General features: G+C 43.2%; 5 protein-coding genes, 1 long non-coding RNA gene and 1 pseudogene across 6 annotated transcripts in view; all 7 read left to right on the forward strand.

Moving 5' to 3' along the window:
• The first annotated feature begins 17,756 nt into the window (after nucleotides 1–17,756).
• Nucleotides 17,757–19,785, forward strand: LOC111966523 (uncharacterized). Its single transcript, XR_002877655.2, has 4 exons — nucleotides 17,757–17,822; nucleotides 19,198–19,310; nucleotides 19,395–19,514; nucleotides 19,626–19,785. It is a non-coding gene; the product is annotated as an uncharacterized lncRNA (long non-coding RNA).
• Nucleotides 19,786–29,395: 9,610 nt separating this feature from the next.
• Nucleotides 29,396–34,114, forward strand: LOC111966530 (protein transport protein Sec61 subunit alpha). Its single transcript, XM_023991254.2, has 12 exons — nucleotides 29,396–29,512; nucleotides 30,375–30,442; nucleotides 30,568–30,633; nucleotides 30,742–30,820; nucleotides 31,094–31,225; nucleotides 31,346–31,455; nucleotides 31,696–31,849; nucleotides 32,045–32,205; nucleotides 32,408–32,605; nucleotides 32,744–32,935; nucleotides 33,088–33,164; nucleotides 33,301–34,114. Exons 1-12 carry the CDS (start codon nucleotides 29,506–29,508, stop codon nucleotides 33,485–33,487), a joined length of 1,431 nt encoding a protein of 476 aa, XP_023847022.1. The 5' UTR covers nucleotides 29,396–29,505; the 3' UTR covers nucleotides 33,488–34,114.
• A 1,735-nt stretch (nucleotides 34,115–35,849) lies between these two features.
• Nucleotides 35,850–41,224, forward strand: LOC111966538 (mitochondrial intermembrane space import and assembly protein 40-A). The gene is made up of 3 exons (XM_023991267.2): nucleotides 35,850–36,437; nucleotides 40,211–40,309; nucleotides 40,531–41,224. The coding sequence occupies exons 1-3, from the start codon at nucleotides 36,416–36,418 to the stop codon at nucleotides 40,899–40,901; spliced, it is 492 nt and encodes a 163-aa protein (XP_023847035.1). The 5' UTR covers nucleotides 35,850–36,415; the 3' UTR covers nucleotides 40,902–41,224.
• A 9,619-nt stretch (nucleotides 41,225–50,843) lies between these two features.
• On the forward strand, nucleotides 50,844–57,736 carry LOC111974839 (urocanate hydratase-like; annotated as a pseudogene).
• Nucleotides 57,737–61,893: 4,157 nt separating this feature from the next.
• On the forward strand, nucleotides 61,894–73,430 carry efcab12 (EF-hand calcium binding domain 12). Its single transcript, XM_023995758.1, has 8 exons — nucleotides 61,894–62,699; nucleotides 65,637–65,843; nucleotides 65,935–66,184; nucleotides 66,361–66,524; nucleotides 66,663–66,876; nucleotides 71,534–71,741; nucleotides 71,916–72,044; nucleotides 73,057–73,430. Exons 1-8 carry the CDS (start codon nucleotides 62,220–62,222, stop codon nucleotides 73,280–73,282), a joined length of 1,878 nt encoding a protein of 625 aa, XP_023851526.1. The 5' UTR covers nucleotides 61,894–62,219; the 3' UTR covers nucleotides 73,283–73,430.
• Nucleotides 73,431–81,481: 8,051 nt separating this feature from the next.
• On the forward strand, nucleotides 81,482–92,911 carry LOC111966545 (MAP kinase-activated protein kinase 2). The gene is made up of 10 exons (XM_023991288.2): nucleotides 81,482–82,410; nucleotides 86,313–86,452; nucleotides 86,787–86,851; nucleotides 86,966–87,045; nucleotides 87,200–87,326; nucleotides 88,034–88,109; nucleotides 88,399–88,523; nucleotides 90,461–90,546; nucleotides 90,629–90,709; nucleotides 92,327–92,911. Exons 1-10 carry the CDS (start codon nucleotides 82,135–82,137, stop codon nucleotides 92,534–92,536), a joined length of 1,266 nt encoding a protein of 421 aa, XP_023847056.1. The 5' UTR covers nucleotides 81,482–82,134; the 3' UTR covers nucleotides 92,537–92,911.
• Nucleotides 92,912–104,135: 11,224 nt separating this feature from the next.
• Nucleotides 104,136–105,459, forward strand: part of LOC111966555 (6-phosphofructo-2-kinase/fructose-2,6-bisphosphatase 4) — a 69,818-nt gene continuing 68,494 nt past the window's right edge. The window contains exon 1 of the mRNA XM_023991307.2: nucleotides 104,136–104,270. Within this exon, the coding sequence (XP_023847075.1) occupies nucleotides 104,228–104,270 (43 nt within the window). The 5' untranslated portion in view covers nucleotides 104,136–104,227. The remainder of the gene's footprint in view (nucleotides 104,271–105,459) is intronic.

Below are 105,459 nucleotides of genomic sequence, written 5' to 3' on the forward strand. Positions count from 1 at the left end.
GACCGTATACTCTCCATTCCTACCCTGCCTTTCACGTCTTGAAGCCAAGTAACAAAACAGATTACTCCGCACCCACTTTCGAATCCCAACCGTTATCTTCGTCCGCTATGCCAATCTGGTTTCAGAGCTGTTCATGGTGCACCTCAGCCACGCTCAAAGGTCCTACAATGATACATAACAGCCATTCGATAAGAGACATTACTGTGCAGCCGTTAATTCATCGACACTGCGCCAAGGCTTTCGACTCTGTCAAGTTTATTTTCTTTTTTCTACTGCGTATTATTGACTGTATGTTGTGTCTCATTCCATGTGTAACTCTTGTGGTTGTTGTTATACTGTCACCAACTGCATGCTTTTCATCTTGACCAAGGCGTCGCAGCTTGCGAACATGAAAGATACTGGTTATCTGACAGGTTTCTTTATGAAGAACGAACTTTTTGACACAAATCTTGAATGTTTGTAAAACGTCGTCCCATCAAAATGATACAAGGACTGCTGAACCTGAAACCTCTCGCACAGTTATCTTGACCGGCGTACCTCTCTCTTGACTGGATAGCAATATCAACGACCTTGTTTCAAGGACAAGCTTTTTAATCCATCCGACGCCCTAACCCTCACTTTCCAAAAATCAGTATGACACGTTTCTGTCCAAAAAAATGATGCAGACCAGCTTAATCCATGGCTCAATTTGTTAACTTCTGTATAGGTTAGATGTACTTGCAATCGGCTCTACTTTCCGGCTACCTCGGCCATAACGCGTAGCACTAAATAAACCTTCATGTTAGTGCCTAAATACGTGGTCCTCATTTAGAATCCTGCTATGACTCTCCTCTCACACTGTCTTCCTTCTCCTCCAAGGCAAGGATCTGATTTCAAGCGTTTTACTGCCTACACCTATAATAGGCTGTTACATGGCCCTTACCTAGGCACTACCTATCAATCAATCCCGAGTTGTTCCGGCCGTAATCACTACCTACAAGCGTACGCTACTGGTCACACAAAGACGCAGAGCCTCCTAATTGAAGTCCAAATAGAATTTCTATCCCAATGGTCATCAGCAGCGGTAGTGAGGGCTTTTCTCCCCTATAGATCTCCAATTTTTATGAATAGTTCTGCCTCACCCCATTGTGCAGAGACGCAAGATCACTTCGTCTCCAACCTTTAAGTCTTTATCTGAAGACTCTATCCGTACTTCAGTAGTTCAATGCATTGAATGTAGTCTGCACCAGGCCCCAGTGTGAAGGTTGAACTGGAAAAGGCTCTGGAGCAACGAACCGCCCTCTTGGTGTTCTCCTTGAGCCTGGCCGTTCACCCCTCTCTCTCTACTGGATCCTTGCTCCGCTGAACCTCTTCACAGGTGAACCTATGAGTCAACTAGCATTAAGACTCTCTGGTGCTCTTATCATGCCGTCCCTAGGAGGAGCTGGCGACGGGTCACTGTGAGCTGGGTTGAGTTACTATGATTTCAACTGTCTGTGAACCTATCCACGCGCCCCCCTTGGCTTTGTGCTGTGGTCGGATATCTTTGGGCTACTCACTCGGCTCTTGTCTCACGTGAGACTGTAAGTTGGTGGTGAAAAGTATCCTACCTGCTAGTGATTTGTGTGGGTGCTGTGCTGTTTGGCAAGCTGCTGTTGGCTCTATATCTTCCTCTTCCCATGTGGCCCTGTAAATCCGGGGGTGTGTATCATCGGATGGGGCCACGCCACCTGTCCCGGACCTGCTATTTTCAACTCTTGATGATCGGCTATGAAAAGCCAACTGAAAATTATTCATGATTATTATTTGACCATGCTTGTCACTTATGAACATTTTGAACATCTTGGCATAGTTCTGTTATAATCTCCACCCAGCACAGCCAGAAGAGGACTGGCCACCCCTCATAGCCTGGTTCCTCTCTAGGTTTCTTCCTAGGTTTTGGCCTTTYTAGGGAGTTTTTCCTAGCCAYCGTGCTTCTACACCTGYATTGCTTGCTGTTTGGGGTTTTAGGCTGGGTGTCTGTACAGCACTTCGAGATATTAGCTGATGTACGAAGGGCTATATAAAATAAACTTGATTTGATTTGATTTGTTCTCAACTAGCCTACCTGGTTAAATAAAGGTGAAATAAAAAAATAAAATAAATATGGGGGATTTGGCTAAAGCTGCAGGGCTAAGCGATGTACAGTATCATTATTTAACGTGGTACATGGTTTAACCTCCTGCTGTTTGCTTTAAATGATCAACCACAACTAACCTTGATTGTATTGATTTGTAAGGGGCTAATGAAATACACAATGGTACATGGACTGTCTGTCTGTGTGTTAAGTGCCAGAGAATTGGGTATATTGTAGGTGACAGGATCGAAGGTCCTGTAGATTCTTGTCTGAGCTGATGTCCGTTCACCTCAGGCCGCCTTTTATCGTCTATCATCATTACCATTCAGACTTGTACCATCAGCATTGTGTTTTGTTTGTGTGATTGTGTTCAAGTCAGGGGAACCAGGCCCTGCCACCCACAGGGGAGCCAGCCCTGCCAGGGCCATTCAATCACAGAGAAAGCAAAAAAAATACATTATTATTACAAAAATACTTCGAACCAACATGGAATAGACGTTGAATTGATGTCTGTGCCCAGTGGGTGTGCTGTGCTCGTTGTAAACTATGAATGCGCTTTTGAACGAGCTGTAGAAACAGAACTTTCAGCACAGTGACCATAAGCACTGGCAAGACGTGACACACAGAGTAAAAAGGCCATGCACACGTGAAAAAATAGCACATCACAAAAAAAGCACCACGTACTGCGCAGGTCTGCCTGCATCGGGATTGTTGATGTCATCAGTGCGAACCATAGAGGTACCTATAGCTGAGAGACAACCAAGGGTGTTGTGCTGGAGATTGTAAGACAGGAGCACTGTGCTGTATCTGAACAGGTGCTTATATTACTTTTGAATGGGTCCAATGGGCCCTGGATATCAGCTGAGATCTGGCCGGCTACAATCACTGCGTGAATGGGGGTGTTCTTTACAGCTCAAAAACACTGTCCTCTGCTCCTATTTCCCCTGGTCCACTTCAATATTAGGGCACTTTTGTCTTATGACTTTGCCTCTTTGCTGCAGTCATAGATTTAGAAGGGAATAGCTGACCTGACAGGCGTTGTATATTTTAAATATGTTGATACACAAAAAAACATGTATCATCACATACACCTGACCATCAAAACCCCACCATGATACATATAACAACCAAATAGAACGCTGATTAATTCTAAAACAGTGTAGTGTGAAGGTTAGTAAGATGAGCCTCCAATTATTGATAGACAATAACAGAGATCAGGGCTGAATTTACATTTTGAGTATATTGATGCATTTGTCATTGTGTTTTGCTACTGAGTTACTTATCAAGTACAATGCTAAAGTAATATTTCACCTGAACGAAGTAACCTGTGGCGGTTGTGAAAATATGCGATGACCCAATTTTTTTCTTCAGATTGCAACATTTACTTGTTTATTTGTTTGTTCATATGAACAAAGGATTTATAGTGAAATATGACAGAGAGAGAGGAGAGAGAGAGAGAGCCAGAGAGAGAGAGAGAGAGAGAGAGAGAGAGAGAGAGAGAGAGAGAGAGAGAGAGAGAGAGAGAGAGAGAGAGAGAGAGAGAGAGAGAGAGAGAGAGAGAGAGTATGAATGCACTTGACCCTTCTGGCAGTCGCTGTGGTTGATGCTTGCATAAGACTGAAGGTCAGACATAAGCGCTGACTGCAGTTTTCCCTGTTCTGCAGCACTCAGAGTGAAGGGTCAAAGGTTGAAGGGTGATCTGATAGGGATGTACACGATGAGCTCTGTTCTACTGGTAAGGAACACAGTGTCTCATTTAGATAGGTACACAATGATCTCTGTTCTACTGGTACGGAACACAGTATCTCCTTTGGAGAACTGAGGTAGCCCAAAAATAACTTTATAACACCTACAGTATAACACAATATATCCAAAGAAAACACACCATCACACTTTATATTATAATATTTTCATTCTTTATCTTTCTCATACACACCTACACATTTTACACAATCTAACATTCACATAATTCACAATAAAAAGCCAATACATGTACTGTATTCACTTTGAACCCTTAACATGGCCCATGCCCACCTCTCTGACCTCTGACGGGCCCTTTGTTCACGAGCTCTTTGATTTCTTCCTACTTCCTGAAAGAAAGTGTTCACATTTACCTGGTGCCTTTTGAAAGAAAATGTTCACACACTATGTGGAATCAATTAGCAATCATGTATCATACATGTAGTTTAGATGTTTACACTTTACAAACACACATTACATTTCTGTATTTTTTTTTTTGTACCTTTATTTAACTAGGCAACTCAGTTAAGAACAAATTCTTATTTATAATGAAGGCCTACCAAACGCCTCCACGACAAGAGAGACACCACAACACTTCATAAAGAGAGAACTAAGACAACAACATAGCATGGCAGCAACACATGACAACACAGCATGGTAGCAACACCACATGACAACAACATGGTAGCAACACAACATGGAAGCAGCACAACGTCACGCCTGCTCCCACTTCCTCTCTCTGGCGCTCGAGGGCGCTTCATTACACACACCTGTCGCCATCATTACACTCATCAGCGTTCATTGGACTCACCTGGACTCCTTTACTTTGTTGATTGCCCCTTTATATCTGTCTGCTCCTCAGTTTGTTCCCTGTGTCAACATTGACGTCGTTACGTTTTGCCCTGTCCAGACGCTGTCCTTATTTGTTTCTTGTCTATTATCCATTAAATGTTCACTCCCTGTACTTGCTTCTCGTCTCCCAGTGCCAGTCCTTACAGAATGCTGACACCACTATTTGAAGCATCAGGGAGTTCTTGTTTTTTGTTTTTGGTGGTGACGTCAGGTCCTGGTGCCACCGCCGATGGAACCAGGGGTGTCTCAGCTGGCTCGTCGGGATTCCATGCCTTAGCTGGCTCGAGAGGTTTCCTTGCCTCAGTTGGCTCGGCAGGTTCCCATCCCACGTCATGCCTCAGCTGGCTTGTCGGGCTCCTACGCCTTAGCCGGCTCATCAGGCTCCCACGCCTGAGCAGGATCGTCGGGCTCCCACGCCTCAGCCGGATCGTCGGGCTCCCACGCCTCAGCCGGCTTTTCGGGCTCCCACACCTCAGCCGGCTCGTCGGGCTCCCACGCCTCAGCCGGCTCGTCGGGCTCCCACGCCTCAGCCGGCTCGTCGGGCTTCTATGCCTCAGCCGGCTAGTCCAACGCCATGCCTCAGCCGGCCCGTCAGGCTCGCCCAGGTGGGATACAGGGTGGTGCCCCTAGAGGGGGGGTACTGTCACGCCTGCTCCCGCTTCCCATCTCTGCCCTTCATTACGCACACCTGTCACTATCATTACATGCATCAACGCTCATTGGACTCACCTAGACTCCTTTACTTTGTTGATTGCCCCTCTATATCGGTCTGCTCCTCAGTTTGTTCCCCATGTCAGCATTAATGTCGTTACTTTTTCCCCTGTCCAGACACTGTCCTTGTTTGTTTCTTGTCTATTATCCATTAAATGTTCACTCCCTGTACTTGCTTCTCATCTCCCAGTGTCGGTCCTTACACAACATGGTAGCAGCACGAAACATGGTACAAACATCTTGTGACAGGTATACAGAGATGACCAGTTTACAGAGGAGTATCGAGTGCAGTGACGTGTCCTGTAAGGAGCATTGGTGGCAAATCTGATGGCCGAATGGTAAAGAACGTCCAGCTGCTCGAGAGCACCCTTACCTGCCGATCTATAAATCACATCGCATGGGTAGGATGGTCATATGAATCAGTGTTAGTTTGGCATCTGGGGTGAAAGAGGAGCGATTACAATAGAGGAAACCAATAGATTTAACCTTAGCCTGCAGCTCTGATATGTGCTGAGAGATATAGTATATATAGTAGACAAACCAGTTTAAAATCTATAGTTTTACCAAACGGTTAAGTGATTAACCATTCAGCGCAGTTGGATTAAGTGATGGTCAAATGTATTTAAAGAAATGAGAAGAGAATCATAGGAAAAGTTTTGTGAGCGTTGCATTGTGAAAGGCAATTACTTTATATGAAAGATATTTCTAGATGAAACACTGATTAGGTTTGGTGAAAAGTTCCTATGTGATTAGGTGTGTTGTACTAAGTCAATTGAAAATGTGTTTAAAGTTGTGAAAAAATAGCCTTTTTGATTATCTGTTTTGAGTTTTGTACTAAGAGTTGTGACATTTTACCAAATACTTGTGAAAATAGTACCAAAGAGATAAAAAAAACTGTAAAATAACCCTTTCTTTGAAAAAAGGATGAAAAAGGTTATAGGTAGAAGAAGCCTTACAAAGAACCCTCATCTCCCCCCAAAAATTCAGATAAAAACAGTTATTGGTAGAACATTATCACTCCGTAAAGAACCCTTTTGGAACCCTTTTTTCTAAGGGTGTAGAACTGTACCATAACTAGACTCTGCTAGGTAGCAACACACACCATGCATTTGAACTAATCACAACTTTCTCATTAAAGCTCCAATCAGCGTAGCTGCCCTTGACTGCCACTTACCCAATGCTTATGGCTTTGATGGATGTGTGTTTAAAGAGGTGGACAACAGAGAAAGGGAGGCAGATGGCAGGGAACTGTTGTGTCTAATGAAGTCCGGGCCATCGTCATTGACCATGTGGTAAACAGAGATCTTACCATGGCAGAGGCTGCCAGATTAGTTCACCCCAATCTGAAAAGATCAACTGTCAATTCCATCATGAGAACATTTCGGCAAGAAAACCGGTAAGTCTGCATTATGCTTTACCATTATATTTATAGTAAATTACATGTTGTAATGCATGTAAATTCACAAAACATGTTACAGTATTATCTATTGACAGTATACTCAGTTCTACCCTTAGAATTGACAGAAGACCCCTTGGTGGTGGCCATGGCCGTGTGCTGACCGACCAGCAGGAGTGGAGGGCCAGGAATGACATGCGGCTGTCCGAAATAAAGCACACCATTGAGGAGAACAATGACACCTTTGTCAATGTGTCATCCATCAGCCTACCAACAATCGCCTGCCTTTTGAAGAGGCACCAGGTATCTCTGAAACACATTTACCTGGTGCATTTAGAGAGAAACAACGAACGAGTGAAACAACTTCAGATACAGCACTATATACTGTATTACTGTTACTATTTGATACAAATGCTAATTCACAGTATCATATTGGAATTATACTGTAAAAATAACTAACCAAAATATATTTTTAGAGGGTGATGGTGCTTGATGCTGCTGTGAACCATCACAAGTATATCTTTGTTGAAGAAGCGTGATTCAACCTGGCCAAAACTCGGCACCGTGGGTGAAACTTATCGGCCAACGGGTGACTGTCCAAGTGCCTTGACAACTTAGGAAAACATCTCCATGTGCGCAGCCATCTCTGAAGAGGGTGTGGTAGGACGTAGGCTATTACTTGGATCCTACAACGTTGCACACCTCATTGTGTTTCTCAATTAAATTGAGCAAGGTGTCAAGGTGAAGAGGTCACCTATGTCATTGTGTGGTACCATTCAGCCAAAAGAGCATTAGTGATGTCAGGCACTGAACCATGAAAAACAGCCCCAGACCATTATTCCTCCTCCACCAAACTTTACAGTTGGCACTATGCATGCAGGCAGGTAGTGTTCTCCTGGCATCCGCCAAACCCAGATTCGTCCGTCAGACTGCCAGATGGTGAAGTGTGATTGATCACTCCAGAGAACGCGTTTCCACTGCTCCACGGTCCAATTGCGGCAAGCTTTACACCACTCCAGCCGACACTTGGCATTGTGTATGGTGATCTTAGGCTTGTGTGTGGCTGTTTGGCCATGGAAACCCATTTCTCTCAACAAACAGTTATTGTGTTAACGTAGCTTCCAGAGGCAGTTTGGAACAGAGGCAGTTAGTGTTTAAATCGAGGACAGACGATTTTTACGTGCTATATGCTTCAGCACTCGGTGGTCCTGTTCTGTGAGCTTGTGTGGTCTACCACTTCGCGGCTGAGCCGTTGTTGCTCCCATATGTTTCCACTTCACAATAACAGAACTTACATTTGACCGGAGCAATTCTAGTAGGGCAGAATTTTGACGAATTTGACGTGTTGAAAATGTGGCATCCTATGACAGTGCCACGTTAATTGTCACTGAGCTCTTCAGTAAGGCCATTTTACTGACAATGTTTGTCTATGGAGATTGCATGGCTGTGTGCTCAATTTTATATAACTGTCAGCAATGGGTGTGGCTGAAATAGCCGAATCCACTAATTTGATGAGATTAAAAAGATAGGTGTGAGAATGTTTTAAACTGTACCTACATGGCAATATTTGTACATGTATCTGGTATTCCCATAATAATTGTATAAATAGTACTGACATAGTCGATATCTTTGCCATTATGTATTTCTTTCAAATGAGTATTTTCTGTGATTTTATTGAGTAGAGAGTAGGAGAATAGAGTCTGAGTGAACCAGCAGTGTATTGTATGGTACACAGCAAATTGGCCAGTGTTACCTAGTGTACATTTTTAAGTATAACATTTCTAGTGTTGACTCAGGTAAATCACTATCTCAGGTATAAATAGTCCAATAAACACTCAGTTGTGTGAAATATCCCAAGTGTTGGTGTTAATAACCAGAATTGAGTGTGATTGTGTAATTTTGACACTGTGTAGAGTAAAACACTCAAAACCACGCCCGTCATTATCGTATTTCACAGCATGCTCTATTGCAGATTGATTTTCAGAATTGTTTGTTTCAATATCTGTTTTGCCTCTACATTAATTCCTATGCTACACAAAGATGAATAACATAATTTTTTTCTAAACTAATCCACTCTGTTAGTAGTCGGACTTATTGCGCCCGTTACTGAAATGGTTGTTCCAGTTTAGATGATTTAGGCATTTTCAATCATCTCTCTTCCCTGCCTGGCAGTCCTTCTGAAAGCATGTTGCAGGTGATTCAAAATTCAAATATCCTCACTCTGGCTGGATTCTGATAGGAATTATACATTTTATAGAAATGCATTTATTGATGTCAACAACAACAAAAAAATCATGTTTATTCTGTTACAGACTCCTTAACACATACTTTTAAATTATATTATGTGAGCTAAACAGAAAATAAATATATATATACACTGAGTGCATAAAACATTAGGAACACCTTCCTAATATTGAGTTGCACCCCCTTTAGCCCATTCTGACCTATGTTGACTCTGATGCTTCCCACAGTTGTGTCAAGTTGTCTGGATGTCCTTTGGGTAGTGGACCATTCTTGATACAAATGGGAAACTGTTGACTGTTAAAAACCCAGGAGTTTGCCGTTCTTGACACACTCAAACTGTTGCGCCCAGCACCTACTATCATACCCCGTTCAAAGGTACTTAAATCTTTTATCTTGCCCATTCATCCCCTGAATGGCACACATACACAATCCATGTCTCAATTGTCTCAAGGCTTAGAAATCATTTTTAAGCTGTCTCCTCCCATTCATCTACACTGATTGAAGTGGATTTATCAAGTGACATCAAAAAGGGATAAGAGTGTTCACCTGGTCAGTCTATGCCATGGAAAGAGCAAGTATTCCTAATGTTTTGTACACTCAGCGAATATAAATACATTTTACTCAAAGTATAATTTTTAAAAATGTTACTGTCCCCACTACAATTGTATATATTTTTAAAACATGTAAATTTGGTGGTTTCAAAACCTCTCATTGGCCAATACATAGGATCAGCAATCCAGGGTTTATATTCATCATTGGTCCAGACCCATCGCTCTCGAGTGTTTCAGAGGCCTCATTTGACCTGCACCTCTGAATGGACCGTTCTATTCCACAATCTAACAATATTATTGCATGCACACCAAATACATGAACACAGCTCAAGTAGTAGTGTTTCAATGTTGCATTCTTTCCTCTTTGCTGAATGTTGTTTCATAACCTTACTCAATGCCAAGAGTATGAATTGTCTTGATACAGAGTGAAGGATAGACTGATCAAAAGAAGGATAGGACAGGGTTCAAAAGAAGGATAGGACAGGGCTCAAAAGAAGGATAGGACAGGGCTCAAGGATAGGACAGGGCTCAAAAGAAGGATAGGACAGGCCTCAAAAGAAGGATAGGACAGGGCACTAAAGAAGGATAGGACAGGGCTCAAAAGAAGGATAGGACAGGGTTCAAAAGAAGGATAGGACAGGGCTCAAAAGAAGGATAGGACAGGGCTTAAAAGAAGGATAGGACAGGGCTCAAAAGAAAAACAGGACAGGGCTCAAAAGAAGGATAGGACAGGGCTCAAAAGAAGGACAGGACAGGGCTCAAAATAAGGACAGGACAGGGCTCAAAAGAAGGACAGGACAGGGCTCAAAATCCTCAGATGAATATAATACAACAAATGTTTTGTTTGAATCAGTGATGTTACACATGCACTACTCTTTATTGCAGCAGCCCTGTATGACTATCTGTGGCTTTATATAAATAACACAGACAGAACTGGAGGGTTTGGGGGAGCTGTCTTTCTCCAGTTTTGTGTGCGTAATCTGGAATAATCTGGATTAAGACTGTGGACTGGACAGCAGTACTGAAGCACTGTTTCATGCAGCTGGGTTATGTTGTTGCTTCATCTACAGTATAACACCACAGACAGTAAATGGTATAGATTCCAAGAACACAGGATGAGATGTTACTATCCTTTGTGCAAGCACTTCCAAGAGTTCATGAACAGTGAGACTGGTGAAATTTGGGGAGCGCATCGTCAGTAGTGTACCTTTGGTTCCTAGGGTGTTTCGGCCTTTCACACTATACACCCTCCCCAAAGGCGGCCAGCGACAGGGTRATCAATCCTACGCTTGCGTCCCATTCCCAATTAGTCATAGGAGTTGCCTTGTTGTTGATAGCCAACATCCTATGGGACTATGCATGGCAGGGGCGTCTTCCTCCCTGAGTCAAGCATTGTTGACCGCATACCTCCTGGCCCTCTCACTTCGGGGCCCAGCTGGGGTCTTTCCTCTTCATCCAGAGCCATTGACTGCTGCCTTCTGCCRCCTCTGATACAGCTTTGATTGCYGAACGCTGGCTCTGGCCCTTAATTCCCAGGTCTCTAAGCAGTCTGGTTGTAGATGTTGCCACAAAACCTCTGCAGCCCACCTCCACTGGTCGGACTTCTGTGTTCCAGCCATGATGCCGTGCTTCGGCAGCTAGATCGGCATAGCGCAGATGTTTTCGCTCATAAGCCTCATCTACTGAGTTCTCCCAGGGTACTGTGAGCTCAATGATGAAGATCTTCTTGAGCGAACGGGACCAGAGCACCATGTCAGGTCTTAGGGTGGTGGTTGCGATCTCCGGAGGAAACACAAGTTGCCGGCCAATGTCAGCTAGCATTTTCCAGTCGCGGGCCAAGCGCAGCTGGTCTCGCTCTAATGGTGTAGAGCCGCTCTTCGGTGGTTTAGCCCCTTCGCGGACAAAGGTCGTCCGTAAGGGGTGTGATGCTGCTGGGGTGGTAGGGAGTTGGTGGCAGCTCGCTTGTCCTCCAGGGCGGACGCAAGGTTTTTAAGGACTTGGTTGTGACGCCAAGTGTAGCGTCCTTGGGTGAGGCTTGTTWTACACCCTGTGAGAATGTGCCTGAGGTTGGCTGGCATGGAACASAGGGCACAGTCCGGATCTTCACCATACCATTGGTGAAGATTAACTGGTGTTGGAAGGACGTCATATGTTGCTCTGATGGAAAAGCTCAACCGCCTCGCTTCCATGGCCCACAGATCCTTCCAGCAGATCTTCCTCTTCTCCACACTGTCCCATCGAGTCCACTGTCCCTGTTTGGCAAGAGAGACTGCCTTGGCCCACCTTGCAGCCTCCTCCTGATGGCGTACTTCCTGCACTACCATCTTCCGCCGCTCTGGTGCAGTGGCCTTACTCCAAGCAGCACGGCTAGTTAGCCCGAGGCCTCCTCTCCCTTGCTGAAACATGACCAACAATGGTCCAGCAATTGTCTGAGGGCTGCTGTTGCCTCCTGGACTGCTTTTCCTGGCCTCCATTTGCGCCCAGTTGCCAAGGTCGGCGCGTTGTTGCTCACCACTGGGTCTCGAGATTCATTCAGTGTCATCTGGAGCCTGGTTTTTGCACACTTGAATTCCTCTGTTAGACTGGTGAGGGGAGCTTGAGGACACATCTCCATAGAGGCCTATGGTGGTAAGGCATCGTGGAACTCCGAGCCACTTCTTTAAGTAGCCTGTGACTCTCTTTCCATCTTCTCCACTGTTGAGATTGGAACCTCATACACTGCTAGGGGCCACAACACCCGGGTAGGAGACCAAACTGCAGACACCAGGCCTTTAACTTTCCAGGTATCTGGGTGTTGTCGATGGACTGTAGGCTACTACTGATGTCTTTGCGCAGCTGTTGCACCTGGTCTTTGTCCTTCAGGCTTGCGTCATACCACCTTCCAAGGCTTTTTACCGGCTGCTCGACACTGTTGGGATTTGGTCATCTCCGATGAAGAATTTCAGGTCAGAGAGTACTCCCTTCACAATCGAGAGGCTGCGTGACTTGGATGGTTTAATCTTCATACGGGCCAGCTGATGTTCTCCTCAAGTTTTCTGAGCAGTCTCCTGGTGCATGGGACAGTGGTGGTTAATGTTGTAATGTCGTCCATGTAGGCTCTGAGTGGAGGGAGGCGGAACCAGAGTCGACTCGCTGTCCACCAGCAACCCATTTTGAGGATCTGATGATAACCTCCTTGCCATTATGAATGCCAACGGAGAAATGGTACATCCCGCCATTTATACCTACATTCAGGCACTGCCATGAGGTGGTGAACTCTGAGGTGGTGAAGCAGAACTGCAGATCCTGGAAGTACGACTTCACCAGGGTTGTGATGGTGTCCGGTAATGTGGAAAAATCTGAAGGCAGACCACAGGAGTTCATGGGGCACAGAGCCAAATGCATTGGTGAGGTCGAGGAAGACTACATGGAGGTCCCTTTTCTCCACCTTGGCCATTTGGATCTGGTGCCAGATCATGCTGGARTGTTCCAAGCAGCCAGAGAACCCTGATATTCCTGCCTTCTGTACAKATGTATCGATGTACGCATTCCTTTGCAAGTACTCGGAYATCCTCTGGGCAATGACCCTAAAGAAGATTTTACCCTCGACATTCAGTAAGGAGATTGGGCGGAATTGGCTGATGTTCACTGCATCCTTCTCCTTAGGGATCAGGACCCCGCCTGCCCTACGCCACACTTTGGGTATTATCTTCTTTTGCCAAGCTGTTCTCATAAGCCTCCAGAGGACCCTCAGGATGTCTGGTGCGTTCTTATACACTTTGTACGGGACTCCATTTGGCCCCGGGGCTGATGCTGTTCTTGCCCGTCGAACTGTGTTTTCCAACCTCTTTCCATGTCGGAGGGCTGGTCTCAATATGATGTTCCGGGGGTTCAATGGGTGGGATATCTGATGGGATGGCCAGATGTTCATGTCGCTTTGAGTCAAAGTTTGTTGTTATCACGTGCTCCTCTAGGTCTTTCTTTGTTGTTTTTAGAGCTCCACTTTTTTCCTTCGTGAAGAGACTTTTAAGGAAATTGAAGGGATCTTTATAGAATTGAGTTCTAGTTTGTTCTTTCTTCGTTCTGCGTTTCCRTAGGTTCTCTGCTCTACGGAGGGATGCCAACCGGGTTTTAATGTCAGCCTGAAGTGCCTCTATGCCCTCCTTTTCCACTTCCGAGGCCTTCTTCCACTGTTTCTTAAGCTGTCTCCTTTCTTGAACGAGGCGCTTGATTTCTTGTTGCCTCCTGGAAACTGGTGGGGTTGGAACCTTTCTCCCGCCTTTTGCCTCTTGCACTCCAAAGMTTTCTGCCCCGTACTCATAGATGATGTCCCCCATCCTCTCCAACTTCTTCTCCACTGTGCCTCGAAGTTTCTCGAGGGTCAAGGTAAGGTCAGTATTCACTGCTTCCCACAACTTCTTGTCACTGGCGCCAGGCCACTTCACATACGGTCTGTGCCCTGGTAGTCTCCTCTCGACTGCAGGTCTGGGAGGCTGGGTGAGTTCCACTCCTGTTGTTGGTTCCACCTCAGTTGTTACTTCGGTGCTTGAGTTTACGTCCTCCATGACAGTGGTACTGATGCACTGCAAACTATGGTTTGCGTATAGAGATACTGCTGACGTTCCCAGGTTAAGTGGGTGTGATACTCATTAGATTTAACCTGAGCCACAATAGTACATGTCAGAACACAGGCCCTGAGCCTTTCTGAGGAATGAAGAATAAATGTCTCTACAGTAATTGTGTTACGATGTGGTGTTATGGGCTACTGTTCTGGACAATTGAGCAAAGTTTATAGAGTTTTGCATAGCTATATATGCTGTGTATAGATTTGGTACAATGTGTTCAGAGAATAATGAACCATTTCATGTTTGTGAGTGAGTGGATGAGTGGAGGCAAAGAGAGGATATTGGAGGTAGTAGAGTGAGTTCTCCATTGCTGTACTGCATACAGTAACCGCATGGTGGAGAGAGGGACTTTCTGCTCTGTGAGTGAGTCATATTGTGGTTCTCTACTCTGCCCGACTGGACAATATGTCTTTAAATGGCACACCCACAGTATCTCCAGTCAGTGATTAAGTGAACCTCTTGTCTGCGTCATGGCCCACTACAGGTCAGAGAACAGCTTCCTTTCCCACACCTTAGCAGCTCAGCTACGTGTGTGTAAGTAAGAGAGTGTTTGAGAGGTGGGTGGTGTAGGTATTTAAGTGTAGTTTCCTGCAAATTACACAACGCCTGAGGTTGTGAGTGGCAACGAACACTATGGTGATGTCATTATTGATTTGTGAGAGTAATTGTCAATGAGACACACAATGACAAAATCCCACTGAGTGATGTCATTTACACCCAGTAAAATGTGCAGCTATTTTCTGTTATGTTTTGTCAAATTGTGTTCTGGTTTTCTGTTTTCTGTCAGGTGTGCTGTGTTGTAAGACATCTTTTAAATGTTTTGTTGTGTTAGACCACGTCTTTTGTTGTGATAACTGCTATTATCAGATAGCCATGTTTACTACACTGTTAGCCATTTTTGTAATTTTATCAGTAACTTACTGTATTAATCAACAGTATGATACTGTTTACAGTAGATACAGACAGCAGGGTCCAAATGCTACAGGCAGGCTACAGGTAGGGCCAACCAATCATAGAGCAGCAAACCTTGTGAAGATGTCAGTACACACAATACACTACAGCGGCCTATCATTCCTCCAATACTGTACAGTACACAGTCAATCAGAGAAGTCTCTGTCTGTCAGTCTGCAAGCAAAAGTAATAACCCAAGTCAAGAAAAGAACAGACACCATTTTTGTAAAAAATAATATTTAACTAGGCAAGTCAGTTAAGAACATTAAGAACAAAAATTCTTATTTACAATGACGGCCTAACAGAAGGCAAAAGGCCTCCTGCGGGGACGGGGGCTGGGATTTAAAAAAAATAATATATATACAGTTGAAGTCGTAAGTTTACATTCACTTAGGTTGGAGTCATTAAAACTCGTTTTTCAACCACTCCACAAATTTCTTGTTAACAAACTATAGTTTTGGCAAATCAGTTAGGACATCTACTGTGTGCATGACACAAGTAATTTTTCCAACAATTGTTTACAGACAGATTACTTCACTTATAATTCACTGTATCACAATTCTAGTGGGTCAGAAGTTTACATACACTAAGTTGACTGTGCCTTTAAAGAGCTTGGAAAATTATGGCATGGCTTTAGAAGCTTCTAATAGGCTAATTGACATCATTTGAGTCAATTGGAGGTGTACCTGTGGATGTATTTCAAGGCCTACCTTCAAACTCAGTGCCTCTTTGCTTGACATCATGGGAAAATCAAAAGAAATCAGCCAAGACCTCAGAAAAAAATTGTAGACCTGCACAAGTCTGGTTCATCCTTGGGAGCAATTTCCAAATGCCTGAAGGTAACACGTTCATCTGTACAAACAATAGTACGCAAGTATAAACACCATGGGACCACGCAGCCGTCATACCGCTCAGGAAGGGGACGCGTTCTGTCTCCTAGAGATGAATGTACTTTGGTGCGAAAAGTGCACATCAATCCCAGAACAACAGCAAAGGACCTTGTGAAGATGCTGGAGGAAACAGGTACAAAGTATCTATTTCCACAGTAAAACGAGTCCTATATCGACAAAATCTGAAAGGCCATTCAGCAAGGAAGAAGCCACTGCTCCAAAACCGCCATAAAAAAAGCCAGATTACAGTTTGCAACTGCACATGGGGACAAGATTGTATTTTTTGGAGAAATGTCCTCTGGTCTGATGAAACAAAAATGGAACTGTTTGGCCATAATGACCATAGTTATGTTTGGAGGAAAAAGGGGGATGCTTGCAAGCCGAAGAACACTATCCCAACCGTGAAGCACAGGGGTGGCAGCATCATGTTGTGGGGGTGCTTTGCTGCAGGAGGGACTGGTGCACTTCACAAAATAGATGGCATCATGAGGTAGGAAAATTATGTGGATATATTGAAGCAACATCTCAAGACATCAGTCAGGAAGTTAAAGCTTGGTCGCAAATGGGTCTTCCAAATGGACAATGACCCCAAGCATGCTTCCAAAGTTGTGGCAAAATGGCTTCAGGACAACAAAGTCAAGGTATTGGAGTGGCCATCACAAAGCCCTGACCCCAATCCTATAGACAATTTGTGGGCAGAACTTAAAAAGCATGTGCGAGCAAGGAGGCCTACAAACCTGACTAGGTTACACCAGCTCTGTCAGGAGGAATGGGCCAAAATTCACCCAATTTATTGTGGGAAGCTTGTGGAAGGCTACCCGAAATGTTTGACCCATGTTAAAAAATTTAAAGGCAATGCTACCAAATACGAATTGAGTGTATGTAAACTTCTGACCCGCTGGGAATGTGATGAAAGAAATAAAAGCTGAAAGAAATAATTCTCTCTACTATTATTCTGACATTTTACAATCTTAAAATAAGTGGTGATCCTAACTGACCTAAGACAGGGAATTTCTACTAGGATTTAATGTCAGGAATTGTGAAAAACTGAGTATAAATGTATTTGGCTAAGGTGTATGTAAACTTCCGACTTCAACTGTATATAGGACAAACACATCACGACAAGAGAGACACCACAACACTACATAAAGAGAGAACTTAGACAACATCATATCATGGCAGCAACACATGAAAACACAGCATGGTAGCAACACAACATGGCAGCAGCAGAACATCGTAGCAGCACAAGACATGGCACAAACATTATTGGGCACAGACAACAGCACAGGGCAAGAAGGTAGAGACAACAATACATCACGCAAAGCAACCATAACTGTCAGTAAGAGTGTCCATGATTTCAACGGATATGAGTAGACAGATATTGGAATACATAAAAGAGAAAGATGTTTGACCCAGCATCAGAGGATATTACATCACAGGGAGAGAAAGAGAGAGAAAAAAATAGTAATAAACTTTTGTTACTTCGACACAGTCTGCATCTGGGACTTCTCCTGAAACATGATAGCATGTGTGCTTTCATACGAGCATATCTGCGTGACTGTGTTTGTATCTGTGTATGAAGTGAAGTACCCCATGCTCACACTATCTAACCTTCACTGCACCTGTCCCTACCACAACCCCTCAACGCCTTGCCTTCACTTCCTCTCTCAGTTTCTCTGACAACTGTATCATATTAACCCCCACTTTCACTTCCTGGTKTAAGCAGTGGCTGTCTTACAACAAACAAGAACAGGCCAAAGAAACCAGTCCTGCCAGGAAGACATGAAGGTAGATTAAAAAAACATCAGTACAGATAAAATGTATATGTAAAAAAAATCATATTTATTGTAGTCCAATGTTTTATTCTGGTATTGAAAATATTATTTAATCACCACTATCAGGAAGAGTGATATTATTATTTTTAACCTTTATATAACTAGGCAAGTCAGTTAAGAACAAATTCTTATTTACAATGACGGTCTACATCGGCCAAACCCGGACGATGCTGGGCCAATTGTGCGCCACCCTATGGGACTCCCAATAATGGCCGGTTGTGATACAGCCTGGATTCAAACCAGGGTGTCTGTAGTGACACCTCTAACACTGAGATGCAGTGCATTAGACCGCTTCGCCACTCGGGAGAACAATGCCATTTGTTCAGATAACAGATGATTTATTGATCTATTAAATCATTCCTTCAGGCATCAGTCTCACTTCAGAATCCAAATCGGATGTAATATATTTCTTGTCACTGGTTGGTTTTGTGACGCTAGTCTGATTTCCAATAGGGAACACTGTAAACAGAAAGAGGTGCATATTTCTTCACCCAGCACCGTTACTGAGCTGGCAAGCTAAAGTTAGCTAGTGAGTCACAGAAATGTACGTTCAGTCTGTTAATTATGTCAGTCCGATTGGACTTATCCTACTCAAATCAACATGGCTCAAAATAGTTTTTTTTGTTTTTTGACCGACATTCTTGCTGGATAGATACTTTGATAGCTAACATGCTAGCTAATCTAACATTCATAATCACAGTGGTTATAGAGGGTGAACTAGTTCAGCACCTCAGGAGTAAATGCCAATTGGCTCTTCATAACTGAGCGTTTAGAGGTTGAGGCAGCAGGTCCGGTAGAGAGAGACAGGATCAAACCGCAGGTYTGGGACAAGGTAGCACTTCCGGTGAGTCCTGAGCAGTTCAGKGTTCCATAGCTGCAGACAGAAACAGACTGGATCAGCAGCACGACCAGGTGAACTAGGGACAGGGATAGCCAGGAGTCATCAGGCCAGTAAGTCCTGGTCCTAGGCCTCAGGTCCTGCAGCCTTTATTTAATTGTTGTAGACTAAGCCCTAGAGGTTTTGTAACGTCACATGATTTAGCGTACTTGTCAATCCAGATCTGAATATTTGATATCCTTTTTACTGTACACTGTTTTTTTTCTCCTAAGCTAATCACTGAATGTCCTACCACAAGGACGTGGTCAGGTTGACACACTTATGAGCCACAATAACACAGATCACACACACCACAGATTGCGAGGGCAAGTACAATGATCAGTTGGGAAATTTAAGTCTGCTGCATGGTTGCCCCACATACACACACTTAATTTAGGTTAGTGTGTAGTCAAGGCTTTATCGTTAAAATAATATAGTGTCTATCTTTTAGATCTGTCAACCAGGTGACAGGTAACCGTGTTTCCACAAAGATGTTCCAGGCCTGGAGTGGCACGCTGGAACKTCCAGAGGCTTGTAGACCTGAAGCAGTGTGATGTTGTCCCGGTAATTATCACACACACGTATACACACTCACTCTGTTTTGTTGTATAATTATTGTCAGTTAAGAAAATGATGCCTCTCTTTTAGATCTGCCACCCCCAGCAGTCCAGCAGTCCTCTGCTGTGGTATTTAATTTACCGGCTGCACCGGTTCCTACTACACTGACCGTGAAGGGAGAATCTTTTGAGGATTCCCAGATGGATACAGGTCATTTAGAATTATATTACATACACATATRCTCACTCACACCAACAGATGTGCACACAAACATGTTGTTGAACTGTATACTTACTGTCACGTTGTGCATCTCTCTTTCAGATCTGCCATGCACTCCACCACTGCCCCAGACAGCCTCACCCAGAAGTGCATGCACCGGGCCTATCACAACTGACAAAGCAGAGATGGGTGGCTGACAAGGAAAAATAAAGCACAACATGCACACACACTCTCTCTCTGTCACACACACACACATTATCCCCAATGTAAATACATTTTAATTATATTAATTTAGGATTGGAGTTATCTACGCCTACATATCCATTATCAATAGCTACGGTCGACGTAAGTTACTCGTATCTCCAACAACGTCGTGATTGTAATATTGAGTATTGCTTAATTGAGTACTTGCTCCAATTGCTGTAGTATCTGAGGAATATTCGCTGCTGTCTTTTCTTTGATTGAAAAACATGCCTGCCTCCTCACCTCTCTACTGCTCTCTCCACACACACACACACACCACCACACCCACACACGAACCAACACACACACACACACCAGACACAGCACACCACACACACACCACACACACACACACACACACACACAACCACAGACCGGACAACACACACACACAACAAGTAAATACGATTGTTATGATTGTGTATGTGATGCTCCAATTTTATTTGAGGAGTTGTGCCTGCCATTAAATAAGTGACATTCACAAGTTAACGCAACAGTTTGTTTCTTGGATATTTCTCTGATAAAATAAATAACATGACCAAAAGGAACGTTGGCAGACCTGCAACCAACCCTCTGGGAGGTGTGTCAGGTTTGTCATCTGGAGCTGACACGCCCAACAGCCCTCACATATGTATAGGGTTCCCATGAGTGCAGGCAAATATGTTGTTTTTGCTAAATAATCTTTTATGTACCAAGGCCATTCCTGGCTACCCACCACATCGCTCAGGGCTAAACTGACTTTTGTTCTCACAATGAATGTATGTCAAATTCAGGATGAGTCATCAGGCAACCAAGGCCAAGGAATGGCGAAGAGATGACCTGGAGGGAGTTCCGACCCATCAGCTTTTTATGAAGCAGAAAACCACACAGATGTTGGCTAACAACAACAAAAAATCACACACACACACACGTAACACATTGTAATATACTTTGTTTATTTATAGCAGTGGGGAGAACAAAGTATTGATACACTGCCGATTTTGTAAGGTTTTCCTTACTGTACAAAGCATGTAGAGGTCTGTAATTCGTTATCATAGGTACACTACAACTGTGAGACACGGAATCTAAAACAAAAAATCCAGAAAATGACATTGTATGATTTTTAAAGTAATTCATTGCATTTTATTGCTATGACATAGTTATTGATCACCCTTATCAACCAGTAGAAATTCAGCTCTTCACAGACCTGATTTAAGTGTTTCTTAGAAAGACCCTCCTGTTCTCCCACTCATTACCTGTATTAACTGCACCTGTTTGAACTCCGTTACCATGTACATAGTAACAGACACCATTCCACACTCAATCAAACAGACTCCACTCTCCACACAATGGCCAAGACCAGAGGCGTGTGTAAGGACATCAGGGATACGAATTAACCTGCACAAGGCTGGGATGGGCTACAGACAATAGGAACAGCTTGGTGAGAGAGGCAACAACTGTTGGCGCAATTATTAGAGATAGAAGAATAAAAGAAGAAGTTCAAGATGATTGGTCAATCACCCCTCGGTTGGGGCTCATGCAGATCTCACCTCGTGGCATCAATGATCATGAGGAAGGGAGGGATCAGCCCAGAATAACACGGCAGACCTGGTCAATGACCTGAAGGAGAGCTGGACCACAGTCTCAAAGAAAACCATTAGTAACACACTACGCCGTCATGATTAAAATCCTGCAGCACAAGGTCCCCTGCTCAAGCAGGCGCATGTCAGGCCCGTCTGAGTTTGTGCCAATGACATCTGGATGATCCAGAGGAGGGATGGGAGAAGGATCGATGTGTCTGATGATTCAAAATAGAGCTTTTGGTCTAAACCACTCGCCGTGTTTGGAGGAAGAAAGGATGAGTACAACCCAAGAACACATCCCAACCGTGAAGCATGGAGGTGGAAACATCATTCTTTGGGATGCTTTTCTGCAAAGGGGACAGACGACTGCACACGTATGAGGGAGGATGATGGCCATGTATTGCGAGATCTTAGCCAACAACCTCCTTCCCTCAGTAAGAGCATTGATGATGGTCGTGGCTGGGTCTTCCAGCATGACAACGACCGAAACACACAGCAGGGCAACTAAGGAGTGGCTCCGTAAGAAGTATCTCAAGGTCCTGGATGGCCTAGCACGTCTCCAGACCTAAACCCAAAGAAAATCTTGGAGGGAGCTGAAAGTCCGTATTGCCAGCGACAGCCCGAAACTGAAGGATCTGGAGAAGGTCTGTATGGAGGTGGGCCAAAATCCCTGCTGCAGTGTGTGCAAACCTGGTCAAGAACTACAGGAAACGTTGATATCTGTAATTGCAAACAAAGATTCTGTACAAATTAAGTCTGCTTTCTTACTGTATCAAATACTTATGTCATGCAATAAAATGCTTATTAATTACTTAAAAATCTCTATACAATGTGATATTTCTGGATTTTTGTTTTAGATTCCGTCTCTCACAGTTGAAGGTGTACCTGATGATAAAAATTACAGACCTCTACATGCTTTTTAAGTAGGAAAATCTGCAAAATCGGCAGTGTATCAAATACTTGTTCTCCCCACTGTATGTATGCTCCATTTTATTTTTTGCGTTGGAGATATTTAGGCCTACAGATTGTGTTATCCATTTCCCACAACAGACATATGCAGTTGTGCTTACTCAGTTGGTGGAGAGGTCATGGTTAGGAGAAATGGTGGCTGACTTCTCCCTCACTCTAGTCCCCCCCCCCCCCATACCCATAAAAGTATGTGAATATGTAAATACATTGTAATAACTTGTTTATTTTATGTATGCTCCATTTTATTTGAGGAAAATGTCTGCAATAAAGTACAATCACATAAAGCGATGTCTTTGGTTTATTGGATATTTCTCCAAATAAAATGTGTGACCAAAAGGAAGTCGGCAGCCCTGCAACCCTCTGGGATTGTGCAGGTTTTGTAATCTGGAGCTGAAACATGGGGAGATGGGGAGAGAGAGGAAGAGTGCAGTTTAAAGGTTTATCATTAATAACTGACACAATTCTATAATGAATTCATATTAAAATAATAATACATAATAGAATGACCAATAGTTACTGTATTGTGATTGTTTAGTGTTTTAATTACTCAACAAGTAGCGCCCCCAAGATGGGATCCAACTGTGTCTCAAAAGCAGTATAAAAGGTCAAATAAGGTCACCAAAATTTCTGTTACAAGTCTGGCTCCTGCRGATCAGGAGCAGGTGCTTACGCCAATCCGCCATCCCTATCCATAATGCCCTAGCAAAACCGAAACATACTAGAATGTAACAGCTCTCTCTGTTGCCCCTAGTGGCCGTTTTCCACGTCATCTCCCGGCGTCCTCAAACATGGATGCACGTCTAACCTGGCTGATTATGTCACCACTCTGAACAAACAATGCTTTTGTTTAAAGTAGACACAAATACATGTGGCATGTATGCATATTTTTTCATTTACGTTCAAATGCCTGCAGAAGTTAAAGTGTTGCCCCTTTCGTATCTTGTGAGGCATGTCCCAACATATACCTGGTAATACAATGGTCAATAAATATGCGTGTCAATACAATGTTCAGTTCAATTAGCCGTAGCATGATATCAATATATTGCACAATACTACATACTCACCCAGATCCATCTTGATATTGGGAAACTACAAGCCGTTAAAATAAATGGGTCATTCTCTGACTAAAATATCCTGTCACATTTGAACATAACAAGTAATTCAAAGAAATCATCACACAACTGTTTGTGTCATTTGGTGTTTGTACCTACTCCACATTTCACAACTACATACGCATTTCCACATTTCACATATTCCACATTTCACATATTCCTATTTCGCAACTGTTTGATCCACAATATTACATTACAGACCCAGTCTGCCTCCTGCTGGATATATTTAGTCGTATTTGACAGCATAATCCCTTTGCATTGTAGAGTGATGGGGACACCTGCTGGTGACAGAAAACATGTGGCCTGCAGTCCTTGATTGATTTGATTCCTATAAAGGCGTCCTTTTGCTTCCCACCTGAAAAAGTTCTTGCATATACTATTTTCTACATTGCAGAATAATAGTGAAGACATCAAAACTATGAGATAACACAAATGGAATCATGTAGTAACCAAAAAAGTGTTAAACAAATCAAAATATATTTTATATTTGAGATTCTTTAAAGTAGCCACCCTTTGCCTTGATGACAGCTTTGCACACTCTTGGCAATCTCTCAACCAGCTTCATGAGGTAGTCACCTGGAATGCATTTCAATTAACAGGTGTGCCTTCTTAAAAGTTAATTTGTGGAATTTCATTCCTTTTAAATGCATTTCAGCCAATCAGGTGTGTTGTTACAAGGTGGGGGGTTATACAGAAGCCCTATTTGGCAAAGGACCAAGTCCATATTATGGCAAGAACAGCTCAAATAAGCAAAGAGAAACAACAGTCCATCATTACTTTAAGACATGAAGGTCAGTCAATATGGAACATTTCAAGAACTTTGAAAGTTGCTTCAAGTGCAGTCGCAAAAACCATCAAGCGCTATGATGAAACTGGCTCTCATGAGGACCGCCACAGGAATGGAAGACCCAGAGTTACATCTGCTGCAGAGGATAAGTTCATTAGAGTTACCAGCCTTAGATTGCAGCCCAGATAAATGCTTCACAGAGTTCAAGTAACAGACACATCTCAACATCAACTGTTCAGAGGAGACTGTGTGAATCAGGCCTTCATGGTTGAATTGCTGCAAAGAAACCACTACTAAAGGACACCAATAAGAAGAGACTTGCTTGGGCCAAGAAACACGGACAAGGACCCACCCCTTCAATGAGTAGGCGTTCTAAAACTTTTGACCGGTAGTGTATTATGACGACATTTTGTGACGTTGTTGCTCGTTTTGGTCTTCGGCAAAGGTTTCTTTGGATGTGCTCCCTCAGAACAACAGATCTATACATGCTTTATTTCAATGGGATATTGTGTTCATTCCTTATGTCACAACTTACTGGAATACATTTGTCAATAATATCTGCTGGAAAAAAGTCTGGTTATTCAAAACACAAATACCTGCTTGTTAACAAGGTCAAAGATGTCTCTTTCAGAATGATCCATAAGTATTACCCTGCGAATCATTACCTGAAGAAACTCAAAAAAGACATTAACATTAACTGTACTTTTTGTGTTGAGCATCCAGAAACAGTTTTGCATTTATTTTTGGCATTGTCTACATGTAAAGAAATTATGGCAAGATATTCATAGTTTTATAATTGTTAATATTCTTGATGACTTTTGTTTTTTATGGGAGAATGTGCTGCTCAGTTTCCTTAACTATAATAAGGATGAAGAAAAACTATTTAACCTCATCAATCTAATTGTGCTAATGGCAAAATGTAATATTCATAAATGTAAATTCACAAATGAATAAAAAAACACTCCTCCGTGTTTTCTATAAGGAATTCGAACAGTACGTTAAGAACATTCTACATTCTTCTATTAAGAAAGCTGTTAAAACAATTTATATGTGTGTATCTTTTAGCGACTTTGTATAATCTGTAGTTTGTTGTACCCCCTAGCATATGTTATCATTGTCTGTTTGTATACTTCTTGTATGTATACTGTTTTTTCTGTATATTTTATTTAAAAAAGAATACGATTTATTCGGATGTTCCTGCACACATTTTTTCCTGAGGCAAGCCGAAGTTCGGTAGCCGAAGTCTACACCCCTTCGTTGGTGATTGGTCAACAGTTGGAATTCTTCAATTAAGTGTTTGTTGCACTGAGCTCACTAGCTTGTGGTCACAGATAGAACAAGAACATTGAGCTAACTAACAGTRGATTAGTCACAGATAGAACAATGAGACAGATATTTCACCAGATGTATAAATGTGAAGCATCCTCTTAGCGTTTCCACTCACTACCAAATATGGTAGAGAGAGGAAGCCCACTGGCCGGCAGTGGGAGAAGGTGGAACAAGATGGATTTTGGCCGACACTCTGCACATTTTCTCAATCGTTTTTTGTTCCAAAACAAGAATCTGTTATGAACAGAGTGGACTAAGTTTTGTAGACATTACACTTTGCAAAAATTCACATTGTTTAAAAGGAGTGTCAAGGCAAAATGAGTTATTGCACACATGCATTTTAAAGAGGAGGCGTTCTCTAACAGAAATATGCAGATGTATGCTAGAACGCGCCAAAAGGATCTTGCTAGCTCATGCTTGGCCCTGCCCACCTTCTTGCTGGTGCTGCCCACTATGACTCATTTGTTCCCATTGTTCTTGTTATTCTTTACATTTGTAATGGCGGATCGCAACCAACTGAAAGGTGCACACAGCGCCACCTACTGTACTGGAAAGTGAGGCTCGTTATTCATCTATATATCTTATCTAGGCCTGTGTTTCCACCAACTGTTCTGGAGTGTGAATTCATTACACTTTGAGACACAAAAAAGGAAGGGGAAAAGGGAAGAAAAATTGCCCTACCAACTAACCCTACACCCATTAAAACCTCACCAGTATTCCACTACATGGCCCTGATCTTAGACCAGACCGGCAGCCTGGGAGGACGGGACTCTATCGTTCTAACAAACTACAAATACCTAGGTGTCTGGTTAGACTGTAAACTCTCCTTCCAGACTCACATTAAGCATCTCCAATCCAAAATTAAATCTAGAATCGGCTTCCTATTTCGCAACAAAGCCTCCTTCACTCATGCTCCCAAACATACCCTCGTAGAACTGACTATCCTACCGATCCTTGACTTCGGCGATGTCATTTACAAAATAGCCTCTAACACTCTACTCAGCAAATTGGATGTAGTCTATCACAGTGCCATCCGTTTTGTCACCAAAGCYCCATATACTACCCACCACTGCGACCTGTATGSTCTCGTTGGCTGCCCCTCACTACATATCCGTCGCCAAACCCACTGGCTCCAGGTCATCTATAAGTCTATGCTAGGTAAAACCCCGCCTTATCTCGGCTCACTGGTCACCATAGCAACACCCATCCGTAGCACGCGCTCCAGCAGGTATATTTCACTGGTCACTCCCAAAGCCAACACTTTCTTTGGCCGCCTTTCCTTCCAGTTCTCTGCTGCCAATGACTGGAACGGATTGCAAAAATCACTGAAGCTGAAGTCTTATGACTCCCTCACTAACTTTAAGCATCAGCTGTCAGAGCAGCTTACCGATTACTGTACCTGTACACAGTCAATCTGTAAATAGCACACCCAACTACCTCATCCCCATATTGTTACTTATCCTCTTGCTATTTTTGCACCCTAGTATCTCTACTTGCACATCATCATCTGCACATCTATCACTCCAGTGTTAATGCTAAATTGTAATGATTTCGCCTCCATGGCCTATTTATTGCCTTACCTCCTTACTCATCTACTTTTTCACAGATTTTTCTATCGTGTTATTGACTGTAAGTTTGTTTATCCCATGGTTAACTCTGTGTTGTTGTTTTTGTAGCACTGCTTTGCTTTATCTTGGCCAGGTCACAGTTGTAAATGAGAACATGTTCTCAACTGGCCTACCTGGTTAAATAAAGGTGGGGGGAAAAATTGAAAAAAATATGTACTGCTGTAATAATGAGGATGGAAGAGTGGTTCTGTTGCCTGTTGGTGACTTTGATGACTACTCTGAGGCTCTCAGAAAAGCAACCCCCCAGCTGATTGTTGCCAGACAAAACAAATTTGCTGAAGTACACTAGAATGAACAGAACCGTTTAATTCCCCATAACTGAGTGCTTCATTGAAATACAGTGGGCTTGTTCGGCATTGCAGCCGATAGTGCAGGCAACTGCCGACTGACTGATCTTGCAGCATAAATAACTATTCATTATTATTTGTAGATCAATCAGTCAGTCACAATTTACCCATGATACATTATGTTTTTGATCCTCTCGAACACGGCTAGTGATTGGGCTTCTTCGACATTGCAGAGGACAGTGCAGGAGACTGCCGATTGACTGACTGATCTACAAATAACTTTGCATCATAAATAACTACTCATTATGATTTGTAGATCAGTCAGTCAGTCAGTCACAATTTACCCATGATACATTAAGGTTTTGATACTCTTGCACCAGACCATTGGGCTCGTTTGACTGGTAAGGCAAAAGCAACCGACTGTAGATGAAAGTCGAGGAGTGAAGCCGGGGGAGATGCATCTGCGACAGCCGAAAGTCAGACACTGATGTGGTTTTCCAACAGTTAGGCTCGGTGCAACATCAAATCAACTTTGACTTGTCACATGCGCTGAATACAACAGGTGTAGACCTTACTGTGAAATGCTTACTTACAAGCCCTTAACCAACAATGCAGTTTCAAGAAAAATAAGAGTTAAGAAAATATGTACGCAATAAACTAAAGTAAAAAAATTAACACAATAAAATAACAATAACGAGGCTATATACAGAGGGTACTGGTACCGAGTCAATGTGCGGGGGTACAAGATAGTAGTGGTAATTGAGGTTATATGTACATGTAGGTAGGGGTAAAGTGACTATGAATAGATAATAAACAGCGAGTAGCAGCAGTGTAAAAAAAAGCGGGGGTCAATGCAAATAGTCTGGGTAGCCATTTGATGAACTGTTCCGCAGTCTTATGGCTTGGGGTTAAAAGCTGTTAAGGGAGCCTTATGGACCTAGACTTGGCGCTCCGGTACTGCTTGCCATGYGGTATTAAAGAGAACACTCTATGACTAGGGTGGCTGAAGTCTGACAATTTTTAGGGCCTTCCTCTGACACCGCCTGGTAAAGAGGTCCTGGATGGTAGGAAGCTTGGCCCCAGTGATGTACTGGGCTGTACGCACTACCCCTTGTAGCGCCTTGAGGTCGGTTGCCGAGCAGTTGCCATACCAGTCGGTGATGCAACCAGTCAGGATGCTGTCGATGGTGCAGCTGTAGAACTTTTTAGGGATCTGAGGCAGTGTTCCCATTGTTTATAAAGGTTTTTCTTTATTATGTCAAAATAAACATGTCGCCAACCCCCATATAACACAATCATAAACTGAAAATATACATGTGTAAATTGTACAATCAATTGTTGAGAAAGACTGTATACATACATGAAAGGCAAAGTTGGTTCCACGGTTCACACTCTAATGATCGGTTGACAATAGAACCTCCCACAATGCAGGTAATGGCTGCAGGATGAAGTTAGTGAAGATCAACTGCAGAAACTGGCAGTCGACTGCAGTCAAAACTTGATGACCTTTGATCACATTATTTTTGTAAAGCTCCTGCAGTGGACATGTAGTTGCAAGTCTAAAAAAATGTATCCACATAATGCAGCACGGTTTGAATGGGTTATGTGCCCATTCGCTTACATTTGTTTGCAGGAAGTAATCTCTTTATTGTTTAATGCCAACGGCGTGTCAATGTTTGTATTTTATGTCTCTTCGTCATAATAAGAATCTATCAAAGTCATCACATTTTTCATGGAGACAGTGGGGTTATGAAAAAGCTGACCGACACACATCTAGCCATATGCATTGAGGGCCAGTACAGTGCTACAACGACCTGGGCAGACAGAAGAAAAATATTGACCCTACCGCATAGTTTTCAGTTTACTTTTAACTCTAGAAACTAAAGATACACCCACTTTCTGTTGAACTGACGTGTTGAAGCGCCTGTGTAGTGGTGACGTGTCTCTAAAGTGCTTTCTTTCCAAGCGCAGAGCTTTTCGCCCGTAGTCAGAACGAAAACTGGAGAGACCCACTGTCTGATCCACAGGGACCATACACTAAGAACGTAACGCTTGGGACATCAACATGGGCAGTGAGTATCCCCTAGAATGAAGTAGCTAGCTAGCTAAAGGACGATTTCACATAAACAGGAAACATTTGAATCAGATACAAGCAATGAGATTTTTCTATGATTGGATCTATTTATGGAGGCCATTTTCATTGTAACGTTAGCTAGCAAGCATTTAGCTAGCTAACATTTAGTTTGACGACGAGTACTCCGTGTGTAAAACATATTTTGAACTCCTGTCTTMAACAACAATGACTGCAATGAAATGGTTAGCTTTGTTATTTGTCAATAAACGAACGTTTATACTAACGTTAGCTAGCTAAATAAGGTTAACTAATTTAGCTCGCTAACGTTAGCTGTCAGTGTCAGTTGATAGCTAGTTAACTAGCTACTTGCTAACATTACATTAGCTAGCTAACAGCTGTACATATTTGTTAGTTACTTCGTATTATTAAATGCACAGTCARCTACATTGATAACTATTTAATATCTACCATTGTTACATGATCATTGATATCTCAGAGCTCGGTAACTTTGCAGGTTTATCTTACAGGGGTTATGCTAACATAGCTAGCTAAACTTGAAGCAGACAACCAGACTAGTGATGACGACGCACAGCTAACAGTCAGTGTTTGCCACATAAGTAACTCCATATCATAAGCAGCAAATGCTAACTGAAACCCTTTAGCTGGTATGCAAAATGTTTAATTTAACTATTTTGTGTAATACGATCTGTTTTCATAGTGAATTCGCTCATATCCAAAGATTCAAACCTCTAGTTATGCATGTATCGCTATGCCACGTCCCCCTATAAATAGGTTCACTGCCCTTGATTTATGTTTATTATGGGGAACCAATAACATCCCTCCCTTTGTCTGTTTTTTAGTCAAATTCCTGGAGGTAATAAAGCCCTTCTGCGCTGTATTACCTGAAATCCAGAAACCCGAAAGAAAGGTACAGTATTTACTACATGATGACAAGAATCGTTTTACTTTAAACTTTATAAACCTCTGTATGTGTTATGTTGTTAATGCTGTCATTTTGCTTCCATGTATCGCTGTAATCGTTGTGTTCAACAGATCCAGTTCAGAGAGAAGGTACTATGGACAGCCATCACTCTCTTCATTTTCCTTGTGTGCTGCCAGGTAAATATCTGCCTTTTTGTTCACACAATATTTTCTAGCATGTTAAACGAGTAGAATTAAATAAATAAAAACCCTCACACCTGAATGTCTGTCACATCTATCCTCCAGATTCCCCTGTTTGGCATCATGTCATCAGACTCTGCAGATCCCTTCTACTGGATGAGAGTGATTCTGGCCTCCAACAGAGGTAGGTTGTTGTCACTATTGCAATGTAGAGACATCAAATTAGAGTAACAGGTAAATAAATGAATGGCTCTGCGAAGTGATAAGTCAATCAAGGGACATATCAACGAATTAGTAACTGAGTGTGGGAATTGATAGTGTTGAGTTGATCAATTGGAGTGATAACTTTATCTCCGACTTGAATGGGTGAATGGTGTTATTTATGAATGAATGGCTGAACATCTCTATGGCTCTGCTCTCCTGTTAATTTTAACGTCCCCTGGGTCTCTCCCTCAAGGTACCCTGATGGAGCTGGGTATCTCTCCGATCGTCACCTCAGGCCTCATCATGCAGCTCCTGGCTGGGGCTAAGATTATCGAGGTGGGAGACACCCCCAAAGACAGGGCCCTCTTCAATGGAGCACAGAAATGTAAGACCACAAGCCCCACTTCCTGTTCCTAGTTTGAATATCTTTGACTTGATTCTTTCAAGCACGAGCATTACTGTGAATGAAGCCATAGATTCTTTAACCCCTTGCCATCTCCTACAGTGTTTGGTATGATCATCACCATTGGTCAGGCCATCGTGTATGTGATGACTGGCATGTATGGAGACCCCTCCGATATGGGCGCTGGGATCTGTCTTCTCATCATCATCCAGGTGGGCCCTCCTCACCACCCCTCTGAGTCATATTCTTATCCCTACTCTTTACCTTCCCTATCAGATCCAGGCTTGGTCCTAAAATAGAGCAAGGTTCACATCATATTCTTGAATCAATCCAACTCTCTCAGATTACTTCATGGAATGTAGGAAGAATAGGTATATTTAAAGGAAGTCAAATAGGGCTCCAGTGTGAGTGGTTTGTCTCTGTCTTTCTAACCCATCTGTCTCCCCCTCTAGCTGTTTGTGGCCGGTCTGATCGTGCTGCTGCTGGATGAGCTGCTGCAGAAGGGTTATGGTCTGGGTTCTGGTATCTCTTTGTTCATTGCCACCAACATCTGTGAGACCATCGTCTGGAAGGCCTTTAGCCCCACCACCGTCAACACTGGCAGAGGTATGGGGCATTGAAACTGATGTGCCATGTCTGGGTGTACATTTAGGACAGACTTACTCATTTCCAAGTAGTAATTTCACATAAGACCAACTAGGACTCCTATAGATCCAGACTTGGCCTTGAAACCTCCCAGGAGTATGGCCAGGTGGTCTCTAGATGTGAGGCTGATGTTTGAGTATCTTGTCTTGTGTTTAGGCACAGAGTTTGAGGGGGCTATCATTGCTCTCTTCCACCTGCTGGCCACGCGGACAGACAAGGTGCGCGCCCTGAGAGAGGCCTTCTACCGCCAGAACCTGCCCAACCTCATGAACCTCCTCGCCACTGTCTTTGTCTTTGGTGTAGTCATATACTTCCAGGTCAGTAACGCTCTTTCTTCATTGTCTGTCCTAAAACCAGTTAAAGGAGTTGAACACATTTGTTATTGTCAGATAATTGGTCACTCAAAAAACAACACAATGTGGTAGTTTTTTTCTTCACCTTTTTAGTAATGTCCATTTAGACTTTATAAATGTATACTGTATCTCACCATGTCCGTCTCTTCCTCCCATCTCTCCACAGGGCTTTAGGGTGGATCTGCCCATCAAGTCTGCCCGTTACCGTGGCCAGTACAACACTTATCCCATCAAGCTCTTCTACACCTCCAACATTCCAATCATCCTCCAGTCTGCCCTCGTGTCCAACCTGTACGTGATCTCTCAGATGCTCTCCACACGATTCAGTGGTAACTTCCTGGTTAACCTGCTGGGCACCTGGTCAGTAAGTACACACCATTTTTTTTTTTTATCCCTGATCTACCATGTCTGAACTCTAAACTCAATTTAACTACATTTGACATGTTTGACACATATCCAGCAGCACAGACTATATGAGATGACCAGACGTGTGTGTTTGTAGGACACGTCGTCAGGTGGTCCAGCCCGTGCCTACCCAGTGGGTGGGCTCTGTTACTACTTCTCTCCCCCGGAGTCGTTTGGCTCGGTCCTAGATGACCCCATCCACGCTACCATCTACATCTGCTTCATGCTGGGCTCCTGTGCCTTTTTCTCCAAGACCTGGATCGAGGTGTCCGGCTCATCTGCCAAAGATGTAAGTCCAGCTACCACATGTGCTGTACATTTGTTAGACTATGTATTCATCAACTAATTGGATTTAATTCAAATTACTCAAGGGCTTTTGTGGGCAGCATGTGTCAGAGGACCTGTACATGTTATGTAAACATAGTGTGTTTTGTCACCCAGGTGGCTAAGCAGCTAAAGGAGCAACAGATGGTTATGAGGGGACACAGAGAGACCTCCATGGTCCATGAACTCAACAGGTGAACAATCTCAGCCATCTCTCTAACCTTTAGCCATAACAATCCACATCATCATAGCTTTACCAGGGTTTAATATTACACTATTCCAAACTTTCTTCAGGTAATGATTGGTGCACTACTACTCTGTGTGTTCCAGGTACATCCCCACAGCAGCTGCCTTTGGTGGTCTCTGTATCGGCGGCCTTTCTGTCATGGCGGACTTCCTGGGTGCTATTGGCTCGGGAACGGGTATCCTGCTGGCCGTCACCATCATCTACCAGTACTTTGAGATCTTTGTCAAGGAGCAGAGTGAAATGGGCAGCATGGGAGCCCTGCTCTTCTAGACAGACACCTGGCTGCTAACACCTGTGACGAAACGACCCTCTTAATGCACATGGACAGATCAGACCAAGTCCCACCAAATCTCCATCTATTATTATTATTATTCCCATAATTTATGTCCATTTAGATTTTTTAAATCTGCATAATTAATCTGTGTCATTTCCCGAGGGCTTTCTGGCATCTCCCCCTGACATGGCCTATAGAAGGTTCAGCTCGAACAGAATGGTTTGTGTAGCAAAGTGGTGGGACTGACTACATCCTGACATTCACAACCCTTGGCCTGCTCCCCCTTTTAGTCATAACACATAGATCAACTCAGTTTGCCTGATGCCTGGGACTGGTTAGCCTCAGAGTCATCATCTGAAGTGTTTCATATCTGTATAAAATGGTCTGATCCACAGRGGGGGGGGGGGGGGGGTGTTCCTTTTCAGACTGAGAGAAGAGCTCTGTGGCTCATGTACGCAATCATGTGTACTACACTGGGATGAGGGCTGTCCCTCTATTACTGGACTTCTTTCATACAACCCAACACAGTATACATAGGAACACTTTGTTTTTCTGCTTAATTTCCATCATCTCTATTACCTGGAGGATATAGATGAGTATGAGTGTACAGTATACCTTCATAGCTGGGCTCTATGGTACAATCTTTATCTGGGGTGTTGACCTGATGGCCACTCATTTCACTGAGTAGCAAAGGAAGTTTTGGACCAGGCTCAGAACTATTCAGAACATAAACATGTTTGTCTGCCAGACGTGACTGTTTTAAAGCAGGTATCCAATATAGGATCAGGTAGAGTGTAGGGCTCTGTGTGGTCCAGCTTTGTCAAAAACAAATGTGTTTAATGTGAAAGTGTGCAGCAGTGGAAGAGTTTATCAAGTGAACCACTCAGCAGAAGGTCCTTAATGTTGAAACTGGGCGTGCGTTTAGGGAGAGGTAATCGTATATATGCCACGTTCATACCTGTTGCCCACTTTGTTGGGTAAGATTGGGTGAGGAAAGATTTTTTTTGTGTTTTTGTCTGCTTTGAGCATGACTATTAAAAACACTTTCACATGTCGTGGATTTTGGTTTTCTGTATATATGCCATGCATTGAATCCATCAACAGTGTAAAATACGTTTTTTTAATATGTAAAAAAAATAAAATAGTATGCTGTTCAGAACAAATGTATTCCGGGAAAAAAAGATCTTTCTCAATAAAAACTCATTTTAGGGAAAAGTAGTTTTTTCTTTGTAAAGATTACACTAACAACTTGAATTGTCTGGATAAATCCATCACAACACACTTAGAGCAAAGTAGCTTTGTGTCACATGATGAAAATAACTTTCCAATATCTAGAAGTGTAAACCAACTTGCTTTTATGTATCTAGCTACTGTCCCTTAAAGCCGATTTATGCTTGGTGTTGAGGCTCTGTATGGAGGTGTAACCGATGTGAAATTGGCTAGCTTGTTAGCGGGGTGCGCGCTAATAGCGTTTCAATCGGTTGACGTCACTCGCTCTGAGATCTTCCTTGCTCTGCAAGGGCCGCGCCTTTTGTGGACGGATGGGTAACGATGCGTCTAGGGTGGCTGTTGTCCGTGTGCAGAGGGTTCCTGTTTCGATCCCAGGTAGGGGCGAGGAGAGGAACGGAAGCAAAACTGTTACAGAGGGTGTGATGCAATTGCGGAGCTTGCGGAGCTTGCGGAGGCCAAATCGAGCGTACACCTCCCAAATATTTTAAAGAGTGCTCTATAGCTCCGCATTGACATGATTGGTTGACGTTAGGTGGAGGCGGAAGGCCTGTATAAACACAAACCCACTTCCTTAACAACAGCTCTGCTCCACGAAACGCATGAAGTATGAATGCCCTGACTTCTGCAGAGGCCGTATGACAGCATTTCAAGTCACACCTGTACATTAAAGCCGATTTATGCTTGATATGGCCATGTGGCCCGAAGACTCTGTATGGAGAGTTGTGTACCGAATCGCCGTGCGCCTCCCAAATGTTTTAACAATGCGGATGGCTCCGTATAGCTCTGCATTGACAAGATTGGTTGACAATTTATGGTCATTAAAAGCCAATGTATGGTCATTCAAGCATCGAATTGGCCATACAGTATTTACTGCAATGTGGCCTCTACATAAGTCAGGGCATTCATACTTCTTGCACTTCGAGAAGCAGAGCTCTTGTTAAGGAAGTTTTCAAGGAAGTGTGTTTGTGTTTATACAGGACGCACTGCCCCCACCTACCTTCAACCAATCATGTCAGTGCGGAGCTATATGGAGCCCTACACATTGTTACAACATTTGGGAGGCGCACCGTGATGTGGTAGAGCTTGATTTGGCCTCCGTTAGCTGGACCAGATTACATCAAGCATAAATCGGCCTTAGTCACACGCGTATGTTAACTCCGTATTAACGTTGAGGTTTACAGTTTTAGCGGACTGTTCTTAGCGGATTTACAATCATCGCGAATTGAATTATGGGGCGTTTCAGGCCCGACGTGAACATAATTGTACACTCGCAAACTCCATTAGAAACGAGGGCTCAGGGGCTTAAATTGCAAACTTTCCATGCTTGGCTAATCATTTGGACCGACGACAAATATGGCTGCGGCGATTCCCCAAGGGCATATGACGAGGGTGTGTCTTTTAAGTGTTTGGACTGCAACCTAAGTATTTGACAGTTCCATAAGAATTTATGTCAGGAACTAAGAGGGGCAGCTAAAATGGGTCCTTCGTTCTTACGTCCTCAGATGCACTGACACAAAAAACGTGGGTTATGTGAACGATGAAGTAGTTGTGAAACAGCTAGCTAGCTAGCTATACAATACCAAATTATTATCTTTTTGTAATTGATAAAGTAGCATAACATCAGTCGGGAAACTCGGCACCGTAGGGACACCTTGAAGGGCACAACACGTCAGTAGACACCACATACCGAAGAAATGTCCTCAGTCAAGGAGGAAGGTAACGTTACATGCTGTGTGAATGAATGACCGCTTCTCTTCAAACTGGTTAGATGCAGTAGCTAGCTAGCTAACGTTGCTCGATCATTGTATTTTATAATTATGATTCTACTTAGAACGAGGCATTGTTTGTCTCCAATGCTTGTAGAACCAGGTTCAGCCAGAGATAGATTTAGAAAATCTATGTCGCTGATTTCAGGCATGGTGTGTTTCAGTTCAAGTAGACGGACTGCTGTCGGTGTGATAATTTATGAATGGGTGATTCTGCAACTACGGGCACTTCTATGTCCTCGGGTCAATTTTGGGGATTTTATAAAAAATAAAACAAATATTTGTATGTTAAGTTCACACTGTAATCACCCCATACCCTTTTAAACACCTCTCTATCAAGTATTTTAGCTACTTTTCAGATGCATTTTATACCTCAATTTAACTATTTTGCCATTGTCCCTGACCCAGACTTTTAAACTTCTATGTTTTTCTATGAGAACATTAATAATTACACATTTATATAATGTTATGTAATACAGAGTCAATTAAATAGAATCTATATCAATATTTGTGAGAATGCCCTTTATATTGTTTTTTTTACACCTTTTACACCTTTGGAAGTGGTGTCATTTCCACCACTAAGGACAAAATACCTCTTATTAAAGTTTTTTCAATAGAATGTTAATTTAGTTACCATGGAAACATATTGTGACACTGAAGCACATGGCTGCAGTGGACAGTTGTGATGTACAGAAGTTTAAGAAAAATCGAGGTAAATATTGCTTGTGTAGAGAATATTTTAATTGTCAGTCATTTCCAAACAGGCTATAATTTCTTTAATTTGTGGTAGAACTTTTGAAAAAAAAGTATATTTTTATGTATTTAGTATAAACTATATGCTAGCTGTAATACTAACCAAAGCATGCTGAGCAGTCTGTCAATTTTCTTCAGAAACTGTAGAAGTGTCATTTCCATCAGTCATTTCCATCACAAACTTAAGTGTGGTGGAAATAACAGAGCGTGGTGGAAATGACACATCAATTATCTTGTTTTTACATTACTTGTTTTTTTCTTTAGGCTTATTTAATCATGTTTTAAATTAATTGAATCTAGAAAATGCTCCAAGGTGTGCACAATTTGAAAACTAAGTAGTGTTTGTCTTTATTCTTAGAAGATGCCACATAAAACAGCACAGAGGTCACAGACCATATAGAAACAAAATAAAAAATTATCCTATACGATACCAGGAAAATCTGCCAACAGTCAGGGAGAGATACTGGAAGAAAAGGGAGAAGTGAAATCTATCTCTGAGCTTACAAAGCAAGAACAAAGAAACAAGAGAAGGCAATGGAAATGCAACCAACAGAAGACAGACTTTAAAGAGAACAGTTGCAATGGAGACCTACTTATCAGGCAACATACCACCTCAGTCACCAGATGACTTGCAGCCAGAACATGAGGCTAACATACCTGCCCCTAACTTGCCTGCCGCTGATGCAGACCCTGATACCCCTTCCTCGTCGTCTTGTAACAGTAATGAGAAGTCGAATACTTGCTGGAAGGAAAAAGGTTGGAAGAGGTCGATCAAAAGCATACAGAGATCTTAGTATGACAAACATCAAACTTGATAATGCTTTACGGAAAGCTGAGAAACCTTTTTTTGTATATGATCGACTGATGAACCAAATGGACAGACAAGATTCCCCAAAGACAAAACAGCAAATGAAGGGACCGCCGAAGAACTTGAGAAGGATTTTATTGTTTCAAAATGCCATCATTGCAGAGTTAAAACAAAAGTATTAAAAAATGTCAGGTGCCAAGGACAAACAAGTTGCTTCAAAAACGCTAAAGCAATGAGGGCAAATGAAAACATACCATCAAGTCTTCAATACTCCAGGGAAAATCAGTGTAACAGAATTAGCACTGCCACAGAAGAGAAAATGACTAGATTCTATGAACGTGGTGACAACAGCAGAGCAACAACAGGGAAAAGGGACCCACTAACGAGGAACAAGAATAAAAAGCAGAAGCGCTTCTTGAATGGCACAATTCAGAACCTTTATCAGAAGTTTAAGAGGGAATATTCAGAAATTCAAATTTCCTACTGTGAATTCTGCAAAAGATGTCCTTTTTTGGGTTGTCAAGCCAGCAGTCCAGGATAGGGACACATGTCTCTGAAAAACCCACGCCAACATCCAGTTCATGGAGGACAAACTACAGGATCACAATGTGATCAGCTGCAGCAACATTGAGAAAGTTATTGAGTCTTTGTGCTGAGAGAACCCGAAGAAAGAGTGCATGTATAGAGAGTGCTCCCTTTGTCAAGCAAAAGAGCTTGAAACATCTGACTTTGATGCTGGTGAGCAGACATGGTGGTTTGAGTGGAAAAACAGAGGGACACATGGAGAAGTTCACGGTACATTTGACAGTAAAAGAAAAGGTATGTGGCACACTGTAGATTCTAATGTAGGACTTCTCCAAAGGATTGAAAGAAGTTGGGGAAACACGTGTACAACATTCGACACCAATACTCCAAACGGAGAGAATTAAGAGAATCTGGGCAAAGAGGAGATCATTGTGCATATTGACTTTGCAGAGAACTACCTGTGAAAATGGCCAATGAGAGACGACATCATATGGTACAGACCACAGCATGTGCATGGACTTGTCCCTGAGCCCCATCCAGGGTCCAAAAGGCACATGGAGCTGGATGCCTTGGTCTGGGAGGAACTTAGCTCTCTTTCTAAGCCTTAGATACACTTGGAAACTCCCTATACAGTACATACAAAGCAGGGAATAAAATCATACATTAAATAAAACATGTGTAGCTCTCAATGAACTCTTCCCTCTATATATGTGCTAGAATTTCTATTTGTAGCATCTAAGTGTAAAGGACAACACATTGTTCTCATGTTGAAAAGGTGCTAGTTCCAATGTTTTGAATCTTACTTTGTCTTATATTAATGAAACGTGTAACAATGGTTGTTCAAATTATTTGCAGTAAAATATTGTTTTCATACATCTAAATAAAAAAGTATTTTTTTTTATTTTTATTTTTTACATATGTCGTTTCCACCACCTTGTCATTTCCATCACAACCCATATTTTTGAGGTAAATTAGTATATTGTGTATAATTTACATACATTTATTTGTTTTAGATATGGAAATCATATGGTTATCATAATCTCACACAAAGGTTGGGTAGAAATATCTTATTTTTCATGATAATATAATGTTTTCAGCTGTCACCAAGGCAAGTTTATACATTCAGGCGTCATGTTGAATTATTCATATTAGGAAAACCTTAAAAATCACTTAAAATAATATTCAATACAAGTTCATGTACAAATGTATTAGAAATCCGTTAAAGATCAATTATATGATATTTCATTTTCAACTAAAATGGATGTTTAATGAAGGGATGGAAATTACATTTGTCTGGGGGAAAATTACAAAAATATATGCATTCCTGAATAGTATGATCGCAGCCATTATCAGATATAGTTTCTAGACAAATCAAAGACAAGTACAATACTGGTAATATGGTGTTTGAATAAGTTTTAATTTCTGAAAGTTTGCACAGCCAAAGTTCCCGAAGTTGCAGAATCACCTGAAATATAAATTGGCTGGCCATTAATTTACATCACATTTGACTATGTATAAGTAAATAGTATTTGATTGGACATATTAGGGTTGACTAACTCCAGTCCATAATCCTCTTCATGCCACTTGAGTCAGCGGAGACTATTCTCACTGATATCTGCCTGTCCTCTCCACACCAGGTAAGGACCGTGTCATCTTTGTGACTAAGGAGGACCATGAAACACCGAGCAACGCTGAGCTGGTGGAGGAGGATCCTGATGACCCCTATGAAGAACGAGGTGAGTAGAGAGGAGTAGTGCTTCTCAATTAGATTCCATTAGGCCCAGATTAGCTCAATTGCTAACTAGATTGACATGCCCCATGCCTTACATGTTTTCATGGGTTTGTTGTGACATTGGCCAGACTTGCTGCCCTCTGTGATAACCAGTAACCTAATAGAGTTGCACTCCTTTCTGGTATAATTAGTATCTGTTTCCCTTTTTCTCTGTCTCCTCCCAAGGTCTGATCCTGCCCAATGGGGAGATCAACTGGAACTGCCCCTGTCTGGGAGGGATGGCCAGCGGTCCCTGTGGAGCATCGTTTAAGGAGGCCTTCTCCTGTTTCCACTACAGCAAGGAGGAGGTGAAGGGCTCAGAGTGCCTGGAGCAATTCAGGGGCATGCAGGAGTGTATGCAGAGATACCCAGAACTCTACCCCCAGGAGGACGACAAGGAGACCCAGGGAGGGCCATCTGAAACAGATCCCTCCAAACAAGACTCTTCCCCTGAACCAACCTCTACCCCTACACTTGCAGCCCCTGTCCAAGACTCTAGCACTTCCACTGCCCCTGCTGACACCCCACCACCCTCAAACAGCTCAGCCTCAGGCTGAGCATGATTCACAACAAGCCCTTTCTATGGATGTGTTAAGGTGATCCTTTTTGTATCAATTATTTAAACTGATAAATGAACGTGTTGACTATTCCCCCCCACTCTAACCCAGATCGGGCTTTCCTCATAGAATATAAGAGACTTGTAGAGGGAGAAGGGTAAGAAAAAAGATGGGATAACTTTACTCTAGGTGTGTGTATATTTCTCTCTTTTTGCTCCTTCAGGAAAAAACCAAGACCATGTGCTGTGCTATCCTTTGCCATTACTCATGTTCTGTTTTTGTATTGATTGTTCTCTTTACTATAAAGTCCATTAGTAATTGCTTTTTGTATTTTAAAAATGTCATTTCTACTTTTTCTTTATTTTTCCATTTGTCTTTTATATTTAATTCACACCTGGTTTTTCATTTTTATTTTCCAATTTTCTCAGATTCTGTGGGTGCCTTGCAAAAGTATTCAGACCCCTTGGACTTCTTCACATTTTGTTGTCTTACAAAGTGAGATTAAAATTGATTTAATTCATTTTTTTTGTCAACAAATCTACAAAAAAGACTGTCAGTGAAAGAAAAAAGTTGAATAGAAATTAAATAACTAAAATATAGTCGTTGCATAAGTATTCAGCTCCATGAGTCAATACATGTTAGAAACACCTTTGGCAGTGATAACAGCTGTGAGTCTTCTTGGGTAAGTCTATAAGAGCTTTACACACCTGGAATGTGCAATATTTGCCCATTTATTATTTTAAAATTCTTCAAGCTCTGTCAAGATGTTGGGGATCATGGCTAGATTTTCGAGCAGAAAAGAAAGTCTTGCCATAGATTTTCAAGCAGATTTAAGTCAAAACTAACTTGGCCACTCAGGAACATTCACTGTCGTCTTGGTAGATTTGGCCTTGTGTTGTAGGTTATTTTCCTGCTGAAAGGTGAAGTCCTCTCCTAGTCTCTGGTGTAAAGCAGACTGAAGCAGGTTTTCCTTTTTTCCATACGTACAAAAAGCTTATTTCTCTCAAATTGTGTGCACAAATCAGTTTACGTCCCTGTTAGTGAGCATTTATCTTTTGCCAAAATAATCCATCCACCTGACAGGTGTGGCATATCAAGAAGCTGATTAAACAGCATGATCATTACACAGGTGCGCCTTGTGCTGGGGACAATAAAATACCACTTTAAAATGTCAGTTTTGTCACAACACAATGCCTCAGCTGTCCCATGTTTTGAGTGAGCATGCAATTGGCATGCTGACTGCAGGAATGTCCACCAGAGCTGTTGCCAGAGAATTGAATGTTAATTTCTCTACCATAAGCCTCCTTATGGCAGTACGTCCAACCGGCCTCACAGACCACGTGTATGGTGTCGTGTGGGCGAGCAGTTTGCTGATGTCAACGTTGTGTACAGAGTGCCGCAAGGTGACGGTGGGGTAAGCATAAGCTGCAGGCAACAAACACATTTGCCTTTTATCAATGTCAATTTGAATGCACAGAGATACCACTGTGAAATCCTGAAGCCCATTATCATGCCATTAATCTGCCACAATCACCTCATGTTTCAGCATGATAATGCATGCCCCCATGTCACAAAGATCTTTACACAATTGCTGGAAGCTGAACATTTTCCAGTTCTTCCATGGCCTGCCTACTCACCAGACATGTCACCCATTGAGCATGTTTGGGATGCTCTGGATTGACGTCTATGACAGCTTGTTCGAGTTCCCGCCAATATCCAGTAACTTCGCAGGAGCGGGACAACATTCCACAGGTCACAATCAACAGCCTGATAAACTCAATGCGAAGGATATGTGTCGCGCTGCATGAGGCTTATGGTGGTCACACCAGATACTGACTGGTTTCTGATCCACACCCCTACCTTTTTTTAAGGTATATGTGACCAACAGATGCATATCTGTATTCCCAGTCATGTGAACTCCATAGATTAGGGCCTAATTAATGTACACTGCTCAACAAAAATAAAGGGAACACTAAAATAACACATCCTAGATCTGAATGAATGAAATATTCTTATTAAATACTTTTTTCTTTACATAGTTGAATGTGCTGACAACAAAATCACAGAAAAATTATCAATGGAAATCAAATTTATCAACCCATGGAGGTCTGGATTTGGAGTCACACTCAAAATTAAAGTGGAAAACCACACTACAGGCTGATCCAACTTGATGTAATGTCCTTAAACAAGTCAAAATGAGGCTCAGTAGTGTGTGTGGCCTCCACGTGCCTGTATGACCTCCCTACAACGCCTGGGCATGCTCCTGATGAGGTGGCGGATGGTCTCCTGAGGGATCTCCTCCCAGACCTGGACTAAAGTATCCGCCAACTCTGGACAGTCTGTGGTGCAACGTGGCGTTGGTGGATGGAGTGAGACATGATGTCCCAGATGTGCTCAATTGGATTCAGGTCTGGGAACGGGCGGGCCAGTCCATAGCATCAATGCCTTCCTCTTGCAGGAACTGCTGACACACTCCAGCCACATGAGGTCTAGGATTGTCTTGCATTAGGAGGAACCAGGGCCAACCGCACCAGCATATGGTCTCACAAGGGTCTGAGGATCTCATCTCGGTACCTAATGGCAGTCAGGTTACCTCTGGCGAGCACATGGAGGGCTGTGCGGCCCCCAAAGAATGCCACCCCACACCATGACTGACCCACCGCCAAACGGTCATGCTGGAGGATGTTGCAGGCAGAAAGAACGTTCTCCACGGCGTCTCCAGACTCTGTCACGTCTGTCACATGCTCAGTGTGAACCTGCTTCATCTGTGAAGAGCACAGGGCGCCAGTGGCGAATTTGCCAATCTTGGTGTTCCTGGCAAATACAACGTCCTGCACGGTGGGGCTGTAGCACAACCCCCACCTGTGGACGTCGGGCCCTCATACCACCCTCATGGAGTCTGTTTCTGACCGTTTAGCAGACACATGCACATTTGTGGCCTGCTGGAGGTCATTTTGCAGGGCTCTGGCAGTGCTCCTCTCCCTCCCTTGCACAAAGGCGGAGGTAGCGGTCCTGCTGCTGGGTTGTTGCCCTCCTACGGCCTCCTCCACGTCTCCTGATGTACTGGCCTGTCTCCTGGTAGCCCTCCATGCTCTGGACACTACGCTGACAGACACAGCAAACCTTTCTTGCCACAGCTCGCATTGATGTGCCATCCTGGATGAGCTGCACTACCTGAGCCACTTGTGTGGGTTGTAGACTCCGTCTCATGCTACCACTAGAGTGAAAGCACCGCCAGCATTCAAAGTGACCAAAACATCAGCCAGGAAGCATAGGAACTGAGAAGTGGTCTGGGGTCACCACCTGCAGAACACTCCTTTATTGGGGTGTCTTGCTAATTGCCTATAATTTCCACCTGTTGTCTATTCCATTTGCACAAACAGCAGTGAAATTTATTGTCAATCAGTGTTGCTTCCTAGTGGACAGTTTGATTTCACAGAAGTGTGATTGACTTGGAGTACATTGTGTTGTTTAAGTGTTCCCTTTATTTTTTTGAGCAGTGTATTTCAAATGACTGACTTCCTATATTGCGTTTATATTTTTGTTCAGTATACTTGAAGATCTACGGCAAGACCTGAAAATGGTTGTCTAGCAATGATCAACAACCATTTTGACAGAGCTTGAAGAATTTTAAAATAACAAATTGACAAATGTTGCACAATCCAGTGTGGAAACTCTTAGAGGCTTACCCAGAAAGACTCAAGCTGTAATCACTGCCAATGGTACTGAATGCTTACGTAAATGACATTTTTATTTTTTATTTTCAATAGATGTGCTAACATTTCTAAAAACATTTTCACTTTGTCATTATTTTGAAATCAGGCTGTAACACAAATGTGGATAAGTCAAGAGTATGAATACTTTCTGAAGGCACTGTCAAATACAGGACAGTCTAATGGCCTATTGGTAACTTCTGCTATTGAACCCCAGAGATGTAAGACTTTTGTTTGATTCAGTTCATATCTCATTTACATCAGTGGAGGCTCCTCAGAGGAGGAAGGGGAGGACCAATCCTGAATTTCATTTTTTTTAAATTGTGAAACATTAAAAAAGTTCTACTTTTTAGAAAAACTATATTAAATATAATCACATACCAAATAATTAAAACACACTGTTTTGCAATGAAGGTCTACAGTAGCCTTAACAGCACTCTGTAGGGTACACCGTGGTGTAACCAGAGGACAGCTACCCCCCCCCCCCCCACCTCTGGGTACATTGACTCCAACAAAACGGCTTGTGGTTCTCACCCCCTTTCCATAGACGTACACAGTAATTATAGTAACTAACACAGATGTCCTCCAACCTATCAGAGCTCTTGCAGCATGAACTGACATGTTGTCCACCCAGAGGGTTGGGGCTAATAAACAACACTTTGGAGTAGGATTTTGTAACGGGGGAAGTGAAGTCTTTCTACAGTCGTGAAGAACGAGGGCGGGAGAAGAGGGCGGTGGAGAGGACGAAGGGACGTTGTGTGAACAGTTAGAAATAGCGGAAAAACAAACAGTCAAACTTTACTCGATGTGGCGGCGGTTCGGCACAGCTGTGCTGTGACTGGGTTAGAGATGGTAGGAGATCGTGATGGAGAAGAAAGTGAAGCAAGTATGGAGCATAGTGGTACAAATAAAAGAGGCAGTAAGAAAGAGAAAAAGAAAGCGGGAGAGAAAGGGAGTAGGGGTTTGAAGGGGAGCGAGAGGTCTATGGAGGCAGAGAGGAGGCAGAAAAGCACGTTTGAGGAGAGCAACATAGTTTCTAATGCTAGCGGCAGTTCGGGGGTAGAAGGTTCTGGGGAAGAGCAAGGGAAGCATGGAGGTGAGGAGGAGCATAAAGTGATTCTGAAGTTTAGGGAGGAAGGGATAGTAGGGGGCGATGAGTCTGATAAGGTTGACGGCTGATAAGAGTTGATTGGGGAAGTTGTCAATGCTAAAGTGTTAAGAGATGGGAGTTTGTTGGTGTTCTTTAAGGACATGGCGCAGAGGGAAAAAGCTCTCAGAGTGAAGCAAAAAGGGAAGTGTAAGGTGGTGTCGAACAGCTGGAATGATCAAATGCCAGAGGTTTGGGCATGTGGCAAGAGCATGTATAGAGAAAAAGAGATGTGCCAGGTGTGGAGGGGAGCATGAGTATGGGAAATGTGGGGATGGTGTAAAACAAAGTGCTGCAGCTGTGGGGGTGCTCATAGTGTGGCATATAGTGGGTGTGAGGAAATTAAGCAGGCAGTGGAGGTGCAACAAGTGAGAATGGAGAGAAGGGTGTCATATGCGGAAGCAGTGAGGGTGGTCCAGGTCCAGAGAGATACAGGTTCAAGAGAGAGATGGGTAGGAGCATCTAGATCGGGGATTACGGTGCAGGTGGGTGGCGATATGGTATACATAGATAAGAGAAAGCTGGTGACGTTCATAGCAGGAGTTATCAACAGCACTGCTGAAGTAAAGTCTAAAACGGAGAAGATTAAGCTCATAGTGGAAGCTGCTGGGAGACATCTGAGTATGACAGGGTTGACATGGGAAGAGGTTCAAGATGACCTCAATCAGCTGAGGGTGGAGCCATGTATTACTGGATCTCAGTTATGGTGGTAGTACTACAATGGAATGCTCGAACCTGTTGGCTAATGGGCAGGAGTTCAAGCAATTCATTGTGGATATGCCAACTAAGGCTGATGTGATTTGTGTGCAAGAAACATGGCTCAAACCAAATGTGGAGTTTATAATACAGGGATATGTAGTGGTTGGTAAGGACAGAGGTGTAGGGGGGATGTGCCACCTTCATAAAGCAAGGACTTCTCTACACAATGCTAGGCAAAGGTACAGGAATATGTGGTGGTGGAGGTGTGGTTGAGAGGAGAGATGATAGTGGTAGTACACTACTATAATCTGTGTCAGAGGGGGGTGGATGGAAATGGCCAAGTGATGGTAAATCTGATAGAAATGAAAGATCTGCTGTGCCTGAATGATGGCCGAGGGACCAGGATTGATGTAGTTACAGGTTAAGAGTCTGCATTAGACCTCACTCTGGTATCTAGTGCGATGGCAGGAATCTGTGAGTTGGAGGTATGGTAGGAGTCGACAGTAGGGAGTGATCATTACCCCATAGTATGCACAGTAGGCCGGAGGGAGGAGGAGGTGTCAGTGGATGGAGTAGGCAGGTGGGTGTTTGAAAGGGCAAAGTGGGATCAGTTTCAGCAGTTAAGTGAGTAGGTGATGGCTCAGGTGGATATGAGAGGGGAAGTGGATACTATGAATAACTGGGTGAGAACAGCGTTAGTGGGGGCAGCTACTGAGGCAATACCTAAGAGTTCAGGGAGGACGAGGAGGAAAGCAGTCCCGTGGTGGACAGAGGAGTGTGGGGCATTGGTGAGGAGTAGGAACAGGGCATTTAGAGTACTGAAAAGGACACATAACTTCCAACATCTGATTCAGTATAAGCAGGCCCAGGCTCTGGTCCGTCAGGCAAAGAGGTCATGTTGGCGTTGGTTCTGTGACACCATTGGAAGGGTGACACCAGTGGGAGAAGTGTGGGGGATGATTAAGAGGATGAGTGGGGTCAGAAGGGAGTAGGATTATCCAGTGTTGACGAGTAGGAAGGATGTGGCAGTAACAGATGAGAAGAAGGCAGAGATGATGGCCAAAGCGTTTGTCCAAGTGCATAGCTCGGCAAATTTGTCAGAGGAGGGGCAGAGGAGAGAGAGAGAACGAAAGAGGAGCATCCTGGAGTGCTAGATAGGAGGGAGGATGTAAATGATCCGTTGAATGCACCATTTATCATGGCAGAGGTGAAAAGGGCAATAGGTAAGGTTGGGTTAACTTCACCTGGGAAAGATGAGGTGATGAGGCACTGGATAAGGTATTGGGGTTGTACAACAGAGTGTGGGAGGAGGGCAAACTACCAGGCAGTTGGAAGGAGGCAGTAGTGGTACCAATTCGGAAGCCAGGGAAGGACCCGACGATGCCAACAAGCTATTGGCCAATAGCCTTAACATCACATGTATGTAAGTTTATGGAGCGTATGATAACGGAGAGGSTAACTTACTTCCTGGAGAGCAGGGGGTTAGTATTGCCAGATCAGATTGGATTCAGGAAGGGTATGGGGACAATGTGCCCAGTGCTTTGCTTAGAAGCAGGGGTCAGGTAGRCTCAGGTGAACAAGGAGACTGTTGTAGCTGTATTTTTTGATGTGGAGAAGGCGTATGAAATTATGTGGAAGGAGGGGTTGTTAATCAAGCTTGATATTATAAGGGTAGGAGGAAGAACATACAACTGGATAAAGGATTTCCTGTTTGGAAGGTCTATCCAGGTGAGGGTGGGGAAGTCTCTCTCAGGCAGCTACATGGTGGATAATGGTACAGCACAGGGGAGTGTGATTAGTCCTCTGTTGTTCTCAATCATGATCAATGATGTTTACTCTCAGGTACAGCTGGATTTTGGAAGGTCGTTATTTGCAGATGATGGGGCCTTATGGAAGAGAGGAAGAAATGTTCCATACATAGTCAGAAAGGTACAGGAAGCAATTGATGAGGTAGAGTGGTTGGCATTAATGTGGGGATTCAGATTCTCAGTAGAGAACTCAGACAGTGATCTTTACCAGGAGGAAGGTGGGAGATGAGGTATGCTTGAGGTTATATGGGAGAAACTTGGAGAGGGTTGGGGCCTTCAGGTTCCTTGGGGTATACTTTGATACTAGAATGACCTGGGCAGAACACATTGAGAGAGTGGTGGGAAAGTGTAAGAAGGTTCTAAACTGCTTGCTTCTGACTGTACACTGTAGTGAATGATTGTTTACTAAAGCGTTAGTTGTAGTAGCTACAGTATGTTGACTATGACGTTAATATGGTGACAACGATGTAGGCTGTGTGCAGCGTTTAGCGGTAATGATATGAAGGTTTGGCTTGGAACGGTTTTCAAATCAAATCAAATTTTATCACATACACATGGTTAGCAGATGTTAATGCGAGTGTAGCAAAATTGTTGTGCATTTCTCTTGACTTTTTTAGCCTGGTCACAGACAGCTGATGTGTTGTGCACTGAAGTCCACAAGCGAAGAGAAAAGGTGAGAGGAGGAGAGCGAGTAGACGCGAGAAGGATTTATACAACGATCAATGCTATCATGCTGTTTGTATGTGGCTGCTATGAAAGTGAACTGTGTTTGCGTGTGATCAGAGGTGTATTCATTCCGCCGATTCTGTTGAAAAACGTTTCTCAAACGGAAGCAAACGGAACTAAACGGGGATAAACATACCTGAATTTGTCTAATAGAAACTCTTGTTCGCAACTGTTGGACTAATGATTACAACCTAGATCAGCTAGTTGCAGGCAAGAGTGTGCAAGGCGGTATTGAATGTGTCAATGTGTCACCTTGATTACTCAAATTTCTCTCAACCTGTGCACCTACATTGTAAACTTTAATTCATAGGCTAGAAACTCATGATGGGTATAGGAAAATTAGAGTATCATGTAGTAGCCTAAACCTATCGATGTTATATTGAGCTGGGTGAATGGAATATGAATGAGAGTCATCCACTATGCTGTAATAGAAATAAGGCCCATAAAGAAAATGATTGTCTTCCCTCATCTTAAACGGCACCGACCGCCACTGATTGACATAGTTGAGCCGTGAGTTGTTGTGGATTCTGACTGAGGTGTGTTTCCAGTGCTTTTGAAATAAATGTGACTGAATCAGCTTGATCTGAAGTGAATAATGATATTATAATAAATTATGTTATCTTTAAATTGTTGTGAGACATTTTAAATGAACCCTTGTATCTATTGTGAACAGCAGTATGTGGTTGTTGTTAGAATTAAGGTGAGTTGGCGCTCTTAGACAGTTACAAGATACTTTGTTGAAGTTTGATTTTCCCAATCCTACTCTAAAATAATATGGAAACCATACAGCAAAGAGATGTCACAGTTCGAAAATGTAACAAAACCTGCATCTGAGTGCATAGTTCTGAGATCCATAGTTGTTACTTAAACCAATCTCACAATAACTTCATTGTGTAGGGAACACTACTTCAGAACCAGGTCACAGCATTACATGACAACGAACCTAGAATAGCAAAAATGTACATAGGCACGAGTCACAGTCATCTAAACACAATCTATATTTGAACCATGAGTTCTGTATCAGCAGTGTGTGACTGAACTGTCTACTTTTACAGAAAGAAACCTGTCAGTTCTGAGCATATGTACATGAAAACATTTGACCATTACATTTTTGGGGGGGTGGTTGAATGAATAATTTTTAATTAAGACATAATTGCCTCCCACCCTTATGAATTCTCAAACAACCTATTTCTGGTTAATACATAGTCATTATTAGAGATGCTTCCATTGTATTTTCCTGATTAAGGGGGGTGGCAGGTAGCATAGTGGTTAGAGTGTTGGGCCAGTAACCGAATGGTTGCTGGATCGAATCCCAGAACTGACAAGGTAAAAATCTGTCGTTCTGCCCCTGAACAAGGCAGTTAACCCACTGTTTCCCGGTAGGCCGGCATTGTAAATAAGAACTTGTTCTTAACTGACTTGCCTAGTTAAGGTCCAAAAAATTCTGTAGGGTACATGGGCCTGTTCTGAGATGCGTACAGTATGTGTGTTTTTCTGAGTTACATGTTTTAGCGGAGAGGTCAGAGGTCAGTGCCAGTTTGCGTCCCAAATGGAACCCTGTTCCCTAAGTAGTGCAGACCCAGTAATTGTCGACTGAAGGTGTGTGCCACATCATATTCACTAGAAGATCAATTATTACCCTTCTCTGGTTCTGCCCTGCTATTGGTGCGGTGAGGAGGGGGAAAAGGCCAGATAGCCAATGAGAGTGCCTAGAGGAGGGTGACCCTCAACACAGGTAGCTGTCCGACAATCTATGTCACCTTTACTCTGATAAAGAGTGGACAGCAGTGAGCTACAGAGCTGCATGCCCATTTTCACTGTGATCCTGACATTGTATGTCTCTATGGGTTTGTCTCTCCTCTGATACTGCTTAAGTCCCCCACAGTAGACAGGATGTTGAACCTGAAGGAGCTGTGTAGGGGCCTGCCCCTGGACCCAATGACACCCAACCAGGGCTGGAACCCCAATGAGCCACACGCACCTGTCAGGACGCCCAACCTCACTCCAGAGGAGGAGAGGGTGAGTACACAGACATACTGTCACATCTATGGAATGCAGACCCATGTCAACGAGCATAGACATCCCACTCAGGGATTTACCTGTAGATTTTTCCAAGACTCCTCGGTTTATCTTTGAGTGGAACCATAATGCTTTTAATGTGGTATTTTAGGAGTAACTAAACTAGAGGCATATCCCATTTATAGCCAAGGAATTATCTTATTGAGGCCAGTGTCATAAACTTCATAAGCTTTTTTTTATCTCATCCAGAGAATTGTCAGTTTAGGTGTCAAATCATGCCCATCCTTGTATTCCTCAGTGAGAGTGAATCTTTAAATTGAAAAAGGATGAGTGAAGATTACAGACGCACCACAGCTTGTGGGTTGTATCCAAATATTGTTGGAGAAAATTGGGGACACTGAACATAATAACACACAGTGCATGTGATTCATTTGATCCAATCTATTGGGAGTCAATGATGTGTTGACGCACGGTTCACATTATGCAATGCTCAGCACAATGGCACTTTTTTGGCTTTAGGGTAGGAGACAGTGTTGGTTCACCCCCTCGGAACCTTCTATCAGCTTCACTACCGTTTGCCAGAACTGGGAGAAAAGGACACTGATTAAGAGAGATACGAGTGAGTGCTTTCATGGCTAGAGAGGGGGAGCAAAACACAAAGGACCAGAAAGTTAGCAAAAGAGAGGATGCAAAAGAAAAAGAGGGTCAATGTCCTTGAGATATTTCAAAACAATTACACCACATTCTGACCTCCTGTCTCACCCCCTCCTCTCGTCCTCCTCTCTAGCTGGCCCTGTGGAATGACCTGCATTACCCCCCTTCCTCCCACAACAACATCCTGACTTCTGAGTTTGCCCGGGAGCTCAGGCAGTATGGACACATCTACATGTACCGCTTCTGCCCCCTAATACACATTAGGTACTTATAAACATCTAAAACACCACTCCCCATCTGTAGTAATCTCTCTCTCGATTCCATGATACGGTCCTACCCCCTGATCTGTGTGTGTGTGTGTGTGTGTCCTCAGGGCCTACCCTATTGATCAGTATCCCTGTCGTACACGTCAAGCTGCCTCCATCATGCTCATCATCATGAATAACCTGGACCCTGCAGTTGCCCAGGTAACCACCACTCTCACATACTGTACATGGCACACAACAGTTCGCTTCTCATTTCTGATTTAACTAAAACAATGTATTAATCCACCTAAATCACTCTGTCTATTGTTGCTTTATCATCTTCTCCAGCTCTGCTCTCCAGTTTCCCCAGGAGCTGGTTAGCTATGTGGGGAATGGACAGGTTTTCAGTATCTGGGCCCAGGTAAGGACAGAGCACGTGAGTATGATGGTATTACAGTATGTAGATATCTGTGTGTAATAATGTGTGTGTAATTTTACTTGTACCGTGTGGAAACACATTCATTGCTATATACAGTATCTTTATGTGTATGTGTGTGTGGGTAGTTCCATCTGGTGATGCACTACCTGAGTGAGATGACAGAGGAACAGACTCTTGTCATGTACAGTGGTCATCCATCAGGGCTGTTCCCCAGCCTGCCCCCCCCCATGCCATCGTCACCAATGGCATGGTAACCACACATCCCTCCCTCCGCCTATCCTCCCTACTCTACAGCATTTCAATTAGATGCTGTTTTTCCGTTACCATTTAGGTTTTCCCATTTTGATTTGGAATAGTCCATGGCACCATGATTAGTCCCAACAGTCAACAGTAGAGGGCACTAGCTCCTTTGTAAACTCACATTGAAATTGTCTTAAAGGGATTTTGGCAATGGAGCCCTTTATCTACTTCCTCAGAGGTAGATGAACTCGTGCATATAATATTTTTGTCTCTGCGTGCAGTTTGAAGGAAGTTGCTAACTTGCGTTAGCGCAATTGATAACTAGCGTTAGCGGAATGATTGTAAGTCTATGGTAACTGCTAGCATGCTAGCAGACACCATGGACTTCCAGCCATTGTGCTAATGCTAATCAGCATTGGCTCGCAAAACTACATCTAACTTCCTTGCAGAGACATAAAAATGGTATCCATGAGTTAATCTGACTCTAGAGAAGTAGTTTAATGGGCTTCATTGCCAAAATCCTGAATTAAACAATTGACCTGTTTCTCTTTCTTCTCCTTCCCCTGTCTCTCTCTCTCTCCCTACCTCTGTAGCTGACAGTGCTGAATGCAGGTCTGATGAACTGAGGGGCCGGGTTTTGGTGACGTCAGAGCTGGGGGGGCATGAGCGGGGCACAGGCCAAGACTGCTGTCATCGCTGGCTGTGTGTGGGTCATTGTTGGGAAGGGGCCGTAAGTAATCATGTCACTGTTAGTCTACATAATTATTTTTTCGAAGTATGTGACAAATAATATTTGAATTGATTTAGTGTCACACTCCTAATGGAAATACAATTACACCAGAGTTTACATTTACATAAAACACTGGCGACACACTGGTGTGGGGCTAAGTCTACATGGAAATGAGGAACAAAAAAGACCATGATTGAGTTGGAGACCCCTGGTCTGGTTACGGTTAAGGTTGAGGGGGTTTCTCTCTAAACGTTGGTCTCCCCCTCCTCTCCACCAGCCTCCGTAGACAGGTAGCTACCATCAATAAGCTGTCTGAGGCAGGGATGTTCTTCTGGGAYTATGGCGACACCTTCCTCCTGGAGACCCAGAGAGAAGGTGAGTCCTACAGTTCAACCATCACCACCAAACTGAGTAGATAGAAGTCACTGACACAGGGTCAGATATTATTTCACCCTCCTAATGGTTAAGGTTAGGATTGAGGTAGGGTAATCCAGGATCTGGGGTAGGGTAATGCCAAGGAGCAATTTCTAGATCCACATACACATGCTGAAGAGTAGGCTGATCACAGCATGTCTAGTGATATCAGCAGAGTCCTCTCCAGTTTGATAACCTCTAGGTTTGTGTTCCTCTCCCTTTCTTCAGGAGCGGAGGTAGAGAAGGAGGGAGGTGGAGCGACTGAGTTCCACTACCCGTYCTACGTCCAAAACATCATGGGGTAAGTGATAGGGTGAGGGGATAGCTCAAGACAGATATAGCTCCTGATGACTAGGGCCCAGTTTTTTTATTCTGATCAGGTCACATGGTCAGATTAAAGTCGTGGCCATAACCCTTGACCCATCCCTTCTCGAACCGTTGCACTGGGTCTGCACCTCCRGTGACCCCTGTGACTGATGACGTCGCCACCACTGTCCTGGAGGAAATCAGTGCCAACGTGACTGAATGTGTGCGACAGCAGTAGAACGAAACCATCAGCTGGATCCGCCAGGCAGGAAAACACAGTGGTGTAAAGTATTTAAGTAAAAATACTTTAAAGTACTACTTAAGTAGTTTTTTTGGGTATCTGTACTTTACTTTACTATTTATATTTTTGACAACTTTTACTATTCCTTCACTACATTCCTAAAGAAAATAATATACTTTTTACTCCATACATTTTACCTGACACCCAAAAGTACACATTACATTTTGAATGCTTAGCAGGACATAGAAAATGGTCCAATTCACGCACTTATCAAGGGAACACATGGTCATCTCTTCTGCCTCTGATCTGGCGGACTCACTAAACACATGGTCATCTCTTCTGCCTCTGATCTGGTGGACTCACTAAACACATAGTCATCTCTTCTGCCTCTGATCTGGTAGACTCACTAAACACATGGTCATCTCTTCTGCCTCTGATCTGGTGGACTCACTAAACACATGGTCATCTCTTCTGCCTCTGATCTGGTGGACTCCACTAAACACATGGTCATTTCTTCTCCTCTTGATCTGGTGGACTCACTAAACACATGGTCATCTCTTCTGCCTCTGATCTGGGGACTCACTAAACACATGGTCATCTCTTCTGCCTCTGATCTGGGGACTCACTAAACACATGGTCATCTCTTCTGCCTCTGATCTGGGGACTCACTAAACACATGGTTCTCTTCTGCCTCTGATCTGGTGGACTCACTAAACACATGGTCATCCTTCTGCCTCTGATCTGGTGGCTCACTAAACACATGGGCATCTTCTTCTGCCTCTGATCTGGTGGACTCACTAAACACATGGTCATCCCTTCTGCCTCTGATCTGGTGGACTCACTAAACACAAATGTGTCTTTTGTAAACGATGTCTGAGGGTTGGAGTGTGCCCCTGGCTATCTATACATTTTAAAAACAAGAAAATGGTGCCATCTGCTTTGCTTAATAGAGGGAATTTGAAATGATTTATACTTTTACTTTAGCAATTACATTTACTTTTGATACTTAAGCATATTTAGAACCAAATACTTTTAGACTTTTACTCAAGTAGTATTTTACTGGGTGACTTTTACTTTTACTTGGGTAACTTTCTATTAAGATATCTATACTTTCACTCAAGTATGACAATTGGGTACTTTTTCCACCACTGGGAAAAAACAGCATGGTACTAATTAATATGGCACATATAGGACACAATGTTAGTCATTAACATTGCAATACTAGATAAATAAGAAATGTATTATACAAATTAGAATGCCATTTCTGGATGTCTTCTGTGTGTGGGTGGTGGGCTCCCAAGCCAGAATCCTCTACTCAGACCAGAAAGGCCGTGTGTGTATTGCCTTGGCCATCAATCAAGCTATTGCTGATGGGAGAGTTTTGGTAAGAGCCCAATCAGCCTTACCAATATCTCTATATTATGGGTGCTTGTACAAGTTATATTATATGAGGCTATATGCTTCGGTTGGAGTCACCAGTGGGTAGGTAAACCTGTAGGAATGATGATGACTTTTTTTCTGTCCAGTCTCCTGTGGTCACCATGACGTCAGTGAAACACAGTCCCTTCAAAGATACCTCCAACGTGTATAACGGCTCGGCCTTCTGTGCAGGTACACTTCAGCACACTTATCACTTGGACAGACATTATTTTGACATTGTCATCATTATATTAGTCACTATGTTAGTCTAGATGGCTAGAAACCATTGACTTTGGGTGAACTCAGGTATGTCAAAGAGTGACTTTGTCACTGTGTGCCTGTCTTGACCCCTGATAGATATGGGGGTCCACGTGAGTGTCCCTGCACAATGGTGGAGGGGTCGGCTGGTAAGACCTGAGTCTGACCCTTCAAACGGCATGGGAAAGAGAAATGGAAGAAAGAGGGATAGCACACAAAAGCCTATGAGATAATTATGAGACATTGTGCCTCAGATAACCAATCTTGCTCATGGACAACCTTTGAAATGTGTTTGTTCATATAATGTGAGCACGGAACTATAGATTAGAGTCCCAGTCATGTCCCCTCCTCCACTCAGTCAGACTATGTTTTCTGTCTCAAGTCTCTCTCCAGGAGTGAGGTGATGAACGGAGGGTTTGGTCGACTGGATGGGACAGAGGAGGCAGCGAAGAGAGCCAGTCTGATGCTCAACTGGGATGTCTCTAAAGCGGTGAGAAAGGGGCGATGGTGGAGCGTAGACAGGGAAGCTGTCTTTGAGATTGTTAGATACTGTTCTTAGAAATATTACAACAGGATAAGTTAAAAGGGTGCATGTAATATAAACTCCATCATGTCACAGATCCTATTAATAACCCAGCTAGCACATTTGGTTCCTTGGAAGTTGTGGGAACATACCTAGGTGTCTGGCTAGACTGTAAACTCTCCTTCCAAACTCATATTAAACATCTCCAATCCAAAAATCRAATCTAGAATCGGCTTTCTATTTCGCAACAAAGCCTCCTTCACTCACGCCGCCAAACTTACCCTAGTAAAACTGACTTATCCTACCGATCCTCGACATCGGCGATGTCATCTACAAAATAGCTTCCAATAGTCTACTCAGCAAACTGGATGCAGTCTATCACAGTGCCATCCGTTTTGTTACCAAAGCCCCTTATACCACCCACCACTGCGACCTGTATGCTCTAGTCGGCTGGCCCTCGCTACATATTCGTCGCCAGACCCACTGGCTCCAGGTCATCTATAAGTCTATGCTAGGTAAAGCTCCGCCTTATCTCAGCTCACTGGTCACGATAACAACACCCACCCGTAGCACGCGCTCCAGCAGGTATATCTCACTGGTCATCCCCAAAGCCAACACCTCCTTTGGCCGCCTTTCCTTCCAGTTCTCTGCTGCCAGTGACTGGAACAAATTGCAAAAATCGCTGAAGCTGGAGACTTATATTTCCCTCACTAACTTTAAACATCAGCTATCTGAGCAGCTTACCGATCACCGCAGCTGTACATAGTCAATCTGTAAATAGCACACCCAACTACCTCCTCCCCATATTGTTACTTATCCTCTTGCTCTTTTGTACCCCAGTATCTCTACTTGCACATCATYATCTGCACATCTATAACTACAGTGTTAATGCTAAATTGTAATTATTTCTATAATAGCCTATTTAGCCTATAGCCTATATATTTAGCCTATAGCCTATTTATTGCCTTACCTCCCTACTCTTCTACATTTGCACACACTGTACATATATTTTTCTTTTGCATTATTGACTGTACATTTGTTTATGTGTAACTCTGTGTTGTTGTTTTTGTCGCACTGCTTTGCTTTATYTTGGCCAGGTCGCAGTTGTAAATGAGAACTTGTTCTCAACTGGCCTGGTTAAATAAAGGTTAAATATTTTATTTTTTTAAACTATGGAGGACCAGACGCAGCTACGAGTCACTTTGCCCTACCCTATACAGGACGAACGTGTTAGACCGGGCCCTGCAGGGCTAGCACACAGCTCAACAACACATCTAGCTAATGACAATCAGCTAGTCACAGACAGTAGTGTGATCAAGGATATACACAGTGTATTCACTGTGTTAATCCACACCACCATTCACCATACCAGATGGAACTGAATTAACAGCATAACTAAGATGATCACGTACAAGCATTTCGCTACACTCGCATTAACATCTGCTAACCATGTGTATGTGACCAATAAAAATTTGATTTGATTTATAAATGTGATCTCGTGTCATATTATCCAAAAGTCCTATTGCACATCATCAATTTAAAAATAATAGCTAACATGGTGTTCTTTAATGTGGATCTAGATGTCTTAATATTAAACGTGTGTACCTTTTCAACTTGTAACCACTATAATGAGTAAATTATTCAAATAAAATCCCATGGTAGGACAATGGTGTTGACATCCTATTCTCATAGTATTGGGACAGAAACTTGCACATGAGACTTATGCCTACAAATGGGATAGGCATAGAACCAAAAAAAAGTATTTATTTATTTTTACCCCCTTTTTCTCCCCAATTCCGTGATATCCAATTGCGATCTTGTCTCATCGCTGCAAATCCCCAACGCGCTTGGGAGAGGCGAAGGTCGAGTCATGCGTCCTCCGAAACATGACCTGCCAAACCGCCCTCCTTAACACCCACCCACTTAACCCGAAACCCAGCTGCACCAATGTGTCGGAGGAAACACCATTCAACTAAGGACCGAAGTCAGTCTGCAGGTGCCCGACCCACCATAAGGAGTCGCTAGAACACGATGAGCCGAGTAAAGCCCCCCCGGCCAAACCCTCCCCTAACCCGGACGACGCTGGGCCAATTGTGCGCCACCCTATGGGACTTCTGATCACGGCCGGTTGTGACAAAGCCTGGGATCTAATCCAGGTCTGTAGTGACGCCTAAAGTACTGCGATGCAGAATTGTTAAAATGTTCAGGCCTACTGCGCTTGACCACTGCTCACTGGTGGCAGAGTGTCTGGGAATGCAATGGAATGACAAACTGTGCTCAYATAAAGGAGTCAAACTGTGCTGCAATAAAAGGGTCAATGGTACACAGACGTTCCAAATCTTGCATCACCTTGCATCTGATGAACTCCGGAAGTCCCTGGCGTCTACGTCCCGAGAGGATCCGAGCTTACCCGAGTCCCTCCAAGAGCCTCCGGAGACTGACGATTCACCTCTTCCCGTGCCAATGCAGCTCGGCAGGGCTAGGCTGTCTCCAGCCGAACGCGTAGGCAGACTTGAGACCCAGAGTTGTCTGTATTGCAGTACTGCCGGTCATTGTGTCTACCTGTCCCTTCAAGAGACCTAGTTAATTCGTTGGATTGAGTACTCTAGTGGGCCTTTATTTAAAGATAATTTTTCGTCTCCCCTTGCCCGCCCCCCTCTCCGTGCCATCCTGCGGTRGGGTGACCAGTCCAAGTCTCTCCAGGTACTCATCGACTCGGGGGCCAATGTGAGTCTCATGGATGTTTCCCTGGCATCCAAGCTGGGCATCACCACTCAACCCCTCTCCATTCCCATGGGTGTTAGAGCGCAGAACGGGMGCTCTATAGGCCGAACTCATCTCTGAGTTCCAGCGCCTGCACCCCGGTCAACCAGGAATGCGCCCAGGTAGGACGTCAGGTGGCGTCCCTAGGGGGGGGTACTGTCAAGCCCTGATCTGTTTCACCTGTCCTTATGCTTGTCTCCACCTCCCGCCAGGTGTCGCCCAGCTTCCCTACTTATCCCCTGGGTATTTATACCTGTGTTTTCTGTCTGTCTGTGCCAGTTCGTCTTGTTTAAGTCAACCAGCATTTTCTAAGCTCCTGTTTTTCCCCAGTCTCTCTTTTTCTCGTCCTCCTGGTTTTGACCCTCGCCTGTCCTGACTCTGAGCCCGCCTGCCTGCCCCTGAGCCTGCCTGCCGCCCTGTACCTTTGCCGCTACTCTGGATTATCGACCCCTGCCTGCCTTGACCTGTCGTCTGCCTGCCGMTGTGGTTGCAATAAACATTGTTATTTCAACACAGTCTGCACCTGGGTCTTACCTGAAACCTGATATCTCTGTGTGTGGAGTAAAGGTGGTCTAGGATTTTTTTCCCCTCTGGTTGCACATGTGACATGCTGGTAAAAATGTGGTAAAACTGATTTAAGTTTGCCTGCATTAAAGTCCCTGGCCACTAGGAGCGCCGCTTCCGGGTGAGCATTTTCTTCTTTGATTATGGCCTTATAGAGTTGGTTGAGAGCGGTCTTAGTGCTAGCTTTGTTCTGTGGTGGTAAATAGACRGCTASGAATAATATAGATGAGAACTCTCTTGGTAGATAGTGTGATCTACAGCTTATCATAAGGTACTCTACCTCAGGCGAGCAATACCTTCAGACTTCTTTAATATTAGACATTGCTCACCAGCTGTTATTGACAATAAACACACACCCCCACCCTTCGTCTTACCAAACTTAGCTTCTCTGTACTGCCGGTGCATGGAAAATCCTGCCAGCTCTATATTATCCGTATCATCGTTCAGCCACGTCTCGGTGAAACATAAGATAATTACAGTTTTTAATGTCCCGTTGGTAGGATAATCTTAATCGTAGGTCATCAATTTAGCAAGAAGAATGGATGGCAGTGGGAGTTTACTCGCTCGCCTACGGATTCTCAGAAGGCAGCCCGATCTGCGGCCTCTTTTCCTGCGTCTTTTCTTCAAGCAAATGACAGGGATCTGGCCCTGTTCCAGTGACAGCAGTACAGTATATTCTTCTTGTCGGACTCATTAAAGAAAAACATTTCTTCCAGTCTGCGGTGAGTAATCTCTGTTCTGATGTCCAGAAGGTATTTTCGGTCATAAGACAACATTATGTTCAAAATAAGTTAAAATAAGTAACACAAAATGCAAAAGAAACTAACAAAATAGCACAATTGGTTGGGAGAATGTAAAACGTCAGCCATGTTCTTCAGCGCCATCTTTGGCACACATTGAACAAATGTGATCTAACAAAGTGGATATTCGTCAAATCTGTCATTTACGAGCAATGCCTTGTAAATTCACCAAAATTATATTAAAGTATATATTAGGATATCAATGTGTATGGCTAAGCTATTCTTCATTGTGCCAGTTAATTGAAATTAAACATCGCCAAATGCATCAGTTTAATTAGCCCTAAATGTGCAATAAAAAGTATTGTGCCTATAGCTTATTTATTGAACCGCGGGGCACTATGCTGATAAACCTATTCTTTACCATGGTATAGCCCTATTCGGACGGTATTACTAGAGATGTTGGTTTTGTCATTATTATCCAAGCATGTGTGTTATTCCAGAGGACAATTCACAACAATATTTTTTTCCAAACTGCCCCCTGTAATTCTAAACGTTTTAAAATATAATTTACTTTTACGACAGAAGCCTGGAGGGTTTTATTGTAGGCATGAAGATATTTCAACGTCATAGGCTATACTGATAACTCGTGCTTGGCTGCCAAATGTATAGATGTTCTCATAATATTTAAATTGATAAAGTGTGATCATAATCATTATTTTAGCGATCCATGGTTGACGACCTTCCTAATAACAATGCACCCCATCCGGCTGATTTGAGCTGCTGAACCATATTTGCACTTGAGATGCATTTATGGATGAGAAAGTGAACTTTGCATTTTCACAAGGTTTAGCGGGGATGCCCTGCTTTGCGATCTATTGCCTAGGACAGAGCTCTCCAACCCTGTTCGTGGAGAACTACCATCCTGTGGGTTCACTCCAACCTTAATCTAGCGCACTTGATTCAATAATTAGCTGGTTAGTTACAACTGGGGTTGGAGTGAAAATGTACAGGAAGGTAGCTCTCCAGGACCAAGGTTGGAGAGCCCTGACCTAGGACATCAACAGCCAGCCACCCACCCCGCATTGTCAAGGCTGCATACAGCAGAAATATCACTGAAATATTCTAGTTCCAACACATCACCTTCTAGTTGATGACCAAATAGGCAGCATAATGCTCATACCAGTCCTCTTGAACCCACATGTAGTCTAGTAGGACTCTGCAATAATGAGGTGGTGTGTACATGTGTGCGCATCAATTTCAGCTTGTTTTCGGAGTCTTCGACTCCAACCACAGGAGTCGACTCCTTTTGACTCCAACAACAGGAGTCAGAGTCGGGGTCGACTCCAAAAATCCTGGAGTCCATTACTTTGACCCCCACGCGTTTCCATGACAATTCCATTGTTGGTCGAGTTCGACTGACATCTTTACCGCATCTACAGTATGGAGTGGCCCCTGCAAAAGCAACAAAAGGTTCCATGGTTACCATGCGTAAACACGCACGAGTGGATCGAGAACCAGCGCTACTCCCCAAGAGTAGATGGCCATGACAAGTCGAATGCTGAAAACAGAACTGGTGTCGCTACTTCTCAATTTACAATAGGAATACATTATATACAATATAAATCCAAAACTGTTTCATTTGATTAGGTCTATAGGTCAGCACACAAAAAATGGATGATTTKGAGATAAAGGAACAACTGGCGCGGATTAAAAAGAGAGATTTATCGCAGACATATTTCTACAAAATGGCAAGCAGAGTGTTCGGTCCCGCTAAAACACGGGACAGGGTTTTCATCGCGCCACCGATGCCCAAACGGCCCGTTTGCACGCCGAAGCCTGAAAGCCAAGTGCTGACAAAAAGCCGATATGGGTCAGTGGCGGCCATGGTGTCGGGTACAGGGGACAGAGTCAGTGGTGCTCCAATGACAGTGATGCCTTTGGAAGTTAATGACGCGAAGCACCAAGACTGGGTTAACCAAAGGAGGTCATTTCGTCGACAGTTCGATAGTCTCGGAGACTTGTCGAAGTGGGTTAACAGCAAGCCGACCGTGACCGAGCTGGAGATGTTGGTTGTGGAAAGAGAGAAAAAGAAACGGAGAACTCCCTCACCTGTCCTGGGTTTTACTTTGACACCTCCTGAGGCTCTTAAGGTAACCCCAGTGAGCAAAATTATGTTGAAAATATGTATTGTAGACATTTTTTCCAGGCGTTGAAATCAGGTTCATTTTCGGTTCTGAATTAAAGTTGAATAGACCTTTAATTAAAATGTTTAATTTTTTTGTTTCTATGGCCAAATTTCAACTATACTTTCATTCACTTATATATAGAAAGCATTATCACATTCATAATTTTTTATTCTAATTGGAGYCAACTGAAGATTGCATTATGGAATATTTATTATTCTTCCCATTATGTGTTTTTCAAAAAGCATTAGAAGTGGCAAGTTCAGACCAACAAAAAACCACAACAGAACACAAACTACAATAACACTCTTTTACAGTCTTGCTAAGACTGTGATATGTGGTTGTTTATCTGCCTTAATTGAATCCACTGGCGGTAAGTACTTTGACTAAGAGCATCTGCTAAAAGACCAAAATGTAAATGTAAAAAATAAAGACTTGCGAAGCATGCAGGATATTATTATAATGACATCCGCCCCCAAACAAGACCACATTTGGTTTGCTCTGACCGGACCAAATCTGAACCAATCATAGACATCTACGTATTAATGGAGTTTTTAACTTTAATGATGTAGAATGGCGCCCGAGGGGATGGCTGCCATATTACGTGCTCCCAACCAAATGTGCTATTGTGTGTGTTTTTTCGCAATTTTTGTAACTTATTTTATACATAATGTTGCTGCTACCGTCTCTTATGACCGAAAATAGCTTCTGGATATCAGAACAACGATTACTCACCTTGAACTAGACAAAGAGTTTTTCTTTAATGAGTCCGATGCAGAGGATGTTTTGGTTCCCCGAGACCAGGCCCAAATCCCTGTCATTCGCGTGAAGAAAAGACGGAAATACAGGGGGCGGAGATCGGGGTGCCTTGTGAGAATTCATCGGCGAGTGTGTAACCCGCCTCTACAATCACTGGAAAATAAACTTGATGATGTCCGTTTGAGATTATCCAACCAACGGGACATTAAAAACTGTAGTATCTTATGTTTCACCGAGTCGTGGCTGAACGACTATATGGATAATATAGAGCTGGCTGGGTTTTCCGTGCATCGGCARTACAGCAGAACAGAAACCTTTGTGTTCAACCTCTCCCTGACCGAGTCTGTAATACCTACGTGTTTCAAGCAGACCACCATAGTCCCTGTGCCCAAGAAAGCGAAGGTAACCTGGCTAAATAACTACTGCCCCATAGCACTCACGTCGGTAGCCATGAAGTGCTTTGAAAGGCTGGTCATGACTCACATCAACACCATCATCCCGGAAACCCTAGACCCACTCCAATTCGCATACCGGCCCAACAGATCCACAGATGACGCAATCTCAATCGCACTCCACATGGACTTTTCCCCACATGGACAAAAGCAACACCTATGTGAGAATGCTGTTCATTGACTACAGCTCAACGTTCAACATCATAGTGCCCACAAAGCTCATCACTAAGCTAAGGATCCTGGGACCTAACACTTTCCTCTGCAACTGGATCCTGGACTTCCTGACGGGCCACCCCAGGTGGTAAGGGTAGGCAACAACACATTTGCCAYGCTGATCCTCAACACTGGGSCCCCTCAGCGGTGYGTGCTTAGTCCCCTCCTGTACTCCCTGTTCACCCACGACTACATGGCCAAGCACGACTCCAACACCATCATTAAGTTTGCTGACGACACAACAGCGACAAYGATGAGACAGCATATAGGGAGGAGGTCAGAGACCTGGCAGTGTGGTGCCAGAACAACAACCTCTCCTTCAACGTGAGCAAGGCAAAGGAGCTGATCTGGACTACAGGAAAAGGAGGGCCGAACAGGCCCCCATTAACATCGACGGGTTGTAGTGGAGCGGGTTGAGAGTTTCTAGTCCCTTGGTGTCCACATCACTAACAAACTATCATGGTCCAAACACGCCAAGACAGTCGTGAAGAGGGCACGACAACACCTTTTCCCCCCAGGAGAAAAGATTTGTCATGGGTCCCCAGATCCTCAAAAAGTTGTACAGCTGCACCATCGAGAGCATCCTGACCGGTTCAATCACCGCCTGGTATGGCAACTGCTGGGCATCCGACCGTAAGGCGCACCACTGGGGCCAAGCTTCCTTCCATCCAGGACCTACTGTATATATTAGGCGATGTCAGAGGAAGGCCCAAAAAATTATCATAGACTCCAGTCACCCAAGTCATAGACTGTTCTCTCTGCTACCGCACGGCAAGCGGTACCGGAGCGCCAAGTCTAGGTCCAAAAGGCTCCTTAACAGCTTCTACTGCCAAGCCATAAGACTGCTGAACAATTAATCAAGTGGCCACCCGGACTATCTACATTGACAACCCCCCCTCCTTTGTTTTTACGCTGCTACTTGCTCGCTGTTTATTATCTATGCATAGTCACTTTACCCCTACCTACAGTACATGTACAAATTACCTTGACTAACCTGGTACCCCTTGTATATATTGTTATTTTATTGTGTTACTTTTTATTTTATTTTTGAATTTAKTTTATTTAGTAAATACTTTATTCACTCTATTTCTTGAACTGCATTGTTGGTTAAGGGCTTGTAAGTAAGCATTTCACATTAAGGTTGAACCTGTTGTATTTGGCGCATGTGACAAATAAAATGTGATTTTATTTTATTTACAAGTTTGTACAGCACCATACAGCACAGTACAGTAGAGCATATCAGAGTTTAGTTCAGTACRGTAGAGTTTAGTTCAGTAGAGTAGAATACAGTTCAGTACAATATAGTTCTTTACACTGTACTTTATTGTGCTCTGCTGTACTCTACTGTACATCACTGTAATCTACTATGCTGTATTCTACTGTACTGTACTAAACTATGTGTTCACTGGGAAATCATCAATGAGTGATGCCTCCATGGCTCATAGACCCCATTATGTTACTTGCTCTGTCCCTTCTCCAGGCCAGAACACGTGCCAGCCCAACCCAGCCTTCTCGGCGGGCTAATGTGCCTCGCACACGCGCAGTCCGGTCCCAACTGCGCGAGGTAAAGGAGGTAAGGAGGTACCTCCGCACTCACAAGCTCCGACCCTCTGAACTGGCCAAGAGGCTTGACAAACATGGCACGGGACGCATCAGTCGGAATGACCTCCGAGCTGTGTTTGAGAAGGTAGTGATCCTATGAATAATATAATGACATGGCAATCCGTGTGAGTGTAGGCCTATGTGTGTGTTTATTGATATTGATGCATCTCCACCAGGAGGGCCTCCCTGTGGTGCCAGAGCATCTGGATGACCTGGTGTCCACTCTTAGCGGCATGGAAGGGGACACGATGACAGTGAAGGACCTGGCGGAGGGCATCAAGGCCTGGAGCCTAGAGAGGGAGGAGGAGAGTGCCAGCTGGGGCCGCAGGGGCCTGACAGAGAGAGGAGAGCTAGAGCTGGAGAAGGGATGCAACAGGGAAATAGAAAGAGTGAGGGGCAGGGAGCAGCGGTCTCCGAGCATCCCAGGTTAGTAAAGATGGAGACATGATCCTCTCAGCTCATCACCCAATCAGCATTGTGTAGCATTGTTAAGTTGTATGATGTGATTAAATGGATACAAATGCAGTGCTAGAAAGACCYCCCATTGCCTTGTCTCCTCTCCTCTCCCCTCTCCTCCCTCCTATCCCCTCTGCTCCTCTCAGCACGGAGGCCAGTGTGGAGCCGTGGTCTTAAGCGTGGGTCAGGGAGGCATGGTGCCCAGCTCCTGCCCCTCCCCAGTCCTGAGCTGTGCCTGCAGACTCCCCTGTCTCTAGAGGAGCAGCAGGAGCAGGCCCTTATACAGCAGCACCGCCGCAACAGGATCAAGGTGAGGGCAGGACCAACACAATCAAATCCTACAGGCAGGACACCTCCTGTCCAGAGACAACTGTCACTACAGAGCATCAAGGCTATTACGGCCATTCTCTCTATGTTTCTCACTCTCTGACTATAACCTGGTCTGTAGGAGGGCATACAGGATGAGGAGGTGCTGGCCATCATGAGGACAGTGTGTACAGGGAACACCACCCAGGACGCCCACTCCCACCCGTCCTCTCTGGGAGGAGACACGGCCCGAGCGTTGGACAAGTTCAGGAGACAGTGTCTGGGGGAGTACCTGGACTCATTGGACCAGTGTCACACACACGGGGTCACGGTCAACCAGGCCACACTGGAGAGAGGTGAGACCCATAGAAAAACACACATACAGAAAATATGACACACACAATACACAAACACAGTACACTAGACACCCAAGCACATAGCCACAGAAAGAGGTTTAGTTGGGTGTGCTGGATGGGGGTGGACACCTTTATAATAATGCATTGCATGCATCTATAATCGCATTTKCATGGTGGCATACAGTTGAGCAGACACGTTTTTAGGATTTACACACTTGGGTTAACATGTTTTAGCAGGGTCTGGAAAACAAATGGGCCTTTAATAAACGCATTTCATGCAATTCTACGTCATTTGCATGATAGAAGACATTAGCACAAAATGGCCAAAATAATACTTTGTTTCATCATTATTATTATTTTATATCATTGTTATTATTGTATCCGTATGTATTTACAGTTGAAGTCGGAAGTTTACATACACCAGCCAAATACATTGAAACTCAGTTTTTCCCAATTCCTGACATTTAATTATATAAAAAATTCCCTGTCTTAGGTCAGTTAGGATCACCACTTTATTTTAAGAATGTGAAATGTCAGAATAAAAGTAGAGAGAATTATTTATTTCAGCTTTTATTTATTTCATCACATTCCCAGTGGGTCAGAAGTTTACATACACTCAATTAGTATTTGGTAGCATTGCCTTTAAATTGTTTAACTTGGGTCAAATGTTTTGGGTAGCCTTCCACAAGCTTCCCACAATAAGTTGGGTGAACTTTGGCMCATTCCTCCTGACAGAGCTGGTGTAACYGAGTCAGKTTTGTAGGCCTCCTTGCTCGCACACGCTTTTTCAGTTCTGCCCACAAATTTTCTATAGGATTGAGGTCAGGGCTTTGTGATGGCCACTCCAATATCTTGACTTTGTTGTCCTTAAGCCATTTTGCCACAACTTTGGAAGTATGCTTTGGGTCATTGTCCATTTGGAAGACATATTTGCGACCAAGCTTTAACTTCCTGACTGATGTCTTGAGATGTTGCTTCAATATATCCACATAATTTTCCTACCTCATGATGCCATCTATTTTGTGAAGTGCACCAGTCGCTCCTGCAGCAAAGCACCCCCACAACATGATGCTGCCACCCCCGTGCTGCACGGTTGGGATGGTGTTCTTCGGCTTGCAAGCCTCCCCCTTTTGTTTGTACAGATTAACGTGGTACCTTCAGGCATTTGGAAATTGCTCCCGAGGATGAACCAGACTTGTGGAGGTCTACCATTTTTTTTCTGGGGTCTTGGCTGATTTCTTTTGATTTTACCATGATGTCAAGCAACGAGGCACTGAGTTTGAAGGTAGGCCTTGAAATACATCAACAGGTACACCTCCAATTGACTCAAATCATGTCAATTAGCCTATCAGAAGCTTCTAAAGCCATGACATAATTTTCTGTAATTTTCCAAGCTGTTTAAAGGCACTGTCAACTTAGTGTATGTAAACGTCTGACCCACTGGAATTGTGATACAGTGAATTATAAATTAAATAATATGTCTGTAAACAATTGTTGGAAAAATTACTTGTGTCATGCACAAAGTAGATGCCCTAGAGGACTTGCCTAAACTATAGTTTGTTAACAAGAAATTTGTGGAGTGGTCGAAAAATGAGTTTTAATGACTCCAACCTAAGTGTATGTAAACTTCCGACTTCAACTGTATCTAAACCAGTTCTTTAAATATGCAAAACGTGTTTTGTTTCATTCTGTAGAGAAATTTAGGTTGGCTAAATTAAGTTTGATCTGTCTTTTTAATTATGTGCTCAGTTTTAATTTTAAGATAGGTACTGTATAAGTAGACCTTTTGTTAAATACATATAATTAGTCTATTGCTGTCATTTGTTGGGTAAGTTAGGCACTAGCCTTTCTTGGTAATTGCTGCAATATAGCCTGTTCAAAACTTTTGTGAAGGTTTAAGCCCAGTTCCAAGTGTTTTGCTTCATTCTGTTGACCCATTTTCTTTGGCCAAATTAAGTTCCAACTGTAATGTTGTGTTTGCCGCGATATAATATCCTTCTCGTATTTTACCTATAAACAATGGCTTGACTTACTTTTGATATTACCCTAATAAAGTTTAGGAACTTTTGTGAAGGTTTAAGCCCAGTTCCAAGTGTTTTGCTTCATTCTGTTGACCCATTTTCTTTGGCCAAATTAAGTTCCAACTGTAATGTTGTGTTTGCCGCGATATAATATCCTTCTCGTATTTTACCTATAAACAATGGCTTGACTTACTTTTGATATTACCCTAATAAAGTTTAGGAACTTTTGTGAAGGTTTGGTCTGGTGGGGCTATTAGCGTATACTGCAGTATATGAAGGTAGAGCACACCCGCATTCCAACTGACTCCGACAGTTGAACTTGAGGTGACAAATAATGTTTAGGTCTACCAGAGTTACTCCTACAATCTAACAATATAATACTTGTCTAAAAAAAATATTCTGATAGAAAATGTACGAATGAATCTCCTTCTGTACGCCTATATCTGTAWAGCAGACTCAGTAGCCCATCTGACAAGGATAAAGAAATSCATGTTGGTGTCGTAGCATGCAGCTGGCATGTCTCTATCTCTCTCTGAGGCTAGGCCTAAGCTGGGTTCTCTTCCTTTATATTCATTTTTTAAATATGAATATCATACAGTAGACACCTAAGCATAGCAGTCCATTTAAATGTTGAGCTCGAGGTGATTTAGTCCTCCAACCGCTAGAGAGTGTCCGAAGTTAGGGGGTGTCCGATGGGGGAAATTAGCTATACAGGCCTATGCATGCAATGCCCTGATGCATTTATTGCTCAAATCTCTGACAGCTGAACCGTGAGGTGGACAATTATTGTTTTAGGAAAGTCAAAACAATATAACAATAGGCTATAAAGTTTTGCATATGCTACACATGGAAACACAAGGAATAGTGTTTTTGTAATTTGTTATAGGCTGTTTGTAAGGAATGTAAATGTGGCTCATTTGGCCAATATCCCTGGTTTATTGATGGCGCTGGCTGCGTGGGTGGACGCCCTATTAGGTTACACACCCAATGCATATGGATAACCAGTACATTTCTCAAATGTCAGATGATAAATTAAAATCTTCCCAGTCACWTGTCCAGAGCCAAATTTTCCTAACAAAAACATGATATATAGTATACACTGACTGTACAAAACATTACGAACACCTGCTCTCCATGACATAGACTGATCGGGTGAAAGCTATAATCCCTTATTGAYGTCACTTGTTAAATCCACTTTAATTCGTGTAGATAAAGGGGAGGAGACAGGTTAAAGAAGGATTTTTAAGCCTTGAGACAATTGAGACATGGATTGTGTATGTGTGCCATTCAGAGGGTGAATTGGCAAGACAAAAGATTTAAGTGCCTTTGAACGGGGTATGGTAGTTGGTGCCAGGCGCACCGGTTTGTGTCAAGAACTGCAACATTGCTTAGTTTTTCACACTCAACAGTTTCCGTGTGTATCAAGCAGAGGCTGGTGGGAAGGATATATARGAGGACAGGCTCATTGTAATGACTGAATGGACCGGAGTCAAACGTGGTTTCCATATGTTTGATTTGTTTGATAACGTTCCATTGATTCCATTCCAGCCATTACATTGAGCCCATCCTCCTATAGCTCCTCACACCAGCCTCCTCTGGTGTCAAGAATGGTCCACCACCCGAAAGGACATTCAGCAAACTTGACACAACTGTGGGAAGCATTGGAGACAACACGGGCCAGCATCCCTGTGGAACGCTTTTGACACCTAGAGTCAATACCCTCACAAATTGAGGCTGTTCTGAGGGCAACTCAATATTAGGAAGGTGTTCCTAATGTTTGGTATACTCAGTGTATAGTATAGGCTACAAAATACATTTTCCAGTGACACTGACTCACCCAATGATGAAGATGCAGCATAGGGTACTCACCGGTGATGTGCTCTTTCCAATATCTGAAGATAAGTTACTTTGAAAATCAGTGCAGTTCACTCAGAATTGCTCCAAAATTGTTGAGATTTTTTTTTTTGCTTCTACAGACAGATTAGTCTTCTCTTTTTAAACTGACAGCCGCAACCATAGAAATATAACCCATAGATGGCAGTTCCCATTCAAGTCAGGACTGCCAGCCAATGCTAGTGTACCCATGAGTTTAACAGTCAAAGTGCCAGGATTAGAGGTTCCAAAATCCTTCWATGGATTATCCTGTATCCATGGCCACAATGCAACAAGCTGTTCTATATTTGCTACGCATGCTGCCCTAATTGCGGCCTTCCCGACTGTAAGTGTTTGTGATAAAACTTAATCCACAGCTATTTTTTTTTAGAAGCTATTGATCCTCTGTAGATAAATGATGCTCTCTGGTGTAGTATTTTGAATGATTTAATTTATGTCTGTTCAGGCAGGAGTAATGTAATTTTGGGGGAAATACTTTTTTTATTGCCTAATTTGGGCAAAAGTATTTATATTTATCAGGGTGTGCTGCAGCACCCACAGCACCCCAAATACCGTGAGGCAGGCATTAGGTAAAGCACAAACATATACCCCTTTGGCTTTACATACAAAAACAATTCCAGATGATGTTGACACCTTTTCTATTCTAATCACATGACCTTATGTGACAAGTACCCTTCATTACTGATTAATAGCACTTTAAAGCACCTTGATTGTAGGTGTGTGTGTGTCCTGCTCCTCCTCAGTTCTGCTGCATCCAGGGGACCATGTCCTAGGGGGTCCAGAGAATCTCGTGCTGAGGCAGGCAGGAACCAATCCCATGCCGGGGTGTGGGGGCCGTCTGAGGACCTGGATCGGTTACAGCAGCAGTACCCCACGGGGGGGCGAAGAGAAGGAAGAAGAGGAGCATGGCCTGGAGGAAGAGGCCGCTCTACACAAAGTCTGCAAGGATACGTGAGTATTTATGTCATCAACCGCAGATAGATGATCAAATTGACCACACAGTGACAGTCAAATCAAGCAGAGAATAGTGATTTAAGTTTGTATTATACCACATGCAGTTCTGACAGTGAGGGAGAGGTCAACAGCTCTGACATTACCTGTGGTGTTTTCTGACTTCTCTCCCAGGCCTTTGTACCCCTCCCATAGGTCTGTACGTCGGGGCCCCAAGATGATGACCCTGTCCACAGGTCGAGCTGAGGTCAGACACAAGACAGAGTGCTGGCTGACCAGGGAGGAGTACACCCACATGACCAGGTGAGGAGGAAGTGACATAAGTGTTATTATAGCAAGCAGCCACACTCTTAGAAAAAAATATGCTAAGTAKAACCATACAGCGTTCTTCGGTTTGTCCCCACGGGGAACCCTTTTTTGTGCTGGGTACAACCCTTTGCAGAGGGTTCTATCTAGAACCCTCTATGTAGGGTTCTTCAAAACCCCCCTGCAAATGGTTCTACCAAAAAMCATKTTATCATCTAAAGGTTCTTCCTAGAATCGTCTATGAGGTGTTTTACCGAGAACCCTTTTATCTTTGGAGGGTTCTTCCTAGAACTCTCTATGAACGGTTCTACTAGCCTTATTAGCCTTTAAAATAAAAATATTTTTGACAATATATTCCATATATCATAAAGCATTTCTTTGAGGGCTTAGTTATACCCTAACACAGTGGTTTACAGGCCACATTATACCCTAACACTCCTGGTTTACAGGCCACATCAGGCCTGCAAGTCACATTATGCTGGCTTGCAAAGTGATGTGTAATTCCTATTGGAATCCAGGCAGAGTTAAGATATCCAACAACTGGAATTGTTAATCACCCGCAACCTGCATTCAGAATGACTGCCAAGGTAGAGAAGATTGAATATTGAGACTACCTCAATAATCTAAACTGGGACAACCATCTCAGTAACGGGTGCAATAAATCGGTACATTCAATGTACATTCAAAAACACMGATTACAGTAAAACAAATAATTCTGATAATCTTCCTGCAATAGAGCATGCTGGGAAATAGTATATATGGTTCTATGTAGAACCATTCTTGCCTTCCAAAAAATCATCTTCCAAAAACGGTTCTTAGGATGTTAAAAGTTAGGTAGAACCCTTTACCTTTGTCTTCCTAAAAGGGTTCTTCTGATCAAATCCTAGCRCTCTGCAAAGAACCCTTTTGGAACGCTTTTTTCTAAGAGTGCACAATGATAGTAGCCACAGCAACAAGAATGTATACTGTTTAACATGTGTAGTGTGTATGTTCTGTTTGTTTGGAGCAGCAACATGAGGGAGCCGTCCAGCCGTAGAGCCGACCCTAACGCTTTCTGGACTGGTCAGGACAACCATGTGAGACTCTACCTGCCCAGAGTGGGCCTGTCTCCTGAAGGGGTCCTCTTTGAGCACATCATCCGCTCTCCCGCCCCAAGCCCCGGCAGCTGGCCTGTCAACGACAGGGGCTACTCCACCTCTGGAGACATAGATGGACACAAGGCCTACACCCTGTAGAGCGCTTTACTCCATGCTCCAGATACAATATTGTACTTTCATGTGGGAGTTCAAAGACTTTTTGCTGTTAGATTATGGTTACAGTCTTATCCAAGGGTCTCCTCTTCATTTCACGAGGCTATTTTTAATTGAGATTATTTCGTCTTTGAAGCTAATAAAGACTATAATATAAAGTGAATGTCCAGTGTCGTGGCAATGTCCTGTATTACCAAATGAGGAGAGTTACAAACCACACACCAGTCAGAGTTATACTTAAACTTCATCTTTAATAWTATGAGCTTTAAAATCGTCCTTTGACTCTCAGATCAATTCAGTGTCTATAATGAATTCTGAGAGTGCCTACAAAAGAATACCAATATCTTTTATAGCCAAGATACACCCCCCTAGTTGACATGACAAACCATAGATAATAGGAACTCTTCACAAAGGGCCTTATACTTGAGAAAGGAGTATCCCATAGCCAGATAGCATTAGCTATAAATTATCATTCAGTTTGGTCTCTAAGACGAGGTTCTAATCTCGTTCCTGGTACTTCATAGTACAAAAACATTACCTCACTATCTGGAATGCTCTTTAGGCTTTATTGAMCAAAGACATTGTAAATCTCCTCTGTCAGTGCTATCTCATAGAGGCCCATCCTCAGTGGAACACTGAACACACAATAGTCGACAGATTCTATTCTGTCGAATAAAACAACCATTCTAATGCAATACAAAGATTATAATATAATCTTACAAGCACTATAACATAATCTCGCAATTTTCCACGACACCAGTCAGAGGAGTATCCTTTTAGGTGAGTAGTTTTTAATGACGATCTTTCAAGACTGTCCCAAAGAAAACCCACCTACTGCTTTWTTACATGCAGTCACATTGTCGTGCRCGCTATGACATCTCCCCCTTTAAAGGGATACTTCAAGGTAGTTTTGTGAGCCAATGATAACTAGCGTTAGGGGTTGTGTCCCTCTCTCTACCTTCTTTCTCTCTCTTCTATTTTATTTTCAACGGACTATGGGACAGTGCTAGTAGCAGTGGCTTGACCGCGATTGGTGCTGTTGCCCTAGTCCACGGACCCCTCTGACACCTGAAGGACTGGGAAGAAGGAAAGATAAAAGTGGCTTGACCGCAGCCCAACCTGACTCCCCAGTTCACGGACCACCCTGACACCTGAAAGATTGCGAGCGAAGGAAAAGTAACAGGGGCTTGACCGCAGCCTGACCTGACTACCCAGTTGACGGACCACCCCAGATGACAAATGACTACCGCCCTGTAGCACTCACATCTGTAGCCATGATGTGCTTTGAAAGGCTTGTCATGGCTCACATCAACATCATCATCCCGGAAACCCTAGACCCTCTCCAATTTCGCATACCGCCCCAACAGATCCACAGAGGACACAATCTCAAGCGCACCCCACACTGCCCTTTCCACTGGACAAAAGGAACACCTATGTGAGAATATTGGTCATTGACAACAGCTCAGCGTTCAACACCATTGTGCCCACAAAGCTCATCACTAAGCTAAGGACCCTAGGACTAAACACCTCCCTCTGCAACTGGATCCTTGGCCTCCTGAGGGGACGCCCCCAGGTGGTAAGGGTAGGCAACAACACATCTGCCACGCTGATCCTCAACACTGGGCCCCCTCAGCGGTGTGTGCTTAGTCCCCTCCTGTACTCCCTGTTCACCCAYRACTACGTAGCCAAGCACGACTCCAACACCATCATTAAGTTTGCTGACGACACAACATTGGTAGGCCTGATCACCGACAACGATGAGACAGCCTATAGGGAGGAGGTCAGAGAMCTGGCAGTTTGGTGCTAGGATAACAACCTCCCCCTCAACGTGAGCAAGACAAAGAAGCTGATCGTGGACTAGAGGAAAAGGAGGGCCGAACAGGCCCCCATCAACATCGACGGAGCTGTTCTGGAGCTGGTCGAGAGTTTCAAGTCCTTGGTATGCACATCACCAACAAACTATCATGGTCCAAACACACCAAGACAGTAGTGAAGAGGGCATGGGTCAGGAGAATGAAAATATTTGGCATGGGTCCCCAGATCCTCAAAATTACACAGCTGCACCAGCAAAAGCATCCTGACCGGTTGCGTCATCGCCTAGTATGGCAACTGCTCAGCATCCGACCGTAAGGYGCTAAAGAGGGTAGTGCGTACGGCCCAATACATCACTGGGGCCAAGCTTCCTGCCATCCAGGACCTACAGTACCTTGCAAAAGTATTCATCCCCCGTGGCATTTTTCCTATTTTGCAAACCTGTAATTTAACTGGATTTCTATTTGGATTTCATGTAATGGACATACACAAAATAGTCCAAATTGGTGAAGTGAAATTTAAAAAATAACTTATTTCAAAAAAATATAAAACCGGGCAGCACTGCGCCTGTCTCTTATACACATCTAGATGTGTATAAGAGACAGGATCTGTCACATGATCTCAGTATACAGTGGGGAGAACAAGTATTTGATACACTGCCGATTTTGCAGGTTTCCCTACTTACAAAGCATGTAGAGGTCTGTAATTTTTTATCATAGGTACACTTCAACTGTGAGAGACGGAATCTAAAACAAAATCCAGAAAATCACATTGTATGATTTTTAAGTAATTAATTTGCATTTTATTGCATGACATAAGTATTTGATACATCAGAAAAGCAGAACTTAATATTTGGTACAGAAACCTTTGTTCGCAATTACAGACATCATACGTTTCCTGTAGTTCTTGACCAGGTTTGCACACACTGCAGCAGGGATTTTGGCCCACTCCTCCATACAGACCTTCTCCAGATCCTTCAGGTTTCGGGGCTGTCGCTGGGCAATACGGACTTTCAGCTCCCTCCAAAGATTTTCTATTGGGTTCAGGTCTGGAGACTGGCTAGGCCACTCCAGGACCTTATGGCATTGAAGCCATAATGTATTATTCCAGCCCAGGTGCAATTTAGATTTGGGCCACTAGATAGCAGCAGTGTATGTGCTAAGTTTTAGATTGATCCAATTAACCATTGCATTTCTGTGAAAAATGTACTATCAAGACTGCCCGAATGTGCCTAATTTGTTYATTAATAACTTTTCATGTTCAAAATTGTGCACTCTCCTCAAACAATAGCATGGTATTATTTCACTGTAATAGCTACTGTAAATTGGACAGTGCAGTTAACAAGAATGTAAGCTTTCTGYCAATATCAGATATGTCTATGTCCTGGGAAGTTTTCTTGTTACTTACAACCTCATGCTAATTGCATTAGCCTACGCTAGCTCAACCGTCCCGTGGACGTGACACCGATCCCGAATAAGTTTAAATCCAGACTTGGGCCACACACCCACTGCACTGAATTGCAAGCTAGTTCTTTTTTTATTTTTTATTTCACCTTTATTTAACCAGGTAGGCCAGTTGAGAACAAGTTCTCATTTACAACTGCGACCTGGCCRAGATAAAGCAAAGCAGTGCGACACAAACAACAACACAGAGTTACACATGGGATAAACAAACGTACAGTCAATAACACAATATAAATATCTCTATACAGTGTGTGCAAATTAAGTAAGGAGGTAAGGCAATAAATAGGCCAATAGTGGCGAAGTAATTACAATTTAGCAATTTACACTGGAGTGATATATGTGCAGATGAGGATGTGCAAATAGAAATACTGGTGTGCAAAAGAGAAAAAAAAATATATATATATGGGGATGAGGTAGGTAGTTGGTTGAATGGGCTATTTACAGATGTGCTGTGTACAGCTGAAGCGATTGGTAAGCTGCTCTGACAGCTGACGCTTAAAGTTAGTGAGGGAGCTATAAGTCTCCAACTTCAGTGATTTTTGCAATTCGTTCCAGTCATTGGCAGCAGAGAACTGGAAGGAAAGGCGGCCAAAGCAGGTTTGGTTTTGGGATGACCAGTGAAAAAACCTGCTGGAGCGCATGATACGGGTGGGTGTGCTATGGTGACCAGTGAGCTGAGATAAGGCGGAGATTTACCTAGCAAAGACTTATAGATGACCTGGAGCCAGCGGGTTTGGCGACGAATATGTTGCGAGGGCCAACCAACGAGAGCGTACAGGTCGCAATGGCGGGTAGTGTATGGGGCTGGTGACAAAACGGATAGCACTGGGATAGACTACATCCAATTTGCTGAGTAGAGTGTTGGAGGCTATTTTTGAAATGACATCGCCGAAGTGAAGGATCGGTAGTATAGTCAGTTTTACGAGGGTATGTTTGGCAGCATGAGTGAAGGAGGCTTTTGTTGCGAAATAGGAACCCGATTCTAGATTTAACTTTGGATTGGAGATGCTTAATATGAGTCTGTAAGGAGAGTTTACAGTCTAACCAGACACCTAGGTATTTGTAGTTGTCCACGTATTCTAAGTCAGAGCCGTCCAGAGTAGTGATGCTGAACGGGCGAGCAGGTGCGGGCAGTGATCGGTTGAATAGCATGCATTTAGTTTTACTTGCGTTTAAGAGCAGTTGGAGGCCACAGAAGGAGAGTTGTATGGCATTGAAGCTCGTCTGGAGGTTAGTTAACACAGTGTCCAAAGAGGGCCAGAAGTTAACAGAATGGTGTCCTGCGTTAGAGGTATCAGAGAATCACCAGCAGCAAGAGCAACATCATTGATGTATACAGAGAAGAGAGTCGGATTTTGACAAAAGCCTTGGCCAGGTCGACAGTACTGCCTTTTATCGATGGCGGTTATGGTATCGTTTAGGAACTTGAGCGTGGCTGAGGTGCACCAGATTGCATAGCGGAGAAGGTACRGTGGGATTCAAAATGGTCGGTGATCTGTTTGTTCACTTGGCTTTCGAAGACTTTAGAAAGGCAGGGCAGGATGGGTATAGGTCTGTAACAGTTTGGGTCTAAGGTGTCTCCCCCTTTGAAGAGGRGGATGACCGCGGCCGCTTTCCAATTTTTAGGAATCTCAGATGATACGAAAGAGAGKTTGAACAGACTAGTAATAGGGGTTCAAACAACGGTGGCGGATACTTTTAGGAAGAGAGGGTCTAGATTGTCTAGCCCAGCTGATTTGTAGGGATCCAGATTTTGCAGCTCTTTCAGAACATCAGCTGTCTGGATTTGGGTGAATGAGAAGCGGGGTGGGGGGCTTGCCCCCCTGCTTGTCCTTGCTTTGCAATGCTTGTAGTTAGCCACTGATTCCTTTCAAACCACTCATTGTTGAATTTGCGATTTCCAACTTGTTGTGTAATGTTTATGGCCGATGAGCACCAATACGTTTTATCTATAATTTCTCTTCACAATTTCTCTTCATATGACAYACACGTTTTCAGTTCTGCCCATAAATTGTCTATAGGATTGAGGTAAGGGCTTCTATGGCCACTCCAATACCTTGACTTTGTTGTCCTTAAGCCATTTTGCCACAACTTTAGAAGCATGCTTGGGGTCATTGTCCAYTTGGAAAACCCATTTGCGACCAAGCTTTAACTTCCTGACTGATATCTTGAGATGTTGCTTCAATATATCCACATCATTTTCCTCCTCATGATGCCATCTATTTTGTGAAGTGCCCCAGTCCCTCCTGCAGCAAAGAACCCCCACAACATGATGCTTCCCCCCCGTGCTTCACGGTTAGGATGGTGTTCTTCGGCTTGCAAGCCTCCCCCTTTTTCCTCCAAACAATACTATGGTCATTATGGCCAAACAGTTCTATTTTTGTTTCAGACAGAGGACATTTCTCCAAAAGTATGATCTTTGTCCACATGTGCAGTTCCAAACTGTAGTTGGCTTTTTTAATGGTGGTTTGAGCAGTGGCTTCTTCCTTGCTGAATGGCCTTTCAAGTTATGTCGATATAGGACTCGTTTTACTGTGGATATAGATACTTTTGTACCTGTTTCCTCCAGCATCTTCACAAGGTCCTTTGCTGTTGTTCTGGATTGATGTGCACATTTCGAACCAAAGTACGTTCATCTCTAGGAGACAGAATGCTTCTCCTTCCTGACGCGTATGACGGCAGCGTGGTCCCATGGTGTTTTATACTTGCGTACTATTGTTTGTACAGCTGAACGTGGTACCTTCAGTTGTTTGGAAATTGCTCCCAAGGATGAACCAGACTTGTGGAGGTCTACATTTTTTTCTGAGGTCTTGGCTGATTTCTTTTGTTTTTTCCCATGATGTCAAGCAAAGAGGTGCTGAGTTTGAAGGTAGGCCTTGAAATACATCAACAGGTACACCTCCAATTGACTCAAATTATGTCAATTAGCCTATCAGAAGCTTCTAATGCATGACATCATTTTATGGAATTTTCCAAGCTGTTTAAAGGCACAGTCAACTTAGTGTAGTTAAACGTCTGACCCACTGGAATTGTGATACAGTGAATTACAAGGGAATTAATCTGTCTGTAAACAAATGTTTACAAACCTTTCTGTTTTTCTAAAACCCTGTTTCACTTTGTCTTTATGGGGTTTTGTGTGTATGTGCTGAGGATTTTTTGTTATTTAATCAGTTTTAGAATAAGGCTGTCACGTAACAAAATGTGGAAAAAGGTGAGGGTCTAAATACTCTCCGAATGCACTGTTATACATTTGGTATTGGTATTTTATTAGGATCCCCATTAGCTGTTACAAAAACAGCAGCTACTCTTCCTGGGGTCCACACAAAACATGAAACAATAATACAGAATGACATAATATACAGAACATCATTAGACAAGAACAGCTCAAGGACAGAACTACATACATTTTTAAAAAGGCACACGTGGCCTACATATCAATGTATACACACACTATCTAGGTCAAATAGGGGAGAGGTGTTGAGCCGCAAGATGTTGCTTTATCTGTTTTGAAACAAGTTTGCTGTTTATTTGAGCAATATGAGATGGAAGGATGTTCCATGCAATAAGGACTCTATATAATACTGTACGTTTTCTTGAATTTGTTCTGAATTTGGGGACTATGAAAAGACCCCTGGTGGCATGTCTGGTGGGATAAGTGTGTGTGTGTCAGAGCTGTGTGTAAGTTGACTATGCAAACAATTTGGTATTTTCAACACATTAATGTTTCTTATAAAAAGAAGAAGTGGTGCAGTCAGTCTCTCGTCAACTGTTAGCCAAGAGACTGGCATGCATAATATTTATATCAGCCCTCTGATTACAATTAAGAGCTAAATGTGCCGATCTGTTTCTGGGCCAGCCGCAGCTTAACTAGGTCTTTCCTTGCCGCACCTGGACCACACGACTGGACAATATATCAAGATTAGATTAACACATACGACAGCCTGCAGACACCTTGCTTTTTGTTGGTTGGTGTCAAAAAAATGTAGACAGATTTTGATAGATATAAAAGTAAAACTAGGCCCTCAAAATAAGACCTTATGAAATACGTATGATATTGTCTTCAATAATATATATTATTATTATTATTATTATAACTTTAACATATTTATTGATAAGTCCATGGCACAGAATATTTCTGGTAACTCTGCAATTCACTCGAAAGGCAAGGCACTCTTTGGAAATATCTGAAAAAGGTTTAACACTAAGCAGTGTGTTAATTTAACACTGGTTCCAGTGTGTATATGGTCCCACTCTTTCAGTGTTGATATAACACTGGATAATTTGCTGTGAGATGTGTGCCTCACGAATTTCTGACACCATGTAATATAAAGTAAATGTCCAGTCAGAGGTGTATCTTTTTAGGTGAGTAGTTTTTAATGAACGTCTCTCAAGAATGTCCTGAAGATAAAGTAGTACATAATGCCATACGTGGGTTATGACATGCAGTTACAATGCCTAATACCACAAAGACTACTTCTGTGACTGACCAGTATTTTTCGTCCTATTCAATTTTTTGTTAAAACAAAAATATATGCCACATCCTACACACTGGTTGAATCAACGCTGTTTTTGCATCATTTCAAAAGTATGTTGAACCAATGTGGAATAGGGCTCCCGAGTGGTTTATTGGTCTAAGGCACTGCATCTCAGTGCTAGAGGTGTCACTACAGACCCTGGTTCAATTCCAGGCTGTGTCACAACTGGCTGTGATTGGGAGTCCCATAGGGCGGTGCACAATTGGCCCAGCGTCATTAGAATTTGTTCTTAACTGACTTGCCTAGTTAAAATGGCAATGAATTTATGTTTGTGCCCAGTGGGATGCCCTACTGGCCGCCCGTCTTTGCGTGTGGTGGCTCCTTTAAGAGATTAGGGCCGTGTGAATAAAYTTGAGCCGTGCTACGCTGACGTAAGGGGAGTTGAAGAGTTTCGTGTAGCCTCAGAGAAGGGCACAGGAGAGGAAAATAACGGAGAGGAAAATAACGGAAAGAATAATAACGGAGAGGATAGGGAACTGGACCGAGGACTGTTATCTTTTTTTAATTCGGCCGATGATTTTACAGGAAATGTAATGCGCATTTTGGTCAATTCCTACTAAACTGGACATCCGGTACAGATTTATTTGCTGTTGCACATTTAACGTTACCTGTGTTCCATTTATTTTTTATACAAACTCAAATTTAGCATAATAGATTGTTAACTATACCACAAATTAGAATGTTCTTTTAGAGTGAAGTTCAAAATGCTTCATATAACTAACTATTCTAGATATGCAATGCAAAAACTTCTTATTCGGTCAATGTGCCAATATTATTATAGGGTAGCAATTCCTCGAAAGAAATAAGCCTACTGTGGAATAATTCGCCTATTTTTGCTTCATAATTGAAAATAAAATCGAGAAAGGAATCAGAAAAATTGCCATTTCGTCTCAGAGCTGGGGGGAGAAAGGGAACGTGAGGCTGCTGCTGAACATTGGACGGGGAGGGGACACCACTGCATCTCTCTCTYTCTGTCTGTTTCCGTGGAGAGCAGGGGGGGGGGGGATTGAACCGCAAGAAACACATCATGCAACATAATGGTAACGGAGAAGAGAGGCAGTCAGCCAACCAATCCGAGCCTCAGCTCCAGGGGACGCCGAGTGGAAGCATTCCACACATCCCAGGCAGGGACACCCTTAGCGACCCCACACTCTTCCAGCTGCCTGCCCAGTCAAAACTGGAGTTCAAACGCAACGCAGTCACAGAGGACTACAAAATAACAACTCAAGTACTAGGACTGGGTATCAACGGGAAAGTGCTGGAATGCTACTGCAAGAAGACAGGGGAGAAGTGTGCCCTCAAGGTAGTGTGTGTGTGTGTGTGTGTGTGTGTGTGCGTGCGTGCGTGATCCATTTCACTTGCTTTGTTAATGTAAACATATGTTTCACATGCCAATAAAGCACCTTGAATTTAATTGGAGCAAGAGAGCGAGAGAGACCATCAGTCACCAGACCCAAGTGGCACCAAGTATTTGAGGTCTTGCTTGCTTTCTTTTCTTATCCTCTGATGTAAATGAAAGGAAACTTGAGGATGTATTTACAATGGTGACGATAAGAGGGAGAATAGTCATCAATTATTCACTACTCCTCCATCTTAGACAGTCGCTTCCTAGACAGATCTCTCATCCTTCTTTGCGGTTTGATACCAGGGGTGACAGGTAGCCTAGCGGTTAAGAGCGTTGGAATAGTAACCAAAAGGTTGCTGGTTCAAATAATCTGCCGTTCTGCCCATGAGCAAAGCAGTTAACCAACCCCCCTACAACAGCTGCTCCCTGGGCACCGATGACATGGATGTTGATTAAGGCAGCAACTCGCACCTCGCTGGGTTGGGTTAATAGTGCAAGACACATTTTGATATTCAGTTTTGCAGCTGACTTTCTCCAATGGGATCACTCCTTTATTTGGAATCACTTAATTTGTCTGATGTGGGGTGGGATGTTGTATGAAGGAGGACATATATCCACATTATAATGCTAAAAACTGATTGACATATCTTGGCATGGTTACAGTATACAGCATGCATCTGGTGTGCAGAGGTTACAGAGGTTGTCAGTTACTGTCACATTCTGTCCCACTTCTTCCCTCTGCAACATTTACTGTATCAACAAACAAGAGGATATATGTACAGAGTCAGAGAGAGAGTGTGTTTCTTTGACTGGTGCCTGTTCCTCTTTTAAAGAGGTCCACTTAAGCACTAATAACACCAATAGATAACTGTCTCTCTATGAGCCGGGTTTGGAGAGGAGCCACCAGCGGCAACAGTGCAGCTCTTTAAGCTAACTCGACTACTCCCGCCCAGACAGACAGTGGATGAGTCTGGGGAGAGACAGTGATGTACTGTGTGGGACCGTGTCTTACGCAGAGGGTAGGTTGTTAGTGCCAGTAGTCATTGTCATGTTGTATGGACAATGACATGCTCTGTCTGGACTGATTCTATGTTCCATCTAGAGAGGATCTACTCTGGTGTGCAGGCTTTTGTTCCAGCTCTCACATACCTGATTCAACTCAAATCTGGTGTGTGTTTGTGCTGGGCTGGAACAAAAGCCTGCACAGAATGCGACCCACCTGGACCAGATGTTCCCCATCCCTTTTCTTAAGTTATGCCTTGGCATGTGCTCTAAGCTCTATCTATCCTTTCTGGACATAGGGGGATCTGTGGTCACCCACTGGTTAAATCAACGTTGTTTCCACGTCATTTTAATGAAATGACGTTGAACCAACGTGGAATAAACATTGAATTGACATCTGTGCCCAGTGGGGAATGTTTTTCTTCTGTTCTTTGAAGATCAACCACTGGAATAGTGAGCAACTTGGAAAGAGTGCTAGGTCAACAGGTTATGCAAATTCAAAACCTGAATAATGGGTCACCAGAAGTATTCTTGAAAAAACAATAACAGAAAGCCTATGGATATGTTTTCAATGGAACAGTCTCAACCTACAAAATAGTTCCCTATTCTTTTTGTCCAGGTAGACTAAAGATAGATAAATGAAATGTGTTGAGTATGATCAGTTGTACTGGCACAAGTGTATACATTCTTTTGTAACTGTGCTCTTCAAGTATTTGTGGACAATGTTGAGGCTGAGTATTAGGTTACTCCTCTATAAACAGTTTAATCTCAACCTGCCCTCTCCTCCCTGTCCCACCATGCACTGCATCCTGTCACAGACAGAAGATAAGCTAGTTTATCTGGCTGTGTCTGGGGATCCCTCCCACCCTTACATCCAATCACATTGCAAGGTTGTTATTACTGGTACACTTTGAAGGTAGATTTTGAATGCACTAATAAAAGGCAGCATTCATTTTAAAAGCTCTAGAGGGAATCGTCCTGACAAGCAAATTAATATGAATGAAGGGTCCAGGTTTGATTTGTAATGATAGATTCACTTACGTGAGAATATGAAGAGACTGTGTGTGTGGGTGTGAGAGAGAGAGAAAGTACGAAAGAGAGGTGAGAGAGAGATGTGGGGCTAAGATTCAGGGATTTTAACCTGATTAAGGCTGTTATTATACCCTTGATCAATTCCTCCAAGACCTGTGAGTGGTTCTAGACAACATGGACACATGCACTCAAAAACACACTCACACAGGATATACAGTACCAGTCAAAAGTTTGTACACACCTACTTATTCCAGGGTTTTTCTTTATTTTTACTATTTTCTACATTGTAGAATAATAGTGAAGATATCAAAATTATGAAATTACACATATGGAATCATGTAGTAACCAAAAAAGTGTTAAGCAAATATACTGTATATATATATTTTTAGATTCTTCAAAGTAGCCACCCTTTGCCTTGACAACAGCTTTGCACACTCTTGGYATTCTCTCAACCAGCTTCATGAACAATGCTTTTCCAACAGTCTTGAATGAGTTTCCACATATGCTGAGAACTTGTTGGCTGCTTTTCCTTCACACTGCAGTCCAACTCATCCCAAACCATCTCAATTGGGTTGAGGTCGGGGGATTGTGGAGGCCAGGTCATCTAATGCAGCACTCCATCACTCTCCTTCTTGGTCAACTAGCCCTTACACAGCCTGGGAGGTGTGTTGGGTCATTGTCCTGTTGAAAATCAAATGATAGTCCCAGTAAGCGCAAACCAGATGGGATGGTGTATCGCTGCAGAATGCTGTGGTAGCCATGCTGGTTAAGTGTGCCTTGAATTCTGAATAAATCACTGACAGTGTCACCAGCAAAGCACCCCCACACCATCACACCTCCTCCTCCATGCTTCACGGTGGGAACCACACGTGGAGATCATCCGTTCACCTACTCTGTGTCTCACAAAGACACGGCTGTTGGAACCAAAAATCTCAAATTTGGACTCATCAGACCAAAGGACAGATTTCCACCGGTCCAATGTCCATTGCTCGTGTTTCTTGGCCCAAGCAAGTCTCATCTTCTTATTGCTGTCCTTTAGTAGTGGTTTCTTTGCAGCAATTCGACCATGAAGGCCTGATTCACGCAGTCTCATCTGAACAATTGATGTTGAGATGTGTCTGTAACTTGAACTCTGAAGCATTTATTTGGGATGCAATCTGAGGCTGGTAACTCTAATGACCTTATCCTCTGCAGCAGAGGTAACTCTGGGTCTTCCTTTCCTCTGGCGGTCCTCATGAGAGCCAGTTTCATCATAGCGCTTGATGGATTTTGTGACTGCACTTGAAGAAACTTGTTAACTTCTTAAAAAGTKCTTGAAATGTTCCGTATTGACTGGCCTTCATGTCTTAAGGTAATGTCACAGCACAACTGATTGGCTCAAACACATTAAGAAGGAAAGAAATTCCAGAAACTAACTTTTAACACAGCACACCTGTTAATTGAAATGCATTCCAGGTGACCACCTCATGAAGCTAGTTGAGAGAATGCCAAGAGTGTGCAAAGCTGTCATCAAGGCAAAGGGTGGTTACTTTAACACTTTTTTGGTTACTACATGATTCCATGTGTTATTTCATAGTTTTGACGTCTTCACTATTATTCTATAATGTAGAAAATAGATAAAAAATTAAGAAAAACCCTGGAATGAGTAGGTGTGTCCAAAATTTTGACTGTTACTGTACATGTTGCATAGATGCATACGTTCCACTACAGATGCATGCTGCATCCATCATTATACCTAGTCATAGTAAATGTGCTTCCTAAACATGCCTGTTGTTCTCTCTCTTCGTCTCTGTTTCTATACCCACCCTTCTTCTCTGTGGGGGCAGATTCTGTATGATAGTCCTAAGGCGCGGCGGGAGGTAGAGCTGCATTGGAGAGTGTCGGGGGGCCCATACATCGTTCACATCCTTAGCCTTTATGAGAACATGCACCAGGGGAAGAAATGCCTGCTTATCATCATGGAGTGGTGAGGACCATAGAGACTACATAGACCAGAATGCATTTGTGTAATGAATGCTCTTAGCTTTTCTAGCGTGTCAGACTTTAAAACCGTAACTAATGAGTAGGGCCAGGATTTTTTCCTGGTTAGGTCACGTGGTCAGGAAAAACTCCTGGCCAAATGAAAGTTTACATAAACATCAAATATGTCCCAGTTCTCTTTCTTGGTCATTATGCTTAGAATTTGTTGATTGGGCTCAGTAATTGCCCAGTAATTACTAAGGGACAATGCTGGCCTTGATGGCTTTGTTCTCTTGTTGAGAAGCTCTGATCTGTGTCTCTTGTTGTTGTTCCTGGCTCAGTATGGAAGGAGGGGAGCTGTTCAGTCACATTCAGGCCAGAGGGGACCAGGCGTTCACAGAGAGAGGTGAGTTATGATGGGGAACTGTGTTGTATTATTTACAGTGCTCAATTATTTACAGTGACCCTATAGCTGTGCGCATTTTGTTAATCAGATTCATATGTCATGGCTTTTAATCAGAGGCTGCGGAGATCATGAGGGACATAGGCACGGCCATTGAGTACCTCCACCACATGGACATAGCTCACAGAGATGTCAAGGTGGGACTCTACTCTTAGACACACATCATTTACATCATTTAATTTTTCACCTGACACTCGCTGACAGGCATGTATTTACCGCTGGTGGTTTTAGTGATGTACTTATTGCATTCTTTTTTACACCTCCCTCCACACACACACAAACACGCAATAGCCTGAAAATCTGCTSTACACCACCAAGGAGACCAATGGCGTGCTGAAACTAACTGACTTTGGCTTTGCCAAGGAGACCACCCTCCACAACTCCCTCCAGACACCCTGTTACACCCCCTACTATGTTGGTGAGTTTTGGGTCTGTTACACCCCCTACTATGTTGGTGAGTTTGGTCTTTACACCCCTACTATGTTTGTGAGTGTGGTTGTACCACCCCCACTATGTGGTGAGTTTGGGTCTGTTACACCCCCTACTATGTTGGTGAGTTTTGGGTCTGTACACCCCCTACTATGTTGGTGAGTTTTGGGTGTTACACCCCTACTATGGTGGTGAGTTGGTCTGTTACACCCCTACTATGTTGTGAGTTTTGGTCGTTACACCCCTACTATGTTGGTGAGTGGGGTGTTACACCCCTACTAGTTTGTGAGTTGGGTCTGTTACACCCCTACTATTTGGTAGTTTGGGTCTGTTACACCCCCTACTATGTTGGTGAGTGTTGGTGTGTTACACCACCTACTATGTTGGTGAGTTTTGGGTCTTGACACCCCCTACTATGTTGGTGAGTTTTGAGGGGTCGTTACACCCCACAGATGTTGGTGTGTTGGGTGTGTTACACCCCCTACTATGTTGGTGAGTTTTGGGTCTGTTACACCCCCTACTATGTTGGTGAGTGTTGGGTCTGTTACACCAGTAGTGGTGTAGTATACTATCTGGATGTGAATGGTGTGTAGGCTATAAAGTATTGTGGTTGACTTTTACCCATCATATTGTCCCTGTCTGTCTGCCTGGTTGTCTCTTGGTGTCTTGGTCTCTGTCTCAATGTCTGTCTATCAGCCCCCGAGGTGCTTGGTCCAGAGAAGTATGACAAGTCGTGTGACATGTGGTCTCTGGGCGTGATCATGTACATCCTGTGAGTACCTAGTGTGTCTGTGTGCTATAAGTGTGTCAGTGAGTGTGTGAGAATCAAGTCACAGGCCTCTCATTCACTCTCACTCCCCCTAATGTTCACCCCTGGTCCTCATTTACACCCTAATTTCTCTCTACGACCTCTCTTTTAACACTCTCAAATTCTCATGGTCCACTTGCTTTCTCCCTCCTTGTATATAGTATGAATGACTGTTCAATGAGTGTCCAGTTGGAGTGCATACAGTAGCTGTAGTTGCTCTATTCTCATGTTGAAGTGTGTGCTGTGTCCCCAGGCTGTGTGGGTTCCCTCCGTTCTACTCTAACACTGGCCAGGCGATCTCTCCAGGGATGAAGCAGAGGATCAGGATGGGCCAGTACAAGTTCCCCAACCCTGAGTGGGCGGAAGTGTCGGAGGAAGGTCAGACTAGAGACAGAATACTGTGGGTGGTCTATAATAGAGGTTGGCCGATTAATTAGGGCCGATTTCAAGTTTTCATAACAATCGGAAATCAATATTTCTGGACAACCATTTAGCCGTTTTTTTATTTTAATTTTTTTACACCTTTATTTAATCTTTATTTAACTAGGCAAGTCAGTTAAGAGCACATTCTTATTTTCAATGACGGCCTAGGAACGGTGGGTTAACTGCCTCGTTCAGGGGCAGAACGACAGATTTTTACCTTGTCAGCTCGGGGGATTCAATCTTGCAACCTTACAGTTAACTAGTCCAACGCKCTAACCACCTGATTACATTGCACTCTACGAGGAGCTTGCCTGTTATGCGAATGCAGAAGAAGCCAMGGTAAGTTGCTAGCTCGCATTAAACTTATCTTATAAAAAACAATCAATCAATCATAATCACTAGTTAACTACACATGGTTGGTGATATTACTAGTTTATCTAGAGTGTCCTGCGTTGCATATAATCGATGCGGTGCGTATCGTTGCTCCAATGTGTACCTAACCATAAACATCAATGCCTTTCTTAAAATCAATACACRGAAGTATATATTTTTAAACCTGCATATTTAGCTAAAAGAAATCCAGGTTTGCAGGCAATATTAACCAGGTGAAATTGTGTCAATTCTCTTGCGTTCATTGCACGCAGAGTCAGTGTATATGCAACAGTTTGGGCCGCCTAATTTGCCAGAATTTTACGTAATTATGACATAACATTGAAGGTTGTGCAATGTAACAGGAATATTTAGACTTATGGATGCCACCCGTTAGATAAAATACGGAACGGTTCCGTATTTCACTGAAAGAATAAACGTCTTGTTTTCGAGATGATAGTTTCCGGATTCGACCATATTAATGACCTAAGACTCGTATTTCTGTGTGTTATTATGTTATAACTAATTCTATGATTTGATAGAGSAGTCTGAGCGGTGGTAGGCAGCAGCAGGCTCGTAATCATTCATTCAAACAGCACTTTCCTGCGTTTTGCCAGAAGCTCTTCACTGTGCTTCAAGCCTATCAACTCCCGAGATTAGGCTGGTGTAACCGATGTGAAATGGCTAGCTAGTTAGCGGGGTGCGCGCTAATAGCSTTTCAAACGTCACTCGCTGAGACTTGGAATAGTTATTCCCCTTGCTCTGCATGGGTAAYGCTGCTTCGAGGGAGGCTGTTGTCGTTGTGTTCCTGGTTCAAGCCCAGGTAGGAGCGAGGAAAGGGATGGAAGCTATRCTGTTACACTGGCAATTCTAAAGTGCCTATAAGAACATCCAATAGTCAAAGGTTAATGAAATACACATGGTATAGAGAGAAATAGTCCTATAATTCCTATAAAAACTACAATCTAAAACTTCTTACCTGGGAATATTGAAGACTCATGTTAAAAGGAACCACCAGCTTTCATATGTTCTCATGTTCTGAGCAAGGAACTTAAACGTTAGCTTTCTTACATGGCACATATTGCACTTTTACTTTCTTCTCCAACACTTTGTTTTTGCATTATTTAAACCAAATTTAACATGTTTCATTATTTATTTGAGGCTAAATAGATTTTATTGATGTATTATATTAAGTTAAAATAAGTGTTCATTCAGTATTGTTGTAATTGTCATTATTACAAATCAAAAAATAAATAAATAAAATCGGCCGATTAATCGGTATCGGCCTTTTTTGGTCCTCTAATAATCCGTATCGGTGTTGAAAAATCATAATCGGTCGACCTCTAGTCTATAGTAGAGGGAGATGCTTCACTGCAAGACAAACTATGTTCTGCTAAGTTCCAAATATTTGACAGATTTTTCTACGGTTGTGATTTGTAGGTCCTTTGACAAGCATCTTGACTAGTTTACCTGATCATGTTTTATTTACTATGCTTGTTGACCTATGACCTTTACCTCTGTAGCCAAACAGCTGATCAACCAGCTGCTGAAGACAGACCCTAATGAGAGGATGACCATCGGGCAGTTCATGAACCACCCTTGGATCAATGTGAGTATTACTACGGCATGTCTGAGCGCTGTGGATAATATGACTCTCATTTACATTGTGTGTGTGTGTGTTGACATTACAGCAGTCGATGGTGATCCCTCCGACTCCTCTGCACACGTCCCGTGTTCTGACAGAGGACAGAGAACTGTGGGACGATGTCAAGGTGAGACTGGAGAGCTGTAAAACACAGACACTGTGGTAATAAGAAACACTGCATATCAAATGGGCCAATTTCATCTAACACTAAGAAGCCATTAGGGGGTGGTAAACACTCTATTTATAAGACCCACACTGCAACTATCTACAGCGCCTTCAGAAAGTATTCACACCCCTTGACTTTTTCCACATTKYGTKWWAMWSWRWWTWWAAWRKGKKWTATATTTCGATTTTGTGTCACTGGCATACACACAATACCTCCTAATGTCAAAGTGGATTTAATGTTTTTATACATTTTTACAAATTAATTTAAAATGAAAATCTGAAATGTCTTCGGTCAATAACTACTCAAGCCTTTGTTATGGCAAGCCTAAATATGTTCAGGAATAAACAAGTCACAAAACAAGTTGCATGGACTCACTCGGTGTGCAATAATAGTGTTTAACATGATTTTTGAATGACTCATCTCTGTACTCCACACATACAATTATCTGTAATGTCCCTCAGTCGAGCAGTAAATTTAAACACAGATTTAACCACAAAGACCAGAGTGGTTTTCCAATGTCTCGCAAATAAGGTCACCTATTGGTAGATGGGGGAAGAAAAAAAAAATGAATATCCCTTCAAGCATGGTGAATTTATTAATTAAACTTTGGATGGTGTATCAATACACCCAGTCACTACAAAGAGAGGCATCCTTCCTAACTCAGTTGCCAGAGAGTCAGGCAGAGTTTTATGGCTGTGATAGAAAACTTAGGATGGATCAACAACATTGTAGTTACTCCACAATACTAACCTAAATGACAGAGGGAAAAGAAGGMCTGTACAAATATTCCAAAACATGCATCCGGTTTGGAATAAGGTACGAAAATAAAACTGCAAGAAATGTGGTAAAGAAATTAACTTTATGTTCTGAATACAACGTTTTATGTTTGGAGAAAATCCAACATATCACTGACTACCACTCTTCATATTTTCAAGCATGAGGTTGACTGCATCATTGTATGGGTATGCTTGTCATCGGCAAATACTAAGGATGTTTTTTAGGATGAAAATAAATGAAAATGGAGCAAAGCACAGGCTAAATCCTAGAGGAAAACCTGGGTCAGTCTGCTGGGAGACAAATTCATCTTACAACAGGACAACCTAAAACACAAGGCCAAATATACACTGGAGTTGCTTACCAAGATGACATTGAATGTTCCTGAGTGGCCTATTTACAGTTGACTTAAATCGGCTTGAAAATGGCTGTCTAGCAATGATCAACAACCAACTTAACAGAGCTTGAAGAATTTTTAAAAGAATAATGTGCAAATATTGTACAATCCAGGTGTTCAAAGCTCTTAAAGCTGTAATCGTTGCCAAAGGTGATTCTAACATGTATTGACTCAGGGATGTGAATACTTATGTACAGTAAATTATATATTTCTGTATTTCAATTTCAATAAATTTGCAAAGATTTCTAAAAACATGTTTTCACTTAGTCATGTGGTATTGTGTGTAGAAGGGTGAAACAAAATATTTAATCAATTTTGAATTCAGGCTGTAACACAACAAAATGTGGAATAAGTCAAGGGGTATGCATAATTTCTGAAGGCACAGTATCTGTACTGTCTGCCTACAGGAAGAGATGACCAGTGCCCTGGCCACCATGCGTGTAGACTACGACCAGGTGAAGATCAAAGACCTGGACACGTCCAACAACCCGCTGCTCAATAAGAGACGCAATAGACCTGGTGCTGGGGCGACTGAGGGAGAGGGGGGAGGAGGGGGAGGTGGTGGGGGAGGAGGGGGTGAAGGAGTAGTCGGAGCAATGGTTTGTAACAGCCAGTGAGAGACTGAGGGAAGGGAGAGAGAGGGGATGTTATATTAAGGACATTATTTGGACCAATATTCACCAGGGCCCTGATCACGAGTTGTTTCGGGAATTAATCAGATCTTGTGGTCAGGAAAACTATTCTCGTTATTGGTCAAAATAAGTGTTTAATTGGACCACGCCAAGATTGAGATGGCAGCAATTTGCCCTCTGTTGGCAGTAATCAGAAAGATAAGGCTTTTATCTCTGTCCTTTACTTATTCTGTCACCAGCACATACGACTTTCCAGCTCAGTTAATCAGACTGATCTATAATATAATTGCTTTTGTTTTGTAGATGTCATGTTTATTTACTGCTATTATTTTCATTAAATAAATGTTTGTTTCTAAGGAAGTTTGTATTACTTTGTTGTTTGGGTCTGAATGTGTCATGTATGAAGATGTGGTCTCACATGGAGTACAGTACCGTCCCTTAGTACTTCCTCATGCACATTTCTGTATGTGTATGCATGACTGTTTAAGTGACTGATGCGTGTGAGAGAAAAAAAGTGTATTTTGTTGTTTATTTGAAATGACCAACTTTTCAAATACTTGTAGTCGAATATAGAGAATCAATTAAAAAGGTAACTATTTCCTTTGATATTCAAATATTTGAATGCAAGTAAAAAAATATATATATTTGATGAAGAACCAAAAACTAGAAGTTAGTTTAGTCTAAATATAATTAGCACATGGTTTGGAGGGCTTTCAGATAGGAATCTTAATAGCTTAGAATTAAATACTTAATGATGGAAATTGTGTATGAGTTTCAGGCCCCTGTATTAGGGAAAACTAGGCCCTCAAAATAAGGCCTTATGAAATACGTATGGTATTATCCTGATACCGGAGCTCCGAGGTATGCTTCGAAATCGCTAAGCAGCTAACTTCGAAGCAGTGTACCGATTCATGTATCAGAGGTACGTAAACAATGACGGCCGAAGCTTTGTTTGATCACATGCTTTTTCAAACCATGCATTGCAAAATCCCACTAAATCACCGTGGTTCTGGTGCTTTCTTAGATTCCAATCTGCTTTCAAACACCGACCTCCACTGGACACCGTACTTACAAATCTAGTTAGGATTTTGTAGAAAATGTTTCATTAGGTTGATAATTTAGCAGGTAGAGTAGGGAACGTTCAGGGACGTGAGGGCATAGAAGACACTATTTGTTTTGAAACCACACTTTTCACTGTTGAAATAATTGATGTAGTATTGAATAAGTTTGTCTTAAGCAACCTAAATAAATCCATAGATTATGTTTTTGAAAAAAATWGTAAACTTGAAGGCAAACATGATGTGAACCTGGTATTCCAATTGATTGAGGGCTACTACAACCAATGACTTACTGCTGTGGCAGTAAAAATAAAATATATACACAGTTGAAGTCGGAAGTTTACATACACCTTAGCCAAATACATTTAAATTCAGTATCACAATTCCTGACATTTAATCCTAGTAAAAATTCCCTGTTTTAGGTCAGTTAGGATCACCACTTTATTTTAAGAATGTGAAATGTCAGAATAATAGTAGAGAGAATGATTTATTTCAGCTTTTATTTGTTTCATCACATTCCCAGTGGGTCAGAAGTTTACATACACTCAATTAGTATTTGGTAGCRTTGCCTTTAAATTGTTTAACTTGGGTCAAATGTTTCAGGTAGCCTTCCACAAGCTTCCCACAATAAGTTGGGTGAACTTTGGCACATTCCTCCTGACAGAGCTGGTGTAACCGAGTCAGGTTTGTAGGCCTCCTTGCTCRCACACGCTTTTTCAGTTCTGCCCAGAAGTATGCTTGGGGTCATTGTCCATTTGGAAGACCCATTTGCGACCAAGCTTTAACTTCCTGACTGATGTCTTGAGATGTTGCTTCAATATATCCACATCATTTTCCTCCCCCATGATGCCATCTATTTTGTGAAGTGCACCAGTCGCTCTTGCAGCAGGGCACCCCCACAACATGATGCTGCCACTCCCGTGCTTCACGGTTGGGATGGTGTTCTTCAGCTTGCAAGCGTCCCCCTTTTTCCTCCAAACATAACAATTGTCATTATGGCCAAACTGTTCTATTTTTGTTTCATCAGACCAGAGGACATTTTTCCAAAGAGTACAATCTTTGTGCCCATGTGCAGTTGCAAACCATAGTCTGGCTTTATGGCGGTTTTGGAGCAGTGGCTTCTGAGCGGCCTTTCAAGTTATGTCGATATAGGACTAGTTTTTACTGTGGCTATATATACTTTTGTACCGGTGTCCTCCAGCATCATCACAAGTTCCTTCGCTGTTGTTCTGGGATTGATTTGCACTTTTCGCACCAAAGTACATTTATCTCTAGGAGACAGAAAGCGTCTCCTTCCCGAGCGGTATGACGGCTGCGTGGTCCCATGGTGTTTATACTTGCGTACTATTGTTTGTACAGATGGACATGGTACCTTCAGGCGTTTATAATGGCATTTATGCGACRATAGTCCGTACATAAGCGGGACTTACCGTCAGGCTTAGGAACGAGAATACACGGGGAACTCCAGGAGCTGTTACTGGGTTTTGCCATGTAGCTGATTTATTACAGAATGACCTCACTTTTCATKACCTCCCTTTTCTTAGGGTTAACGCGGTACAGTTGCTGACGTATAGAAGCAGCGTTACCCACATCCACATCATGTTCCAAGATGGACGTGCGACTTGGAACGTCCTGAAACACATTGAGAACTATTTATCAATAGGATAAGATCATTAGATTCTTCGTTATCCAAATGTTCCATTTGAGAGGGTAACTTTTTCAGCATCTCTGAATTACATAAGCGTTCACACTGCTGTAACGTAACATATGGCGTAACTCCAACTCGTTCTCCTTATCCTCCTCTAGGTCCCAGCCAGGCTTCAGCGCCACCGCAGCCACGCAGGAGATGGCGGGCTAGACCAGCTTACCCGAGGAGCTGTCTGGAGTCACGCATATAATATGCTTTCAGCATGTTACCATGACACACACCTGAAGAACACCTACGATCTGGGGTCTTTATCACATAATTGGTGTCACAGAGTTTCTTTTCCACAAGATATAGCCCAGAAAAACGTGCTGACAGATGAGCCAGGGATTGGCAACAAAACCAAAACTTGATCCCCTTGTGCAAAAGAATGGCCAACWGCCTCTGTCATGTAATTTCATGCGTTTGAGACGAGGAGAGAGACTTTTGGGCCAACGCACATGCGGCGCTCAGTCTCTCCCGCATCTTTTTTGACATAATCCAACACATTTTTAGGGGCGCTACTGGGTGTAGGAGAGTTTTGAAGGAGCATATCCTTTTAGCGGACCCCATGGGGTGTGTCCAAATACAAGGTCAGCAGGGCTGAAACCTAARGACTCTTGTCTTGTTTCCTTGATAGCAAATAAGACAAAGGGCACCCCCTCATCCCAATCGGTACTGGTATCCATGCAATACTTGCGTAGCATCGCCTGAAGCGTCTGATGCCAGTGTTTAAGGGCCCCTTGACTCTCCGGTTGATACGGACTGGAGACCTGATGGGAAATACAGAGTCTTTAACACATTTGAGAACAGTTTTGACATAAATTTGGTTCCCTGATCAGTTTGGATTACTTTAGGGAGTCCAACCATAGAGAATTACTTCACTAGTGCCTTCACCACAGTCTTAGCCGTTATAGTATGGAGAGGGATAGCCTCTGGGTATCGAGTGGCACTGCACATTGTTAGTAAGAACTGGTTACCTGACCTGGTTTTCGGCAACAGACCTACACAATCAATTATCACTCTTTCAAACGGATCCCCCACCACAGGAATCTAGCAGAGCTGCGCACGAGGAACTGTTTGAGTCGCTTTCCCAGTGAGTTGACATACATGACATGTTTTACAAAATTGGACAATGTCAGACTTCAAACCTGTCCAGAAAAAAAATGGACTCGGTCATAAGTCTTCGTGATCCCCAAATGTCTGGACCACGCCTGGTCATGGACGAGTGACAGCACCTGCTGTCAGAACGGTGTAGGAACAACCACTTCAAACACTTCACTCCAGTTACTAACTGTTATGAGCTGCCCATTTACGCATCAAAACTCCTGCTTCCATAAAGTAGGCGGTCTCCCTAGTTTTAGCTTCCTCAATGGAAATTACCGAAGCAAAACACTTGCAAAGACTGGTGTCTCCCTTTTGACATTCAATCACCTTCTCGGGGGTGACAGACAAAAGAATGTCATGTAATTGGGGCGCGATTTCACTTTCCCATGCCTTAGTGGTTTTTACGGGGGTAAAAACTGTCAGCCTTGCAGAAGGAATACTCGGTGCATTGTCTTCTACCTCAACATTCTCAAAAATGGAACTACACAATTCCACCACATCTCCCAGCTTGCGAGATTGTGCCCTCGTTAACACAAGCAAGAAAAACATGGGGAAATGTTTGAACCAATTTATCATTTGCAGTTTTGATTTCTGGGTTGTCTACTACTTCTAACAAAGGAGTTACGTTACCACCAGCGATAACGTTCCCTAGTAGCAATGGGACTCCTTTTACAGGCAGTGTAGACACTACACCAACACGGAAACGTCCCGATACCAAGTCTGACACTAAGTGGACCCAGTGTAATGGTACAGGTATGTTTGTCTCTATACCCTGTAATATGACATGAGAGCCACAATACGTTTCAGGGGACTGGGTAAAGCTTAAGGAAACAACCAGAAGAGATAAAACAGAGTATAGATAGGATCCGGTTTCCCAAATGCTGAATCAGTAACTMGGTCCAACGGACGAGCCAAAGACGGTACTAAACCCACACTTTTTAACTTTGGGAATGGTGACAGGGACTGTTTCGGTTTATTTTGCAAAACCGGGCAGTCCGCAATCACGTGACCCTTTTGGTGATAGTAAAAACATTCACAGATTTCATGCGAAGGCTTAAGGGAGAAAAAAAACGACCTGAACGAGGCACTGAAGACGTTATCGTTCGGCTTTCAAAACGAGGCACACCAGCGTACTCATCTGCCAACACTGCTGCCTGGGCCAATGTCGCCACTTTCTGTTCATTTCAATGAACTACAACTCAGGCAGGTTGCTTTTAAAATCATCCAACAGCATCAACTCCCGAATATCAAAGGTGTTAGCGTAACGGCCCGAACACCAGCGATTGAACAGAAACTTTTTGTCCCTAGCAAACTCAACAAAAGTACGGTGAGAGGGTTTGTGGTTCCTGAAGCGCTGCCTTTAAGCTTCAGGCACCAACTCATAAGCCCGCAAAACGGTTGTTTTAACTATATCATACTGTAAACTTGTCTTCTAGGGAGAAAGCGGCTAATACTTCCTGGGCTTTTCCAGACAATTTAGGTTGCAACAGGAGTGGCCAAACCTCKAGTGGCCAATGCAGCGGCCACATACTCAAACGCAGAGAAATATGAATCAACTTCCAAAATGGAGGGACTAACGCAATATTCTTACTCACTTCGAAGTAGGCTTGATGATGGGTAGGTTGTGGAGTCGCACTGGAGCCAGCGTCTAGCTCCAGTTGTCGGATCCTCACCTCCTTGTCGGCTTCTATTGCCATTTTCCTAATTTCTAAATCAAACTCCAGCTGGATAAACACGCTCTTTATATTTTAGCTCTATTTCCAAACAAGCCAGCATCACCTTTAGCCTAGCGGTCCCGTCTGAACAACCCTAAACCGAAGATAAAGGGTTGAATCGGGGCAAATGGAGAGGGGGTACGAGCAACACCTTCCTCCGACTTGGCATCGGAAGGTCTATCCGCCTCCCTCATCTTTCAACAAGAAAATTCATTTTCTCACTAAACCCTCCCTGACTAGCACCAACAGCTCATCCTTTAGGGCTTCCTCAGGAACGAAGAATCCATAATGGTAAGGTCTGGCGCAAAGGTCTACTTTGCGAAACCCCACCAACCGAGGGCACTTCAATAAAAATGGGAGATGGCTGAGGCAGCCATGGTACACAGCAGCCTAGTGAACACACGTAAATTAAGTCACCCAAACTCACAACCACACCTCAATCACAGAGATCAGAGCAGCGGTGTCCTGTGGATTTAATAATCCCGGATAAACCCCCCCATTATGTTACGTACGCCCCCTTGGCGGAGGGAACGCAATACCCTGCTACAACTCAACTCCCCGTGGAGTGAAAAAGGTATGTGATCGTAGGTGCAGGGGAAGGACAACGGAGGCAGAATTTTTTTTACCGTTTACAGTGAATGTATTATTCCTAACACATTAATGTGGGGAAAAGAGGCTGGACAGAACCAAAGAAAATAAAGTTAAATAGTCCCCTCCTACCTACCCAATACTTACCTAATCTTTTAGCACCTCCTGGCGCACTAACCAAAATAGAGGGGGTGGTCCTCCCAGGTCTTGCCTAGTGTGCATAGACAGTAAATACTACAGGTTATGTATGCCCGCAGGCCTCTTGCCTAAACACTCCAAATGTGCATTCCCCGTCCCCCCAGGAACAAATACAACAGAATAATTACTAACTGAAAGTGAACAATTTCAATAATCAAAAACACTAAGCCCTATTGGCATACACGTACAGCAGGAGTAGCAGCTACAAACTACTTCAACAAAACTTTCACGGACTAACAACCAACACAGGACATCAAAGACGCTAGCTCCTCCTGACCAAGGAACACTGGCTTTTATCCAGCTGTAGAAGGAGTTGGTAATTGAAGACAGTTGTTTCCCCTGACGAGAGGGAGGGTTCAGAGCGCCAATCATCGATGGGGCCGACCAATCAGCTGCTTGAAGAATACAGGATTTCATTTCCTGAAATACACACACACATACATACAAACCCACAACAACACAGAAACTGGGGAACATAACATAGTTTTCTTATGTCTTTACCAGTCACCATGAGCTTGCATGTTCCTTAAAAAACAATAGGCTTTGTTGTAAAGGGTGTGGATGTTTTTCTTTTGTAAATTACTGATGACTCATTTTAACCACAATTCTCTAATCTCCTTTAACATACCAGAGAGCTGAGTTGCTATGGGAACAGGAACTGTATGTTCCATTTTGTTACTCTGCATCTGCCCCTACTGCCACACCTTCCCTGCAAATGTAAGTGACATGCTCCAAGTTCTCCCCTTATCAAACACAATACTATAATCCTGTTTCAACCCTGATGGTCAAAGCAACAAAACTGTTTATGGAACAGCTTTTAGGGGCATATTAACCATTCTGCTATTAAAAAGGCTTTGGCCAATAGCATGGCTCTGAAACGTCTTTGTTCTGGTCCTTGACGGCCTCCCACACTGGGTGTGTGTGTTCGTGCAGTATTGCCAGGTGAGCCTGAACTTTGCAGCTGAGGCAGAGAGGTTCTGTACAGCCTTGGAGACAGATCCAACAAGCCTCAGATTTGGAAAGCAACACACACACACACGTCACATCACATTTACAATATAATTAGTTCTCTCAGCTTCAGGCAGGCCAGTCCTCTTCTCTTTCTCCCCTCATCTCCTCTTCCCCGATCTCGCTGTCTCACGTCACTCTTTTTCATTTTCTCCCCGGAACACTTTATTTTACTCTTTATCTCTTGCTGTCTCTCTTCCTCTCCCTCTCTTTCTCAAACAGAGCTAGTGGGCAGACTCAGCTGAACCATACTGACAGTGTGGACTCTGCCTCAGGCTGTCTGTGAACAGGAACAGAGCAGATCTGAGATCAGCACTCCATCTCCAGATGTGTCAGAACGAGAAATAYATAGGCCTACATCAGCACACTGGAGCTCAGACAGACCCAGATAATTCACTATTAGATACATTTTATGATGCTGCATTAGAATGGAAGAAAATATAAATGGCTGTCTGGCTGATTTAATCTTGTCTCTTCTCCAGACAGTAGTCCCAGGTGGGAGTGGGCCCAGAGCAAGGCCTCAGTGTGAGTACAGCACCTGCACCACTATTGTTTTAACACAACCATTAACATTATGATACTGCATTATGATCACATTTATATCTCTGTTATATCACAGTTATCAATGCTATTGTATTGTAACATCCTCATCTGTGTGCAGTCTAGTGAGCTGGACCCTGCTCTGAGGAAGCTGCTCAGGAAGGCGGGGCTAAACGAGGAGGTATGAAGGACAGACACACCCTCCTCCTAGAGGGGCACACCCTGAGATGATCAGAAAGAGCATCAGCTTCCGATCAGTGAGAGAATATGACTGTGGCATGTCAATGACAGTTGTAGACCATTTCCAATACATGGTGAATTTGATGTGTGGTTAGTACAATGGCGTGTGTGTGTGTGCACGTATGATAGGTGGGCTCACCTTCTGCTGTAGTCTGACCTGATCTGTATCTCTCTCTATTTCATCTCATCCACAGTCTGTGACGCAGTGGTGACCCGTCATTCAAGGCAGAGCCCCACCTGTTAAGCTTTTTGTTGCCTGTTTTTCATRTTATTTTGGCATTAATACATGTCACATATGTTTGCAAACAATGTAAAAAAAAATCATTGAGTTAATAAAGCTACAAACAAACTTGGTCTCTTTTTTGCAGGTGTTTCAGCCTGGCTTCTTTTTTGCAGGTGTTTCAGCCTGGCTCTGTGCTTTCTGTGATGGTGGGGCAACCAGCGGAAAATATAGAGCTTAGGGGTTGGTAATGTTCTCTAGTTGCGCCGTGATTGGCTCACTCATGGGGACACGTCACCGCAAAAATCTACGGGTAGAGCTCAAATTCAAGCCCCTTGGGTGCTGCCATAGAGTTACATTAGAAGTGCCCATCCAAGAAGGCTCAAGRTCATTGGCCACAGATAAAATGACATCAAATCACATATCTACAGTAACTTTGATTGGACTGATCATGTCAACATCATACTTTCAAAATCTAAGCCAGCAGTCATCATCATGAATCAACAATCTACTTGAAAATTATTTTCAATCCTTGCCACATGAAGAGAAATTATAGGTAAAACGTATCGGTGCTCTTCGGCCATTGGACATAAACTTTACACCAGTCGGGAATCGCAAATTCAACAATGAGGGGTTTGCAAGGAATCAGTGGCTAACTGCAAGCATTGCAAAGCAATCACTAGCCTGCTATTCAGTGGAGTGGGTGTGTGGTCCAAGTCTGGGTTTAACGGTCTCTTTTCCAAGCTTAAAAGGACAAACATTACAACATTGACCATGCCGTCAATGCAGCATGATTTCTGCTCGCTCGAATCAACTGGGAACTGAGAAATCTCAGACTTCAGTGAGTTCAAAACAACTGGTTTCTCTGGGAAAAAACGAGCTCCGACTGGGAAAATACTTTTTGAACGGTCATCCAACTCGGAATTGCAAGTCAGGAACTCAGGCCTCTTTCTAGAGCTCCAACCTGAAGATCACTGACATCATGATTCAACCCTGTTTTTTWATGAGTTCCCAGCTGTCTTGAAAGCACCATAAATCCAGAGAATGCCAAACTTTGATGACAACATTTGCAGACGAAGGACTGCACCACCGCCTTCCAGTTCAAGTGAGCACAGCACAAGGGCCAAAGAATGTATTGTATGCTGCTGCATAAATGATCTAATATGCCAGGAGATATGTATACTGTAGCTAAGAAAGTAATACTAAGTATGTTGTGTAGTAAGCTGTTAGTAGCCCATGTGCCTCAACCTAATAATTTGGTCTCTTTTCCCTTCATAATTTCGCCTACTGTTCTGACTTGGTGGTGCACATGTAGCCTATAGCAAGTTTAAGAGAAATGTAATCATCGAATATTGTAAGAGCTTTCATTGTCTRCTTATATRCCCCCTTTATTAATCCTATGGTTCTGACTTGGTGTACAGGGAGAATACTGTAAGAACGGCCCATGATCTGAATTCTGTCACTGTACATTTCAAAAGTGCTGAACAAAGTTATATTGACTACGTCCRTCCTAGCTCACTCATTAATGTCTTAATCGAAATTACGGATTGCCTCTTATTTTGGGCTCCCGAGTGGCGCAGAAGTCTAAGGCACTGCATCTCAGTGCAAGAGGCGTCACTACAGTCCCTGGTACGAATCCAGGCTGTATCACATCCGGCAGTGATTGGGAGTCCCATAGGGCGGCGCACAATTGGCCCAGTGTTGTCCGGGTTTGGCCGGGGTAAGCCCTCATTGTAAATAAGAATTTGTTCTTAAGACTTGCCTAGTTAAATTAAAGGTTAAATCAAATAAATATATAAATACAAATTATCCGCTCGTTGTCACCTTATGCCATACTTTGTACATCTCAATTGTCAGTAGAAACCACATTTGTTTGCCTCCCTAGTGGCGCAGCGGTCTAAGGCACTGTATTGCTACAGACCCGGGTACGATCCCGGGAGTGTCGCAGCCGGCCGCGACCGGGAGACCCATGAGGCGGCGCACAATTGGCCCAGTGTAGTCCGTGTTAGGGGAGGATTTGGCCGGTCGGGATGTCCTTGTCCCATCGCGCTCTAGCGACTCTTGTGGCGGGCCGGGCGCATGCTGACACGGTCGCCAGTTGTATGGTGTTTCCTCCGACACATCCGTGTTAAGCGAGCAGTGTGTCAAGAAGCAGTGCGGCTTGGCAGGGTCATGTTTTGGAGGACGCATGGCTCTTGTACGGGAGTTGCMGTGATGGGACAAGACTGTAACTACCAATTGGATAACACGAAATTGGGGAGAAAAAAAGGCGGGGGAAAAAACACATTTGTTTAAGCAGGTCAGCCATATCAGCTGTTTTTTTTAAAGGCAGTAAATGAGTCTGAATGAACTGTTTCGCTGCCAGACAAGGCTCTGCTGATAGCCAGGTGTAGCGGTAGTAAGGTGTTGGGACTCTGCTGTTTGAACAGCTTAATGTAGGCCCTAACAGTTTGTGGGCACCGTTTCTCACCGTTATAGTGTTGTTTAGTATTGTCACTTTGCTGGCATGCATCCCCCCAAAAGCTGAGGGAGTTTGCCCCACCAAGATTTACATGCTAAAATCGCCACTGGTTTTGTCAGGTCAGTCATGTTCTGCCACTCATCATCATGTCTGTCCTCTCTGCAGACGACACCATAGTCAGAGCTGGATTCTTGCAGTGGGGTGCAGCTGTAGAGATCCCAGCTGAGAGRAGAAATATCTTGCTGTCACGAGCATGTTGTTTGAATTCCGAGCATTCTCTTCTTTTATTGAATTCTGCTTTTGAAAAAAGTTTGCATCATGATTCATTCTAAGATGTATTGTGGAAGTATTGGTATTGTATTGAAGATTGCAATGCACAATCAAGCCCTTTCTAAAATTAAATATGTGAAATCCTTTCCATTGAACTATGACTAAAATGTCCCATGAATTGTGTGTATATGTGTGAGAAAGAGAGAGATGTTATGAGTTTATGAACGTTCTCATTCTTGCTGACCTCATCACAACTCAACACAACACATGTGGTGACCCCTGATCTCATTGCCACATAGGCTCTCATCTTTTGATTAATGTGAACCCAACCATATTTAAACAAAAAAGGACATTTGTATTTTCAAAGATTAGTCATTACTGCTAGTGAAAAAATCAATTTAGCTAGTGCTCACATAACCCCGTGCCTGTTGTAGCGCATCTGCGCTGTCTGAAATCCTCTCCGTCCTGTTGGACAGGACTTGCATGCCTCTCCAAATGTCACTCCATTCATTGCCATCAAGCACCGCGGAGAGACGCACACAACGAAACAACGCTGGCAACGAGCAGCTCTCCTTCAAACCTGGACTATGAGGGGTTCCTGCCGACCACGAGCCACGCAAGACTGGACAGGTAGGGTTTCAACACCGATGGAGTTGTAACATGTATAATTTCATGATGGATGCGATGAGGGAGTTTCAACGAGGACATACTGCCTAGTGCGTCGGCGAGCTAGCGCGCGGCGGAGGAAGTAAACAAGGTTGTCATGTAGGCTAGGTCCACATACAACAACAGAGCCATATTGACTCTTCAAATAATAATAAAGCGATGTCAACAGATTTTTTTTTTTTTTAGAAGCAACAGACGAATATTATCAGCCTTCGCAAAGACCGCTGTTCATAGTGCCCCTCTGGTAGCATCGCAATCTGTCTAGCTAGTGAACCGTCAACTGTCAGTGACTATTGGTTGGTTAGTCAATGTTAGTACATGGTGCGTTTTTATTAGTGGAATCGTAGTGATGACAGCCGTTAGTCAAAATGTATCTTGCTAACGTTAGCTAGTTTATTTCATTATTAAATATGCGTTTAAATATTGTGCAATAAATGCTATGTGAGATGCAATGTTTTGGGAAATTAAATACATTGCGCATATTTTATCCACAAATAGCCTATCACGCAGTGCCCTGAATAGCGTATTAAACTCAACGATGAAGGACKTTTCTGACGACTCCACCAACAGTGGAGAAGAGAATCATGCTATGTGAAATCTAGCTCCTACTACATCGATTCGCCCAAGTTCAATATGAACGAAACATGGGAATTATGAAACACCTACCTTGTGCCTATGTTTGTCCCCAGTAGTTGCATGCTTTTCTTTGTTTGCTGAAATCCATACTTTTTCAGTGAACAAATACAACCTCTGAGTGTTTGCTCAGCGCAAATGTGCATGTGCCGATTGAATCTCAACAAGGAAACAGTCAGTGGTTGTATTTGATTAACGTTTATTGAAAAGTATGGATTTTAGCAAATAAAGCCACACAACTACAGAGGACAAACATCGGTACAAAGTAGACGTTTCATTTAAACTTTTTTTTTTTCAAGTATTGACCTTGGCGAATCGATGTGGTTGGAGCTAGATTACACAAAACTTGGTCTCTGCGCCACTCCGTTTTTTWAAATATATATATTTGTACGACGCTGGGCCAATTGTGCGCCGCCCTGTCCTTCACCATGGAGTGGTTTAGTTTGCTAAGCCCTGAACTGACATCTGCAGGACTGGAGAAGTAGGGTGTGTGAATGTGTACCATAATAGTGTTTATGTA

This window comes from Salvelinus sp. IW2-2015, linkage group LG1, assembly GCF_002910315.2.
Source record: "Salvelinus sp. IW2-2015 linkage group LG1, ASM291031v2, whole genome shotgun sequence".
In the NCBI taxonomy this organism is placed as follows: Eukaryota; Metazoa; Chordata; class Actinopteri; order Salmoniformes; family Salmonidae; genus Salvelinus; species Salvelinus sp. IW2-2015.

Bases quoted from the DNA above. Each gene is read 5' to 3' on its own strand.
- LOC111966530 (XM_023991254.2), top strand. The intron at 31,226-31,345 runs GTAAGACCACAA...CATCTCCTACAG, and splicing joins CTTCAATGGAGCACAGAAAT to TGTTTGGTATGATCATCACC. The intron at 32,606-32,743 runs GTAAGTACACAC...GTGTGTTTGTAG, and splicing joins ACCTGCTGGGCACCTGGTCA to GACACGTCGTCAGGTGGTCC.
- LOC111966538 (XM_023991267.2), top strand. From the start codon at position 36,416: ATGTCCTCAGTCAAGGAGGAAG. The intron at 36,438-40,210 runs GTAACGTTACAT...TCTCCACACCAG, and splicing joins GTCCTCAGTCAAGGAGGAAG to GTAAGGACCGTGTCATCTTT. The intron at 40,310-40,530 runs GTGAGTAGAGAG...TCTCCTCCCAAG, and splicing joins TGACCCCTATGAAGAACGAG to GTCTGATCCTGCCCAATGGG.